Source organism: Hevea brasiliensis, chromosome 3 (genome assembly GCF_030052815.1).
Source record: "Hevea brasiliensis isolate MT/VB/25A 57/8 chromosome 3, ASM3005281v1, whole genome shotgun sequence".
NCBI lineage: Eukaryota > Viridiplantae > Streptophyta > Magnoliopsida > Malpighiales > Euphorbiaceae > Hevea > Hevea brasiliensis.
Genome location: NC_079495.1, coordinates 234918 through 355249, shown reverse-complemented (window position 1 = coordinate 355249; position 120332 = coordinate 234918). Strand labels below are relative to the sequence as shown.

The 120332-nt window shown below is 33.9% G+C and overlaps 8 protein-coding genes and 2 long non-coding RNA genes across 33 annotated transcripts; 8 read left to right on the top strand and 2 right to left on the bottom strand.

Moving 5' to 3' along the window:
• The first annotated feature begins 9416 nt into the window (after window positions 1-9416).
• On the top strand, window positions 9417-12818 carry LOC110654969 (subtilisin-like protease SBT5.4). The gene is made up of 10 exons (XM_021811112.2): window positions 9417-9556; window positions 9643-9752; window positions 9832-10094; window positions 10197-10302; window positions 10404-10935; window positions 11026-11120; window positions 11216-11461; window positions 11637-11751; window positions 11875-12088; window positions 12180-12818. Exons 1-10 carry the CDS (start codon window positions 9473-9475, stop codon window positions 12713-12715), a joined length of 2301 nt encoding a protein of 766 aa, XP_021666804.2. The 5' UTR covers window positions 9417-9472; the 3' UTR covers window positions 12716-12818.
• Window positions 12819-13338: 520 nt separating this feature from the next.
• Window positions 13339-17898, top strand: LOC110654991 (probable galactinol--sucrose galactosyltransferase 2). The gene is made up of 14 exons (XM_021811143.2): window positions 13339-13791; window positions 13885-14117; window positions 14445-14535; window positions 14733-14781; window positions 15036-15127; window positions 15258-15365; window positions 15438-15563; window positions 15675-16085; window positions 16176-16317; window positions 16394-16461; window positions 16723-16857; window positions 16947-17167; window positions 17269-17357; window positions 17443-17898. The coding sequence occupies exons 1-14, from the start codon at window positions 13418-13420 to the stop codon at window positions 17710-17712; spliced, it is 2409 nt and encodes an 802-aa protein (XP_021666835.2). The 5' UTR covers window positions 13339-13417; the 3' UTR covers window positions 17713-17898.
• A 1290-nt stretch (window positions 17899-19188) lies between these two features.
• LOC110654990 (ras-related protein RABB1c) lies at window positions 19189-21680 on the top strand. 2 transcript variants are annotated; one of them, XM_021811141.2, is made up of 6 exons: window positions 19189-19453; window positions 19531-19670; window positions 19751-19833; window positions 20217-20421; window positions 20526-20594; window positions 21318-21680. In XM_021811141.2, exons 1-6 carry the CDS (start codon window positions 19408-19410, stop codon window positions 21408-21410), a joined length of 636 nt encoding a protein of 211 aa, XP_021666833.1. In that variant the 5' UTR covers window positions 19189-19407; the 3' UTR covers window positions 21411-21680. The 2 variants fall into 2 exon arrangements, with proteins under 2 accessions (XP_021666833.1, XP_021666834.1); XM_021811142.2 differs by having other exon boundaries at window positions 19206-19453; window positions 21211-21318.
• Window positions 21681-22328: 648 nt separating this feature from the next.
• Window positions 22329-33345, top strand: LOC110654987 (enhancer of mRNA-decapping protein 4). Its single transcript, XM_021811140.2, has 12 exons — window positions 22329-23639; window positions 24891-24940; window positions 25011-25167; window positions 25313-25531; window positions 26704-26832; window positions 27065-28702; window positions 29413-29772; window positions 30155-30274; window positions 30639-30809; window positions 31732-31887; window positions 32023-32148; window positions 32832-33345. Exons 1-12 carry the CDS (start codon window positions 22656-22658, stop codon window positions 33138-33140), a joined length of 4419 nt encoding a protein of 1472 aa, XP_021666832.2. The 5' UTR covers window positions 22329-22655; the 3' UTR covers window positions 33141-33345.
• Window positions 33346-52523: 19178 nt separating this feature from the next.
• LOC110654968 (uncharacterized) lies at window positions 52524-53546 on the top strand. Its single transcript, XM_021811111.2, has 2 exons — window positions 52524-52655; window positions 52726-53546. Exon 2 carries the CDS (start codon window positions 52752-52754, stop codon window positions 53214-53216), a length of 465 nt encoding a protein of 154 aa, XP_021666803.1. The 5' UTR covers window positions 52524-52655; window positions 52726-52751; the 3' UTR covers window positions 53217-53546.
• An 8397-nt stretch (window positions 53547-61943) lies between these two features.
• LOC131178479 (uncharacterized) lies at window positions 61944-64018 on the bottom strand. Its single transcript, XR_009147418.1, has 3 exons — window positions 63449-64018; window positions 62648-62704; window positions 61944-62073 (listed from the first exon to the last, which is right to left on the bottom strand). It is a non-coding gene; the product is annotated as an uncharacterized LOC131178479 (long non-coding RNA).
• Window positions 64019-66180: 2162 nt separating this feature from the next.
• On the top strand, window positions 66181-70578 carry LOC110654986 (probable galacturonosyltransferase 4). Of its 2 annotated transcripts, none has more exons than XM_021811138.2 (9): window positions 66181-66562; window positions 66660-66694; window positions 66782-66832; window positions 66926-67037; window positions 67138-67334; window positions 68026-68288; window positions 68492-68849; window positions 68966-69541; window positions 69804-70578. In XM_021811138.2, the coding sequence occupies exons 1-9, from the start codon at window positions 66463-66465 to the stop codon at window positions 70077-70079; spliced, it is 1968 nt and encodes a 655-aa protein (XP_021666830.2). In that variant the 5' UTR covers window positions 66181-66462; the 3' UTR covers window positions 70080-70578. The 2 variants fall into 2 exon arrangements, with proteins under 2 accessions (XP_021666830.2, XP_057999519.1); XM_058143536.1 differs by having other exon boundaries at window positions 66206-66562; window positions 67221-67334.
• An 18141-nt stretch (window positions 70579-88719) lies between these two features.
• Window positions 88720-111274, bottom strand: LOC110654984 (uncharacterized). 22 transcript variants are annotated; one of them, XM_058143530.1, is made up of 8 exons: window positions 111028-111274; window positions 110318-110372; window positions 109609-109819; window positions 109029-109117; window positions 108880-108949; window positions 107791-107889; window positions 96834-97297; window positions 92722-92967 (listed from the first exon to the last, which is right to left on the bottom strand). In XM_058143530.1, the coding sequence occupies exons 1-5, from the start codon at window positions 111086-111088 to the stop codon at window positions 108934-108936; spliced, it is 432 nt and encodes a 143-aa protein (XP_057999513.1). In that variant the 5' UTR covers window positions 111089-111274; the 3' UTR covers window positions 92722-92967; window positions 96834-97297; window positions 107791-107889; window positions 108880-108933. The 22 variants fall into 22 exon arrangements, 19 of the variants coding, with proteins under 19 accessions (XP_057999505.1, XP_057999513.1, XP_057999502.1 ...); XM_058143519.1 differs by having other exon boundaries at window positions 96834-97133; window positions 97212-97297; window positions 107791-108933; XM_058143518.1 differs by having other exon boundaries at window positions 96834-97091; window positions 97212-97297; window positions 107791-108933.
• LOC110658985 (uncharacterized) lies at window positions 105843-106918 on the top strand. Its single transcript, XR_009147473.1, has 3 exons — window positions 105843-106042; window positions 106134-106252; window positions 106360-106918. It is a non-coding gene; the product is annotated as an uncharacterized LOC110658985 (long non-coding RNA).
• A 4379-nt stretch (window positions 111275-115653) lies between the features above and the next one.
• LOC110654982 (protein PHR1-LIKE 3) lies at window positions 115654-119077 on the top strand. Its single transcript, XM_021811133.2, has 6 exons — window positions 115654-116109; window positions 117287-117363; window positions 117464-117518; window positions 117886-117964; window positions 118045-118114; window positions 118446-119077. The coding sequence occupies exons 1-6, from the start codon at window positions 115869-115871 to the stop codon at window positions 118908-118910; spliced, it is 987 nt and encodes a 328-aa protein (XP_021666825.1). The 5' UTR covers window positions 115654-115868; the 3' UTR covers window positions 118911-119077.
• The last annotated feature ends 1255 nt before the right edge of the window (window positions 119078-120332 follow it).

Below are 120332 nucleotides of genomic sequence, written 5' to 3'. Positions count from 1 at the left end.
CTAGAATTTCCACATGTGTTAGCAGTAATTATTTGAATTTGGTCTGTAATATTATATTCATGTTGGACCTGTAAACTTAATATTTTAAGTCTGTTTTGATGGATTGGATGAGGGAGCTGAGCTCCCATTTATTATTATGTTGATGAGTATGTGGAGGGTGAGCTGAGCTCCCCAATGGATTGTTTATTGTGTTTACAGGTCGGGTGAGTCGAAAACTCCCCGTTGGAAAGTCCATTTTATGGCCGGACTCTGTCCGTTTGTTTTCTTGATATTGGGCCCAAATGGGCCTTAGAGTTGGGTTAATGAACAGTTAGGCTTACTACGGGCCTCGGGGGCTTTAAGCTGGCCCAGGTCCTAGTGCCGGTCCGGCCCATAGGTTGGGTCGTGACAAATTTAAAGGCTAAATTGGTTTTTATTTGGGATTTTAATGCGTTCTTAGATTCTCAAGATAAGAGTGGAGGTGATAGAAACTTTCAACAGAAAATGCAGTCTTTTCGGGCTTTTGTGGATAGTATGAGGATTCTAGATTTGGGATATTTTAGGCCTCGTTTTACATGGAATGACAGGAGAGGAGGTGCTCACAATATTCAAGAGAGAATTGATAGGCGATTCTCTTCTCCTCTGTGGCGTCATCAGTATTGTAATTCAGTTATCAATCACTTGGATGATGTGGGATTCGATCATAAGCCACTTCTGGTTTCTACGGATTCTACTAGCCCCAAACCAAAGATGAGATTCTGTTTTGATGCTAGATGGGTTGGGCATAGGGAGGTGGAAAACATTATAATTTCTTCTTGGCAGCATCAGTTGGAGGGGTCCTCTATGTTCAAACTCTTTTCCAAATTTAAACATTGTAGAAATAGTTTAGTAGAGTGGCAGAGGAATGCTAATCAAAACCCGAGGGTTCAAATTCAAAATCTTCGAAGTCAACTTGCAAGGGTTAAGAATCGCCTTGAGTGGAATGATGAAGAGATTAGAGGTTGACGATACCATATTTTGGTCATTCACCGAAGTTAATGAAATTTGCAAATCGACCTCCAATTGACATTCTTCGGTTACAAGTAACTTGATTAGGAAATAAATCGATCCCGCATCTAGTCGAATGCTTTCCGATCTCCCAACAAAGGAGATCACACTAATATCAAGTCTCTATGCCGTCCAACCTCATTTCCGATCTCTCGTCAAAGGAGATCAAACTAATGTCAGGTCTCCGTGCCATCCAGTCTTATTTTCGATCTTTCCTTTATAAATATTGTGGTTTCAGTCCGACTTAATGGTGTTTCCGATCTTAAGTGTTCAAATCAAGTTTTCAATTTTAATGATCTAAAGTTCTATCCGGTGTTTGGTCTCGGCTTAGGCCGATCTCATGGTTACAGTGTTTTTTCGACCTCTTATACTTAGATTAATGATTGCTTTTAAGTTTGATGTCTTAATACGTTCAAACAATCAAGCACTCATACAATTTGGATACTTTCCGATCTCATCAAGAAATTAAACAAAAGGGATTTCATTTCATCTCAAAATAAAGGTTACAAGTCATTCGGCTGGAGAGTCACCCCCAGCCTGTTCTACATTGACATTTCGCTTAGTCTCCCTCTCTCTCTCGGTTTCCTCCTCGCTCTCCTCTTCGTCTCTAGGAGCAAGATCCACCATCCAGGAAAAGTCTTCTCCAGGATAACGCCTCTCGAGCTCAGCCAGAAGATCGCTGTGTGCATTCACATAAGCACTAGCTTCCCTCGTCACAGCCTCTTCTTCCTTCGCTTTGAGCTCCTCAGTAAGGCGGGTGATGTCGACAGTTCAGAGCGACCAAGCTTCCCCAAGTTCACGAGCCTGCTCGGCCAGCTTATCCTCGTAGGATTTCATCCGACCTTTGATTTCAGCAATGTAGTCTTAGGCGGATGAAAGTTGGGCTCAGGAGGAAGCCGTTTCTTAGACTGCTTTCAGAATCTCCTGCCTCAGAAGATGAGTCTTTTCCCTGATTATGTGCTGATTCACTAGGCTCTCTACACTCAAACTCATCGTTTGAGCCAGGAGATCATCAATGCTACCCTAGGTCAGCCTGTTCCGGTCCTCCTGGAGGCATATGGTAGCACCCAGAACTTTGGCCAAGCCCAAATTCTCCCGAACGGATCGGTTCTTCTCCAGAGAATGAATGAGGACTTGGGCACCACGAGAAAGGGTCCTCACGGTAGGTTGGGAAGACCCCCCCTTCAGCACTCGAAGGAACAGGTGGAGGTGGTGGCTCTTCTTGTTGAGGGGGAGAAGGAGCTACCTCTACTTCAGGGACCGGTTGTACCGAAGGTCGGGATGAGTCTCCCGGCACTTCTCCCAAATCCTGCCTTGGCGTTTGTGATGCCGCAGTGATCTTCATTTCTTATACCTTCCGGGAGACTTCTCTTTTCTGCTTGCGGCTCTCCTTTGCTCCTTCCCCTCCAGCCATTTCTGCACAGAAAAATAGTTAGTGAGATTACCTAAACTGGGAGACTAAAGATTTAGGTTATACCGGTCCCGGGTCCGAGGTCAGAGAGCTACAGTTCATAGTTTTCATTGGCGATCATCCGCATCAGCCACCATCTCAGTTCGGCCATAACAGCATATAGGCACGAATGCTTTTGAGTGGCCGCCTGATCCTTTAATTCCATTACCATGGCACCCTCGTCCCTGCTCAGGGCGATCCTCTTTGGAATTGATGGGCCCCGATGCTGCCAGCTGCGTGGGAAGCCCTCAAAACTGTTTGGAATCTTGCTCCTCAACATAAAGAAGCGATTCTTCCAATTTTTCAGTGAAGAGGGGAGATCGGTAAAAAGCCCACAGTGCGATTTGGCTTGGAAGAACCAATACTCGTCGTCCTTTCAACGAGTAAGTCTATGCAGCTCGGCAAAAACCTTGGCTGTAGGCTTGAGCTTCTTGGCTCGGCATAAGCCTCTGAAAGCCACCAGAATTCGCCATGAGTTCGGATGTACTTGGGCTATACATACGTGGTGGAACTTCAAAACGTCCTTGTAGAAGTCGTCAAGAGGAAATCGGAGCCCGGCTTTTAATTGCTCTTCATATATCATGATCGCATCATTTTTTTCAAAGAAGTGATCGGCTCGGAGATCTCCATGGCATCTGATAAGCTCGTATGAGTCGGTCCGAAGGTTGTACTCTTGACTGATCAACTGCAGATCGGTTTCTTGGAGGATCGACGGCAACTCATCCACGGGAAGATTTTCTCTCCCAGAGGAATGTGTTCGTCTCGATTATGCCGACCACGAGCTGAAACAGAGGTCGTAGGAGGCTCAGGGCGCCCACTCGACCTAATCACCTCGACTTCATTCGATGACCACGATACATGGATGGAAGGAGGGCTCGCCGCTCTCTGACCCTCGGCGCCGCTCATTTTCAAAGAAATGAAAGAAGTTTAACTAAGAGAAAGATCAAAACTCTTACCGGAATGTGATCGGCGTCGGAAAAACTTGAAGAAACGAGAGAATTTTAAAATCGCTCACAAAGTGCTGAAAATGACATAAGGGAGCAACTGACTGACCCTTCCCCTATTTATACCCGTCTGAGCATTCAATGCTCACAGTGTCCCAAGTGACGCATCGGTTAGCGAAATCCACCCGCTTTCCTGACACGTCGTAGGAAGATTCTAGAAACACCATAAATAAATTAAAAGGAGATCGGCTAGCTAAGATCATCGGATTAAGGCGGATGTTCAGAGTTACAGATCGGCTAAGGGTGATTTAGTTAGGAACCAGATCGGATATGCACATGAGAGATCAGAAATTAATCAAGGCAATAATTAAATGATAACTGTCAAATAAAATTTTATTTCATTTCCAAAAGGTCAGATTACATCATTTGGGCGATCTCAAGAGATCGGATTACATCATTAAGAACTTTTAAAGGTCAGATTACATCATTTGGGCGATCTCTAAAGATCGACACTACATCCTACCTAGTAAGGACCTATGTCAAAGCCTAGTCTTGTGGCTGAATCAAAAGATGTGTTTGATCAGAAAGCCAGCCATAGGCACCGGATAGATGTGCAGCTCAGATGGAGTGACTATGACTCTCATGATGGTAAGCGGAGTCATCGTCGATGTCATCGACCAGAACCGAGTTGCAGTCGGAACGCCCGATCTGGTGAAGAGCCAAATGAACTTCAAGAGGCGGTCACCGATTTTAAAAAGGGAAATTAGCAGTCCTCTCGCCAGAAATCAGTTCACCGATTATATTAGTAGACTGATTCGAGATCGGTACGATCGACATTTTTTATCTTGATCGATAAATTAGTCCAGTTCTCTCACTGTCATCAAATGTGGTTCTCATGATTATCCGATCACCGGGATCATAAATTTTCAGTCGAGGAACAAAGAGGACAATCATAAAAAGATAAAAAGCGGTCACTATGGCCAGAATTGTTACCGGAGAAACTAGGACAGGAGAAGTGGAAAATGGGAAGAGAAGAAATGGAATATGGGAGAAATTCCATGCCGATGCGTATATATAGGGGGTCTGAGCATTTATTACTTGCGGAAACTGAAGCAGATGCATCGGTAACCGAAGAATTAAATGCTTTGACTGAGGCAGATCGGATAGAAGGGAAGGTTCTAGAATGGGAGAGATCGGGAGAGGGGCCCGATATGAGAGATTGGAAAAGGGGTCATAATAGAGAGATCGGAAGGAATAGGAGATCGGAAAGCAAGAAGAGGATGAGACGACTTCCAATAACTCTCTACATAATCAGAGCCGAGGTAGTTAAAGCGTTGCAGGCGTGATCAAATCTTCAATGCACGCCTCATTTGCAGAATCGCCCACATTGCTGATAGACGCCAAAAATAGTTATGACAGTTCTGTACATCACAATCCTCACCGTTGATCATACTTGCAAGGATAAACTCGGAGCCCTTGGATCAAAAACAGATGACAGGTCCGGCGCCTTTTATTCCCAGCCCTCTGATCCATCTTGTAAGGAAGGATCCTGAACCGTTGGATTAGGAAGAAAAAGGACGGACGTTCTGGATGGGATCCTAGCCATCCATTTTAATTCTCTTTAATTCTCAAACATTGGATTATGTCCTTTTAGATCCAAACCTTCCATCTCCCTAAGGGGAGATCCTGACCCTTCATTAGTAGCACCCGTTCCCTATAAATATCTGCATGCAATACTATAGAAGGGACGGATGAAAAGGTGGTGGTGATTATAGTGGAAAGGCTTTGAAATTTAATTCAGTCTTGCTACTTTGCCATTCTAAGCTTGCATGAAAATTGAGAAACTTTAGAAACTAGTTTTCTCGAGTATCTCCGGTGATAGAGAGTTTTCGAACCCTGAAATCCTTCATTTTCAGTTTGTTCATTACTCTACTACACCATTTCCGTTCAGTCTGGTCTTCATCACCCCAACATCAGCACATTATTCTTTCAACCTGATCATTTTGACTCAGTTTTCGTCGCTTCGGTTCAACTACATTTTAACCTGGTTTCGAAAATCTCGGAGTAAGCATTGATCCTCGTATCGCCAGCGTTCAACTCTATAATACTTGTGATCCCCAGAGTCAGTTTGATATCCTTGATCTCACACAGGTAAGTGCCCAGACTGTCATCTTTCCGAATGCTCTCATTTTACGTTCTCTGCTTTTATTTTCGAAATTCTCATTAAGTTCAGTTATATTAAAATCTCCATGCGGATCCTTCAGGCCGATAATTACTCTCTTGAGTTTACTTTTTCTATTTTCCAGTTCACATTATTTATTTGTTCTAAGTTTTTATTTCCTTCGAATATGGGTGTTTCGGTTACAAGTAACTTCTAGGTAATTTAGCAAAGTGTTGGTAGCAATATCCTAACGTGATAGTGTCTTTTGGAAATAAGTAAAATAATCAAAGAATGAATAGGGAATCAGGAGAAAAGTCATGAGGTCGGGTTACTAAGTGAGTCTAGGAAATAACATAATAAAGCTGGGACCGAGATAGGTCCCCAAACTAGCAACCGAAATAAATCAGATGTAGCTAGTCTAAAGGTTTGAACAAGAGAGTCATATACGAGATCGGTGAGAGGCTCGATTTTAAACCGAATGCTTTAAGAGGTCGGGGGAGAGTTCTTACCCGATCCTCATTCAAACAGAAACATGGAGATCGGAGGAGAGTTCTTATCCGAGATCCTTCCTTAAAATCTTAAACCGAATGCTTTAAGAGGTCGGGGGAGAGTTCTTACCCGATCCTCATTCAAACAGAAACACGGAGATCGGAGGAGAGTTCTTATCCGAGGTCCCTCTTTAAAATCTTAAACCGAATACTTTAAGAGGTCGGGGGAGAGTTCTTACCCAATCCTCATTTAAGCAAAAACACGGAGATCGGAGAAGAGTTCTTAACTGAGATACCTCTTTAAAATCTTAAACCGAATACTTTAAGAGGTCGGGAGAGAGTTCTTACCTGATCCTCATTCAAATAAAGACGCGGAGATCGAAAGAGAGTTCTTATCCGATATCCTCCGTTAAAATTTTTGAACCAAAAGAGGTCGGGGAAGAGTTCTTACCTGATCCTCATTCAAATAAAAAGGCGGAGATCGGAGGAGAGTTCTTATCCGAGATCCTTCATCAAACTTTAAGCCAAACACCCTAAGAGATCGGGGGAGAGTTCTTACCTGATTCTCGCCTAAATTAAAACAGGGAGATCGGAGGAGAGTTCTTATCCGAAATTTTCCACTCAAAATTCCTAATAAAATATATTTAGAGATCGGGAGAAGTTCCCTGCCCGAGCTCTCTTAACAAAATTCAAACTAAATGACATAACCCCAATACACAAGACAACCTCCCTCAAACACTTACTCACCAAAGGGCCATCTCACGAACTTGTGTTTTGCACCAAGGATTAATATCATCACTATCCCAATCCCCTAATTACCCTTTTAATTTATGAAAGAACATAAGATTAAATCTGTTTACCCTCATGGAGGGACGAGGCGGGGTGCCTAACACCTTCCCCGCCCGTATATGGACCCTGAACCTGAATCTCTGTTTTCGAAGTGGTTTCTTTTAATTTATTTTCACAAATGGTTTTCTTTAATTCCCCTCAAAATTAAAGTGGCGACTCCTCACTCTTTCTCACTTCGGTGAGTGTTCGTCCAGGTGACCGTAAAATACCATGCGACAGAGGTATTAAGCAAGATTTGAAAATGGAGCTCCAAAGGGAGGAAAGATTATGGGCCCAGAAAGCCAAGTAGGATTGGTTAAAACATGGGGACAAAAATACATCTTACTTCCAAGCGAAGGTTATCCAACGAAGAAGGATAAATTGCATCTTGAAAATAAAGGATGGGCATGGTAATTGGCAAATTGTGGTGCAATTGCTGCTATTGCGAGGGACCACTCCTCAATTCTAACGGGCTGGAGTTTTAAGCGAATAAAAGGTATAGTGGATGCCCTTATTTTGGAATCCTTAGCATGCAGGGAAGCCATTTTGCTGGCCAAAACAAAAGGATTCTCATTCGTTATCATTGAAGGAGATGCACTATCTGTTATTAAAGATGTCCAAGGGAGACTTTCTTTCAGCTCTTCAGCAAGAATCATTCTTGACTCTCAACATTTAGCAAGGGATTTGGATTCAGTGCTTCTTTGTTAATCCTTTGACTTAATTCAACTATGTGACTTCTTCTTGCTCAATTTAAGGGCTACAATGCAATTCTACCTTTGGAAAAGAAAAAAAAAAAAACTCTTATAATATCATTGAAATATATAAAAGTATTAAAAAGAGATAAATACATTAAAAATAATAATACATAAAGGTAAAATTGAAAAAAAATATATTAATTTTTTAATTTTTAAAAATAGTAAATAAAGTAGAATAATTTTTTTTTCTAAATCATTATTATAATGAGACAGAAGGATAAATAATAATAATAAATACCACATTTCATAGTTCTTCAATTCATATAAAAATGGGGTTGGGACAATTTGAGTATCCAAGAACAAGATTACCGACACTTTTTTTGAGTCAAAATCCTCATCAAAATGTAATAAAAACAAATCCCCATTCTCAATGCATCTTTGCATAATACTAATTAATTTAATTTATACAACTGCAGATAATTATGGATTGGATTAGATTCTTCCAAATTGCTTTTTTAGTTTGCACGTCCGTAGACATATACTGACCTGACGGAAGATATATCTCATATACTTGTTTTAGCTTTTGATGCAGAAATGGTAAAGCCATGTCAGGAGGCAGTACGTCCTGGGCCTTCCAGGTTACAATTCTCGCTCCCACACGAGTAGGGCCTGGTCAAAAATCTGTTTCCTTTTCAGTTTCACTTGAATTATTCCTAATTTCATGCGTTGGAGTTGGTGTGAAAGATTTCGATGGATCTGCTTTGTTTGAATCTTAAAAATCAACCTTTGGGGTTGAAATTCCATATTCTGAACTAATTAAGTTAGAATCATCCTCCTTCACGTTGAGCTTCCTAAAACTTGAATTGGAATTAGAATTAGATTTTTTTTTTATTTAACATAACTGACATAATTGAGAAGAAATAGCATAACTAAAATAACCAACATATATAAACCAAAAATAACATAATTAAAAAAACCAAAAATAACATAATTAAAATAAATACTAATTATATTATTAACATAATTAAAATAGAAATTAATGTAATTGACATAAATATAAAATTTAATGTAAGTAAATAAAACATAATTAAATAAAATTAAAATAATTTGAACTTATGATTAACTAAAAAAATAATAATTTTGATAAAATAATTTCAAATTAAATTTAAAGAAAAAGTAATTTTTTGATGCATGCTAAGGGGTGGTCCATTTGGTTTAAATAAATTGGAATTAGGCCCGAACACACATATTGGACATGGACTAACTACAAAACACTGCGTTTAATTTTATTTGAGGCCCAATATATATTTATTTATTTGGATAAATGAAGTTAGAATTTAAAAAAATCCGGACTTACATTCTTGCTTGATATCCATAGATATATGAAATTAATTGGAAAGATAATATATATGAAATACAACGAAATTTCTAAAAAAAAAATAAAAATAAAATTATAGATCTACTAAATATATATATATATAGGGATATATGCAGTTAACTGCAATTAAAACCCAAATAAAATAAAAAATCGCCGAATGGTATTGCTTAATTTATCCTGCAAGAAACTAATTTCCAGTTAATTGGACTTGCAAATATATATGGAAAAACGTTTTATTTATGAATAATTAATTAAATAAATATGTAATGATATATGTAGTTTGGACTTCTTATGGTGGCTAATCATTATCATATCGTATGTGATATAGATAATTACTGCTAAACCTGATAGGGTTCTTGTATAAACAGAATTTCAAATCTTATAGGACACCCTCTCGTATTTTGCTAAAATAGTAATATAACTTCACTCTCCCTTCCCATATAAATATGGGTGTAAATAGTCAATAAATACTGTTAATTCATAATAATTAAGCAGAAACACAATGCAGTTATCAAAGTCTGTGCTTTTGTTTTTGTTTTTCACTCATTTTTGTTTATTTCAAACGCCTGCATTTGCTATTAAAAAGGTATTATTTCTATATATATACATTTTACTGTTTCTTGGTCAGTTAGTGTACTTGTGTTCTATTTTCATTTTTATGTTTTTTTGAAGTCTTATATAGTGTACTTGGGATCCCATTCACATGCTCCTCAAGTTTCTGAGGCTGATCTTCAAGCGGTAACTCGGTCTCATCATGAGTTTTTAGGCTCCTTTATTGGAAGGTATGAGTCAAGATTGTCTTTAGATTGGAAATAGATACACTAATGATAAAATTTAAAATATATATATTTTCATATGCAGTACTGAAAAGGCTAGAGATGCAATTTTCTACTCATACAAATACCATATCAATGGATTTGCCGCTCATCTTGAAGAGGAAGAGGCAGCTCAAATTGCAAAGCATTCAAAGGTTGTATCAGTTATCTTGAACGAGCCAAAACAGCTTCATACAACACATTCATGGGAATTTATGTTGCTGGAAAAGAATGGTACAGTACATCCTAGTTCCTTGTGGACCAAAGCCGGATTCGGTGAAGATATCATCATAGCTAACCTTGATTCTGGTAGTGTTTCATTATTATGTATTGATCATTATTGATTACAAGAAAAAGGCCAAATCATTCAACTGCAAGCATTCGTATGTGCTTTCCTTTTTTTTTTTTTAGGTGTTTGGCCTGAATCAAAGAGTTTCAGCGATGAAGGATATGGTCCCGTACCATCAAGTTGGGTAAAAGGAAAATGTCAGAATGATACATTAGTTCCATGCAACAGGTTTGTACTGCTAGATCATTTGTGTATTTTGCTAAGTGCACCAAATTTATTGTGAATTTTTTTGAGCAATATTCACTGATACAAGTAGTTTACCGTTGCAGGAAGCTTATCGGAGCTCAATTCTTCAAAGAGGGTTATGAAGCAGATGGAAATGAATTGGACCCCTCTTTCTACACTGCTCGGGACTACGAAGGCCATGGAAGTCACACACTGTCAACTGTCGGTGGTAACTTTGTTCCCGGAGCCAGTTTGCACAATGCAGAAGCAATCAGTGGAACTGCTAAAGGTGGTTCTCCAAAAGCTAGAGTGGCTGCTTACAAGGTGTGCTGGCCTGGAGCAGGATGCTACAATGCTGATATATTGGCAGGATTTGAAGCCGCCATCCGTGATGGAGTTGACGTGATTTCACTTTCCATTGGTGGGGAGGTTCAGGATTACAACCATGATGTAATTGCAATTGGTGCATTCCATGCTATTCAGAAGGGAATTGTAGTCGTGTGCTCTGCAGGTAATGATGGACCAACCCCATCCAGTGTCACAAATATTGCTCCTTGGATTATAACTGTTGGAGCAAGCACCATAGACCGACAGTTTCAAACTTGGGTTGAACTCGGCAACGGTCGCCGCCTTAAGGTTCCTCACTTTCTACAAACTCTAATTTCTTGCCATTTGTATATAATAATATACCCATTTATTCTGTTCTGTTTCCGGTTCTGAATTCAGGGAGAAAGTTTTACCAAGGAAATGCCTGAATCTAGATTATATCCCCTTATTAGTGGAGTGCAGGCTAGGGCTTCTAATGCATCTGCTAAAGACGCGTAAGAACAAGCATACATTTTCCAACTTATATTTATGGCTGCAAACTTGAGGTACTTCCATCATTTTATTCATTTATTTTTATCGTGAAATGCAGTGAGCTTTGTAAGCCAGGATCATTGGATCATGAGAAGGTCGGGGGTAAGATCTTGGTTTGCTTGAGGGGGGAAAATGCAAGAGTCGATAAAGGTCTGCAAGCCTTCTTGGCTGGTGCAGCAGGGATGATTCTTTGCAACGATAAGCAAAATGGTAATGGACTCGTTTTGGATTTTCATTTTCTGCCTGCGTCACACATCAACTATACAGACGGCCTCACTGTCTTTTCCTACATTAACAGTACCAAGTATTCCCTCCGTCTCTAACCCTGCTCTTTTTCTTTCTTTAGAAAATTCTTTGCTACACTCGTGAGAAATACACCAAACAACATTTGTTTGGTGCAGTGCTCTAGGTGCAGCCAAGTGCTACCCCTTAATTACAGTGACGTCTGATCAAATAATTTCTTTCATATAATTTAACAGTAATCCTGTGGGATATATCACGCCTACAGAGCAAGTTATTGGCGTAACACCTGCTCCAGTCATGGCTTCATTTTCATCTGTTGGGCCGAATCCTCTTACACCTGAGATCCTGAAGGTTTAAATATTAATTGCTAATCCCATAATCTTTAAATATTAATTGCTAACCCCATAATCTTGTTTATTTTTATAATCAACCAATGTATATATGAATTATTTTTAATGTCCCTCAATGTTGCAGCCTGATATTACTGCCCCTGGAGTGAATATTATAGCAGCCTTCAGTTTAGGAAAAAACCTTACTGGTCTAGACAATGATAACCGTACGACTCCTTACATCACTATGTCTGGTACATCCATGTCTTGTCCCCATGTCTCTGGAGTTGTCGGTCTTCTCAAATCACTCCATCCTGGCTGGAGTCCTGCTGCAATTAGATCAGCAATCTCAACAACTGGTGAGATTGGGAAGCTTAAGCTTAATTTTCCAAAAGTTTACTTGCATAATTAATTTCTGCTTGTAATCCTGTTATTATAATTCTTGTGCAGCAAGAACAAGAGATAACACTGACAATCCAATGCTTGATGGATCTTTTGAAAAAGCAACACCATTCAGTTATGGTTCTGGACATATAAGGCCAAACCGTGCCATGGATCCAGGTTTAGTCTATGACTTAAGCGTCAATGATTACTTGGACTTCCTTTGTGCCAATGGCTACAATGATACCATGGTTGAGCAGATCTCTCAGAGTCCTTATAATTGCCCAAAATCAGCTAGTCTTCTAGATTTCAACTACCCCTCAATTACAGTCCCTGCACTGTCTGGCTCAGTAACGTTGTCCCGAAAATTGAAGAATGTGGGTTCACCGGGAAAATATGTTGTTCACATTCGAGAACCATATGGAATTTCAGTTTCTGTAAAGCCAAGGATCTTGAAATTCGAGAAGATTGGAGAAGAGAAGAGCTTTAAGATCACTTTGAAAGCTAAGTGGAAGGGTGCAGCCAAAAACTATGAATTTGGAAGTCTAACATGGACAGATGGTTTCCACAATGTTAGGAGTCCAATTGTAGTTGCTGCTGCTTAGGCAATAGGTCTATGTAGCTGCTAGGAGTTAGTTTTCAGCTTAATTAATTGTTTGTTAGATTGGGGAAGAGAATTAAATTGTTTGCCTAACATATTTATATCATTTTAAATTGGTTGCCTCATTATACCATTGGAAATTGGTTATCATTTCAGTTAATTAAAGAAAAAAATTGCTGCTTATTTGCCTTTTCCCACTATTGTTTTAACCATTATAATAGCTCTTGTGATGTTTCTGTTTTAAATGGTTTAAAAATAAGCAAAATGAGAAGGGAGACAAAGAAGCAAAACGAGCATTCAGAAGTAAAACGAGCATTCAGATATCAGTTTAAGAAATTTAATTATCTTTCCATGTGATATGCTGGTTTTGAAATTTGATTATGATTGTCAGATTTGGCTGGTTTATTTTTCATTTTTCTTTTTTGAAAGGACATTGAGCTAAAAAGCAACTTTGATAGAATTAGAGAATGGGGATGTGAAGGAAAGTTTGTAGAGACCCGAGTTCAAGGGCAGATATGTCCGGGCAAAAATGAGAGGACGTTTAAAACCCGAAGAAGATTGAAAGTGATGGTGCGCAAGCAGATATGGAAAATAAGCAAAGGCTATTAACCATCTTCATTTTTTTTTTCATTTTTTCTATTCCATCTACTCAACTCTTCATTTTCATTTCCAACGGTCAAATTAACCAACCTCCACCGAACTCACCATGGCGCAAGCCACCACGAACATGAATATCAGCATGTCTATCACCATGTTCTCTAGGCCTAGGCAACCCAATTCCTTCTTCTCATCATCATTTTTAATCCCTTCTAATTCCCGCACTGCTTTGAGCCTTTTCTCACATAGGTCCCTTCGGCGTCTGAATAAAAGTAATGCCAATAAATGGAGGCATTCCATGTGTATCATTACAAAACCTGCCCTGAAAGATGGCACTCTTACTGTTAATGGCAAGCCTGCATTGGCTGGAGTTCCTGACAATGTTTTCCTCGCCCCATTAACTGAATCTCAGTCTTCTGCATTCTTGGGGGCTTCTTCTACAGAGAGCAGTTCTCGACACGTTTTCAAGCTGGGAGTTGTTCGGTATTCCTATTTTTTTCACCTTTTTTCTTTATTTGTGGATTCCACCAGGACTGAGAATTAGTGCATTCATTGTTGTTTGTGCTTATGATGCAGCAATGTTAGGTTATTATCTCTGTTTAGATTCAAACTTTGGTGGATGATACCCCGGGTGGGGGATTCAGGAAGCGACATTCCCATTGAAACTCAGATGTTGCTCATGGAAGTGAGTAAAGGACCAGATAACGGTTCTCCTTCTTATATTGTCTTTTTGCCTGTTCTTGATGGTGAATTTAGGAGCAGCTTGCAGGGGAACTCATCTGATGAACTTGAGTTATGTGTAGAAAGTGGTACGTTCTTATTAATTCAAATTCAATCACTTTGTTTTTGACATTATGGTGTTGATTGACAACCAGTTGAATCCTCGTTGACAAGAAATGATCCATTCTTACTAACCGGATTAACCTGTTGGGTAGTTGCACTTATCATATGAATTCTGAATATGAGGCCTGCATGAGGATGAACATTAATTGGAGAAAAATAAAAGAAGAAGAAGAAGAAGAAGAAGAAGAAGAAGAAGAAGAGAAGTTTCTTGATTCTCAGTGGTCATTGTCTCTTCTCAACTGTTACCTTTGTTTTGTAGACTAATAATATGGGCTTTTTTTGTATTTTGATAGGTGACCCTGCTATAGTTACTTCAGAAAGCCTAAAAGCAGTTTTTGTGAATTATGGAAACCATCCATTTGATCTGATGAAGGAATCCATGAAGTAGGTCAGCTTTCCGAGCAAAATTTCAGTTCAATCTTAGGGAAATAACAGAAATTAATTGGGTCACTAGTAAGCATGTTAGCTAAGTTTTGCTGAGATCATGACTTGTGGCTAGTTGCTAGGGTTATCAATTTAGTTAGCAGCCAGGCTTCTACTTTTTTGGTCCATTTCTCACCTCTGCTTTGCCCCATATACAGGATTTTGGAGGAGCAGACTGGAACCTTTACCGTCCGCGAAGGAAAACAGGCAAGTTGCCTGCATTTTTCTTCTATTTGATTTATTATTTTTATTATGAAAATCCTTGGTGCAGTGAGTGAATACAGAAAGTGAATAAATAAATATAGAAACTGAATGAAACATATGAAATTTCCATTACTCATTTGGAAAACACTAAATAAAGAAATAAAGAAATCACGACACTGTCAATATGCATAGCAATATTGTGGGAATATGAAGAAAGGACAACTATTAATGCACTTCTCTTATGATTTCTGATGCAGATGCCTGGAATTCTAGATTGGTTTGGTTGGTGCACTTGGGATGCCTTTTACACAAAAGTAAATCCCCAAGGAATAAAAGATGGTCTTAGGAGGTTGACATAATTTTTTTTTTTATGAATATTTAATCCAAATATAATACAATGCCGTGAATTTCAAAATGTTTGATTTTCATTTTTAGTCAGTATAACTCTTTTTGTTTTGCTCTAATTTATACTCTCACAGTTTATCCCAAGGAGGCACTCCTGCAAGGTTTTTGATAATAGATGATGGTTGGCAAGATACAAGTAATGAGTTCCAAAAGGAAGGAGAGCCATTTATTGAAGGGTCACAGTGAGTTTATCCAACCTTCTTTTGTTCATCCCAAAATCACATGCACACCTCCTAATTTCCTCCAAATTACAGGTTCGGTGGCAGATTAGAAAGTATTGAAGAAAACAACAAATTTCGGAGAAGCAATGAAGCTCAGAGTGATGCTCCAATTGATCTAAAGCATTTTGTTTCAGAAATAAAGAGCAATTTTGGCCTTAAGTGCGTCCTTTGTTATAGGCTTCAAATGATCTAAAGAACAATGCGTTAAATTGTTAATGTTCTTCTTGGGATTTTCTTTTATACAATTTTTATCCATCTAAAGTTCTTCAGGTACGTCTATGTATGGCATGCTTTATTGGGATACTGGGGAGGCCTTGCTCCAAATGCGGAAGGAACTGAAAAATATAATCCAAAACTGACATATCCAGTCCAGTCACCAGGGAACTTGGCAAATATGAGGGATATCTCAATGGATTGTATGGAGAAGTATGGTGTTGGCGCAATTGATCCTGCAAGAATATCCCAATTTTATAATGATCTACATGGTTATCTTGCTGCACAAAATGTGGATGGGGTTAAGGTTGATGTACAGAACATACTGGAAACTATTGCAACTGGTTTGGGAGGTCGAGTGTTACTCACCAGACATTTTCAACAAGCACTTGAGGAGTCAATAGCCACCAACTTCCATGACAATAGCATTATCTGCTGCATGGGTCAGAGCACAGACTCCATTTACCAGTAAGTATATAACTTGCACAAGCTGTTCAATGCTTAAAGTTTTATCTTTTCCATGCCAATTGATCCAATTTCCCTTTTTTCCCATTTCAGTTCAAAGCAAAGTGCTATAACGCGAGCCTCTGATGATTATTACCCAAAAAATCCAACCACACAGACATTGCACATAGCTGCTGTGGCATTTAACAGCATATTCCTTGGTGAAGTTGTTGTCCCTGACTGGGATATGTTCTATGTACACCTTTGTCAATCTTTTTTGTACTTTATTAAAATAGTTGTGAGAAATATTGAAGGTGCTCAACAACTTGCAGAGCCTCCATGATGCAGCTGAATTTCATGCTGGAGCTAGAGCTGTGGGAGGCTGTGGAGTGTATGTTAGGTTAGAGTTGTTATCCATTTATTTTGTACCAAGTAATATAAAAGCACGAGATAGGGTGTAAAGCTGTGTTTGGGTTAAGTAGGTGTTTAGGCCTCTTTTAGTTTTTCACAAGCTTATAAATTTGGGATAAGAGGTTTTCACTGGCTTTTTGAAATATCTCACAGTTTATAACAGAAGCATAATTTCAATCACATTTCAACAAATTGTGCAGCCTGGCTCCCTTTTTGGAAAGCTAATATAGTAACTTATTGTTTCTAACAGCGACAAACCCGGCCATCATGATTTCAACATTCTCAAAAAGCTTGTGCTTCCTGATGGATCAGTTCTTAGAGCAAAATACCCAGGAAGACCAACAAGAGACTGTTTATTCAGCGATCCAGTTATGGATGGGAAGAGGTATATATTGACCTCCATCTCACGTCACTCGTTTGAAATTTGAATTATTTGTCGCAGTAACATTTCATTTCGTGCGATTTTGGTTCTAGTCTTATGAAGATCTGGAACTTGAACAAATGTAATGGAGTTCTTGGTGTCTTCAATTGCCAAGGAGCAGGCAGCTGGCCTTGTCTGGAACTGGAAAACACAATACAGAAAGATGTGAGTGAAGAGATATCTGGAAAGGTATCTCCTGCTGATGTTGAGTATTTTGAAGAGGTCTCTGGGAAATTGTGGACTGGAGACTCTGCAATTTATTCTTTAAATACAGGTAAATTTTGAGTGCATGTAACAATAAAATCAAGACCAATGTATTTGCTTTGATGTGATACTTTACATTTTTATACTTTTTTTGTTATTAAAACTTTGCAGGATCTATATCTCGATTGCAGAAGGAAGAAGCTTTTGATATTTCGTTAAAAACTCTACAATGTGATGTCTTTACCATAGCACCTATCAAGGTAGGTTGGGAATGGCCAGTGCTTTGGGGTTTAGCTCACATATTAACAAGTATTTGAATTCTTCCCTGTTGTTTGATATGCACAGGTTTACAATCAGAATATTGAGTTCGCAGCTATTGGATTAATAAACATGTACAATTCTGGTGGAGCTGTAGAGTCAATTGAGCAGTCTGGTGGTAGAATAGGCATCAAGGGGAGAGGGGAAGGTACGTTTGGTGCATACTCCAGTGTAAACCCAAAATCTTGCTTGTTAAACTCCAAAGAAGTGGGATTTACATTCAGAGAAGAGGACAATCTTGTGACAATAACAATTCCCTCTGGAAATAGTGATTGGGACATTGAGATTTCTCATTGAAGCATAAAAGTGTGACGAGCAAGTGTTATGATCATGGAACTGAAATACAAGAAGTTACTTTCTTTTTTTAAGGTTATGATTGGGTTTAAACTTGAGACGTCGTGATTTTATTGACGGTTTTAATAGACATAGCGAAGAAATTACTTTGGAATGCAAAATGGCTCGGATCGTGCATTATTGTGCAAATATATATATATTAACATTATATATTCACTTACATATATTGCATTATATTATCCCACTTGTCATTTGTAATTCTTCTGTTATAGAGATTGATACTTAGTTGTGGTGCATCAGAGTTAAAAAAAAAAAAAAAACAAAATAGTGAACTAACATTATTATTGTATTATCAATAAAGATTTATAAAATGAGTAATGCTACTTCACCTGACAATAACATATCTCAACTGTATCCATATATACATAACCTTAAAAATTTAAATTTTAAAATTTTAAATTAAAAATTAAAAATCTAAACTCTAAATCTTAAATTTTAAATTTTAAATCCTAAAAATCGAAATCGAAAACATTAAAGTTCTAGATTTAGGTTTTCAGGGTCTCGATTTTAGGATTTTAGAATTTAATGTTAAAATTTTTTGAATTTAGATTTTTTAAGATTTAAAATTTACATTTTTAAGATCTTTTGGATTTATAATCTTAGAATTTAAATTTTTAGAGTTAATTAAGATAGTTAGGATGTGTTATTATTGAGCCAAGTAACATTACTCACGTAAAATATATAGATATGAATTTTTTTTATTAATCTTAATTTATTTCATAAAAACAATTTTTATTTTAATTTCTCAATTAAACCTTATTTAAGTTTTATATTATTATTGCTCCTTGAATGCTTGGGCTTGGAAATTTTACTGGCAAAAAAATTTGCCTACCCATACGTAAACCAGCAAGCTTTCCAATTTGAAAATATAATTAAATTGAGTTCGGTCTGGATTAATTTGATTAAAATTAATTTTACATCGAATTAAAATTGATTAGTCTGATTTAGAGTTAATTTTGAATTTTTATTAAAAAAAATTTAATAATTTAATGAAATAATAATTACAAGGTTTATTTTTTTGTCATATAAAAGGACTTAAGAGTCTAATACACAAGCACTAATCCTGGATTAAAAACAACCTATCTTTACAAATCCACTCGATCCAGAAAAGAGTGAAACATAACCCAAATCTATAAACTCATAGGCTAGAAACACCCATCACAATCGTCCTCACCCTTTGTAGTCAAACTGCCTTTTGCAACCCTCTAGATGAAGAATAGCCTGCAAAATCAAACCCCAACATACCCAAAAATGTTTACAAGAAGGAGAGACCTAATGTCTAGACGAGAGGAAAGAAAATCATCCCCTACTCGAACGAGGCAGGAGAAGGCCCACGTTTTTGATAGAGGCACTCAATAACAATTCTTAAGTTAAGTTTATATAAAGTCGAGTTTATAGAAAAAAAAAAAAAAAGAAATAATAATAATAAATTGGTGAATGAGGAAATGACAGCGAGGACGGAAGTCGCATTTGCTTCTCTGGATCAAACACCAATAACAAATGATAAACCAGTTTGCAAACTAACAGTTTTCAGTTTTCCATTACATCTTCTGTTACTTTTCCGTTTTCATCATCAATTCTCTATACATCTACTTTCTGCAAAATTTTCCCAATTTCCACTCACAAATCTCATAAAACATGTCATACGCATACCTCTTCAAGTACATCATCATCGGAGATACTGGTAGGTGGTAATCTATCTCCCTCTCCTTCTGCTTTTGAATTATTCTTTGGTGTTGATCGATTTGAATGTAATTTCAGGAGTTGGGAAATCCTGTCTTCTGCTTCAGTTCACGGACAAGAGGTTCCAGCCCGTCCATGACCTCACCATAGGTGTGGAATTTGGGGCTCGAATGATCACTATCGACAACAAACCAATCAAGCTCCAAATTTGGGACACGGTTTCTTTCTATTCTTTTTCTCATCTTCTCTATTTTCATCCAATTTGTCAAATTTCTTTATTTTCTTCTTGATATGATAGGCGGGTCAAGAATCCTTTAGATCTATTACGAGGTCCTATTATAGAGGGGCTGCTGGTGCTTTGCTCGTCTATGACATTACCAGGTAGGAAACGTACTTGGGAGTATTTATTTTCTTGTTTGTAATCATCAGTTGCTCTATCTTTTTATTGGTTCTATGGTATAAACTGTTCTTTTGTATGCAAGTTTCTAGATGGATTAGGGGTTTTCTATTATGTGCAAATTATACCACATGATGCTCGTGGCGCTCTCGTAAACTCATTAAATTCTGGAATTTGCATTGCTTCTTCACATGTTTCCCTTATACTATTGTCGCCTAAGATATCCAATCAGAGTACCTATTTCTAAATTCTAATGTCATGATACAGTGTTGGGCAGTTGCTTAGCATAATTACGGGCAAGCCTACCTTCTGTCCCTGTTGTGGTATGCTTAGTATTGATGTCTACTTTCTTTTCTTTTTTATACAGGAGGGAAACTTTTAATCACTTGGCTAGCTGGCTGGAGGACGCCAGGCAGCATGCAAATGCTAACATGACAATTATGCTTATTGGTAATAAGTGCGATCTTGCCCATAGAAGGGCTGTGAGCACAGAAGAAGGGGAACAATTTGCCAAGGAGCATGGTTTAATCTTTATGGAGGCTTCAGCAAAAACTGCTCAGAATGTTGAGGAGGTGAAGGCACATAGTGCCCATATGGTGGAGAATATTTTGGAACAAATTTTTTTTTTTAATCATCTTTTAAATTAGATTTTCTTATAGGAAGATTCTCCATGCAGGCATTTATTAAAACAGCTGCAACAATATATAAGAAGATTCAGGATGGAGTTTTTGATGTATCAAATGAGGTCAGTTTTCTTTCTTTTACATGGTCACTCGCACAAATGGTCTAAATATTTCCAGCATATTGATGTTTTAGTAATGTATCTATGGTCCATTTGACTGACTTCTCCATGTCAATTGATTATGTGAATTTTGAAAATTGAAGGTAGACTACCCATTAAGGTTGGCTAAATTGTTACAACTTGAATGATCCCAAGTGGGGGTCATGGATTCAAAATATAGATATTTTCGTGAAGAGAGAGGGAGACGATGACGATGATTTTACTGGTTTTGGCTGCTTTGGTTATTACTCTTTGCTATTGTCTTCTTAGGAAAAGATCTGAGTACCTTTGGTTACTGCCATGAAAATTAGGTGTTAGAGGGTGTTTGAATTGATGAGGTTTGCTTATTGATCTTCATGTTGCTGCTATTCAAGTTTTCATGATCTCAGTTGTTTTCAGCTTACAATGTTGCTCATTGTTGATGTTCTTGTGAAAAGATACAAGTGACATTGATTAGTGCTATGAAAATTTTTTATAGAAGGTTTTTCAAATTAACAAGGTTTGCTTATCAATCTTTGTGCAAATTTTCATGGAATTAATCTGTTTGCAATTTATTGTGCTAATTTGCATTATTTTCAAGAATGAAGCATGGCCAGTAGGTATGAGGCCTGCATGCACACCTATTGCAGTATTGCTGGAAGAGAGTTGTAGATGGTGTTGCTGATACGATGTTTTGGTTCTTTGCAGTCATATGGAATAAAAGTTGGATATGGTGGAATCCCAGGGCCCTCTGGAGGCAGAGATGGCTCTTCTTCTCAAGCTGGAGGCTGCTGCAGTTGAATTTCAAACTCATTTGTTACACTGAGTCACAACCAGTTGACTTTTCTTCTGTCATTTGTGTCTGAATATTGTAACTTGTTTTTGATATGTGCGGATTCAGGGGGTGATACATGTACAATCCACCTTGATGTTCCGTGTATTGATTGTAAATTCATCAAATGCTTTAGTTTCCTTTCCCATTATTTTGCCGGATTGTATTAGTTTCTTCCTTTGCAGTGTTGAAGGAAACTCTGAATTGTGAAATACAGAAAGTCTATTTTAATCTTTGTACTTGTTTTGTGTTGATTTTTGATATTTGTAAAGCAGAGTTTTTGAGAAGCTAAATAAGGTAGTTTCATCTGGTGGGGTTTGGATGTGAGAATTTTGGATCAAATTCTAAATCACCCCTTCCTTCACCTTAATTAAATTTTATCATCCATAACACCTTTCAATGTTTAATAATATTTCAATCTTATCTTTACTGTTTCGATTGAGAGGGCAACTTGCATTGACTAAAATATTCATTTAGTGAGTAGTACCTGATGATGTTCCAGGGGGCATGAAGAGCTGTTCCAGTTAAAAGGTTATTTGTCGCTGATAACCTGTAAGCATTCAATTAGGGCTGTCGTCTTATACATTGGATGTGTTACGACCTTAATTACCATTACCAAAGCGAAGGGCATTGGAAAAACTAATGGATCGACATTGAAAAGCTGATGATGCCATAACCCACAAGTCTCAAATACGCAAACTTGGGGTACGTTACGTGAAGCAGCTACCGCTGGAAGTAGCGATGTACGTCTGTCTCTGGAGGTGACGTAAACAGAAGAAGACAACGAGAAAAAGCAATTTAGGATTAGATTATTAGATAATATTAAATAAATAAAAATGGTTAAAGTTTTCTTCTTCCATTTTCTACTCGCCGTTAGCTTCGTCGCCGTCAGTTTGTCCATCTCAGGAACCCCTTTTTTAATTTTTCTACCTACATAAATAATATTTTTTTAAATAAAAAAAGCGTTTTTTTTCCTCTCGGCTTTCTGGTTCAATTCTTTCACTCGTCTTCCACTTGGGGCCGTGACAGATACAGTAGGGATTCCTTTGAAGGAAGAATCCAATAATCAAATCCAATCTCCATTTTTGATCCGAAACAAATCAAAATCAGCGGATCCATGAATTCTTATGTGTAAGCTTCAAAATATTCTCTCTCTCATAGTCAATCTAATTAATCTGAATTGATAGATCACTTGTGGTTGCTGTTATTAATTAATGGCTTCACCTAGTAATTCTCCAAATCAAGGAGGTGGTGCCTTTGATGTGAATAAGCTGTTCAAGCCATCTTCAAGCCCTATGAATATGAATATGATGCAACCATCAAACCCAGCACAACAGCAACAGCAGCAGCAGCAGCTGCTGCGGCCTCCTTTGAGTCCCAGCAACTCTAACCCAGTTGTTGGCAATCTAACAGCTTCTAATTCCTTCCCTCCCCCTTCATCTCTTCCTCTTTCTTCTCCTCCTTATTTAACTCCATCTTCCTCTTATCCTCCTCCCACTGGGCCTTATCACCCTTATCAACCTCACTACCTATCTCCTTATCCTCCTCCTACTCCTCCTTCACAACTTCAACAGCATCACAACCAGTTCCTCACTAACATGCAACAGCAGAATAGACCTCAACCCATCTCTTCTTTTCCTCCTGCTGCTGCTACTGCTACTGCTGTTGCTGCACCTTCTACTACTCCTTCTCCTCCTCCATTCTCGTCTAATAACCCTAATCCCAGTGGTGTATTGATGGACATGCTCACCAATCAGAACCACCACCACCACCAGCAGCAACAACCTCCTCCCTCCACCAATCTCACCATGCCCTTCTCTTCCCCATCTTCTTCATCAGCTGTATCCAACTTCAATGCTCCCATCCCTTCTGCCCCGCCTGTCAGTTTGGCATCCCCAACCCATCAGCTGCGGCAACCCAACCCAGCCCCCATGAGGATGCTCAGCAGCAAGCTCCCCAAAGGCCGCCATTTGATTGGCAACCATGTTGTATATGATATTGATGTTAGATTGCAAGGCGAGGTGCAGCCACAACTTGAAGTCACTCCCATCACCAAGTATGTCTCTGATCCTGGTCTTGTACTTGGCCGTCAGATTGCTGTCAATAGAAATTACATCTGCTATGGACTTAAGCCAGGAGCTATTCGCATCCTCAATATCAATACTGCCTTGAGATCCTTGCTTCGTGGCCATAACCAGGTTAGACATTTTTTTCTTGCAATCCTAGTCGTATCTTGTTTTTCTTTATCTAACTTGCTTAACATTTTTCATGCATAAAGTGATTATTAATTTCATTCTCGCGAAAGGGTGTGCCTTTAACTAGTGCCGCACAGAATTTTGAGCAAGCAAGAAAAAGACTTAGAAGGATATTTGTTATCAACTCACCTCATGAAGCTGCAACAATTTGATTGGTTATTTGTAATAAATGCTAAAGTTTTCCTAATCTTAATGAACTTAGTACCGCTGCTGCTTCCATTCACATTTTCCACATGTTATACGGGCGCTGCTAATCTCCTTAATCATATTATTCTTCGTTATCTTTTGCTGCCTTTCTGTTCTCAGATTCATATCTAGTTCCTACCATTGTCAATAACTTGTGATTGCTTAATGAACTTTGGAAAAAGAGTTATTTCCCACCATATATGATAGAAGTCTAGTTTGGCCTCGCTTGTATTTTGACTGCTCCTTCCTTCATTCTATTTATTAGTAGGAGATGAATCCAGGAAAAAAAAAATCTTTTTGTTATTTCTCCTCCATATTCCATGTCATGAGTGGTAATATCATTTGTATGGGTATTCAAATATACTGATTCTGCATTGCAGCATTAATCTATTATTTATATCTATCCGACATTTCTTGATGCAACTCTTTTCATATTGCTTTCTTCAAAGTTCTGGCCTAATATGCTTGGACAAAGTCTACAGAGCTTTACCATTTATATTTTCTTTGCTTTCCTTTGCTGCTTTTGGATTCTCTTTTGACGAAATTGTAGTCAATCAGGCACTTGAACACTAGAGAGATTACGTTCCTACTGCATATATATGTTAGAATTTTAATTTAGTATTATACAGTGCAACACATGGGTAGTATCCAGAGTTGTTAGATAGACTGGTAAGCTGGTAGAGTAAGCCTTGTTGATTTCTCTAGTTGATTGCATTTCTTTTCTTTTAAGTGGTGACCTCAATTGGCTAAACTTTGTTTATTTTTCCTCATCATGGAACATATTCCTTTTTTTTTTTTGGGATAATTGTTGGTTACATATTCAAGTATTGCATTATATTGTTGTAACCATCCTTCCCCTGAAACATGTTTAGGTGTCCTTGTCTTTAGTAATATTATAATTTGCAGATGTAGCATGCAAAATTTAAAATTTCAGGTCTCTCTCTCTCTCTCTCTCTCTCTCTCTCTCTCTCTAAATCATTAACATGCGCTTTTTTCCCATTTGTGTAGAAAGTAACAGATATGGTATTCTTTGCTGAGGATGTTCACCTTCTGGCCAGGTAACTTTTTGCATTGTTAAACACACAAAAACATAAAATAAGTGGAATATGCTAACTTTCATTCCTGCAGCACATGCATTGATGGACGGGTCTTCATACGAAAGATCAATGAGGAGTCAGATGATGAAGAGAAGTCTCAAATTTTTGAAAGGATTGTACTTGCCCTTCAGATAATAACAGAGGGAGAATCAGTCCATCCACGAGTTTGTTGGCATCCTCACAAACAAGTAATAATGGATTGTGTTATTCATGTTATCAATAAGCTATTTTCTCGATACTGTTGTTTATTTTTCTTTTTCTCCACTTCTTGCTTGGTTTGAGATTATGGTTGTTAGTTTTACATAATCTTTATATGGACTAAATACTTTGCAGGAAATTTTGATGGTTGCAATTGGAAATCGTATCCTAAAAATTGATACCATTAAAGTTGGAAAAGGTGAAGGATTTTCAGCAGAGAAACCACTCAATTGTTCCATTGATAAGTTGATTGATGGAGTCCAGCTTGCTGGTAAGCATGAGGGTGAAGTTACTGAGTTGTCAATGTGTCAGTGGATGACCACCCGTTTAGCTTCAGCTTCAGCAGATGGCACGGTTTGTTTTTGCCTTTATCATCTTGTTTGCTTTGCACTATTGTAGTATGTCCTTTTACTATAGCTAGCACTGCTGTTGCGCCGGCCCCCCACTCACCTACCCACCCACAAAAGTCAGTGGCGGGGATAGTGCTATGAGAAATTATGTACATAGTTATTAAAGGTTCAGGGCGCACTAAGGCACCAAGGGATCCTGAAACTTAGGCGTAGGCACATACATGAGCGAGGTGAGGCACAAAAATTAAAAAAAAAAAATCCATAAAGTCAAATAAATGTGAATATTCCATCAAATTTCAAATAATGTAAAACTAAAAATAATAATAACTATAAGCATTCAAGTAATAATAATTTTGCAATCCAAATAAAATAAAATAAACTACTAAAAGTTTTAAGACACTAATATATTGAAACTTGAATAGTTTTTTAATGTCTCAAAGCTAAAGTCAAGTAATCATAAAATAACTAACTACCCTTCAATCTTCATCAAGAGTAGCATCATAGTCTTCTTCATCTTCTTCTACACCTTCATCCTCTTGATACTCATCTTCAAAATCAATATCTTCATCATCTTCCTTATCTCTAAGAACTAAAGGAGTATTAGTTTTCAAGTTAGTGGATGATGTTTTTTCTTTTTCCTTTGGTATAGATCTCGAAATAGGCGTAGATGTAACAATTTTTTTTGAAAAAAAATAATAAGAGAGTGGTAGTGTTGAAAATGAAAATATGAGAGGTTTGCGATCCAGGGTATGCTTGTTTGATGAGATTTCGGCGACTAGTTATCACCAGCGATACTAATTCCGAAAACTTCCTAGCTTGTCAATTTAGGATTTTGGTAAATCGACAAATTTCAAGTTGAGTGGTAGTGCTTTTTGCCAAAAGAAGTGCTCACCGAAAAATAGAGAATGTGTGCCTTTCCAGAGCCTTGCACTCAGAGCAAAGGTGCATGCCTAGGCACATTAAGGCACTAGGGTTGGAGCCTGGTAAGCCTGGAGCCTGAGGCATGCTTTTAATAACTATATGCGTGTATAAGTTTACATAGTTTCTATATGATATAAGTCATTACATGGTTTTTGCCAGCCTTGGTAAAGATCAATATGTGACCAGTTAATTAGTTTATTCCTTTATTCTCTTTTTTGTGCTTGTTACTGGATGAACAGTCAATATCTGCTGCAGGTCAAGATTTGGGAAGATCGTAAAGCAGTGCCACTTGCAATATTGAGACCACATGATGGTAACCCTGTAAATTCTGTGGCATTCTTGGCTGCTCCTCACCGCCCTGATCATATAGTTCTTATCACTGGGGTAGGCCCTATTCTTTCTCTTTCAGTGAAAGATGGTGTACAGTCATGCTTAACTTGTTTGAGGTCCATTGAAGAGTTTGTTATGCAACTCTAAGGGCGTCTTTTTTTTTTTAAACCTTCTAATCATGTTAATGATCTAATAACATGGCCTGATGGCAATATTAGTCACCTTTCATTGTGCAGATTTCTTCATGTGCTTCAGTTTAAACTTTATTTAAATTTCTTACTTACAGGGGCCACTAAATCAGGAAGTGAAGATTTGGGTCTCTGCAAGTGAGGAGGGCTGGCTGTTAACTAGCGATTCTGAATCATGGCAGTGTAGTCAGACTTTGACCTTAAAGTGTTCTACTGAATCTGCTGTTGAGGATGCATTCTTTAACGAAGTTGTAGCGCTGCCCAATGCTGGCTTATTTCTCTTGGCAAATGCCAAGAAGAATGCTATTTATGCAATACACATAGAATATGGGCCTTATCCAGCTGCTACCCGTATGGATTACATAGCTGAGTTTACGGTGACAATGCCTATTTTGAGTCTAACCGGAACTAGTGATAGTTTACCTAATGGAGAACATATTGTTCAGGTTTACTGTGTTCAAACACAGGCTATTCAGCAGTATGCATTGGATTTGTCACAGTGCCTACCACCTCCTCTGGAGAACATGGAATTGGAGAAAACAGAATCCAATGTTTCTTGTGTTTTTGGTGCAGCTACTTCTGATGGTTCCACTATCCTGGAATCATCTCATGGAAGTAAACCAATTGAGGTTCCCCTAGCTAAAGGGACTCCCATACAACCTATGTTTTCTAGCAGTTCTGAGAATGCTTCCACAGCAAGCCATGCTGAAAGCTTGCCTTCTTCTGAGGTTACTAGCTTGCCTGATATTTCTACTTCATGTGTAGAAACCAAGGCTAGTCCTTTGCCATCGCATAATAGTATTGAAAACATCAACACTGTGTCTCCTCCACTTCCACCGAGTCCACAGCTATCTCGAAAATTGTCAGGTTTCCAAAGTCCATCAAATAGCACCGAGTCTAGTATGCAACTCAATAATCATGTTGTTGACCAGTCTGTCCTTGACTATTTGCTTGAGCATAGAATGGATACTGCAAAGGACAACATGGCTGATATCCCTTCTTCAGGTGACAATTTGAGGAAGGGTGAGAAAAACATCTCACAAACTGACATCTCAGTGGTTCTGGAACCTCCTGTAATGTTTAAACACCCTACCCATCTTATAACCCCATCAGAAATACTATCCAGATCTACCTCATCTGCTGAGGATTCTCAAATTGGTCAGGTCATGAATGTGGGAGAGGCAAAGGTCCAGGATGTTGTTGTCAACAATGATATAGAAAGTGTGGAGTTAGAGGTTAAAGTTGTTGGAGAGACAAGAACCAATCAAAGTAATGACTTTGACTTGCCTAGAGAGTCCCATGCCTATGTACCAGAGAAAAAGGAAAAATCATTCCACTCTCAGGCCTCGGATCTTAGTATTCAGATGGCCAGAGATTGTTGTGTGGAAGCTTATAGTAGTGTTGGGGGAATTCAGAAGGCTGTTGAAATTGGTGTATCGGAGATATCAGATAGACCTTCTGAGAATGGTGAAGATGAAAAGCAAGATATAAGAAAAGACACACCTGGAAAGTTTGGTGAATCAGAAACTTCTGTGGTAGTCCCACAGTCCTCAGCCCCATCTACAAAAGGAAAAAGACAGAAGGGGAAAAACTCTCAATTGTCTGGTCCATCTTCTCCTTCCCCGAGTCCTTTCAACTCCACAGATTCATCCATTGAACCAGGTTGCAGTTCTGGTGCCCAATCTAGTGATGCTGCTTTATCTCAATTATCTGCCATGCAGGATATGCTTGATCAGGTGGTTGAAATTTAAAAATTGAATTGTTGTGTTTGTGTTATGCAATTGTGTGGATAAATTTGAAGAGTTCTATGCAAATATTACCCAATGTTAATTTGCTGTCATGTTCTAACTTGTTTGATATGGTATATTACCCAGCATCAGTATGTCCTGCTCTTGAGAAGATCACCATTTATCCATTTATGTTAGAGATTTTGATCTGAAAATTGTCTGTCATTTTCGCTCGCAACCTTTCCCTCTCTTTATTTATGTGGGAGAATTGGTTGTGGAGATGATGACAGTAACTATTAGTAGTATCAAGAGAAGTGAATTGGATTATCGGCGGTGGTAGTGATGGTGAATCATGCTGGTGACAAATGTTGATGGTTGTATTCGTGGGTCATTGTGAAGTGCCATTGTAAATAGCTGTCTATTAGACATCCATAATTGATATTATGCATCTCCAGTTTCTCACCAAGTTAATTCTAGGATTTCAGGTTAAATTCGTAAATCAATGCAGGAATTGAATAATAGACATAAGAATTGGATTTTAGTCTATCAACCCAATTATCACTCCCAAATTTGACGCAATATCTAGGTGGAAAATGTCATAATTAAAGCTTTCTCCTCATATCTTTTGTACATGAAACGTTAAGCTTAAGCTATGCTTCTGTAGTCATGAACATCTTAACCCAAAGATGATGGCTAATGGTTTTGTTTTAATTTCACAGTTACTGAGCATCCAGAAAGAAATGCAGAAGCAGATGACTATGATGATATCTGTCCCAGTTTCCAAAGAAGGTAAAAGACTGGAGACATCCTTGGGCCGGAGTATTGAGAAAGTTGTTAAGCCTAATACTGATGCTCTATGGGCTCGTTTCCAAGAAGAAAACACAAAGCATGAGAAGTTAGAGCGAGATCGTACTCAGCAGTTAACAAATTTGATCACTAATTGTGTAAACAAGGATTTACCAAGCACTTTAGATAAAACTTTAAAGAAGGAGATAGCTGCAGTAGGACCTGCTGTAGCTCGCGCAATTACTCCCATTCTGGAGAAAAGCATATCATCAGCGATTACAGAGTCATTCCAGGTTAATGTTAAAGCTTTTCAGTTATCAAAATTTCTGGTCTTGTCTGGTTATTATATCGAATCAAAAGACTCATTTTTGTTATTTACAACCTTTTGAATCAAAGTGCTCCAACTTTTAGGTGCCTTATTGACTCAGAATATTCTATTGTCTACTATATTCATTTCCCAGAACCAAACTTTGAACCTACCGATTGTTTACTGTGTTAGATTTCCAACCAATTATTGTTTTGCTTTATATGGTGGACTTGGTCCCAATTACTTGTTGAAATGTAACGTAGCCATCCATTTCCAAGACCCATTAGAATGCAACTTAATTTTTTGTAGAATTTATAGTCTTGTTTTTCCCCACAAACAAGGCTTGTTTATGTATTTTTTTTTTCCAGAAAGGGGTGGGGGAGAAGGCTGTGCATCAACTAGAGAAATCAGTTAGTTCAAAACTTGAAGGCACAGTAGCCAGGCAAATTCAATCACAGTTTCAAACTTCTGGCAAGCAAGCTCTTCAGGTTGTTTGAAGTTAACTTTGAAGTTTTAAACATTTTCTTTAATTGTAATGGACTTTCATATTTATTAGTTGAATATTGAGTTAAGCTTTGTTTCAGAGTTCATGCCTTTCCATATTTTATTTTTTCTCCTTAAAAATATTACAGACCCTTTTTGCATCAGTTTTTATTTATTTATTATCATATTTTTATCAAATTCAATATCCTGAGGGATGTTTTGGCTTTTACCTGGCTGGAATGAATGGTGATGTGCTTCTTTATGAGCTTATGTGGAAGTTCTTCCTTTCCTTCTTTCTTAGTCATTTTCAAGAAGCAAAAGGCTAGAATACTTCTTTGATGCTAATGAAAAATGATGTAATACTTGCAGGATGCACTAAGATCTAGTTTGGAAGCTGCAATTATTCCCACATTTGAGATTTCGTGCAAATCTATGTTTGATCAAATTGATTCCACATTTCAGAAAGGGCTCATTAATCATCTAAATGCCACTCAGCAACAATTTGACTCCACACATTCTCACTTGGCCATTGCTCTTAGGGTAAATATAATTATGATACTTGTTGCAAGGATCTGTTTAAATATCCCTATATTTCTTACTTTTTTTTTACAATTATTTTTTTCTTTTTTTGCAATAAGCATACTTTTTTTTTTCATAATGAGCATACTTTTGTGCTGATAATGCCATTTAGTTTTGAACTGTGCATTTTTTGTTCTTTCCTTGTGTTGCTATAATTCTGTGCTTTTTTTTTTCTTTTTTGTGACTAGCATGATTTTGTTACTTTTTTTGTGTGTTGATAAGCATAATTTATACTGATAATGTTACTTAGATTTTAAATATCATGCATTTTTTTTTCTTTCTTGCCTTGTGTGTTTGGGCAGATTTAAACATAAATGTTGCTTTATAATATTCCTGTTTGACCTTGTAAAGTAGACTTCTTTGTATGTACATACTCCACATGAAAGTGGCATAAAGATTTAGAACCAAGTATCTTTCATATTTTTGTAAACCTATATAATGTTAGTAGTTTTTAAATTGTGAAATCCCAGAAAAACTCAACATGATGGGTCCTAAGAATTGATTATACAAGATAATGCTTAGTTTTACAACACGAAGATTATGCGAGATTGATATAGGAATTGAAAGAGCTTTTACTCTGTGCTGCTCTGCCATCATTGATCTGTTTCGCTCAACTTGTGAATTGTCTTGCTGTACCAGTCTGTAAATATAATTTGTTAAAATGGCCAAGTAAATAGACCCCATAATATTATCAATGCAATTATGATATCAAAGAAAACCTTTAACAAAATATTTTTAAAGAAGACTATATCCTGTAGTGTAACCAAGATATTCTATATTTTACCTTTCATGAGCCTGGCAGGTTTGTGGTTATTTTCACATCGTGTTTACAGCCATTTGTTATTGAAATCGAATGTAATTTGGGATGCTTTGAAAACTGCAGGATGCTATCAATTCAGCATCATCAATCACTCAGACCCTGAGTGGAGAATTAGCCGAGGGCCAACACAAGCTCTTAGCTATTGCAGCTGCAGGTGCAAACTCCAAATTGGGAAATCCCTCTTTGAGTAATGGACCACTGGCTGGTTTACATGAGATGGTATGCCTTTTGTATATTATTAAATTTGGAGGAAGTAATGAGTAGGTCTGCTTGCAGAAAGAAGTAATTAACTGCACTCTCAACTTGTAAAGGAATTATTGTTGCCTCTGACTTGTAGACTGGTTATATGAACAGGCTGAGGCTCCTTTGGATCCAACAAAAGAATTAACCAGATTGATAGCTGAGCGCAAATTCGAGGAAGCATTCACAGCAGCCCTGCAGAGAAGTGATGTCTCTATAGTTTCCTGGTTATGTTCTCAGGTATGATCTGTCATAAAGTTTAGTTAGGTGAGGACTTAAATCCCCACATGTCAGGCCTTATGGAAGCACCTCTCTCTAGGGACTGCTAAACATTGTATGTGAATTAAAAACCACATATAGTGAAGTGCTAAGATGCATGCATAATGTCTTTAAATCAGCGACCATTTGAGATGTCCAAAACGAGCCACATCAAACTGGGGACAATTTTTTCATGTTAGATATATCCTTTTGGATATTTCATTACCATATCAACTATGCTGTTCATGACCGTAGCTATCCTTGTGGTCTATCAGTTGAACCAGGTGATCACTAGATAAATAGGTCAATACAACTCGAGAATTGAGATCAACCAAGCAGTGCGATAGCAGAATAACACATAGTTATACGTCTTTAAAATTTACCAACTCTCTCAGATCAACTTGTATGCAGTTACAAGTTTCTGGATGCTTTCTTTGTCCATCAAATTTTCCGACTAGTTCTCATGGAAAATTTGTAAGAAGACCAGGCCAGCTACCAGTAGAGGACTTATTTCGTGGGATTTATTTAATAATTCAAATTTTTTGTGATGGGATGCCAAATTAAATTGTTGCAGCACATTTGTTGGAACTCAAACTGCACAATGACAATGCCGCATCATGCATAGTTGAACAATTCACAGTTCATTTGTCCTCTTCTTTCTCCAGGTTGATCCACAGGTGGTTTTGTCCATGGTCCCATTACCCTTGAGCCAGGGAGTTCTGCTGGCCCTTTTACAGCAACTGGCCTGCGATATCAGTAAGGAAACTTCTAGAAAGCTGGCATGGATGACAGACGTGGCTGTTGCCATAAACCCTGCAGATCCAATGATTGCAGTGCACGTGAGACCAATATTTGATCAAGTCCATCAGATACTGAGCCATCAGAGGAACCTACCCACCACATCTGCTTCAGAATCTGCCAGTATACGCCTTCTTATGCATGTCATAAACTCAGTGAAAATGAGCTGTAAATGATTCTTCCTTTCTCTCTATGTTTGTGCAAATATGTAAGATAGACTTTTGGTTTGTATAGGAGTCTAGAAGGGTTTGAGGGGATTGCGGCTATGATTTGTTTGAATTAGTCAAATACTTCTCTTTTTCTCCATTTCATGTTTGTTAGTCTTAAAACAGTGTATTTCAATTGCACGCCCAGTTAAATTGAGCTTGCAATGATTGTGTATTCTAGTTTTTCCTCAATAATTTTACGTGCAAATTGCAATAACCTGAAAAGAAAAAACCTTGCTATTGATATATACACGAGTGATGAGAAATCATGTTATGAGAAAAGATTAAAGCTTCACCTTGGAAAAATTGAGGTAGATGTGCTAGAAAGAGAATATCCAGTATTGCCACTGGGATGCCCATAAGGGGAACAAAGAGGTGGTCTACCAGCACTGATCAGTTTCCCACCTCCTAGTTGGCCGGAATCCTGGGATGTTGTTGGATGCAGAATATCTGCGGTGATAATGAGCAGATGCGGCATCAATGGACAAATAGTAGTTAGCTCTAGCTACAGGATCAGATAACGTAGCATATGCATTGTGGATTTCTATGAAATGTGCCCCATTAGGAACGGAAGAAGCTGTGTCTGGATGGTAAAGTTTAGCTAAACTTCGTATGCAGCTTTGATCTCAGTTTGGGAGGTAGTATGGTGGATGTGAAGGAGTTGATAGAGCGTAAGTGTTGATTTAGTTATGAATGAATGAATGCAAATGGACGGTGCTGCAGCAGTGACTCTGAAAGTGGGAAGTAAAGGTTGAACTAGTGGAGGGCGATGGGTGGAAGGGAAAGGAAGTAGAGAGGGTTTAGAAAGTAAAAGGGTTCTTCCCAACATTGGTGAGTGGAGACTGAACTGAGCTGGATACTAGAATTTAGATTAAACAAAAAAAAAAAAAAAGAGAGAGAGAGAGGACTGGTGTGGGAAAAAGCAGCTGAGCAATTTATAAAGGAAGTGGGAGGGAATGAAGATTGGAAAGGAGGGGTTAGTTTGGAAATGGTGATTAGGTTACAGTTATAAAGGTAGGCGGTGGGCGCCATCCTTTTTGCCTTGGGCAGGTTGGGTCGTAGCACATGGGTTGGTGGAAAGATTGTGGGTTGCTTTACTCTCCTTTTTTGTGCAAAAGCGTGTGTACTTTTTTAAAATTTATTATACTTTCGTCGCTCATTTTTATTTTATCACTAAACACTATATAAAAATTTCTCATGTCAGAATTTTATTATATTTTTAACTAATTTAATATATGACAATGTCATATTATAAAATGAAAAGGTCAAATCTGTTTAACATTACTATAAGAATTACTATCGAGAAAAATATTTTCTTAAATATATTAGTTATAGAGTATTAAAAATTGGTTTAAAAATAAATTTGACATATTTTTGCATAAAAAACTAAAATAATAAAATAATTTTTTTTAAATTACTTTTTGAAATAGCATATAAAATGCTTTTTTTTAAAGTGCTTTTTGACATCTGAAACTCAATGCCAAACATATTTAAATATTTTTTTGAGTGCAAAAAATACGAGACAAGTATGTTAGATGAGTTTTCTGATTTTGAATCTGAAATTTTTTTAAGTGGAACGATTTGTTATACTAAATATACTCTATTTATGTGTTTAGATACAAAATTACAAATTCCAATTATTATGGGTATTTCAAGTGGTATAATAATCCAATCCCTAATTGACCAAGAAATATAATTTTTGAACTTTTCCATAGAATTAATAAAAATGAGATAAGAGATTGTATGAGAAAAACTAATATATGAATTTCATATATGTACTTTAGTTTCTTTAATGAGGGATTTTTACATAACTTTTTAAAGTTGAGAGACTTTATAATAACAAAATGAAAATGAGAGGCAAAAGTGTAACAAGTTCAAAGTTGAGGGATGGGTAGAAAAAATTAACCATATATATATATATATATATATGTATGATGAAATTTATGTAATCAATTGTTTTTTTTTTTTTTATGAAAGATAGTAAAGTGACACACTTCTTAATTAAATCATGATAATTTTAATCAAAATACGCTAACTTTTAACCAACACACGCACACACGCCCACAGCAACAATCAATGATGTTGATTTTATTTAGGGGAAATTATATAAAAAAAAAATCATGTGTTCCATTCATTTTCATTTTAAAGTTAGTGGTTCATTTTGTTACAAATTGGTACCCTAAGTTTTCACACCGTTAGCAAATGACGACTTTTTATCTTCTCTTTGTTGAAATTTGCTAACATGGAAGAGAAATTTGCAGGTGTGGAAGAGAAATCTGCTGACGTTGAATAAAAAAAAATGCAAATTGCAAAAAGTACCATGTGGTTTTGCTCATTTTCAATTTAGATTTCTGATTTATTTTGTGATAAAGTAGTTGCAAGAGAAATGCACCAATTGCAAGAACAATTTATCAATAGGTGCAAATATTAGCAATTTATATTTTTTTCATAACCTAGGGTTTCATGCATCATGCAACCATATTAAGCTATTGAAAAACACATCATTTAGTCATACTAAATCATGCTTCAATTGCTAATTAAGCCTAATTTCCATTAGGAAGTAATTTCCCCAAATTATAACAAGTTAGGATTTTGGAGAATTTTTACCCTAATAGGCGCAGAATCAGATTCTAAACACCTAATTCGGGAAGCAAGGCTATCAATTGTCAGCCCTCTAGCTTGTCCACACAAGCTTTTTGATCAAAGCTCCTTGATCAACTCAAAACCTCTTCCTTGTGCTTCCTTGTGGTTTGGCCAAGATTAGGAAGGGAGGAAGAGTATTGTTTCAAGGTTTTTCTCTTTTGGAAGTGATGAGAAACACTTTCTTAATTGTGATTTAAGAGGAACAACACTTGATTCTTTTGAATTCTTTGTCTAAATGATAAAGATGAAACTCAAGGAAGGAGGAGAAGTGGCCAGCCAAGAGATGAGAAGAAAAGATGATATTAATTTCTTCTTATCTCATCCTTTAAATATCTTTATCTCATAATTAATATAAGCTAACACGAGTGCACTTTCAATTGGCTAATTAAAAGTGTTGTCTCAATCTCATTGGTTCACTTGTCCAAACTTAATATTAATTAAGAAATTAAGATTTGATTAATTAATATTAATAATGCTAATTAATTAATTAATCAACCATTAATTAATTAATTTTCCTCTCATATTTGACCAAGTCAACATGATCAAACTTTGACAAGTCAAACTAGTCAAAATTCATTTTCTTCCTTGAGCTAATTTTCAAGTTTATATTTAAATACTTTAAATATTAACCAAGGAAGGAGGAGAAGTGGCCAGCCAAGAGATGAGAAGAAAAGATGATATTAATTTCTTCTTATCTCATCCTTTAAATATCTTTATCTCATAATTAATATAAGCTAACACGAGTGCACTTTCAATTGGCTAATTAAAAGTGTTGTCTCAATCTCATTGGTTCACTTGTCCAAACTTAATATTAATTAAGAAATTAAGATTTGATTAATTAATATTAATAATGCTAATTAATTAATTAATCAACCATTAATTAATTAATTTTCCTCTCATATTTGACCAAGTCAACATGATCAAACTTTGACAAGTCAAACTAGTCAAAATTCATTTTCTTCCTTGAGCTAATTTTCAAGTTTATATTTAAATACTTTAAATATTAACTTGAATACTTCCATAGATGAATTTAGTTTCAAGTCATGCTAGGGACTTTGTAATCTAATTGTAAACTAAATTAGTTAATCCAATTAATCAATTAAGCTATTTAATTAATTAATTAAATTAATTTTACGTTTATCAAATTGCTTTTATATGTGTGACTTACTAGGTTCATTACTAATTAACAATAAGAATAATATTAACTCTTTAATATTATTAGAACCATTCCAAACTCAAAATGAAATTTTCTTTTCATTCAAGTTATTATAAGTCATAGTTGACATCTAATATAATATGATATGACTACCCAATTAGTTATGAATTAGTTCTCCAATTCATGAACCTTTGATCATATATACCATGCACTAAAATCTCTTCGTTATAAAATCCTAATTCCAGCTGGAGTCATGGATTATGTCAAACTCCAATTGCATTGAATCATATGTTCTCTTTTAATTCTAATTCTTGATTAGTAAGACTTTTCTGTTAGAAACTCTTTTCTGACTAAATCTATCTGTTTTGTCTAGGAACTTAAATTATCAAGAATAATTAAATGAACATATGATTTTATCCCTATTTACTTATGGTAACGGATCTCATCTTGACTAACACTTATCTTCATATATAAGTAGTCGGAGCCAACACATGCCCATATATTCATACGTAGTACAAGTGTGAAAGCAATATTAAACTCAAAACACCCATATACAAGATAACTATATTATCTCAGGTCAAGGGATTATATGCACTATTATGATCTTTATGACTTTGTATTGACAAGTCATGCCCAATGAAGTATCATAGATTGTGAGCTGAATTTAAATTACTTATACTATAATGTTCTGTCACTCATTGTCTCTCATATTCTTAATAACTTAATAATAGAATATTTAACAAGATATTAAAGGACCTTTTCAATTAAATTCAAACCATTTGAACATAAATGAAAAGAAGAATTACCATTAAATAAGAATAAATATTTATATAATAAAATATAATGATATGCTCTAGGGCATACTACTAATAATCTCTCATTTGTACTAGAACCATTCATTACAAAATTTAAGACCCATCTTCTCAATATATCGATCGAGCTGGTTTTGTCTCATGGCTTTGGTGAAGGGATCGGCTGGATTATCAACTAAAGCTATTTTCTGCATGGCTACATCGCCTCTCCTAACTATTTCTCTGATAATATGGTAGTTCTTTTCTATGTGTTTGAATTTCTCATGAGACCGGGATTCCTTTGCTTGTATAATTGCACCATTATTATCACAATGTAGTGGAATTGTTGATACAATTGATGAAACCACTCCAAGTTCTGTTACAAACTTCTTTATCTAAAAACCTTCCTTTGCAGCATCCGACACAGCAATATACTCAGCCTCTATAGTGGAGTCTGTAGTTGTTGACTGTTTGGAACTCTTCCAACTCACTGCTCCTCCATTACATATGAAAACAAAACTGGAGATAGACTTTCTATCATCCACGTCTAATTAAAATCATCTATTTGGAGATCAACTCCTCCATATATCAAGAATAAATCCTTAATTTTTCTCAAGTACTTAAAGATATTCTTGACAGCTCTCCGGTGTTTTAAACCTGGATTGGATTGAAACCTGCTAGTCAAACTAAAAGTGTAAGCAATATCTGGCCTAGTATACAATATTGCATACATCAGACTTTCAATTGCCAAAGCATATAGAATCCTGACTATTTTATCTCTTTCCTCAAGTGTATTTGGAGACATTTCCTTGGAAAGGTGGATGCCATGCCTTACTGCCACTGGTAATAATCCCCTCTTAGAATCAAGCATGTTAAACTTCTTTAATACCTTTTTCAAATAAAGACTTTAGGATAAACCTATTATTCTTTGGATCTATCTCTACAGATGCGAATTCCAAGAATATAGGTTACTTCCCCTAAGTCTTTTATGGAGAAAATGTTTGATAACTATAGTTTTACAGTAGTAAGCATACTGACATCATTACCTATTAATAAGATATCATCCACATATAAAACTAAGAAAGTGATTGTGCTTTTACTAACCTTTTTGTATACACAGGTCTTATTCTCATTCTTGATAAAACTAAAAGATTTAATAGCTTTATCAAAATGGATGTTCCAACTCCTTGAAGCTTGCTTTAACCCATAAATGGACTGTTTTAACTGGCATACTTTGAAACCATCTTGGGATTCTAAATCCCTAGGTTGTTCCATGAATATGTCTTCTTCAATATATCTATTGAGAAAAGCTCTTTGGACATCCATTTGTCAAATTTCATAGTCATTATATGCAACTATAGCTAATAAAATCCTAATAGATTTAAGCATGGTAACAGGCGAGAAGGTCTCCTCATAGTAGATCCCCCGCTATTAGCAAAACCCTTTTGCAACCAGCCTTACTATAGGTCTCTACCTTTCCATCAGAACCAATTTTCTTCTTGAAAATCCATTTATTCCCTATATGTATAATCCTTTTAGGTGGGTCTACAAGATCTCAAATTTGGTTCTTGTACATCGTATTCATTTCAGATTTCATTGCTTCAATCAATTTTAAAGAGTCTATATCTGATATAGCCTTCTTTATAGGTCACAGGATCATTACCATGATCTATTTCCTCATGAACAAACAATTCTTGTTCATTCTTATGAAGAAATCCATATCTCTCTAGTGGACGAGATATTCTGGTTGACCTTCGAGGTTGTGTTGTAGATATATCATTAATAGTTTGAGGTTGACTAGTTGGATCAATATCCATTTGGTTTATTGGTTAGTTGGATTTTCTAATTCCAGTTCTATCTACCTTCCTTTGCTATCTTCTTGAATAAACTTTTTTTCAAGAAATATGGCATCTCGACTTATCACAACTCTTTGTGATGAAGGAAGATAGAAATAATATCCAAAACTATCTTTTGGATACCCAACAAACCGTCCCTTTTCAGATCTGATTTCCAATTTCTCAATCTTCAGCTTTTTAATGTGAGCTGGATAACCCCAAATCTTAACATACTTAAAACTTAGTTGTCTTCCATGCCATACGGGGTGGAAGAGATTGATTTGGAAGGGACTCTATTAAGAATATATAAAGCTGTCTCAAGTGCATATCCCCAAAAGGAGATTGAAAGATCTGTGTAGCTCATCATACTATGTATCATATCTAATAAGGTACAATTCCTCCTTTCTGAAACACCATTTAATTGTGGCATTCCTGGAGGAGTCAACTGTGAAATAATACCTTGTTCTTTTAAGAACTCATCAAACTTAGTACTTAAGTATTCTCCTAATCTCCTCCTCGATCTGATCTTAGAGTTTTAATACTTTTTGCTGTTTGTTTCTCTACTTCAGATTTAAATTCTTTGAACTTTTCAAAGGATTCATATTTATATTTCATTAAATACAAATACCCATACCTAGATTTATTATCGGTAAAGGTAATGAAGTAGTGATAATCTCCTCTTGCCATTTCTTTAAATGGGCCGCATACATAACTATGTACAGGCTCCAAAATATTTTTAGCTCTTAATCCTTGCCTAACAAAGGGAAATCTAGTCATTTTATCTTGAAGGCAGGATTTATAAATTGGAGTAGGTTCAGAATCCAATGAAGACAAAATGCCTATTTTCTCTAATTTTGTAATTCTATCTTCTGCAACATGACCTAATCTTAAATGCCAAAGACGTTTTAGACTTGATTTGGTTTCTGTAATGGCATTAAATTCAATTTGATTGCTTGCACTGGTTTTGTATTTATTATTACTATCCAAATAATAAAGGCCATAATGTAAATTACCCATGCCAACAATTTTATTTCCAAAATAAATATTGCAAACATCATCTATGAACTGAAATTCATACAGAAATGATGTTTTTAAAAGTATCAGGTATATACAATACATGATTTAAATACAAAATATGTCCTTTTAGATACAAAGATTTAGACCCTATGGCTAAAACTGCAACCGTTGCTCCATTGCCAATGCGGAGTCTAACATCTTATGCCTCTAAGCATTGATTGTTTGCTAGTTCTTGCATATCAAAACATATATAAGAACTTGCACTAGTATCTATGTAACACCCTCACTGTAGTAATTCCGTACATTCTACTGTTCTAATGATCGTTGTCGGTCCAGACAGCTAGAACATATAGAAAAATATTTAAACTAAAGTGAGGAGCCATAATTAACTCAAATATTAATAAGAAAAATTAAGAAAAAATTTTAGAAATAAAATACAATCAAGTTAAATGAGCCGGTGCCCTAGCGATGCATAACTCAGTGGGAATTTGCAGTCCTCGCAACTAGGAGCCCTAAACCCGGGAAAAAATTTATAAAATAATTTTTGAAACTCCAGAGAAGAGTCATTGAGGTTTCTATGGTATTAGAATGCCAAGAAAATGACTAGAAAAATTTTTAGATCGGTACAGATGATTTTGTCTCAATAAGCCAAACGGAGGGCATTTTTTGTCATTTCGTCTTCAGAGATGATTTTTTGCCAACTTGTCCAGTTAAGTAAATAATTATTATGACATAAAATATGAATAAATATTACTAAAAATTGAATTAAAAATGAGTAGAAAAGAAAAGAAATGGAAATAAAATAAAACTCACATTTATGACATTAACATGATGTCATAAATGAAGGAAATTAAACCCTAACCAATGGGAATTAACCAAGCCAATTAAAAGGGATAAGTATCACAAAATTAGACTAAAAAAATGAAAGAACATTCTACTCATCTCCTTCAATTTCCAATAACCTCTCTTTCTCTCACTACCTCCATTAAAGCTTTCTCTTTCTCTTGCTAAAACCTCACCCTTTACACCATAAAACCTCATCCTGACTTCACTAAAATTTATCCTCACACCCTAAATCACCTTTAGGCAGCCATTAGAGGGAGAAATCTTGAAGATTAACAAGCTCAAGTTGGAGCTTTAATAAGGTTAGTGTCCAATATATTTCTCTCTCTTTAAATTTATGACTAGAAAGTTGATTTAATTTGAAATTTATAAGAAATTCAAATGAAAACATTTGTACTCACTTTACAATTTCTGCAGCCATGGACTTATAAGGGTTTTGATGATTTCTTTGGATTAAATGAGTATATAAGCTGCCCTTTGATATGAACTTAACACTAGGCACCTTGAATTGTAAATTAATGGAAGAAAAGAGAAATTGAGAACTTAGGGCTTTGACCAAATTGAGGTTTTGCTCCTATAATGGTGTAGGAACATTTTAATGGTCAATTACCATTTGGTAAGTTTTAAACTTAATATGAAGTGAATTGAGTCATTGAAGGTTGGAAAGGGTAGGCTACCTTGTGTGCAGCAGTCTGGACTCTTGGAGTCTAGTGTGTTTGGAGAGCCTTAACTGAACTTGTGTAGCTCCAATTGGTGCAAGGCTAATTGGAGGTGAAACTAGATACATAATTCCACAATTTTGATGTAGGAACCCTGCCCAGAAAACTAACTTAAGTGGCTTTAAAAATTGACCTAATCTGGGTGACCAATATGCAGTCGCTGGAAAATGATCAAATGAACAGTATTCATTCATTTGGTCATAACTCAGTGTAGAAAGATCCAATTGACCTGAATTTTATACCGATAGAAACCTGAGACATAGTCCTACAACTTTTATGAAGAAAATAAACCCAAATTTTGACCATAACATGTCCAAAAACTTACCTGCAGTTAGTGTACAAAAACTGTAGAATTGATTCTGCCCAGAAATTCTGGAAAAATTGCAATCCAGCCAGTTATGGCATTTAGGCTATAACTTGAGCTACAAAACTCCAAATGGAGTGATTCAAAAAGTGAAATGTAACTAGACACAATAAGGAACAACTTTGATGAAGAACATTTGGCCAAATTCTCACTGTAGAATGGCCTAATGGAACAGTAAACACTAGCAATTAAAAAATTGAAATTTTGATTTATTTTCCATTGGTTAGAAGTATGGATTGACAACTAATGCCAATACTTTTGGAAACCAAAATATGGTAAATTTATGTGATTAGGACTCATGTAACTATTATGCATTGGAAAGTCAATAATTTGACCTAAATAGTAAAATAAATAGTAACTTTACATGTAAAACATGAAAATTCAATCAATAACTTTGTAATGTGCCCTAGTACATCTAGTAAGATTGGTTTGAATAGGTTGGCATACCAATAGGGTTCAGTTAGCAGTACTGTACATGGTATTATGCTATTCTGTGATTTTATGGCTTTTAGTCATTCTGATATCAGTGTGATACTTGGCCTTGTGCCTAATGGTTATTATAGCTCATTAGCTGTTCTGTTGCACACCGGGAGACACATTGTGACCGATGGTGTAACGGCTCGAGGTACTTGGTACCCAGTGCCAGTTTACCCGTATATCCAGTCCAGTAATCCAGTATAGGTTACTGGGGCAACCAAAAATGCAAGTTGATAAATTTAATAAAATAATAGATATAACAAGTACCAAATAAATAATACTACAAATAATTACCAATAATTTGTCTGTATGAGAAATTAACCCATACACTGCATATTTATTTTCTTTTAGTTCTTTTTATTTTATTATTAGCACCACTAAGCATCATTGCTTAGCGCGTTGCTTTTTGCCACGCGTAGATTTTGGAGAGACTGATAGAGAGCCCAGTAGACCATAGACTGGATGAGGCCGTTCACAGTTCTGCATAGTGTCCGTGTCACCTCACAGACTTCAGTGCATTAGTAGGACACTAGGTCTCATTTTGGTATTTTGTAATTAAACTTTTATTTTCTCATGTATAGTGAAACTCATTTAATATATTCTGGTATTAATGCAAATATTTATAATTTGTGTTTATAAATGAAAATTGAGTATTTATTTATAATTTGTATATGATTATTATGTGAAATGAATGAATGATAAATAGAAGAATTTTTGAGAAATGGTTGAGGAATATTGAGATTATGTTAATATATTGGAGTTTGAGAATGATTGAAATGAATTGGAAGTGTTTTTCACAGGTTCCGAAGAACTGTTTTCTCCATTTTTAGTCGGTACTCTGTCGGGTTTTCTATAAAATTTTTGGAACTTCAAATGAATTTATAATTTCAATAAATAACTTAAATAAGTCAAATTTCACAAATTGCACTTCATAACCACAAAGAATTAAATTAAGGAAGGATAAAAATAATTGAGATAAAATATGGTGTTCCGGTACACTGTGTGGCATATCTTACTCAGCTATACTGTAGATGGGTAAGGGGTATCACAATCTAAAACCCAAATTGTAGATTATATATGAGTATTACTAAAATCTAAATAACAAGAAATAGACATACATTTCAAAGGTTTATCCTTCTTGTTCTTCACAGACTCTAAATACGCAGGGCAATTTCTCTTCCAGTGCCCTTCTTTTAACAATGGAAATATTTTTCTTTGTCTTAAACAGCTTCAGATTTCTTCTTCTTTTGTTTGGTTATTTTTCCAGATGGACCTGAAATAGAAGGTATCTTTTTCTTGTTATATTTCTTCTTTTTGGACTTTCTAACAAAAGAAGATGAGGCAAATAAAGCAGCCATCTTTCCTTCATTACCTGACATGTTCTTTGGGGCTATCACTAGTAGGTTCAACAACCCAGCTAAAGTGCACTCCTGTTTAGTCATATGGAAATTAGAAAAAAAAGATCCAAACGATTCAAGCAAAGATTAAAGAATCAAATCTATTTGTAACTGGAAGTCCATGGAAAAATCAAGATCCTCTAGTTGTTCAATAAGTCGGATCATCTTGTGAATATGGTCTCTCACATTCTATCCCTCAGTCATCCTCATTCTAAATAGTTGTTTAGATATCTCATATCTTGCATGTCTGCTGTGCTTACTATACAACTCTTGCAGGTGAGTGAGGATGTCTGATGCACTTTGCATTTTCTCATGCTAGTTCTGCAATTCATTTGTCGTGGAAGCCAGCATATGGCACCTAGCCCTCATATTTTGCTCTTTCCATCTATCTAAAGTTTCTTATTCTTCCTGTGAAGCCCTTGTAGGTAAGGGACCAGGAACTCTTGAATCCAGAATATATTCAATACGTTCTAAATTCAAAACAAGCTTCAGATTTCTTAACCAATCAGAAAATTTTAGACCAGTTAGTCTATTATGGTCAGGTATACCTGCTAATACGTTGGATGGTTTTGGTTGAGTGCTCATTTTATCAGATTTAAACTGCAGAAAATAATGAGATTCAAATTAGTATATTGTATCAAGCATATTAACCAAAATTATTATGGTCTTTTAATCAAATTGGTCCACCCACTAATTTGGTGAATCCTACACTTCTAAAGTAGGAAATGGAAATCCCAGTTGGGATGGATTTCTAATGGGTGATTGAATTTTATAAACTATTATTCATCCTCAAGTACATCTATTCTTGGAATCATAACAATTTACAAGTGAGTAACTCTTTACTCATCACATCTCATGTGAGGTTCAATCAATTATTTGACTCCTAATGCTCAAAACCTCAGGTACATCCATTATTAGTTTATTTTGTATTAGTTAAGTTGAGCCCACTGAGTTAGCAAGTATGCAAATTTGAACATTAATGACCTCAGGTATATTCATTCTTGGCCACTAAAATATTTATATACTCATAACATCTCATGATTAACAATTATTTTAAGAAAATCTCTTAAACCAAATGCATCATTCTTATATAACCATAGCCAACAATGCAAGTTTTTAAAATTTCTCAAAATAATTGCCTTAGTGGAGAGCCATGATGTAATTTTTAAAATTACATTATTACCAACTTAATCATTTTGTTAGAACATTTTCTTGGTTGACCTAATTACTATTCGGTCTCACTTTGCACATTAGCCATTTTCATGTATATCATATACACATCATGAATATATATATCATACATACATATATTCATACAACGGTCATATAAAAGGCATGATCATAGACTATTCTTTGGAAATTCAATCCAACCACAAGGATTGAATTCAGAGCATCCTAGATTACATCCTTCTATTTGTAGCTTATTCACAATTCTTCAACTCTTTAAGTGTTGTGCTCCCACTGATCTTCATTAATGTATTAAGTTTCATTTCTTCTTGTAGATCCACCAAGCCAATTACAACATTTATCCTTGGTATACCATGGTGAAAATACAATGAAATTGAGCATGCAAGCTCAAATAAATAAATTACAACCTAAGAGATCTATCATAACAACTTATGATATAACCTTTATAAGAATTAAAATAATTATTACAAGTCCATAGAAATAAATAGGAACACAATCACATTGATCTCCTAAAGTCCATGATCACCCTTCATGCCAATATCCATACATTCATCACATGAACATATATTTAATTCTAAATATCTCATATTCAAAATTAAATCTAATCACTTATGAATCACATTCACAATTATGTTATATTCAATTTGGGACTTTGATTAAATATTTTAATCATCAAAAAAAGTCATAAAAGTTGATAAAATACCTTGATCACATCATTAGCCTAATGGACATTCCACCTTGGCATAATGGTACTTCACTCAAAATTTATGATTTTTCTTGGTATCTAATAGTTTTAAACATAATCTTATACATGGCCAATACTATTAAACAAGTTAACTCAAAAAAATAAAATTGTTTGCAAAAACTCAATTTTTGGCCGAATTGAAAGTGAGCATGGTCTCACCATGCTTAATTCAATTCTAATAATTTTCTTTTGAGTTTTACTTATTTCCAGTTGCATCCCATGCAATATATAAATGTTCCAAACTGCCTATAACATGAATTAATGTTCCTAATGGCAAATTAGGAGGCTCTAATACCAATTGCAATAGAAATGCACCAATTGCAAGAAAAATTCATTAATAGGTGCAATTATTAGCAATTTATATTTTTTTCATAACCTAAGGTTTCATGCATCATGCAATCATATTAAGTTATTAAAAAACACATCATTTAGTCATACTAAATCATGTTTCAATTACTAATCAAGCATAATTTTCATTAGGAAGTAATTTCCCCAAATTATAACAAGTTAGGATTTTGGACAATTCTTACCCTAATAGGCGCAGAATCAGATTCTAAACACCTAATTCGAGAAGCAAGGCTATCAATTGCTAGCCCTCTAGCTTGTCATACAAGCTCTTTGATCAAAGCTCCTTGATTAACCCAAAACCTTCTCCTTGTGCTTCCTTGTGGTTCGGCCAAGATTAGTAAAAAGAGGAAGAGTATATTGTTTCAAGGTTTTTCTCTTTTGGAAGTGATGAGAAACACTTTCTCAATTGTGATTCAAGAGGAACAATACTTGATTCTCTTGAATTCTTTATCTCAAGGATAAAGATGAAACTCAAGGAAGGGAGGAGAAGTGGCTGGCCAAGAGATGAGAAGAGAAGATGATATTAATTTCTTCTTATCTCATCCTTTAAATATCTTCATCTCATAATTAATATAAGCTAACAGGTGTGTACTTTCAATTGGCTAATTAAAAGTGTTGTCTCAATCTCATTGGTCCACTTGTCCAAGCTTAATATTAATTAAGAAATTAAGATTTGATTAATTAATACAAGCATAAATAACTGCGGCATGCCGCCGGTTAACACACACACACACACACACACACACACACACACACACACACACACATATATATATATATATATATATATTATGCAAAGTTAAATAATTAAAAACAATGTATTAATATGAAAACATTTATAACTATATTATAATCGATGATGATAATAAAAATAAAACAAAAATAAATTCTCTTAAATTAATATATAAAAATTAGAAAAAGGAAAAAAATTAAATGAGAGTGACTAATTTTGTTGAATTTTTAGTTAACTATTTTTTTAGTGTACATTGGCAGAATCTCTGCTTATATTTTTAAGAACATCTTTCTTTCTTTTTTGTCATTAAATATAAAATTAATTAAAAACAACAATATAAACTTTTTCAATGATACAAATATTGTTAGAGTATATAAAAATTTGATTAAATACTTATCTTATTATAATTTTTTTGAAATTTAATTATTATTTTTAAAATGTAAAATCCTTTGAATGTCTTTTAATTTTTTTTATCAACTCATTCATGATTTATTTTGTATTATATTTTTTTTTTGAATCTAAATTATATGCAATCTAAAAGCATTAATGTTTATCCACAATTTAATATTTTTTGTAAATAGTTTTCACACTGCATGTTCTATAATTTTATTATTATTTTATAATATGAGATTTTAATTTCCATTTATCATAACTTATTTATTTATTTAAAATAAAATTACTAACATAATATTATTTTTATATTTTAAAATATATTATTCATATTAAAATATGAGATGAATTTTTGTGTGGGAATGAGAATATCTCTACCCTTAGATTTGCCTGCGTGTTTACATATATATATATATATATATATATATATATTCTCCCGCTGCAGCAAGCTGGATAATAAAAAAAGGGTAAATTTGTAATTTTACTGTTCCTTCGGAACAGTAAAATTCTTGTTTGTTTTAGTAATATATAATACAATTGATTAATTAATCAACCATTAATTAATTAATTTTTCTCTCATATTTGACTAAGTTAACATAGTTAAACTTTGACAAGTCAAACTAGTCAAAATTCATTTTCTTCCTTAAGTTAATTTTCAAGTTTATATTTAAACACTTTAAATATTAACTTGAATACTTTCATAGATAAATTTGGTTTCAAGTCATGCTAGAGATTTTACAATCTAATTGCAAACTAAATTACTTAATTTAATTAATCAATTAAATCATTTAATTAATTAATTAAATTAATTTGCTTTGATTAAATTATATTTATGTGTGTGACTTACTAGGTTCATTACTAATTAGCAATGTGAATAATATTAACTCTTTAATATTATTGGAACCGTTCCAAACTCAAATGAAATTTCGTTTTCATTCAAGTTCTCATAAGTCATAGTTGACATTTAGTACAATGTGCTATGACTACCCAATTAGTTATGAATTAGTTCTCCAATTCATGAACCTTTGATCATACATACTATACACTAAAATCTCTCCGTTACAAAATCCTAATTCTAGCTGGAGTCATAGATTATGTTAAACTCCAATTGCATTAAATCATATGTTCTCTTTAATTCTAATTCTTGATTAATAAGACTTTTCTGTCAGAAAATCTTTTTTGACCAAGTCTATATGTCCTGGCCAGAAACTCAAATTATCAAGAACAATTAAATGAACGTAGGATTTTATCCCTATTTACTTACGGTAACGAATTCTATCTTGACTAACACCTATCTTCATATATAACTAGTTAGAGTCAACGCATGCCCATATACTGATACGTAGTACAAGTATGAAAGCAGTGTTAAACTCAAACCACCTATATACAAGATAATTGTACTATCTCAAGTCAATGAATTATATACACTATTATGATTCAAATGACTTTATATTGACAAGAGTAAACTCCATGTATAAGTCATCTTGTGTCACTGGTTCAGCCTACTTATCTTATAAGTACTCATCATGTTTGTCATATGTTATGAGACTCACCATTCCATCCTATTAGTATCTCATACTAATCCATGAAAACAAATATAAGTAATAATCTTTTTGCGTAAGTCATGTCCAATAAAGTATCTTAGATTGTGAACCGAATTTATAATACTTATACTAAAATGTTCTGTCACTCATATTCTTAACAACTTAAAAATAGAACATCTAACAAGATATTAAAGGACCTTTTTAATTAAATTCAAACCATTTGAACATAAATGAAAAGAAGAATTGCCATTAAATAAGAATAAATATTTACATGATACAATGCAATGATATGCTCTATGGCGTACTACTAATAGTAGTACCATGAGATTTTGCATCGTTAGTAAACCAAGTAAATTATTTAACTTTAGTAAACAATCAAAATCTGAGATCCTTCACTTTCTATATACTATAGAAAAGTTTATGCATATTCTCTTTAAAAAACTCAATTTGTCAGTTCCATTATTTTTTGATGGCCAAGTCTCAAGGTGTAAGAATTTGACACGGCATCCAAAAGTTAGGGAATTTGAGGGCAGCTTCAGCTACCAACTCCTCAAGGCAATACTAAAATAAGCCATGCTCAAAGTGAAGAGGTATCAACCACCTCATAGAAGGGAAGAATAGGTAGCTAGTTAGCTAAGAGCATCGATTCAATGTAGCCGCACTAACACAAAACTGTTACTTCTGCTCGAATTTTCAGTAATACTAATCTAGTAATTCACTTGGTAATTTATACCACATTAGCAATTCTTGATAATGATTTCGAGAGTGAAGGTACAAACTCTAGGTTCAGAAATCTGTTTATAGTGATTCCCAAAATCAGGGTGTTCATGCAAAACTCCATATCAATATACCTTAATCTTTAGAATCATCATGCCTAAAATGAATAAAGGCTCTTTCTTGTATGAAATATCTTGAAGGTGTGTAAATTATTTTTCTTTTTTATTTTTTATTATTAAAAATATTATTTTAATACCACTTAATAAATACTGATAGTGTCAGACAAAACACTATGATTTACTAACAGAATATTACCATAGGATCCACTTTATTACATTGTAAACTTCAGATCTTAAAGTGAAAATGAGTGAAATCATGTGATACTTTTTTTATAATTTTTTTATTATTTTACATTCCACGTCATTAGTTTTCTCTTTCATGTCATTACCTTTTGACGTAGAAAAGAAGAAAAGTCATTATTCGCTAATGATGTATCTCAAGTATCATTTCGTCACAAAAAAAAATGAAGTAAAAATTGAGTGAACCACATAATACTTTTTAATAATTTTTCCTTTTATTTATCTCTGGCTCTTTGTACATTTACCTTTTCCTTGATTGCCATTGGAGTACATAAGCCCGCTTGGCTGCTCATAGATTGGTTAACCATGGTTTATCATCATCAGCCCTTAAAAGAGATACAAATGATTTTCAACTTCTCCCCAAAAGCAAGCATACTACTATTGCTTTTTTTTTTTTTAAATGTGAATATGCTCTATCTTTAATAAATTTTGCTTGTTTTTGGAAACAAACATTATTTCTGAGTTGACTATAAAATAAATGAATGATCACAGTTAAAGAAGGGTAAATGATAATCTAAGAAAATCAACCGAATTATGCAGATAAACAAAAATCAACTGAATTATAATTACAATCATAACTATGCAATATTAATAAATCAATCCTTATATTTTGAAATTCAAAAAAAAATTAAGTCCTATAAATTGAATTTAGTAATGAGTTAAGGTAATGTAAAATTTTTCAAAATTTAAAAATTTTAAATTTATTTTTGAAATGACTCATGATTTTATAAAATAAGAATTTTAAATATTTTTAAAAATTTTCGAAAACCTTCATTTTTCAATCATCATATCAGTGGATTAAGTAATTTTTCTTTTTTTTTTTATAACCTCTAAATACCTTAAAGAATTTTTCATTTCTCTTAAATGGTAAAAAAATTATAAAATTTAAAAGTTATGAAAAATCTTTCATTTCTCTTAAATGGTAAAAAAAAAGCCTACTTTACTTGTTCTCAAACGAACAAAGTCTAAACAGCCCAAATGAACAGAACAAAGGCCTTGCGCAATGGGCTAATGAAGCTACTTCTAAACTCTTACGGTCGGCTGCCATCCATTTTTCCCATCAATTCGCATTCTGTGTTCTCGTAAGTTTTCTTTGGAGAGGAATCATCTACTTAGCAACCCCAGACCAACGTTCGCTGCCTTTGGCCAAGCCAACCCTCCACACTGATACCAGCTGCTGACCCCCACAAAAGTTTCTTGTTTTGCAGAAGGTTGAATACCATTATCCTTATTAAAAACACTTGTACATTCTCTTAAAACTCATTAAGGCTTTTGTGAAGAACAGGCTTCTGTGAACAAGAGTAGCAAACTGTAAGCCACTTTCTGATTCTGTCGACATGCCATACAAATAGTTCATCTCCTTTTAGAATCTGCTTTCCCAACACGTAAATCACCCACTACCCAATCGAACTGACTGAGAATCTGAGGACAAAAAATAGAGAAAAAAAAAATGCACGTTGATGTAATGACTGCAAACAGACTAGCTAGCACTATAAGATTCTCATCTCACTGATGAGGAGCTCGTTTTGTGCTTCCTTTTGAGCTGTGGTCTGTGAATGCCGATGGCTCCCTTCTACAATTGCATCCACTATTATTGTTTTCTGTTTTCTAATTTTCTTACAAACTTTCTATCATACATACTAGTAGTATTGGTTTGATTCATTCAATTGATTAAATATGGTAGTAATTTGCCAATCAAGATAGCCTGGTTGGTCTTATGCCAACTTCAAAGTAACCAAACCAGGAGGGGGATCATTGAAAGAAGAAAAACCCAGAAATCTCCTCATTTTACCAACCTGATCAGAAACTATAAGATGATATTTATAGTTAGTGGCTATCTTTAATTAATCTTTAGCTCTGCTTCGTAACGCGGAAAAAGGCAGATAGAAGAGAAAATGCAAGTGATGGAGAAATAAGAACGTGAAAACTGCAAGATGCCTGGTAGCAACTTATTAGCACTAAAAATAGGGTATTAAAAGAGAGGCAAGAAAGGATCAAGGGAACGGAAAATGAGGAACCAACACCCATTTCGTTTCATTCTTGCCGTTACTGGAAGAGAGAGAAACAAAGCAAAAGCAAAAACATGGTAAATGGCGTGATACAGAGAATTTGTGTGTGTGGTTGAGACGGTTTAGCTTAAAATTGCCTAGCGTGTGAGCAAAGCTTAATCATCATTTTTCAACTCCCATTTACCGAAGGAAGAAACTTCTCCTTAAAAGGTAATCATTTTCTTGCATCCACATTCTGATTTTCTTACACTTATATCTGATCTGGGTTTGTTTTTCTAAGCTCTCTATCACAAGAAATAAGCAGAAATGGAGCCGGAGAGCAACAAGAGAGGAAGAGAGAGGCAAGAGGCCATGGACTCGTCACAGAAGACAGCAAAAAAGCAACATCTTAACATTGACATTGGTAATATCAACAAAGAACTGAGCAGCTATGACCACGAGGACAACAGCGAAATCTGTGAATCCTCTGACAACCATTTGGCTCTCGGAGTATTCGATTTCCCCTGGCTTAAAGAAGGTACCATCTCCAAATCAGAAGAGTGGTGTTTCGAAGACTCTTTTGAGTTTTCTCTCCACGACACTTGCACAACAGCTTCACTGGCTCATGAGTTTTCTGGCCAATATTTGTGTGAAACTCCAGAGACATTTGTGGAATCCATAGATATTCCATTGTACAAGTTTGAGGAGATTGTGTGGTCATTGGAAATGGAGAATGCGGATTGCGCCTGGGGCTCCATGCTTAACCAGCCACTTACACAAGATGGTGCCTAATGTCACAAGCAAATTTGCCCGTTACATGTACACTAGGTCTCGTGGGGATTTTATCCATCTCTTTAACATTCGTTTGCCCTTTTCTCTTGCTGATTGTCTACCTATATCTAGCTGCGTCACTGGCCTTTGCTTGTTGAAGACAAAATTAGGAATAAAGGAACAAGTTAGGATCCTGTTCCATTTTGGAATTCTCACCTAATTAAATTCGGTTCCATTTTAGTATTTTTCCTTATATTCTGTTCATTTTGTATTTAATATATAAAATATATGGTGTAATTCATTTATTTTATATGTAAGTTCTCTTCTAGAGAGGGCAGAACCAATGTTTCATGATGCTGCTCTGTATTCTGCATTCATCAATGTCTAAATATCATGGGAAGGTTTGTTTATGGGCTCAATTTAATCGATAATTTGAGTACACAACTCAGTATTTTTTTTTTCTTTTTTATCCGCTTTCCCTCTTGATATTGAGGTCAGATCCCATTCCTTGCAATAGAATAGACAATGACAATCCATATTAATTGGTTCTGATCCCTTGCTTAATTATTTATAGCACTCACTGTAGTGGACTTAAAAAGGAATATTAATTATTTGAGTTTTATAAATAAACTATATCATTGAGTTTACGAGTTTTAATGTATCAAACATCGATGAGTTTAAATTAAGTCTAAAAAAAGGCCAAACAAATTCATATTTTTCTACTCATTTATACCCTTAAATATATCATTAGAAACTATATTTAAATAGCCAGATATAGATCAGAAATGAGTTTCCATATATCCCTGAATTTGGACTCTCTGTTTAGTTTAATAACCAAAAAAATATATGTTGCTTAATCTTATTGCAGTCGGCACTTGACCAGCAGGAGGCGACCTCCTCCTTTTATATATGTAATTGAGAATGAAGATCAGTAGTACTTGCTTAATAATTTTCGAAATATAAAATGAAAATAAACGAGAAATGAAAGAGGACTAGACTTGGCAATGGCCGTTGAGCCGACAATTTGGCTTTGGCTTCCCTAAGTCTTATGAGCATAAATAGGGTACCCACCAAAAGATTTTATATCTGAATACAGGGGGTGACGGTTCCAAACAAATAATTCACAAACTTTACTTGTGCATATACTAGAACCCCATTTTTTTTTTTTTTGAATTACCTAATTTATTGTTCATATACATATATTGTAAGCTAAATATTAAATTATTATAAGAAAATATATTAATTATATAATTTCTAATGAATTAATCATTAATTAATTATAAAATAATCTTAAATTATAGAAATAATTTTTTTCTTATAAATATATGTCACGACCCAACCTATGGGCCGGACCAGCACTAGGACCTGGGCCAGCTTAAAGCCCCCGAGTCCCGTAGTAAGCCTAACTATTCCTCAAATCCATAACCAGGCCCACAATTTAGGCCCAATATGCATATAAAATAATTTAAATCAAACTGTTATTTTTTCATTTCGGGCCAACTTAGTCCAGAAATTTTCAGAAACTAAAATTAGGGGAGCCCAGCTCAACCCTGTTACCTCATTTACAAACTGTTTAAATACCATACAAATCTTCATTTATTAATCTCAAAAATTTAAATTAACACAATTTCTAACAAGGTCCACACTATTACTAATACATACAAAGTTCTAGATTTTAAATTTAGAAAAGATAGTAAAATAATTAAATAATCGACGTTAAACCTGCGAGGAAGAAAACAGGTTACTCTGTAAAATAACTCCCCTTGTGACCTGGAAAAATATTGAACATGAGTGAGCGTTCGACTCAGAGAGTAAAATATCAATTTTAACCATAATCTCTATAACTATCTAAAGCTAATGCACCCTATAGAGTGAAATGCAACATCGGCAACATTTTCACATCATAACAGCAAAAAGGTAATTTGGAGCACTCACACACCCAGTAATATCAATCATAATAGATGGGAGCTGATCCACTATACAACTCTCTTAAATCCAACCTGGTGCTAGCGAAGAACTCAAGCCGGACTTTCGCTTAATAAACCAAATCGGGGTCCCAGCGAAGAACTCAAGCCGTGACTACCCTGAAGGACTGGGTCCCAGCGAAGATCTCAAGCCGTGTCTACCCGTCCCATCCATAGTCCACACCACATCACTTGCACGCCAACGCACGCACACTGCTCCAAATTACCACAACAACATCCATGGCACTTTAACAGTTATGAATGCAATATAAATCGTGCCTAGAGTTTAACTACATAAATATATGCATATAAGTGATGCATGGGCATGCTTGAATATATAATAATAGTGAAATTACAATTAAAATTAATATTTTACTCACTGTACATCGATGACTATTGTGGCTGCTGGATGCAGAAAAATAGCTGACCTTGATCACCTAATAATTAAATTATAAATTATTAGTACTAAGTTAGAATAAAACTCTAAAGAGGTAATAGACAGCCTAATTTATGCCGGAAATCCGGCAGAGTTTTCCCTATACTTGGGACCTACCCAACCTGCAAAAAAGCTCAAATAACACTTCTAAATTCTCAATTTCCACAATCACATCTCATCAATATCACATGGCCCCTCCTGGGCCCTCCAATTAAGACAATACTCAAAATCTTAGAAATTACGTTTTAGTCCCTACAATTGACATTTTTTTTAAAAATTCACTCAAACAAGCTCTAAAAATTCTAAAATTTTGTCTCGCAGTCCTTAATAATATTATAAGGCTATTGCAAAATGAATTGTAATTTTCTAATCACCCACGAATATTTTATTCAATAATTTTACTCGATTCCATAAGTTTCCAACATCTAATATATTCTTAATTCAACCCAATTCAATATTCACATATTTAAACCTCCATCCTCAAGCTTCAACCAATTATATAAAATTTAATTATCTTGATTTCAAATAATCTTATATGCCCATATGCTAAAAATCTAACTAAACTCCATCTATATTTTTCAAAAATATTCTACAATCACTCAAAAATTCAACAAACACCATAGATTATCTCCAAATAATTTTACTTTCATCATATATTTTTCTTAGAATTTTTCTCCAATTTTTCCTGTTTAAGAAACACTGTATTTATGCTCCACAGTCAGGGAAATAATAGAAACTGTCTTACTCGAAGTTTATCTGTGTCTCAAAAATTCCAAAAATTTACGAGGAAGCTTCTGGAAGTTGAATCATCTCCATAGCCCACCGGAGCCACCGCCGGAACCACCGCGCACGGTTGCCGACCGTCGGTCGCCTGTCGCCGGCGACATTTGCCGGATCTGATCATACAACCATGTTCCTCTCCTCTTCCTCAGTCCATAGGTGGTCTCCGATCGTCGATCCAATGGTCGGATCGTCGTAGATCTGATGAAAAAGTTTGAAAAATCCGAAACTTCTCTCCTCCATATCTCACTCATCCGACCTCCATTTGTTGTAAAATTGGGATCAAAAGAAAGCTCTCGGAACAAGCTTTCCAACGCCACCTGAATCGCCTCGATCGGACGTCGGATGAAGCCGAAATCGCGCCGGAAAGCCGCTGCCCAATGTACGCGCGTTTTCTCTCTCTTCTCCCTCTCTTGCCGCCGTTTCTGGTGGTCTGGCCGTCGCCGGAGGGTCACCGGCTAGGTGGGGGCTACTCGGGAGGTCGCTGGCCGGTCACCGGAGAAGGAAGAAAAAGAAGAGAGGGAGGGGAGGTGAGGAGAGAAGAGAGAATGGGGGGGGGGGGTTTCCTCCTCCCGTTTTTGAAATTAATTTTTTTTTTTAATTAAAAAGCTGGCTGTGACAGTGGGAAACCCACTGTCACACGCCCAAAATCCCATCATCATCATTTTTTTATTTTTTATTTTTTGTGGTTGTTACATTCTTCCCCCCTTAAGAAAAATTCATCCTCGAATTTTCGAATAAACAAAGAAATGAGGAAAAGAAGGTTATTAGGACAAGCACAATCATTACTCCTCCAACTATGCAGAGATTGGTAAAACATTTATTCTTCAAACTCTTCGTATATTATATATGACATTCTACCGCTCTCTGATTCTACTATAGTGTTCTATTTGTCATCATCTCTTTCTAGAGGGCTTTTATCTTGTAACTATTCATTGACCATTTTTCTGACATTTCAAGTATTCGCCATACCTCACTGTTCTTGACTTGATGTCTCATAACTTCAATCAACTTTGGTGCTTACCTCACTTTTATTGCACCCTAACATGTCTCTTAGTGACTTCAGTCCTCAACCCTTTGTTTCAATAATCTCTGTTTCCCCAAAACATGACTTATGTTCCTTATCCTAAGGCATCCTATGAGTAGCTTTCCTGTAGCACCTAATCTAGGCATCTTGTTCGAGATCTTCACTCTTCTTATGACCTCAGTGGTCAATACCTATAAATCTTCTCACTCCCATGATACTTCAAATTTTTAATCTCTTTTGTGTCATTACTAAGGTACTTAGACCAACCTCTATCCATCTTATGTAACTAGTCAGGTAGAGTCTCCTCCAAGGGCCAAGTGTATCATTTATCAATATTAGAAAGTGAACTGGGTCTCTCCTTCTAGGTAACAAAAGTGTTTATATTCCCTGACAACTCAATCCATGCGACTTTATCGATTCTCACTCCTTCTCTAGAATGGAAATATCTAGACTTCTTCCTTTAGCTTCTTAGTATGTGGCCTACTTCTGACACATTGGCACTCAGATCGAGGCTCCACTACTCCTTTAATCTATCATCTCATAATAACTTATTTTAAACATCCCTTAGTGTGTTCCTAGCATACCTATTCCTCCTTATCCTCATCATTATAACTGGCTCTATCGAGCTTTCTTCCTGTCCTTTGCATCTTATCCACTTCCCTTTCCTATTTTTGGTATTCTTGATATCTTTTCAACCTGCTGTACTTATTCTTTAATTTCAGTCCTATCTCATCCTTACACCTTTTCCTTCAAGAATGTCCATCCCATCATCAACTTTAACTTTCATTTTATTTCCTAGTCTTATCTTGATTATTAGTTCTATTACTTCAGGAATTCTAACCTTACGATTTTCTCCTACCAGCACATTCTTCACCTTTTGTAACACTTATAATTAACCATAGAAAATTTTTCTTGTATCCCCTTTTCCAACTTAACTATCAGAACATTATCATTCCCCACCAGCCTCAGTAGGAAATTGCTCATCCTGGATGGATAGGAGCCCTTGAAACTATGAGTTCCATCCGAACTAACACTGCTGTGGGAAATGTGTGCCATGCCTTAATTCTAAACAAAATACTTTATGTGTTCATTCTCCTTAATATAATCACATATACTGCCTATAGCTTTCCAAATTTCAGCCTCAACTTTTTCCATTAGAAACAATTTCATCTATTGAATCTCATCCATAAATAGTACTTCCTCTAGCTCATAGTTTAAAACAGTTGCAAGCCTTGGTAGCTAACTCCATTTGACTCCTGTCACTATTATGATCGTCCTTTCATACTTAACACTAGGTACGTACTTACTGTCATTCTCATATCAGGAAATTATGTATGAATTGGTGTCTACCAAACTCTCAATTAACTAGGTCTCCTTGACTCAGTCTCCATTCCTTATATAACCTTCTAGAACCAAAAGCACAAGCTAAACTTGAAAAGAAAGAAAAATACTCTTATATTCAACTACGCTCGATTGTCCATATAATAATGTTTAACCTATGTTTCTTGGTCTTTCTCTCCAAATTTCATCATCTCCTAGCACAATTGTGCTCTACCTATAAGGTATCATCTGCATGAACCCTTTACCGTACCATTGTCCTTCCTGACATAATATTTTATAATTTATTAACTTTACTTATACTCGACCTATGATTCATATCTATTATCATTTATATTGTGCCCTTAACTTTTGTTGATTCCTGAAAGATTTCTCTTACTAATAGATTCTTCCAACACTAATTCCACCCTTAGCTATGGTCATTAATTTGGTGCTTGAACTTTCTATTGATTTATAACCACCCAGACTTGTCACTTTTCATTCTACCCCTACTGTTGTTCTGTCGTTACTGCTTCACTACAAAGTGATTCTGTTAATCACACTAAAGATGTTTGCCTGACATTCATAACTAACCTCTAACTACCTTTTCACTATCTCAAAAGTCTAACCTAAAGCCTATGTGTCATTGCCTATCATTCTTTTCCTCTCATAATACCTATTTGATCCCTTATATTGACTTTTATTCAGCTTACTACTTACTAACTCTTTTGTCCCTGCCTAATTAGATAATCCGCAATACCACTGCACACCTTCTAGCTTTTGCTCATTATTATTGTATTCCTCGCCTAATCTTCTTGATACTGTTAACAAGTTAAAAGAATCTTGCCCCATTACTATCCACTTCATTTTAGAAATAGAGAATAAATAAAGTATGATCCAATCATGTAACTCCAAGCTCTATATTTTAGCCCCTGTCACAATCTCAACTTCATCATGCTATGAGTATCACATTCCTAGATTCCATACCTCCATCACTATTCTCACTAATATGGTCCCATTTCGGGTTCTCCATCCTTGTCATTTACCTTGCCAAGAATAACATTTAGCCTACCCTATATCTTAACTTTGTTCCTTTTATTATGCGCCCTTCAGGTTGTCCTTTCATTTATTTCCTTTGTCTTACCCAAAATAGAACTTGATTATTCTATCCCTGGTTCCATTTTTCTTCCTAACATGACAGCTGTACTTGCTAACTATATCTTTTAGAGTCTCTATCGCGTTATCATATGTCTGTGCTACTCAGATTTGGTCCTTTGACCACTGTAGCTAGTACTTCCATTGGCATTTAGATTATATTACTTCTGCAATCAATTGTCCAAACCTTCATTCTGCACTTCCTTTATCCATTGGCCTTCTATGATTTATCTTCGCTAATTTATTACTCTTAACACTATTATAATTAGATTATACTATTGTTTTGAACAATATGAAGTTAGAAAGTAACTCAGGAAATTGCAGTCATACCTTTATCGTATGATTTCTATTCTTATCCTTTAGCTTACATAATACCCTTACTACCTCGAAAACTGATTCTGCTGTAATTTTATTTATTTGTTATTATTATTATTTTCCATGTTTACTCAATTAGTCAAAACTTAAGATTCCGGGCACCTAAACCCATCATCCAATTCAAAGGATTTACATCCATCGTGATCTGATTATATATGATTCCTATAATAGAACTTGCATCCTCCGCAGGATACCTGAGCCAACTTCTCTCTACCACACTCTACAGTCCCATCTGGGGCACTATTTTGTTGGTCACCATTATTAGTAATAACTTTCGATCCCTTCTGAAAAGATAGGACTATACCCTAACTTGCTGTAACAAAGATACTACATTTACCACCTTGCCCAAAACCATGTCAAATTAATGTCTCTTTTATCATATCATAGCTCTGTAAATCATCAATTCATAGTTCCGACCTTCTCTAGGTAGTAGGGTTATACTTTACAGCTTATTGATACACACAAGGTATACTATTCTCACTAAACTCTAAGCAAAACGTCAGTCGTATTACAAAAATGATCCAAAATTCCATACTGAAGACTAGATGTTCTCACTCTATAGGTGTCACCTTTACTTTACAACTAATCCAAAACCTCTGGTCTGATGGCAACTCTTGATGTAACTCTAGCTCATGTTAGGGTAACTGAGTCACTGACTCTAGTTATCACCCCACTGTGACCTTTTAATATTCTAACTCTAGATCCCTAACTAGGAGTTCCCAACTCCTCTGCAGATATAGAACTCTGTTCTGGCATAACTGTACCAAAACAGAAGCCATCCATAAACACCCTCATTATGGAGCACCACGGGGATGCACGTAGCTCTACACAATAATCTCATGTCAGTACTGTAATCTGCAGCTTACAGAGCAGACATCGAGAACATTGTATAGTTACTACGATACGTCCTGACAGACTAGGTCTCCCAATTTCTTATCTCTCTTGAATCTTATATTATCAAAAACTTATTCTGACTGGGTCATCTACTGATGATTGCCAGCAGTGGTATCCTCATCCTTATCTAGGCCAACTGTACTTTCAAGACTCACTTTTATGTACTCATGCCTTGCACGAAATGGCACACCATTTAAACCCATACTGACAAAAATATAGTATTTATTGGAGTACATATCCTCAAGATAGACCTCAACATGTCTGCTAACTCTATTTCACCTTTCTATGTACTCCACAAAAATCAAGACACTAACTGAGGCACTTTTATAGTTCCCGAGGTATAACGCAGAATCTAGAAACAAGGAATTACAGAAAAAGACGAAACAGAATCCTATACTGCGCATGTAACATCCTAACAAGACTCCTTTTACACTCCCAATTATATTATTTCACATGAATCTAGAGCCTAAGCTCTGATACCAACTTTGTCACGACCCAACCTATGGGCCGGACCGGCACTAGGACCTGGGCCAGCTTAAAGCCCCCGAAGCCCATAGTAAGCCTAACTATTCCTCAAATCCATAACCAGGCCGATAATTTAGGCCCAATATGCATATAAAATAATTTAAATCAAACTGTTATTTTTTCATTTCAAACCAACTTAGCCCAGAAATTTTCAGAAATTAAAATTAGGGGAGCCCAGCTCAACCCTGTTACCTCATTTACAAACTGTTTAAATACCATACAAATCTTCATTTATTAATCTCAAAAATTTAAATTAACAGAATTTCTAACAAGGTCCACACTATTACTAATACATACGGAGTTCTAGACTTTAAATTTAGAAAAGATAGTAAAATAATTAAATAATCGACGTTAAACCTGCGAGGAAGAAAACAGGTTGCTCTGTAAAATAACTCCCCTTGTGGCCTGAAAAAATATTGAACAGGAGTGAGCGTTCAACTCAGAGAGTAAAATATCAATTTTAACCATAATCTCTATAACTATCTAAAGCTAATGCACCCTGTAGAGTGAAATGCAACATCGGCAACATTTTCACATCATAACAGCAAAAAGGTAATTTGGAGCACTCACACACCCAGTAATATCAATCATAATATATGGGAGCTGATCCCCTATACAGCTCTCTTAAATCCAACCTGGTGCCAGCGAAGAACTCAAGCCGGACTTTCGCTTAATAAACCAAATCGGGGTCCCAGCGAAGAACTCAAGCTGTGACTACCCCGAAGGACCGGGTCCCAGCGAAGATCTCAAGCCGTGTCTACTCGTCCCATCCATAGTCCACACCACATCACACGCACGCCAACGCACGCACACTGCTCCAAATTACCACAACAACATTCATGGCACTTTAACAGTTATGAATGCAACATAAATCGTGCCTAGAGTTTAACTACATAAATATATGCATATAAGTGATGCATGGGCATGCTTGAACATATAATAATAGTGAAATTACAATTAAAATTAATATTTTACTCACTGTACACCGATGACTATTGTGGCTGCTGGATGCAGAAAAATAGCTGACCTCGATCACCTAATAATTAAATTATAAATTATTAGTACTAAGTTAGAATAAAACTCTAAAGAGGCAATAGACAGCCTAATTTATGCCGAAAATTTGTCAGAATTTCTCCTATACCTAGGACCTACCCAACCTGCAAAAAAGCTCAAATAACACTTCTAAATTCTCAATTTCCACAATCACATCTCATCAGTATCACATGGCCCCTCCTGGGCCCTCCAATTAAGACAATACTCAAAATCTTAGAAATTACGTTTTAGTCCCTATAATTGACATTTTTTTAAAAAATTCACTCAAACAAGCTCTAAAAATTCTAAAATTTTGTCCCGCAGTCCTTAATAATATTATAAGGCTATTGAAAAATGAATTGTAATTTTCTAATCACCCACGAATATTTTATTCAATAATTTTACTCGATTCCATAAGTTTCCAACATCTAATATATTCTTAATTCAACCCAATTCAATATTCACATATTTAAACCTCCATCCTCAAGCTTCAACTAATTATATAAAATTTAATTATCTTAATTTCAAATAATCTTATATGCCCATATGCTAAAAATCTAACTAAACTCCATCTATATTTTTCAAAAATATTCTACAATCACTAAAAAATTCAACAAACACCATAGATTATCTCCAAATAATTTTACTTTCATCATATATTTTTCTTAGAATTTTTCTTCAATTTTTCCTGTTTAAGAAACACTGTATTTATGCTCCACAGACAGAGAAATAATAGAAACTGTTTTACTCGAAGTTTATCTGTGTCTCAAAAATTTCAAAAATTTACGAGGAAGCCTCTGGAAGTTGAATCATCTCCATAGCCCACCGAAGCCACCGCCGGAGCCACCGCGCACGGTTGCCGGCCGCCGGTCGCCGATCGCCGGCGACATTTGCCGGATTTGATCATACCACCATGTTCCTCTCCTCTTCCTCAGTCCATAGGTGGTCTAGGATCGTCGATCCAACGGTCGGATCGTCGTAGATCTGACGAAAAAGCTTGAAAAACCTGAAACTTCTCTTCAGTATATCTCACTCATTCGACCTCAATTTGTTGCAAAATTGGTATCAAAAGAAAGCTCTCGGAACAAGCTTTCCAACGCCACCTGAATCGCCTCGATCGGACGTCGGATGAAGCCGGAATCGCGCCGGAAAGCCGCTGCCCACTGTGTGCGCGTTTTCTCTCTCTTCTCCCTCTCTTGTCGCCGTTTTTGGGGCTCTGGCCGTCGCCGGCCAGGTGGGGGCTGCTCGGGAGGTCGCCGGCCGGTCACCGGAGAAGGAAGAAGAAGAAGAGAGGGAGGGGAGGTGAGGAGAGAAGAGAGAATGGGGAGTGGGGGTTTTCCTCCTCCCGTTTTTTAAATTAAATTTTTTTTTAATTAAAAACCCACTGTCACACGGCCCAAAATCCCATCATCATCATTTTTTTTTTTTGTTGTTACAATATAACTCATTGAATATTTTAATTATTTTATTGATAAAATTTATAAAATCAATTAAGTTTGTTGAAAAAGAATAATTACATAATTAATATAAGCTAAAACTGAAAAGATATTATAATAATACAAAAGTTATAATAAATTATAATTAACAACATATAAATTATACAGGAAATGAGCGGGAGAATTGACATATTTTATTATGTGATTAAAGATAAGTAATCAGTAAAGATGATAAGTAGCAGTTTTTTGAGTTATTTTATAGTTTGTATTAAGTTTTTCTGATAATGTCTTTATTGTGTGGAAAATTTTTATCTATTTATTTATATTTAAAAATTAATTTATATTATCAACTATATAATTAGAATTCAGAAAATTATATTTTGTAATAAAATTTATTATGTTTTATGATAAAATTCATTATTATTTTAATAATGTATCCCTTGGCATATTGGCTATGTATAGGAGAAGCCGCTAATCACGCCTCTTGTTTTCTTTTTATTCTTAAATTCAAGAGTTGTAATGTAATAAACTCTATCCTTATCACTCAAATTATTTTTTATTGAAAAAAAACGAGCTAGTATTCTAACTACTCTTGGGGTGGCTATGGGCTCGAAATGATCTGATTTCAATTTTTTATAATTAACTATTTGAGATTAAATCATGATTTAATTCAATTTAAATTAATTTAACAATTGACATTTTTTTAATTTTTTTAAAATGTTGATTTAAATCAACTTAATTCTGATTCAATGAAAAAAAAAAAAAAACAATTTACTTTTGATTTGCACCTATAAAACATTGATCCGATTCTAATTCTAATTCAGACTATAGCGATAAAATTCTAAATCCAAAGTGAACCATGGCTGGTTTACCAAAAACTTGTAATAGAGATCTATCAGCAACAATTAAGTTTAAATTAGTTATGGTCCTTTTTCATTCATTATTTAATTCTAATTGAAATTAGTTCTCTCTTCAATAATTTATCATTAGTTTATTTCATTTTATATGCGAGCAATTAATTCTCTACATAAAATATAATAAAATTATTCTAATCAATACTTCCAATTTTATTCACAATATATTATATGTATTTTTTAAAAAATATAATTATTTTTAATTTTGTCTATTATTCTAATTTTTTAGGTTATGTTTAGTAGAGTATAATGTAATACAATATAATTAATTATATAATGTAATCAAAATTATAATATAATGTGATGTAATTATCATTATATTCATTTATTTTATTACAGAATAAAAATATAAATAGTATAATGTGATGATAATTTTTATTTTAATATTTAAATTATTTATAATATTAATAATTAGCTGTTACTATAATTGAAAGTCAAATGATAATAGTAGCTAAGTTGCGATGACAACGGTGTTAGATAATAGTAGTTGTGGTAAAATAAAATAGTAGCAGTGGTAAGATAAAGTGGTAATGGTAGTAGTCATGTGGTAACATATTACATTATTCAAAATTGTAATGTAATGTGATGTAATTATTATTATATTTATTTATTTTATTACAGAATAAAAATATAAATAATATAATATGATGATAATTTTTATTTTAATATTTAATTTATTTATAAGATTAATAATAAGTAATAATAATTGTTATAATTGGTAGTTAAGTGATAGTAACGGCGACAACAATGTTAGATAATAGGAGTAATAGTAAGATAAAGTAATAATAATGATAAGATAAAGTGGTAACGGTGGTGGCCAGATAGTGACAGAGGTGATGATAAATAAGTAGTGATAATGATAGTAAAATGATAGAGAATGATGATAGTAATTATAGTGATTATAATAATAATGATAACAGTGTTAATAGAATAAAAATAGTAATGATAGTAATAATAATAATAATTAATATTAATAATAAATTAAAAAATTCAAATAAAAATAATAATTATATTCTTTTAAATATAATTAATTACTGTCACATAATTATTATTTTATTATCTTAAATTTTTTTTACTAAATAATATAATTTAATAAACAATATAATAGCAACGACATTACAATTTTAATTATGTACAGGTACTTGGGGTTTCCATCTCCATCGTAGTCACTGTTGGGAAAAAGGAGCGATTGAAAAGAGCCGAGTACTGGTTAAATTTTGGGAAAAAAACAAGACTTCTGTGCTCATTCATCGCTGAACACCTCACACTCTCTCTTTCCTTTCTTTTCTGCTACTCTGCTTCTGCTTCTTCTTCTTCTTTACATTCGCTGCCCAATCAAAGTGTTTTTCTTGGATTTGGATGGAAATAGTCGCTGTGTTCTGCGTTTGAATTCCATATCGTACGAAAAAATCATGTTGCTCAGAAATTTGGTGGTGGCAATGCTATTTGTCACCGTAATTGCTCCGATTCTTCTCTACACTGATAGATTCGCTGCCTTCAGGGCTTCCTCTTGTAACTTCTCTATTCCTTCACTTTTTCGTTTTTTAAATTTCTATCTGCTTTTCTCTTTCTTAACCTTTTCTTCTTACGTTACCTTCTATCCCTGCAGCTAAAGCTAAATTTCTCGAAGATGTTGGGTCTTTTGTAAGTGCTTTTCTCTTTTGCATTTCCCCTTTTTTGTATTTAATCCTCTAATCTCTCACTTTTATGACTTTTTTCCTTTCTTCTCAGACTCAAACTCTTCCTGGTGATACCAGGCATCATCTCCATGTCTTACCCCATGTAATCTTCTTCCTCCCTCTTCTTTTGCTCTTCGCTGCTGCTAAATTGCAGATCTCAGCCACATTTTGTTTTGTTTTGTCTTTTTCGCTTTAGGAATCGTCTGCCGTGCTTAAAGAACCCATTGGAATTGTTTTTACGGATAACTCTACCAATTCACCTGCAGAAACCTTCTCCAGCGCTACAATTCCAGATTCATCAGCTCAAGGTACGAATTTCACAACTTTTTTTTTGGGGTGGAGGGCTTTTTTCTAGAAGAAATTTGGCCAATTTTTGGTGATTTATAAAATAAGATTTGCGTTTATTAGATACAAGAGAGCATAAATCTGCTAGAGTATTATCTGCCACCAACGAAGGACATCAATCTCGAACTGATAATGCCATCAGACAGGTTACTGACACTACTAATCAAAAGGAAATCGGGAAAGATGCCGGGTTTGCTAAGGAAAAGGATCCCAAACAAAGGGCATCCGATGGAGTATCTGACACTGCCTCTCAAAATGTGGTACATTGTCAATCTATCTGTAATTTTGATACATTATCAATCTATCTGTAATTTTCTTCTCATTTCGTTTGCTTTCAATATCGGATCAAGAATGTGCCGTGTTTGCACAAAAGTCGTTGACAGCTCCTTTTTTGTTTGAAATGTTTATGTTACTGCTTGCAGACTAATGGGTTTTGTGACGTCTAATCGATGTTGATATCTGTTTGGGGTAGTCGTTATTTTATTTTCTATTGTAGTCTGCTCTACCAACCAATTACATCCGCTGTTGGAAATAGTCATAGTCATCTAAAAAGAGTTCCTGTCAATTATCAGATGTAACTCTCTAACTTGAACAGATACTTTTAGAATATTCCTCAATTGGGTCACAGTTCATTGTAATAGAAGCTGCTGGAATATTACCATTAGAAAGAACAAATTCTTTAACTTCCTTGGCTTAAATTGTCATGTTGAAATTTGAAGTAAATACTGAATGCCGACTTGCTCAATCCATATTGATTATCAAGTGAAGTGTTGGCTGATTCGGATTATATGAAGAATTTTACTTTTTAATAATATTATACATTTCCAATAATATCTTGTTAAATTTTCTCAAGGTCAGAATGACAAGCATGTAAATCGTTGTTCAGATGAAAAAAGTTTTATATCTAATAGTGGTCTTACTATTATTATTATTATTATTATTTTTGGTTAGCTTGAGCAGCAATCTGCTCTAACTTCTGGAAAGATCAATGAGAAGGAGCTTGTCAAGTCTAAAACTGATAAACAGACAACTCAAACACCTATTCCAGATGCTCTAGTGCGGCAACTAAGAGATCAACTTATCAGGGCAAGGGTTTACCTATCTCTTCCAGTCACCAAGAACAACCCCCATTTAACAAGGGAACTTCGGTTACGGATAAAGGAAGTTCAACGTGTACTTGGGGATGCAACTAAAGATTCTGATCTTCCAAAGAAGTAAGTTTCTATTTAAACATGTCAACCTTGCTAACTGAGAAAACTTATGTTTGTTTTTCTCCCCTTTTTCTCTGAATTCTATATATATATATATTGTATTTTCTGTTTGATTAGCGATGGTGCAATTTCATAAATTTCAACTTGTAGTTTAACTTTCAATTTTGCATTGCTTTGAAGTGTGAATGTTTTATTCATTAATGCAGTGTCAATGAGAAGTTGAAGGCAATGGACCAAACATTGGCAAAAGGCAAGCAGATGCGGGATGACTGTGCTACTGTTGTTAAGAAGCTTCGGGCTATGCTTCACTCAACTGAAGAGCAGCTTCGAGTGCATAAGAAGCAGACCATGTTCTTGACACAGTTAACAGCAAAAACGCTTCCTAAAGGTCTACATTGTCTTCCATTACGCTTGACTACAGAGTACTATAGCTTGAATTCTTCTGGGCAACAATTTCCTAATCGAGAGAAATTAGAAGACCCTCAGTTGTATCATTATGCATTATTCTCAGATAATGTTCTGGCTGCAGCAGTTGTTGTGAACTCCACTGTTACCCATGCTAAGGTAGACAAATTTCCTTTTTGAAGGCTTATTTCTGTTCCTTTTTGTTGCCAAAGTCCTTGCTTTTAGTTGGCAGTTTACATCCTCAAATTTATTTCATTTGCTTTAATTATTTGCAGGACCCTTCGAAACATGTTTTTCATATCGTTACTGATAGACTCAACTATGCAGCAATGAGAATGTGGTTTCTAGTGAATCAGCCAGGCAAAGCTACTATTCAGGTTCAGAATATTGAAGAATTTACGTGGTTAAATTTGAGTTATAGTCCTGTTCTCAAGCAGCTGGGTTCTCCTTCAATGATAGATTATTACTTTAGGGCACATCGTTCTAACTCTGATAACAATTTAAAGTACCGAAACCCAAAGTACTTATCTATCCTGAACCATCTACGCTTTTACCTGCCTGAGGTCTTCCCAAAGCTCAACAAAGTGCTGTTCTTAGATGATGATATAGTGGTACAGAAGGACCTTACTGGCCTTTGGTCCCTTGATTTGAAGGGTAATGTTAATGGTGCTGTAGAGACTTGTGGAGAAAGCTTTCATCGTTTTGATCGATATCTAAACTTCTCAAATCCTCTTATCTCAAAGAATTTTGATCCTCATGCTTGTGGATGGGCATATGGAATGAATATCTTTGATTTGGAGGAATGGAAGAGGCAAAATATCACTGCGGTGTATCATAGATGGCAGAAGCTGGTAAGTGACATACTTGAAGATGTCCTTTTGAGTAGAGAGTGATCCAAATACTAGTGAAGTCCTGAATTGATGGTCATTTACAAGTACAACTAGATGAGAGTTTAGTTCAGATTGGGATTCATAGCATGGACTCATTTGCACTATTCACCTTTATATTTGTTCATGTAAACTTGTAACTACACCATCAATGTTGTGTTAGTGAATTTTTCTCTAATTGCTTTATCTTATTTTCAGTTCTGAAGCAAAATTTGTTTGTGCACAGAATCATGACAGGTCGTTGTGGAAGTTGGGGACTCTACCACCTGGCCTTATTACTTTCTGGAAAAGGACTTATTCTCTTGACCAATCATGGCATGTACTGGGCCTTGGCTATAACCCCAATGTCAACCAAAGAGAGATTGAACGAGCAGCTGTTATACACTACAATGGTAATATGAAACCATGGCTTGAGATAGGCATATCCAAGTACCGCAACTACTGGGTGAAGTATGTGGATTATGATCATGTGTACTTGCGAGAATGCAACATTAATCCCTAGAAGAGTCCTCTTGGTATCAATTCACTAGAGTTCTGCTGCACATCATGTGGCCAAACATTTTTACAGGTCTGCATCATTCTGTGTAGGTTCTTTTGCTATCTACATAGAAGCTTCTGAGCTCAATCCTTTTTGAATACAAATTTTTTTCCCTATCCTTATGGTAGTTAATTTTGGAACTCTTGGTTACATATCTGCAATTTGGCAGTTGTTTTTGTAAATGATTGTGAGTGTTTTTCTTTTTTGGATGTAATATTAGTTGATCAACATCTTTTCTATTCATATCTTCTTATCCTAGCTTCAGTTTGCAGACTTCATCATTCGGCATCCCCTTGCTCAAGTAGTGGTGAATCCTTTATAATTTGGTGGCTTCCTTTATATGTTCTTGAATAAAAATTCTGAATACAGTGAATTGCTAGACTAGCATATTTGTATTATATTTGGATTCCATTTTTATATCTTATACATTAGAAGCTACTAGATAATCTAATAATATTTGATATGCTGTGTTATTAAGTATAATCTAATAATATTTGATATGCTGTGTTATTAAGTAGTGTGCATTTTGTTTTGTTTTGTTTTGTTTTATCTCACCTTATTAAGTTAGGTGGTGTAGTTCTGGGACTTGCTTTCAGTTATTATTTATGAAATGAAAGAATCCATATCTTTTTAATGTTATGGTGCAAAGTTGCATTATGTGATTTGTCATCAGAAAGAAGGCATAGGAACAATGCGTAAACATATAGAGGCCCTTCTGATATTCAGAAATACTACTAGAGGAGCATCTTTGTTCTTTCCCTACCGACAGTTTTTGGTTTTCTATGGGCCACCAGATCTACCCCCATCAGAAATCAGAATTGCTTTATGCACACTTGACATTCACGAGGACAGGCATTAGAAAGACTTAAGAAGTTGGTTGTAGTGGACAGATGGACTTGCATACTGTGTGTGTATAAATGTGGTTATGGAGAAAAGGATTAGTCCCTCAATGATTACAGTTGGCCAGGGGGACAAAGCAGCTGCTGTTAGGTTAGGTTAGGTTAACGTTAATGTTGTCTCTCTTACGTCGATATTATTATTATTTTTTGGTCCCATCCAAATATTCACGGTTCGACTGGGGTTGGATTTGGATTTGTAAGTACCCCATCTTTGACTGCCGCTTTGTTGGTTCTTGTGGGTTGCTTCTTCTTAAAGTGAAAGGTTGCTTAATTTCTTGCCCACCAGTCGAATGAAGAAATTAACTAATTGTGGCTTTATTGCTGCGAACAGCGTATGTATTTGAAAGGCTTTACGGGCAATGATTTTCCCCCCTTCACAAGTGGATTTTTCGCGTTGTTTGATGATTTTCAGTTGGCCGTATAAGTTTTAAGATGTGTAGAAGCAGAGTGATATTAGGATGGAGCTCTCAAAAGGTCGGAAAGCTTCTCCATGCGACCGAAAAGATGGAGCTTGTAAATGTTGAGCTAATCCAATCAAATCGTCTGAACTGCAAAATCACTACACTGCTCAATTTGACTAGAGAGCTGGACAATGCTTTATCTTGTGGAACAAAGTATACCTCGATGCCCAATTTCCTAAGATTAGTCGATTTGCCAAGAAAATTAAGAACCCAATTATTACCATAAATTGATGCAGTTGATAATGTTATAAGATTTGTTGCAGAAACATTAGCTTGAGGACGCCCTTTTATTGCAGTCTTGCGCAAATGGAGGTTCAATAAACTTTGCATCTTCCATCTCATCTGGAATTCTGCTAATCTTTGATAGGCATTATGTGTAGAGTATGTAGGTTAATCAAGTTGTTCATGGATAATAAGAACCTGCAGTACAATATGTTAGAGAATAAAGTTATTTATACTACACCATTTTAGTGTTTTGTATTCTTCAGTATTAATTAATGAGAAGATTCTGTTTTTCTCTCAAATCAGTTTGAACATGGTATGAGAGTTAGGATAGACGGTTATTTGTTTTTCTCTCTTCTTCCTGTTCTTCTTTTGGATCTAGGATTTCTTCTCTAGATCTGTGATTACACTGAAGTTTTTCCGAAGATTTGCTGAGATTGAACTTGTTTCTTCTTCATTTTTGGTTTGCTTTGTTGTTGTTGATTGGGTTTTTCAAAGATTAGCTTCTTCTTTGCTAAGATACGATGGTGAATACCTCAATTATTGAGGATTCTACATCTACTACGTAGAATCGAGAGAATCGGGGAGCTAATGATTCAATTACTGTGCATTTTAATAATCCTTTGCATGGTCTTCCTTTTGAACACCTGGTTTTAAGCTTTTTTCGCATGTATTAGAAGGACCTGAGAATTTTAGTTCTTGGAAACAATTTATGATTGTTGCTTTGGAGGCTAAGAACAACATAGGAATTTTAGATGGTTCTGTTAAACCTGTTGATGCATCTGATCCATTATGTTCTCTGTGGAGGAGATGCAATTGTCAAGTCATGGTTGATTAGTGCAGTGTCCAAAGAAATAGCAGATACAATCATCCATTTGCCATATGCTTCTGATATTTGGAAAGAGCTTTCTCAAAGGTATTTTTTGGTAATAATGCTACAAAAATTTTTCAGCTGAAGTAAGAAATTCATATGCTTATTCAGGGCAATGATTCTATTGCAGTATATTACTCTAAACTTCAGAAGATTTGGAATGAATTACATGAGTTGACTTTAGTTTCTACTGAATTTGATTAATGGATGGAATTTCTTATGGGACTCAATGAAACTTATAGTCAAGTGAGGAGTCAAATTCTTTTGATGGATCCTTTACCTACAGTAAATCAGCTGTACGGTAAATTGGTTCAAGAAGAATCACAGAGAAAAGTGTATTCTAGTACACAATCTGTCAATTCAGCACCTGCAACCTTTGCGGTCAGTCCATAGGTCACAAGAAGGATACATGTTTTAAATTGGTGGGATATACAGTTCGTTTCAAGTTTAATAATGCTAAAAGAGGTACTGCTCCAGTCAAAGCAAAAGCAACATAGATTACTGCCTCCGATACTTCTAGTGTTGATGCTGACAGTGCAAGTATTGGAACCACCCATGCACCATAGTTTACCCAAGCACAAATCCAACGACTGATGTCCTATTTGCAGTCTCTCAATGGTGGAGAGTCTTCAGGGTATTCTCAGGAGGTTCACATGGCAGGTATAGTTCACACCTTAACATTTTCCAATATCATCCATATTTGGATTATAGATAGTGGAGAGTCCAACCACATAACACATAATTTTGATACCCTCAAAGCACCCTATTTCCATACCTCAATCCACTGTTAAACTTCCTGATGGTACTCTTGCCCCCATTACGTATAAAGGAACTACTCAATTGACTTCGACTCTTACCCTTTATGATGATTTGTATAGTCCCAAATTTCAATTCAATTTGATTTCTGTTAGTCAACTAACTAAAAATCTTCATTATTTTGTTCAATTTTTTCCTGATTACTGTATGATACAGGACCTGAACAAGGAGAGAATTCTGGGGATTGGTAATCAGGAACATGGCATGTATAGTCTATGCACATCATTTTCTACCGTTCCTTTTGCTATTATCTCTGCTATCTCTTTGTTTTCCAATGTAAATAGCTCAAATAAATCCGTTGCTAAGCCTTGTGTAGACCATTTTCTCTTGTGGCGTGCTAGGCTAGGCCATCTTTCAAATCAAAAAACTCAAATTTTTGTTTCCCAATTTCATTGATAATTAAAGTGTGCGTGACATTTGTGCTTATGCCAGGCAAGCTTGAATTCCTTTTCTTAATAGTTCTACTTTTAGTTCTTATAAATTTGATTTGATTCATCTAGATATTTGGGGTCCATACAAAGCCTCTTGTAGGATTGGTGTCAAATTTTTCCTAACTATTGTAGATGATTTTTCAAGAGGAACATGGACTATTTTGATGAAATGCAAGTTTGAAGTCTTAATTCATGTAAAAAATTTCCTTGCCATGGTCCAAAATCAACATCAAACTACTGTTTAAAGAATGGACCCGAGTTTCTATGTAAAGACTTAGTTACTCATTTTCAAGCCTTAGATATTATTCGTGAAACTTCTTGTACTTACACACCACAACAAAATGGTGTGGTTGAAAGGAAACAGTCATATTCTTGAGATTGTTAGAGCCCTTAAATTTCAAGCTTCCTTACCCTTTTTTTTTTTAGGGGTGGGGTTTGCATCCTTGCAACCACATACATATTAAATAGATTGCCCACTCCTATTTTGCATAACAAAACTTCTTTTGAACAACTTTATGGTCATCCACGTAATTTGTCCCATATGAAGGTCATAGGTTACTTGTGCTATGCTACTGCTACACATTGTCATAAAGATTAGTTTGCTCCTAGAGCTAGCAAGTGTGTTTTCATGGGATATCCTCTTACATAAAAAGGGTATTTGTTATACGATTTAGCTAATCATCATACATTTGTTTCTAGAAAAGTGAAATTTCATGAAACCATTTTTCCATTTCAATCTGTTTCTGCATCATTTGAACCTATTCTTTCTTTTCCTGTCGTTGATTTTCTTGTTCTTTATGATCCTTTGTCTCATGTAAATTCCATTTGATTTTGTTATGCCTGCCAATAATTCTGCTGAATATTCTGTTTCTTCTGATTCTTTAGTTCATTCTTAGTCCAATGTATTAGAAAATAATTCCAGCATTCCAGAGCCATCTTTGCCTTTAAAAAGGTTAATGAGACTCTAAACCTCCAATTTGGCTCAATGACTATACTTGTAATGTGGTTGCTTCTCAATCTGCACCTAAGTTCAGGTTCCAATTCTCTTCTCAATTCTCATTCTCATATTCTCTTTCTTCATTTTATACTTCAACCAATGTTAAACCCTCATATCAAGTTTTTCTTAGTCATATTGATTATGAAACCATGTACTTATGCTGAAGCTATTTCTATTCCAAAATGGATTGAGGCAATGCAAGATGAACTTGCTTCCTTGGAAAGGAAAGGGACTCGGACCTTGATTACTCTTTCCCCTGGGAAGACAACTATAGGGTGTAGATGGGTCTACAAAATTAAGCATAGAAGTGATGGGACTGTTGAGAGGTATAAGGCTTGTTTAGTCGCCAAGGGTTAAACATAAAAAGAAGGAATAGATTTTCATGAGACATTTTCTCTAGTTGCTAAAATGTCCACCAGTCAGAACTTTGTTAGCTATTGCAGTTGTTAAGGGTTGGTCTTTAGTTCAAATGGATGTGAATAATGCTTTCTTGAATGGAGATTTATGTAAAAAAAATGCGTATGTCTTTACCTCCAGGCTCTTATTCGGAGAAGGGAGGGTGGAATTAGTGTGCCAGTTGCAAAAATGTTTATATGGTTTGAAACAAGCTAGTAGGCAATGGTTTCAGAAGCTATCCACAGCTATTTTAGCTAATGGTGTTGTGTAGTCCAAATGTAATTACTCTTTGTTCACAAAAAACACAAAATCAGGTCTTTTGTTATCTTGGTGTGTATGGATGACATCATTTTGGAATTGAAGCAATAATTTGTTGAAAGATCTAGGAGATTTGAAATATCTTTTACGCTTACAGATAGCCAGGTCCTTTGCTGGAATATGTATATCTCATAGGAAGTACACATTGGAGTTACTAGCAGACACAGGTTTAACAGCAGCTGGGCCAGCTCATACGCCTATGGAGCAAAATTTAAAACTTGATAATGAGCATGGTGTTACTTGAAGATATTGTAAAATTTCAGAGACTTGTGGGAAGGCTCATTTATCTCACAGTAACCAAGCTAGACATATCATTTGCAGTGCAAACCTTGAGCCAGTTCATGCATGCTCCTAGAAAACCTCATCTTGAACCCCATTCAAAGTACTAAAATATTTGAAAGGGACACCAAGACAAGGGGTATTCATGTCTGCAACAAGTGAGCTAAAGTCAGAAGCTTATTATGATTCAGATTGGGCTAGCTGTCTAATGACTTGAAGGTCCACAACTGGTTATTGTGTTTTCATTAGGAAATCTATGATTTCTTGGAAAACAAAGAGACAAGACACTATATCCAGATCTTCAGCAGAAGTAGAATATAGGTCTCTGGCAGATTCAACTTGTGAAATAATATGGCTGCAGAGATTAATTCAGGAACTTGGAGTTGAAGTTGTAGCACCAGCAAGCATTCATTGTGATAACAAGGCTGCAATACATATAGCTCATAATCCCCTTTTTCATGAGCATACAAAGCACATAGAACTTGATTACCACATTATGAGAGACAAAATTCAAGAAGGTATTATCAGAACAAAATTTATTCCTTTAAAAGAGCAAGTAGCAGATTTATTGACTAAGGCTCTCAGCAGGCAACAACACCAGCATTTAGTTAGCAAGATGGGGTTTTTGAATTTATTTAAACCCCATCTTGAGGGGGTGTGTTTATAAGGTTATTTATACTACACCATTTTATTGTAGTTAGTTTAGTGGCTTTGCATATAAAGACATTCTTTTCTGTTTTCTTCAGTATTAATCAATGAGAAGATTCTTTTAATGAGAATATTCTGTTAGACCTAGGGTTCTTAATCCATATTTTTGATGATAATAAATAATTAGTATGCTACTGATTTATCTTAAAAGTGTTTGTGTTAAGATTGTAGGTCCCAAGTTCAAAATTGAAAAATTGCTTCAAATTAAGATTGAAAGAAAGCAAGAAATTAAAGCACAGATCAAGCAGATACTACAATGTAAATTATTTTCATCTTGTGAATCTTAAATAGTTAGTTTTATTAGCTCAAGTATAGATTTCTCTAAATTTTCTTAGTGTCTCTATTTTTTACTCTTCTTAACCAGGAGGGGTAAAATGAAATTTTCAGTTTTTGTGAAATTTACATTTGTTTTTTAAAGTGTTTTCATTGAAAAGTTTATCAAATTAGCTTTCTAATTGTTTAAACGGATTGAAAATCTAAGTTTGAGTCAAAAAGTTATGAGTTTTTAAAATTTAAGTGCCTTTTGTCCAGAGCACTTCGGCAGCCGAAGCTGGGAACTTCAGCAGCCGAAGTTCAATTTTTAAATGTTGATTTTTGGCCCCCCAACCTTCGGCAGTTGAAGTAAAAGACTTTAATAGCCAAACCTGGATTTCTGCAACTCGATAAAATGGGGTTTTGGGTAATTGAACGGCTATATTTGCATTTAATGCAAATCCAACGGTCATTTTCTTGTGAAAACTATAAATAGAGACTGTTTATGATCGGAGGGAAGTTACAACAATCATTTCTTTGAGAATTTGTTGAGTTTTAAAAATTTAATCATTTTCTATATATAGAAATTGAGCTACCATAATTAATTCTTGAGAGCTTTGTGTTAAGCTGTAATTCTTTGGTTCAGAGAGTTTATTCAAAGTTGTTACGAGCATTTATTGTTACTTGAGTATGATAGAGTATTAAATTGCTTTTGAGTGTAAAGGATTGTAAAAGAGCAAGGGTTTGCCTTTATAGTATTTGTAAGGGGTCTATTCTCCACTCAAAGAAGAATTATAGTTGAGTTAACTCTCAAGGAGGGCCTTGAGGAGAGTACGTAAGCTTGGGATAACTGAACCTCTATAAAATTCCTTATGTTCTTTCAGTTCTTCCTTTTCTTGTGCATTTTCCTCAAAAATTTCCTCCTAGCCTTTAAATTTTCAATTAAAACCCAATTACACCTCCCCTTAGGTTGCCACAAGGGACAACAAATTCTTTTTTTTTTTTTTTTTTTTTCTCTCAAATCAGTTTGAACACAATATTCCTCAATCCCAAGTGTCGCAAAGTCCCTAGTTTCTTTTGGTAATACAGTTAGAATAGCGCCCTCATGATCAAACAGCCAAAGCAATTTGTTATAGTCACCAAATTGTTATTGTAGTCTTTCCCAAGCCCCAATCTCAACAATAGAAATTACACTCTTCCTAAGTCCTCTTACTCATCGAGTTATGAACCAGAGTTATGCACCTCCTATAGTTAACCCTCTTAAACAGGTAACATGTCTTGTATTCCTAACTTAGTTCCTTACCTTCTCGCCACCCTCTGCTTTACATCTGCTGTTAGTATATCAAGAATCTAGGCCTCTCAAAAGAGAATTCGAAATCTACATGGCTGTAAAATCACAAAAGCGAGATTGAAAAACAATAGCTTTATTTATTTATTTTGGTTGATAACAATAACTTTACTTTAAATGTGAAATCTGATGTATGCAGTATTGAAATTGATAAGATAGTTGATTGGGAAAGTTTAAAATGACAAAAAAAAAAAAAAAAAAAAAAATCCGATGCATAAAAGATCTAGATTCCATAAGTGTTAAGGGTAAAAAAAGCAATGCAATGTAGTTGTTTGTGGTCCTATTTCCGATGTTAAAAGTTCAAATTGGATATTTGCTATAATAGACCAGAAAATCAAGACGTATAAACTAGCCCTAAATTTTTCAAATGTCAAGGCTACAAAATATAGTTAATGCCTCAACAGCAAATAAGATCATTTGGTTCAAAAGTTTTTAGCTAAGCAAGCTGAAGTCATTATCAAGGATGAGAGAGTCGAGTAAATTGATGTAAAGTTCCATCCAATTAAAGAAGCTAAGAAAAATTATCTTGTGAAGTTGGTTCATTATAAAATAGATAATCAAAATCTAAGTTTGAAGATTTGAGATAAAGGTTTAAGAGTCTTCAATGAAAAATATCAATAAGTGCTACAGTATTGAGATTTTTCTAAAAACTTCAATATCATATTGTGTTTCTTATAATTCTGACTTTGATTAGGTAAATTATATCTCCCATCTTAATTTAAGGAGATTTGTTTAGAAAAAATAAATTACACTCCTAGTATTTATTGACTGCCCTTCGTAACATATTTAATCTAATTATTTGAGTGTGAGATTTGTATCTCTATATGAGAAGAAAAATCTTTCTTTTATGTTTAAAGAAAACTAAATTCAACCCCTTTATTACCCTCTAAGGCTCTAATCAAGGCTTGAGTTAGACAATTCTCTTGCTTTGTTTTTGGAGGATAGGTTTAATTTTCATTCATCATCCTTAAGTTTGAGGTTTGTATCAGCACCATTTTTGAACTTCAATTTGTATTACAAAAGTACTCAAACTACAATTGAACACAACCCAAAGTGAGGGATCGTTATCGGCACTAGGGATTGAGTCAACTTAAGACTTTTGAAACTCATAGCAAGCCTAAAACCTATGAACATATCTTTATCATCTGTACTATCAATACTCAAACACATAACAAACCATTACATCTTAGTCTTTTCATTCAAACATAAACATCCTTAACATAAAAGTAATTCATAAATTGAACCTTAACATAAATAAGCATTAAAGCGTAATGGTTTAATATATACACTTCCAAAAGAGTTAACATAAACATAAACATCGTCATTCATACTTAAAACATAAACATAAACATCATCATTCATACTTAAAATATTACATGTTCTAATTTTCTATTATTACCAGCACAGTACTGTCCATTCACATATTACATGTCCATCTATCCATACATCATACATGAAGTAAAGCTCTAAAGTTACCGTAATGCTCTCTCTCCATCAAACTCTTCTAATCCTACAAACCTACATTTGGGGGTTAGGGGAAAGGGATAAGCTTACGTAAACTCAGTGAGTAAACTAACCAATATTACTTATATCATTCATTTTATACATATGCAATGCATCATTCGAATGAGTTTTTCACATCATAAACATTCACATAGGATGGACTTGTCACTAATAACTCCCCGAATCCAAAGTGTCCGGCTCATATAGAGGCTCATCAGGTTTTTTACTTAAAACATGACGTGTATCATGCACCCAGGGTAACTCAGAGATCTCCCCTGACAGGGCATCGTAAAGATCTCCCCTTGGGATTTACTTATGGATCCATAACATACAAAGCATAGTCATAAACATGGGAAGAGTTAGTGTAACACCCCTATTGGTATAGCCTGGTATATTTCACTGTTCCGGTGACCGGTGTCAGTCCGGACAATTAATGGGATTAGGGTCACACTTAAGACAACTTGAGAAGCCATAAACACAAATAATTAGTAATGTTTAATTAGTTAACTATAATAAGAAAAACAGAACATAAGAGGTTAAACGAGCCGAGAGTCACAGCGATGAGTGACCTCCTCAGAACGCATCGCGAAGTCATTTTAAACTCAAATTTGAACCGTAAAAAGTGACGCCATGTCCTTAGGACCCTTATGAAAACAGTGGAAAAAGAAAATCACGAAAAGAAGCTAAGTCGGTCAAATAATTAGGTCGTGAGCCTAAGAAATATGAAATTATTTGCAAACCGGGATGAACCGGCGAGGGGCAATTTAGTCAATTGACCCCGAGAGCTGACTCCTGACCTAACTGTCAAATAAAATCAGAGAAAAGAAAATTTCGAAATCGGGAATTAAATTAAAGAACTAATAGAAAAAAATAAATAGAAAAAAAAAAGAAAAGAAGAAGATGAAAAAGTCAAAGGTGATGACATTATGAATGATGTCATAAAGAAATTAATTAAGTTACTTATTAATTTGGAATTTTTGGTCTTCTTTAAGCCAACATTAGATAAAAGAAAATAAAGAAAAAAAAAATTCATTTTAGTCTTCTCCCTTCCCAACTTGCCGCCCCACTTCCTTCCCTCAATCCCCCATGGAAGCTCTTTCTTTAAGCTTACACTAAGCTTAATTTCTCCTTACTCAACCTTAATAACCCTCATAAAAACTTCACTAGAGCTTGTTATTGCAACTTAGGAAGAAGAATTACAAGAAGAAATAAGAGTTAAAGTTAGGGTTTGGAGGATTTAAGAAAGGTTAGTATGTTAACTTTCAATTTTACTTCTTTAAGTGCATAATTAGTTGTGAAAGTGAGCTTAGAACTTGATTAAATGAAACAAATATGGGGGAAGGACAAACTGAATTTTCGGCCAGCTTGAAGGGAGTATGAATTGCATGAATTTAATGGGTTTGAATGAGTTTAGAAACCTTCCTTAGTTGAATGATTAGCATTAAAACCATTAAGTGTGATTAATTGCAACAAAGTAGTGAAATTAGGGTTTGGAGGCCTAGGGTTAGAGGCAAATTTTGGAGAAATGCATAAATGATATCTTTGACCAATTGTGGACTGAAAAATGGCCAATAATAACCAAAGGAAATGTGTGGGAATTTTTAGAATGGGAGTCAAATTCGTAGGTCAAATGGTCATGCTGCTGGCAGCATGACCAAACCTACTTTGAAGGACCAAAACGGGAATTTTACAAGCCCAATTGATATGCCACCAATTAGGGATGAAAATAGACATAAAAGGGCACAATTTTCATTAGGGAACCATGCCCAAAAACTGACCAAAACTTGGTGAACCAATTGACCAAAGTGAAATGAGAGCAGGCTGCCATTGTACCAAACTGACCAAATGAACAGTAACTGTTCATTTGGTCATAATTCGAGCTAGACAGGTTAAATTGACCTGAAATTTTACCAGCAATTAGATAAGATATAGATCTAAAACTTTCATAAAGAACACCAACCTAAATTACGCCATTAACCCATTCAAATTATTGAGCAAAGTTGAGTTACTGTACCTGCAAAACTGCAGGATTGCCATTTGAGCAGTAATGTTTGAATGGCTATAACTCTCTCTAGAAAACTCTGATTTAGGTGATTCTTAAACCGATGGAAACCTAAGACATAGTAGAACATTTCATATGAATAAAGTTAGACCAAATTATGAACTTAACTTGATCAAATTACTGAACAAAGTTGGATCAAAAACCTGCCAGAACCATAGTTGCAGTATGAGCGATTGCGTGAGCAAGAATCAGATTTTTGGCTATAACTTGAGCTTAAAAACTTCGATTGGGGTGATCCAAAAATGAGAATACACTTAAGACAATAAGGAACATTTTCTATGAAGTAAGTTTTGCCAAATTCCAACATTAGATTGACTAATGGAACAGTGCAACTTCGGAGCACCAAAACCGAAAATTGACAATTTTGCCAAAATGACCTAAGCTTTGAGAAAATGGCCAAAACCAACAAGTTTAGTGACCAAAATGTGGTATGTGGGTGAAGTTGGAATTCCCATACCTATTAAGCCTTAGAAAGTCAACTATTTGACTTGAATAGTGCAGTAAATAGTAACCCGAAACACAAAATTTAAAGAAAGTTGAATTTAGCACGTTAGAGCTAGGTAATTGTGAAGCTAAATTTATTTTGGATTTATGTTAAGTTATAGTACTGAAACATTGTAAAATTGTGTGTTTTAGTTGAAAAGAATATCGGGAAGGAACCCGAGGAACCGAGTCGAGGCTAAGGGACGACTCGTTTGAGGTTTGTGCACAATAAACCCTATTTAAGCATTTTACCCTTGAAAAATTAATTTAGCACGCATTATGAATTTATGAACTTTTGTGTTGCCACCTTGTGATCAAATTGTAACTTTGGAAATTGATTTGATTTTTGTATGCAATATTTGAATGAAATGTTTGAAATGGATTTTTGATTCACACTTAGCATGACAGTTACTTATTATTCCTCCTCCATTTATGGGGTTGAGATCGTTTATTTTCCTCCCTCTCTGGCTTGCCAGTTGAGGTTGTAGATCGAATGAGTACTTATTAGCTAGCTAGCCACCTCCCTCATTGATTTTTATTAATGGGGTTGAGATTGCTTTGTCGTGGTGTACAACGCGGTATTGATCGGAAATTTTGTGTCATGGCTTAAGTTGTGTATGACTTGGCAACACTGTGTTTATGAAATTGTTTGACTAAACTGTGTTTAATAGATTATTTGACAAAATGGTGTTATTATGAACTTAGCTATTTGTGAAATGTGATTGAGAAATATTTAAAGTATGTTTGGCAATGAATGATTTATTTATGGCATTTTAAATTTTTATTGTGCACCATTGAGTATTTTTATACTCAGCGATGGCTTATTTTGCTGTCGCAGATAAGAGCAAAAAGCAAGCAGAGTGAGTCACATCTTGAGTTGAAGATCACATCAAGCTTTTGTACGGGTATTATTTTATACCCTTGTAGATAATTTTGATGTAAATATAAAAATGTTGTATGTATCAATGTAGTTGAGCAGTTGTAAATAAATTGTAATAATATTTTTTGGATTTTTTTCTGTAAATTTAATATTTGTATTTATGAATTTCTCATTTTATGCTTGTGAATGGAGATATTAAATAATTTGAGATGAGAAATCTTGTTTTGTATTGTGAAATTATTTTGAAGTGTGTTGAACTGAGTTGATTGAGTTATTGAAGGTTGGGAGTTGTGAAATATTTTTGGAAGTGTTTTTTTTAGGTAATTGAAGAACTGTTTACTCCAGTTTTCAAACAGAACTCTGTCAAAATTTTTATAAAAATTGCGGCAAAATTTAAAATGGACAAAATTTTTACTAGTATTTAAGCTTGAATAAATGATTTTTAATTCTCACTAAAATGCTCACCACTTCCAAAATATAAGAAAATCGTTTTAAAATCCCTTGTAGGGTACTTAATGAGTTATCGGCAGGTGAATTTCGGTAGTTCATTAAGTATTCTACGGGATCATGTTATGTCTTACGGAGGGGTAAGGTGTGACAGTTAGTGGGCCATCCATCATCCGTTAATGCACTAACAACAATTATGCAATTATACAATATCTTCATATTCTAGATACATACATCCTAAATATATATGACATGATGCATGTGGATGATTACAAATTAAATTTAAATAGTTAAATTTTATTAAGGTTAGAGTTACTAGAGTTACTCACCTCTTGAAGCCCATCAACCACCTAACTCGAATGGTAGCTATACTCAGATTCTTAACCTTTCAAGTCCCTCAAGCCCAATCTTATGAAATCAGACCCTGGAAAGTAATACAAGGTTCTAAAACTCTATACACATCATAAACATTTTATTCTAAGCTCTTAGGATTGAAACCTTAGAAAAGAAGAGAGAAAAAGTCAGGTAGAACCCACTTTGGCTACCGAAGTCCTGAACTTTGGCTACTGAAGTCTTAGGCTTTGGATAGCCCTTTTGTCTAGTGCTGACTGCGACTACCGAAGTCTTGGACTTCGGCTGCTGAACCTAGAAATTTTCTAGATATTTCGAGAAACTGCATGCTTTGACCGCTAAACCTATGGTTTTTGGCAGCCAAACCTGGGAATTTCCAGAATTTCCAAGTTGAAATCAAAGCCCCAAAGTTTGAATTTACTCTTTTAAACTTCTAAATGAAAAAATCCACCTCCAGATCTTGAAAAACCCAAGGCAATCTCTTCAAAGAGCTCCTTGTATGCTTCAACAGTTGAGAAAGAGAGAAGAAGAGAAAACCTAAGTGTTTTTACAGAAAAACGAGCTTTGATCCCTTTTATACCCTTGATAGCCAAGGGACATTCGGCTGTTGGAAGCCTTAGTTCTGACTGCCAGAGTCCATTCTATCCAAATGGCCATTTGAACTATAAAAGGACTTTGGCTGTCGAAAGTCCATCATTCGGTTACCAAAATTTCTTCTGCCTAAAATAAACACTTAAAAACTTTTAGGGGATAAAATCTTTAAAATATTTTTCATTTTTAAATAGATTTTAAACATCTTAAACACACATAGATAAACATATTATCACATTTTACCACCACTCCCTTGTTAGTGAAGTTTTGATTGTCATCAGAATATTCCGTCAAGGATAGATATCCTAACATCAGAAAATGGTGAGTATTGCACAAAGTCTCTCTGGCTACTTTTCGATATGTACTCCGGCCAGTTGTTAACGTAGATATGCCTATGTGAAATAAAAACTATATATATAAAAAAAAGTTTCTCACTGTCATGTGACATTTTAACAATAAAAAAATATCTACCTCTACCCCCTTTCTTCTCTCCTTTCAGTTAAAAAGCTGGTGCCTTTCTCGCTCTCTCCCATGCCTCAATCCTCGATGGCCAGATAGATGGGTTCTTTTAACATAAGACGTAAGTTCATAGAACTGCACAGTTCCAGCGAGTGGGCTCTACTTGAACTCAAGCCTAGAGAAACTGAACTCGGCATCACTATATTGGCACTTTCATTAAGAAAACCAATGTCGTTTTGGAAGCTATTATAGGTGCTGTTGAGGTTGTGTAACACCCCTAATTTTTAAATTTATTATTTTGTGAGTAATATTAATATTTTATTTTATTTAAATTCTAGAAAATTATTTGAAATTTTTTAGATTTTATAAATCGAGTTCGATTTTTCGAAAATATAAAACTTTGATAATTTTTAAAAATTAATTTAAATACCACGTGACAAAACTAAAAATATATTTGGACTCTACGAATTTTTCTGAGTTTTCTAGAATTTTTTTCAAAATTTTTAGGCCTCGTTTTTTATCCTAAGGCAGAGTAAAAATACAAAAATTTTATTTCTTGAATCAAACCGGTCGAATCAAACCAGACCGGATCGGACTGATTGAATCGGACCGATCTTCTTCTCCTTTTTCTTCTCCCCCGCGTGTTCCCGTCGCCCTTTCTCTCTCTCTCATTCTCTCTCCTCCCTCCTCCCCACGCTGCGCCGCCGCCACCCAGCCCTCCCCATCTCGCTGGCGCGCTGCCCCAGTGCCTCCCCACGGTCGGCCGACATCCCAGGCAGCCAAAAAACGCGTACGAAAACCCACCTGCCCATGCGCACCGTTTCGGCTTTCCGACCAAAATTCGGCCGATCCGGCCACCTTTTGGGCCGGGTCTTGTGTCTAAACTCATCTACACCTCGAGAGCTTTCCATAGACACCAAGAACACCAAAATCCATCAAACGGTTTGCCCAATTTTTGTCTGGAAAGTTTTAGCCAATTTCAATTTTTGGGCTAGATTTCTCGCAAACCGTGAACCCTACGAGAAAACCGAGAGTACCAGAGCACTCCACTCGTCGAGAGCTTCGCGGAAATATAAATTTCAAAATTTTTCAATACCGTTTTTTTGTGGGTCCCACGAAACTTCGTAGTATTTTTTCGAGCACTAAATGAGCTTAGAAAATTTCCTAAAAATTTTGGACTAACTCCCGTGTTGTGGGCTTCGTGTAGGTACCTTCAATTCGCAGAAATTCGACGGTTGCCCAGGTTTGCAAATTTTCGGCCAGATAGACAGGCTACTGAAAAAGTCTTAGAATTGGATCGAGATTTTGGCTACCCCACCATTGTCAGACGTCCCGAAGGCATCCCAGGAGTCAAAATCGGCATAGGTAAACCTGAACCTTACTTTTTCATAATTTTCTAGTGCTTGAATTGGATTAAAAATTCATAAAATATTCGTGGTAACTCAGAAAATTATAATTCCTTTTGCATTAGCTTAGTAATGATGCTAAGGACCGCAGGGCAAAGTTTTAGAATTTTTAGAACTCATTTGGGTAGTTTTTGCAAAAGGGTTAAATTATGAGGACTAAACTGTAATTTTACATATTATGATTGATGACTGTTTGGATGGGTCCAGGAGGGGCTGTGTGATGTGATTGAGTTGTGAGTGTATGATTTGTGGATATAGAAGTGCGTTTGAGCCCTTTTGCAGGTTGGGTAAGTCCTAGGAATAGGAGAGACTCTGCAGGATTTTCGGCACGACTTATGACATCTTTGGTCTTTTTCTTAGCTTGTATTTAGTCAAATGTACTAAATAATTGTACTAAAAATTTTCAGGTGAGCCGGGACAGCCTTCCTTCTCCGCCCAGCCGCCACAGTGGCTTCGATTGAGTCTGTGAGTAAAATATTAATTTTAATTGTAATTTCGATATTATTATATGTTCAAATATGTCCATGCATCACTTATATGTATGTATCTATATAGTTAAACAATAGGCACGTTTTATATTGCATTCACAACTGTTAAAGTGCCATGGATGTTGTTTGTGGTAATTTGAAGCAGTGTGCGTGCGTTGGCTTGCGTGCGATATAGTGTTGGATATGGATAGGACGGGTAGACACAGCTTGAGATCTTCGCTGAGACCCGATCCTTCGGGGTAGACAAGGCTTGAGTTCTTTGCTGGGACCCCGTATTTGGTTTATTAAGTGAAAGTCCGGCTTGAGATCTTCGCTGGCAGAGGTTGGATTAAGAGAGCTGTATAAGGGATCAGCTCCCATATATGTATTGTTTGACAGTGTTGGGTGTGTGAGTGCTCCAAATTGCCTTTTTGATGTGATTTGTATGAAATTTATTACGATGTTGCATTTCACTCCACATGGTGTATTAACTTTAGATAGCTATAGAGATTATGGTTAAAATTAATATTTTACTCTCTAAGTCGAACGCTCACTCCTGTTCATTATTTTTTCAGGCTACAAAAAGATTATTGTTGTGGTTAACCTGATTTTTTTCTTCGCAGGTCGTCTATTAGTCTATTAATGTCTGTAATATTTGTATAATTCTATTAACTCCTAGAGTTTCCACATATGTTAGAAATATTTATTTAATTTGCCATGTTGGACCTGTAAACTTATTATGTGCATGTATGTTGGACGAGATGAGAGAACTGAGCTCCCATTTGACGTTATGTTATTATGAGTATGTGGAGGGTGAGCTGAGCTCCCCAATTGATTATATATTGTGTTTACAGGTCGGGTGAGTCAAAAACTCCCCGTTAAAAGGTCCATTTTATGGTCGGATTCTGTCCGGTTGAATTCTTGAAATTAGGCCCAAATAGAGTTGGGTTAAGAAATAGCTAGGCTTACTACGGGCCTCAGGGGCTTTAGGCTAGCCTAAGTCATAGTGCCAGTCCGGCCCATAGGTTGAGTCGTGACAGGTGGGAACTAAATGGGCCTGTTGTGAGGAAGGTAGTATCAGAAACTTTGATTGGAGAGGAAGAGCACGATGGAATATTGGGTTATGAATGTGGATTTTCTCTATTGCTTACCATTTCAAAAAAAAAAAAAAAAAAGAGCTTTTAGAGAGGGATTGGTACAAAGTAGTTTGGGGATGGAGTGACTAATGAATCCGCCAACAGTCTGCCTTTGATTGGAATTATTTGAGATTTCCTAGTTTCTGCCTTATGTGGGTGTTGTGTGGCAAAGATGGATAAGAGCAGATGTAGGGTAGATGAGTCTGTTGTAGAGAAGGAGGCTGGCAAAGGAGGAGAACAATGTTAAAGGGAAAAGAAAATATAGAATTAAGATAGAGAGAATAAAGAAAGATCAATTATAGAGAGAGGAAGAAATATTCTTTTATTATTAAAATGCCACATGACAAGGAGAGAAATTTTTTTATATAGTTTTTATTTCACATAAGTACTCCCACGTTAGCTACTGGCCAGAGTACATATCGAAAAACTGATTGAGAGACTATGGATTGAGTTAAATTGAAATTCGAGTATTTTTTTATACAAATTAGGGTTCAAGGACAGTACTAATACGATTTCCAAAGTTTAGAGACCATGGGTGAAAAATCAGCCGAAAGATAGCATAACAATGTGAGTGAGGAGAGGACACCATGAAACTTTGCATTTCCTTTCTTTTCATGAACATTGAAAACTCTCCCACTTTCACTTGTCAGTCACTAAAAGGAGAGATTCTCATATATTATCCTTTTGCAACTTGTGGGAAATGGTTCCTTAAACAAAATACTACTCTCATCAAAACATTAATTTGTTCAATTATAAAAACATAAAAACATTAATTTATTCAATTATAACAACATAATTAGCATTTGAGTTGACCCATGTGATTAAGACTAAATAAAGAATATAAATAAGAATATGAATGATAATAGATAGAGTATCACTTTATTGAATAACATTCAGTTTATATTTCCCACCAACTTCGGAACTTGGAAGACTAATGCAATATATACACCAAGTAGCCAGCACAACACCCTTTAATAACTTCATAGCACTCCAGCAAACACATCCTGTAATATACAAGGAGTCCGAAACTTTACTAGTAAGTAATCTTTAGTATTATAAACTCATGGCATTTATTGATACAACTAAAACAAAGATTGCCGAGAAAGGTACTATTTAACGCAAGTTAAAATACAAGTTATTAAAGCATTTAGTCATGTAGATGGTCATAAGTTGAGAAGTCATTGTACAACAATGTTATCAAGGCGAAAGATAACATTAAGACGACAGGATACCTTATAGCCTTAGGCAAGAGGTGAGAAGAGAAATGAGGGCTTTTTTAAAGTGAGACGCCATAACCTAAATTGCTATATACACACGCGCACACACACACTCTTTTAACATAAAAATTCAGACTTCGAACAACAAAATAATACCCATCTAACAAAAAAAGCGGCATATAGAATCCATATAGAAGAATAGCAATCACTAAAAGCATCTAAATAAATTAAAAACCATTTAACAAAACAATACCCATCACTAAAGTTTCAATGGTAGAATTATGAATGATAGATTAATGGTTTTGGCATACACAATTAGGCAAAATATAGAAGAATTCATGTCATGGTTGAGTTCTATGAGACATATAAGCAACTATCACGACTATCTTAATTCAAGACATATAGAAGAATTTATGTAATAGCAATAACAACCATCAATGTTGTCTCAATTCAAGCAAATAAGAAATTAAATTATTAAACAATTAATTTTTTTCAATAATTTGCACAATTACACTACATCACAGTAAGAGCATCAATACCAATTTAATAAAAAAAATAAGAATTCACAATACCCATTTAATAATAAAAAAAATGTCACTATGATACCCATTTAATAAAAAAGTATATCACACTACCCATCTAACAAATTCAAGGGAAAAAAAAAATGAAGAAAGAACTGCTGAAGTGAAGATGGATCGATATAAGAAGAGAAGAAAAGAATACGGAGGAGAGAAAAGAAGAAAAGAATAAGGAGGAGAGAAAAAAAGAAAAAATAAAAAGAAAAAATCTAGATCACAAGTGTCTGGTAGGTTGTGCAGGTGTGAGAAGAAGAAATATAGAAGAAGAGTAGAAAAGAGAGAGGAAAGAAGGTGAAGAGTAGAGAGAGGAAGGAAGAACATACCTGGTCTGCTCTATTTCTCTGCTCTTCTCTGGTGGTGGAAGTTTGTTTTACTTTTATGTGATGTAGAACAAAGAAAAAGAACCAACAAGAAGGAGGAGAAATCAAGGACTAATCCTTGCAAAGAGAAATAATTCTCTAAAATATTATTGAGCTTATAAAATTGTAATAACAAAATTTGTCTAATAATGATAGAAATCTTAGATCTTATTATAGAATTAGGAATCTCAATCATATTAGGATTTTAGAACTCTAATTTAACCTTAATTAGGAATACTAAATAAAATAAACTAGAAAATAGTAGACCTAATAATGATTAAATTTCTAAATAATAAACTCTTTAAATTTTCTAATTCTATAATAATTAAAATTCCTACATAAAATTCTAAACTTTTGTTAGAGTAAGGACCTGTTCTTCACCAATTAGAATTTCCACAAAAGGAAAAAAAGAAATAGAATGGAGAAGAAGAGAAGGAATTTTGATTAATCAGGAAACAATCTCAATATAAGAATATGTTTTCCTCCAGCAGAGTCTCTCAGCCCACCAAGCTTACAAAAGCTGGTAATTCAGTATTACAATTCCACACCTCTTTATTCTACTATTAACCTATATATAGAGTTCCCTCCCTTTACAAATTTGTTAACCACTCCAGCTGTATTTCCTAAATATTCGCCCAATTCTGTTGAGCACCCACTGTCCACCTATTTTCTTGATCCTTGAGTCTTCTAGAATACACCTTCCATTCCCTTTTTGCTCTACCTCTTCCTTCAGCCAGCATTCGGTGCGTATCAACTTCCTATTCTGTATTATTCTCCCCTAGTTGAAAAAAACTTATCCTCTAGTCTTGAAGTGCTGAATGATCACAAACTAGATACGGAGAACACATAGTACAATCTTCTTAGACGGTAGCAACAAAATTGACTTGAAAAAGTTTACGCTTTCTTTTGTATGCCTGTAGACATTTGAACAGATAAAATCAATAAAAACAATAGTTGAAAAATCCTCACGAGCAAGATTCCAAATTTCTTTCCATAAGTTGATTTTATTCAATTTCACTAGGAGTTTCCAAGGCTTGATCAAATCCATGCTCTGGAATAAGCTCTTCAATAGGTGAAGGTTCAACAATCAAAACTTTGGATTTTTCAAATTTTAGACTCTTCAAACTTAGGTTCTTCAAGTTGCTCGTTTTGTTCCTTATTTTAATCTTCAAGTTGCTCGATGAATTCTTCTTGTCATTCTTCTGCAACGTCAAGCTTCTTTTCTTGCTTTACAATTTTAATTTTTTCTTTAAATTCTCGCATAACTACTGATAACTTATTAAGCTCTATTTTTGATAACTCATCAGCCTGTATTTCTACTTTTGATAACTTATCAAGCTGTGCTTTCAATTTTTTCACACCTGAAATCACAAATTCTTCTCTGCATTCTTCAAGCTCTCTTTCCTTAATTTGTAAGAACTTTTGTAAATCTTAGTATTCCCTTTCTTTATCTAGTAAATTTGTTTCACCTTTAGATATTCACCACGAAAAAAAGAACATCTTTCACGATCACTGCTATTACTATAATTATCTATCCAATGACATAAAGATAGTAATTGATCCTTATGAAATCCAATGTCATAATTAATTTCTTCGAGAATATTTTTGTAGTAATTGATTTCCTCTGCTAGTCTCTCAATATAAGTTTTTATGGCATTTGGAGTAAGAAAAGATACCTTGAAGGGAAAACTCAATTTCTTTTCAAAATTCAGCTTTTAAGAGTTGTTTATGTAGAAAATCGACTACAAAATTAGATGCAAGACGTTGCACTCAGCAAGGAAAGAAACTCTTAAAATTTTGATGATGTGACAATATGGCAAGTGATGTGGCAAGCTGATGTGGGTTGTTGCTAGGCTAGATCTATTGCTTGTAAGCTCATAATAAATCAGGTGAGCTTGTAAAGTGTGGAAGTGAATCCAAATACTCAATCCGTCTGGTTAAAGCTCCAAGGGCATCGGACTGAAGTTCCAACGACGAGAGGAGTAGATCGATTGACAGCAAGTCGCTACATTCTTCTAGTTTTCGACCTTTTATTTATTTATTTTTTAACTATAAGCAGCAAGGATTTTCGAAAGGATAAGAGTATTGGTTTTAAAGGCTTGAAAGTTTACAAAAGCTAAAGAAATTTGGATTAATTTTGGCTTTGATACCAAAATTGATGTAGAACAAAGAGAAAGAATCAACAACAAAAAGGAGAAATCAATGACAAATCCTTAAAAAAAGAACTAATCCTCCAAAATAGTATTGATCATATAAAATTGTCATAATAAAACTTGAAAAATAATGAGAGCAACTATGTCTATATATAATGCTTGTATAATCCTATCACGAATTAAGGATCCAACTCTATATAGGAATTTAAGAATCTCAATTTAGTTAAGAATCCTAATATAGCACCCCTCACCCGTCTACAGTGTAACCGAGCAAGTTGTGCTACATTCGGTGCCGGAGCACCCTATCTTATCCTGTTTTGTACTAAATTCATTTATTTATATTTTCTTACATGTAGTAAATTTTTTTTTTATCACATCTTTTTTTTTTTAGACCCAGACAGAATCTCCTCTTTTTTTATTAATGCATGGTGGGTGTCACTGTTTACCTTGTAAAAACAAATTATATCCATTTCATTTTTCTTAAACCATGTCATATTATCACAATACTTATAATCATTTCAAGTAAATTAAATACTGTATTGCATTCATATAAACTCAAGTACAATATTTACAATTTTATTTACAATTACAAAATGACTTACACTGTTTACTTACATACAATAACCAAAATGCAAAATTTAACTATATATTAGCCCTATCAAAATAACAGTCTAAGGTAACAACCACTCTGTAGCAGACCTGATCAGAATCCTATCTAGCACTACTACTACTGATACTGCTGCTGCTGCTGCTCTCTTGTACCTACGCGATGGAAAAACCAACCGCTAAGCATAACGCTTAGTAGTGCATAAAATAAAGGAAAAATAACTAAACAATTTAAAATAATTATTCTATGTGTAATTTCATAAATTTCTAAGTTATTTACATATTTTATGAAATTTTGGGAGCAAGTAAATTATTATGATCTTTTTTGGTCATTTATGTCATTTTCAATCTCATTGCTCATCTCTGTGATGTCTTCATGTAATTATTTAAATTTAAGACTTATTATTCATATCTGTGCCCAAGCAACCTATAACAAACTATAAATACTAGATACACGAAAGTATACTAGTTAAACATCCGTATGTTTGATATGTATATATCTGTCATGTTAGGCACAAGGCCAACGGGCAGACACAAAGACAGTAGAATAACCATCTTAGACATATATTGTCTATCAATGATTATTCCTGTAGGCAATACTGCAATCTGTAGTCCCTAATTGGTATACTAATCGATCCATGCCATATAAATAAGTCTAGGTGTACTTTGGGTAAAATAAAATTATTAAGGATTTATAATTTTATAATATGCACTAATTGTGTTTCCATAGCATTTTCATGCCACTATATGTCTATTTATGTTATTCTTATGTTTAAAAAATTATTTTAGTTCATTCCATGTCATATGCGAAGTCATTTTATGAACCTTTCTCAAGGTCCAGATTTTGTGTCCTAAATTCATCTAGCAAATTGGTTAAGATGGAGCCACTGTTTGACCACACTTCTTTCATAGAAGTTGTTCTGATATGTCTTGTCTCTGTTTTTCTTTTTGAATCATGTCATTTGAAGTTTTAGAACTCAAGTTATGGTCAAATAACCAAAACTGGTTCCTTAACTCACTCAAGTTCCAGAACCAGACAGATTTTGGAATCAATCTTTTCCTAATTATTTGGACATGTTACAGCCACTTTTAGGCCTAATGTTTTTCATGGAAGTTGTTACCCTATGTTTTAGGATCACTCAGATTTTTGAATTACAATTTTGCAAGTTTAGTAGAATTAGTTATAACCAATTAACTAGTTTGGACTTAGATACCCTGTGCCAACAGGATTCCAGTTCAGGTCAACGACTTTGACTCCAATTTCAGGGTCCTTACACTCATAATTTGAGGAAGGTTCCTAAATCAAAGTTAGAGCCCTGTCTCTTAGATTTCCAGAACAGTTTGGCTCATCCCATTTGGGATTTCCTAGTGGGAGATATGGTTTAAAGACTGTTCTGAGGTCAAGTGATCACTTAGAAAATTTTCAGAATTTGTATTTTAACTTTACCTAACCAATTGACCTAGTTCCCTTGATTTTTGGGTTTTGGTCAAAATATCAATATTGTAGATCTATGTCTTGTGGAAATTTTGCCACTGGTTTCACTGCATTTGGGTTTTTATAGACTAAGTTATGACCTTTTTGCCAAAACTGGTCAGATATGCCTAAGTCCAAAATTTCTAGACAATTTGGTTCTGGACAGTTTTGTTAATCTAACTTGTGCTAGCAATTTGGTTTGGTTAGAGGCATTTCTGGGTTCTATGTTCTTCATGAAAGTTATAGTCCTATATCTAAACTTTTCAATAGTATAAAATTCAAGTCATTTGAACCTGCCTAGAGGGAGTGATGGCCAAATGAACATGGTTATTTTTCTGGGTCTAGGGTATGGTCAACCGGATTCAAGCAGGATTTAGGTCAATTTGTGGACAGAATTTGGGCATTATTTCTTCATGAAAAATGGAGTATTTTAGCCCTAGTTGCATCTCTAATTGGCTTTATACCAATTGGAGCAACACAATTCAAGTTATGGTTTAGTAAGCATGCTGGACTCATTAGTCCAGAAATCCTGCATGAAAACACACTCTCAATTTTTAATTTTCTCCAACTCCCATACTTTAATTGGCATACATGACACTTCTAATAGGCAACAAATAGTCTCAACAACACCAATTTCATGTAATAACACCAAAGTCCCAAAGTTAGGTCAAAACCCTAGCTCAAAGTTTCAATCTCAAGCATTCTTAAGGCAATTCAACTTCTAATGCATATAAGTTCATCAATCAACATCACTAACTAATTCAAAACCATCAATTCCTCACACTTTCCATGGCTGCCAAAATTAGGGTTTTCCCCTACTCATGGTATTCATTTTAATTTCATGGAAATTTACTTCAATTTACTATACTAATCATACTTGAGAAGGAAATAAATTTGTTTAGTGCACTAACCTTTTGTGAACACTTCTTGGACTTGTGAACTCAAATTTTTCTTCACTTCTTGGCAGCCACAATCTTCCTTATGGTGTAAGGACAATTTTTAATGAAGGGAGCTTAGGGTTTTATAGTAAGAAATGATGGAAAATTGAGCTAGGAAAGATGGAAATAGAGGAGAGAAAGCTCTCCATATGGTTCGGCCATGGGAGAAGGGTGAAGAAGAAGATAGGCTTTTATTAATTTTTGTCTCATTTAACATTAATTTTTGTCTCATTTAACACTCTTTCTTATCCCTTAATAGTTATTTGTTGAGCTCGCATTTGTTACCACTTTTTATGATGTCATTATGACATTATACTCATGCAATATATTTTTTTTTCTTTTCCCATTTCTATACATAATCTCACAATTTAATTTATTTTATGCATTTTAATCTCTCTCATTTTAATTAATATTTCAGTTAAAATTCAACTATATGGTTAAAATGACCAAAATGCCCTTCACTAGGCTCATCAGGTTATTTTTTGTCAGTACCGATTAACTAATTTTCCTGAATTTGTTTAACATTTTTAATGTTATTTAATTTTCATAAATTCTCTAATTTAATCCCGAAAATTATTTTCTAAAGTTCCTCGCGGGACTAGGGTCAGCAACTGTCTTCACAGTCGCTTCCCAGTATGGTCACCCATCGCCGTGACCCCGGCTCGTTTAACCGAGTTGTACTTCGCTTCTTTTACTTTTCTTTAATTTCACTTAGTCTATATTCAGTCAATTTATGTTTCGTTACTTTAGTTTAGATGTAGTTCTAGACATCTTGGCTGTCCGAACAGACGTTAGTCATCGGAACAGTAGAATATACGGACTACCTAAAGTGAGGGTGTTATGTCTAATCCAATGTGGGATACACAAAAATCTCTAAAAATTCTTATTTTTTATATTTTTTCCTAAAGTGGGTACTCCTAAAATCTTTAGGAATATAATCTGCATCATTATGCTATTTGAAAAAAAATGAAATGTATGTTATTTGCCCCATGCATCGCCCATCGCCCCTGGCCTAACCAATATCAGGATCGCCTATTTGTAATGGACTCGCCTCAGCTAGGCGAGGCGTTGGGGGCTCACCTTGCCTAGCCCGGCCCAATGCCTTTTCTTGCCTTTAACAACATTGTTTTACATTAAAGATCCATTCTCAGTGTAGTGAAGAAGGTAATAGCAGTCATTACAGAAATAGCAAGGGTTTTCTGGGGTCCATTCGTCATCCACAGTCACTTTGTGGTCCTGAAAATGTTGCAAACGTTGCATTTCTGGAACCCCTTTTTTTTTTTTTGGAAAATTACTATTGGATAAGCTGCCTAGTTCTGGACATCCTCAGGAGAATCAATCTCATGTCTCTTGATAACCATGGTATACTTGCAGTCTTCCTATATCCAGTAGTTAACCAAACAAAAAACTGAATAAAAACATGCTATAAGGATGCCCATAAGAAGATGCACCAACATGAAAGTACAATAACCACCAGCTCATGCCAAACTCAAACAAGTTTGAGATCACGAAACTTAAAAACTTGAGTCATATAAAGGTCAAATATAAGAGAGCAGCAAAAAATAGAAGTCAAAATTTCCAGAAAACTAAATGTAAATGTAAAATTATACCTGATGTTAGAGGTATCCAGTACCGAGACGAAATCGAAAGTCACAAAACTATGTTTTCTTTATGTCAACACATCTGAATTGGGCCATCTGTGAAGTTGTTACCTCACCTATGACTGCTTTCTGCTTCTGTTGCAACTCACCACTTATTATAGGCTCCCATTTTCTAAGAGCATCATCCTTTGAGTTTGTAAGCCAATAAAAAATATGTCAAGTATAATCCATCACAGATAGATCCCTTGTATCATTGCAAAACACATCCTACATAATTGTGTATTCCGTTACACAAAAGTGACAATATCTCTGTGATAAAACCAAACTAGAGTAAATAGAACTTCTTACTTCTATGAGAAAACATCCATATGGATCATACTGCCCTACCTTTTGCATCACTTGGTCTGTCATGCAATAAATCTTGTCCCTCATTTCAATTAACATTTGTCCACCTAGGACCAAAAATTTTCTATCTATAAAACAATTCAAAATGATGTCAATAAAGCTGTTGGAAAGGGTAAAGTTAAGCCCAGAAAAAGATAATGCATATCAAGAAATTACAGGAAAATGGCAGTAAAACCAAATCAGAACTTAGAAAACTCACTCATCCCCGAGAAAAAAGAGAGAGAAAGTTTGGGAGGAGGGGGGGGGGGGGGGGGTGGTGTTGTTCACCAACATTTCTAGATAGGTTAATTTAGTTTCAAAAAATAAACGCCTGTGTATCACGAGCAAAACCATTAAATATATAAATAAAGATTAAGGAAAAGACAATTTCTACATGACCAATAGATGAAAACCCTTCTTAAAAGCATAAGATCGTCATCTATAAAATAGAACGCATTCAGAAATTGAAGGGTTGTATTTAGAGAGCAGATTTCAAATAGAAAACTGTAATGCTTCTTAATACGTTTCTATCCAGTTAGCAAACTTCATGCAGAAAACTATATTGCTTCTTAATAAATTAAAGCAGGTTTTATTCTTGGTCATAATGTTCAAAGAATAGTCATCATAAGCATGCTATGTTGCTTATAGAACATCTATTCCATAAAAATACTCATGCTAAGGTAGCATATCCATTCCCAACAAGGCAACAATCCAAAGAAAGTTCAAATATTTAGTTAACTGGGTTGTAGAGTAGTGAAATGCAAGTTTATTTCATGTTTTGAAATATGCAAAACAAGCAAATTTTTCTCTCTAGAAGCCAGATTCTTCATCTTGCATTCAAGAGACTAAATGGGTAGGAGAGAAAAGCAAGAAAGTGGGTAATTCAGGGTACAAACTGTGGTTTACAGGAAAGGAGAGAAACAAGAACGGAGTGGGCATAATCATAGACAATACATTGAAAGACGCTGTAGTAGTTGTGAAAAGAGTAGGAGATAGAATTATACTAGTAAATCTAATACTAGAAGGAGAAACAATAAATATAGTTAGTGCTTATGCCCCACAAATAGGACTAGATAGTGAGAGTAAACAAAGGTTTTGAGAAGATATGGATGATTTAATACAAAGCATACCTTATAAAGAGAATATTTTCATTGGTAGAGATTTGAATGGACATGTAGGAAGTGATAGACAAGGTTATGAGAATGTTCATGGAGGCTTTGGTTTTGACAGTCAAAACAAGGAGGGAAAAAGCATCATGGATTTTGCTATGGCATACGACCTAATACTAGCAAATGCCTACTTTATAAAAAGAGTCACATTTAGTGACTTTCAAAAATGGACAACATAGAAGCCAAATCGACTTCCTCTAAACCAGGAAGACAAATAGAGCTCTATGCAAGGATTGCAAGGTCATTCCAGGAGAGGCTTTAACAAGTCAACATCGGTTAGTGGCTTTGGATGTCAAGTTTAGGAACAATTCAAGTAAGGTCAAAAGAAATAGTATAGCTCGAACAAAGTGGTGGGAATTCAAAGGAGTAAAGCAAGTGAAGTTCAAAAATGATCTTCTCGAGTCCGAAGCATGGAAGCTGGATATGGAGACCAATGATATGTGGATACATATGGCATCAAAGATTAAAGAAGTAGCTAGAAAAGTACTTGGACCACCCTCAAAAGAGAGATGGTGGTGAAATGAGAAAGTACAAAAGGCAGTGAAGAGAAAGAAAATGGTATAAGAAATTACCTAAATGTGATAATAATGAGGCATATGAACAGTACAAGATAGCAAAGAAAAAGGCAATAAAGGCCGTTAGTCAAGCAAGAGCACAGGCCTTTGAAAAGTTATATGAGAAACTTGGAACTAAAGAAGGGGAGAAAGATATTTATAGATTAGCAAAGAGGAGAGAAATGAAATGTCAAGATCTCAATCAAGTTAGGTGCATTAAAGATAAAGAAGGAAAAGTGTTGGTGAAAGATGAGAACATTAAAGAAAGATGGAGAAATTATTTTAATGATCTTTTTAATAATAGTCAAAATAGTAATAGCATGAATATAAACTATAGAACAATAGAAAAGAATGTGAATTATACTAGAATGATTAGATCTTTAGAAGTAAAGGAAGCACTTAACCCATTTCTGAGGATTTAACCCAAAATCGTGTAGAGTGGAGAAAGCGAATCCATATAGCCGATCCAAAATTTTTGAGATAAAGGCTTAGTTGAGTTGAGTTGAGTTGAAAAGCCGGATTCTTCATCAATCCATCCTCAATTCCCATACATCTAGGAGAGAATAAAATCATATGTTTTAGCTCTAAGGGCCATATTTATTTCTACAAGTGTAAGTATCTCGAGGAAGGCTTGCATGCATATGCAAAAGCCTTTATTATATTCCTGATATTTCAAACCATGGTTGTCAAATTAATATTCGAATTGAGAATCAAAATCTTTATTCTGTGAATCGAGAATCGAATCAAATCGTAAGATTCAATAAAAATTCTCAAAATTAATTAAAAATGATATATGTTCTAAAAAATAAATAAAAAAGTCACAATAACATATTTTAATAAATATAGAATTATCTTTTAGCTAATTAGAAATATGCTTTATAATAGAATAATAAATTCTTATTATGTTGTATAGTTTTATATTATAAATTATGAACTTGTCGACAATGATTATCATTGAGCATGTGTTAAAAACCTTCATTTAAATTTGATTAAAAAATTAAATAATAAAAAAAGAATAGTGGATTAAATTAAAAAGTCAGGATATATTAATATAAAATATCATAATTTGACATTTATAATTAGAGGAGTAAATTACCAACTCAACTCAACTCAACTCAACTCAACTAAGCCTTTATCCCAAAAATTTGGGGTCGGCTACATGGATTCGCTTTTTCCACTCTGAACGATTTTGGGTTAAATCCTCAGAAATGTGTAATGCTTCTAAGTCATGTTGTACTACTCTCCTCCAAGTCAATTTAGGTCTACCCCTTTTTTTCTTTCTATCCTCTAACCTAATGTGCTCTACTTGTCTAACTGAATCAGAGGAGTAAATTACCAAAAAAAAAAAAAAGAAAGAAAAGGCAAAGGAAAAAGAATGGCCAGTGGAAGAAAAATAGCTAGGAGAAGGTTTTATGTGCACTTTTCATTGTAAAAGTAAAATGAAATCTTAAATTTTGAAGCTATAGGGCCTAACAACCCTTTAGGAAAAAAAAATCAACCGAATTGGTTGATTCATCAAGATTCACTATCGAATCGTAAGATTTGGTCATGATTTAGGTACATAGTGATTCACCCCAGAGATTTGAATTGTTGGGATGGGGAATCAAATAGAATCGTACAAATTGAATCGAGAATTGTACTATTCTAACAACAGTGTTTCAAACTACCTGACATAACAATACTCAACTCAACTAAACTAAACCTTTATCTCAAAAATTTGGAGTCAGTTATATGGATTCGCTTTCTCTACTCTAAATGATTTTGGGTTAAATCCTCATAAATGTGTAATGCTTCTAGGTCATGTTGTACTACTCTCCTCCAAGTCAATTTAGGTCTACCCCTTTTTTTCTTTCTATCCTCTAACTTAATGTGCTCTACTTGTCTAACTTGAGCCTCCGTATGTCTACGCTTCACATGACCAAACCACCTCAATCTCCCTTCTCTCAACTTATCTTCAATTGGCACCACTCCTACCTTTTCTCTAATACTCTCATTACGAACTTTATCTAGTCTAGTATGGCCACTCATCCACCTTAAAATTCTCATCTCTGCAACTCTTATCTTAGACGCATACAACTCTTTCAGTGCCCAACACTCACTACCATATAACATAGCCGGTCGTATGGCTGTACGGTAAAATTTTCCTTTCAACTTATTGAGAATCTTATAATCACATAAAACTCCCGTGGCACGTCTCCACTTCGACCATCCGGCTTTAATCCTATGACTAACATCCTCCTCACATCCCCCATCTACTTGAAGGACTGAGCCTAGATATTTAAAGTGATTACTTTAGGACAGTACCACTCCATTCAAACTAACTCCTTCCTTATCACCAGTTTAGCCTTCACTGAACTTATAATGCATGTTTTCTGTTTTCGTTCTACTTAACTTAAAACCCTTTGACTCTAGAGTACTTCTCCAAAGTTCTAGCTTTCTATTGACTCCTTCTCGTGTCTCATCTATCAGAACAATATCATCCGCAAACATCATGCACCAAGGAATACTCTCTTGTATATGTTTCGTCAATTCATCTAAAACTAATGTAAAAAGGTAAGGGCTTATGGCTGATCCTTGATGTAATCCAATTGAGATCGGAAAATCTCTTGTGTCCCCTCCCACTGTGCGCACAATAGTAGTTGCTCCTTCATACATATCTTTCAACACTTATATGTACCTAATAGATACCCTCTTTTGTTCTAACACATTCCATAAGACATCTCTTGGAACACTATCATAAGCCTTCTCCAAGTCAATAAAAACCATGTGTAGATCTTTCTTCACATCTCTATATTTCTTCATCAAGCTTCTAATGAGAAAGATCGCTTCCATAGTTGAACAACCGGACATGAAACCAAATTGATTAAGAGAGATAGAAGTATCATGACGTAGTCGATGCTCCACAACTCTCTCCCACAACTTCATAGTATGGCTTATGAGTTTAATTCCCCTATAGTTTAAGCAACTCTGTATGTCTCCCTTATTTTTAAAAATAGGTACTAAAATACTCTTCCTCCATTCATCAGGCATTTTCTTTGAGTTTAGAATCTTATTAAATAATTTAGTTAACCATGCCACTCCCATATCTCTCAAACACTTCCACACTTCAATTGGTATTTCATCGGGTCCACAGGCTTTACCCACTTTCATTCTCTTAAGTGCTTCTTTTACTTCTAAAGATCTAATCCTTCTAGTATAATTCACATTCTTTTCTATTTTTCTATAATCTATATTCACGCTATTACCATTTTGACTATGATTAAAGAGATCATTAAAATAATTTCTCCATCTTTCTTTAATGTCCTCATCTTTCACCAACATTTTTCCTTCTTTATCCTTAATGCACCTAACTTGATTGGGATCTTGACATTTCCTTTCTCTCCTCCTTGCTAATATATAAGTAGTTTGCGCTTAGCCGGTCCCAATCCTGGATAAAGGAGGAGGGTTGCAGTAGGTGACAACCAGTGTAAAAATTTTGTCACACCTTTATGATATGGATTAAAATGATATAAACTACCTGACATAACAATATAGTAAACAAATTAACATATTGAAAACTAGTTTGGCCAAAAATCTTTGAAATCAAAACTTGGGCTTGCAACTCGCCTCACCTGTTTTATTTTTTTTTAGACCCTGCGAACAGTGTTATCAAAGGCGAGCGAGGCACCCAGGCGAGGCGCCAGGCGAGGCGAGGCGCCCCTCTGTCGCCTCGACTGGAACGCCTGGCTCGGCATGGAGGAGGCGACGCCTCCGACCAGAGAGGCAAGAGGCGAGAGGCGACGCAGGCGAGAGGCGACGCCTCTTCACAGCAACGGTAAAGTGTTTTTTTTTTTTTTAAATTAAAAAATCAATAAATTTATCTGCGTACCGTCAGCCATTCCACCAGCAGAGACCCTTTTCTTCTCAACCTCACGAAGACGCTTTTCTCCTCAACGGCTCAACCTCGACTTCACGACGACAACAGGTACGCTCTCTCTCTCTCTCTCTTCTTCTTCTTCTTCTTCTTCTTCCTCTTCGATCTCTCTCTCTGTTACGTCCCTTTCTTTTTTTTTTTTCTCCCTCTCCAGTCTCCACCTCTGTTCGATCTCTCTCTCAGATCCTTTTTTTTTTTCTTTCCTGCTGCGCTGCTTCGATCTCTCTCACGTCCCTTTTTTCTTTTTTTCTTTTTTTTTTTTCTCTCCCTCTCCTCTGTTGATCTCACGCTACTCTCCTCTGTTGATCTCACGCTGCTCTCCTCTGTTGATCTCACATCCCTTCTGCTCTGTTTTTTATTTTATTTTTTTTTTTTTTTTCTCTCCTCTCCTTCTTCTTTCAGCAGTCCCTTTTTTTTTCCTTCTCCTCCTTTTAATTAATTAGTTATTAATTATTTATTTATTTGTTAATTTAATTATTTTATTTTTATTAATTAATTATTTAAATTTTATGGGTATTGGTAAATTGATTATTTTAATTTGTATTCTTGTTTAATTAGTTGATTAATTAATATGGGTATTGTTGATTTGTTGGTATTTAGTTTAATTTTTATTTGTTATTCTTGTTAATTTGATTAGTTTTACTTTTTACCTTGTTAATTAGACATTATTTATTAATTAATTATTTATTTTATATAGGTATTATTAATTTATTGTTAATTTAATTTTTTATGTTCTTATTATTGTTAATTAATTGTTTAATTTATATGGGTATTGTTAATTTATTATTAATTAGTTTACCTTTTACTTGTTATTATTGTTAATTAGTTTTAATTTGATTAATTTTACTTTTTACTTTTTAATTAGATATTAGATGTTTATTTTATATGGGTATTATTAATTTATTGTTAATTTGATTATTTTTCTTTTTGTTCTTAGTAAGTAATTGTGTAATTTATATGAACATTATTACTTTGTTGTTAATTAGTTTACTTTTTACTTCTTATTATTGTTAATTAGTTGTTAGATTAATTAGTTTTACTTTTGTTTTGTTAATTAGACATTAGTTGTTTATTTTATATAGTATTATTAATTTATTATTAATTTGATGATTTTACTTTTTGTTCTTATTAATTAATTGTTTAATTTATATGGGCATTGTTAATTTGTTGTTAATTAGTTTACTGTTTTACTTTTTACTTATTATTCTTGTTAATTACTTATTTAATTTATATTGGATATTGTTAATTTGTTGTTAATTAATTTATTTTTTATTCTTGTTAATTTTTTTGTTAGATTATAAATGGGTGATAAGAATAATACATCTGGATCTTCTGCTAGTAGTAGAAGAACGGACCCAGGATGGGCACATATAATTCAATTCAAGTTAGTGAAAACAATACCAATGATCTTCAATGCATGTACTGTATGAAAGTTTACAAAGGAGGAATTAATAGAATCAAGCAACATCTTGCTGAGGGTTACAAAAATGTAATTCGGTGTCCAAAATGTCTAGAAGATGTAAGGAATCAAATGCAGGAATTCATTGCTAAAAAAAGAGAGCAAAAATCAATTATGAATATGGAAAGACCACCTGAATTTGATGATGTTGAAGCACTGGGATTCGATGAAAATGAGGAAGAGGAAGAGTTGATGCAAGAAATTGGCAGTGAAAGAAGAAGGCAAGTACTGGAAGTTACAAGTACTAGTGCTTTTAAAAAACCAAAAGTTTTACCACCACAAAGTAGTAGAGGGCCTATTGACTGTTATTTTTCCCCTAGACCTGCTGTTTTGGGAAAAAATATGAGGCAAACTACCATTGATGAAAATAGTCCAGCTAAAAAGGAGTTAAGGGAGCGTGCTTGTGTTGCCATAGCACGATGGATGTATGATGTGGGAATAGCTTTTAATGCTGTGAATTATGATAGCTTTGGGGAAATGATTCGAGCAATTGGAAATTATGGGAAAGAAATGAAACCTCCAAGTTTTCATGAGGTTAGAGTTCGGTTACTTAACAAAGAAGTGCAAATCATAAATGATCTTCTCGAGTCTCATAAAAAAGAATGGGAAAATTATGGATGTACATTGATGTGTGATGGATGGACGGATAGAAAAGGGAGAACCTTGATTAATTTCTTGGCTAATAGTCCAAAGGGAAGTGTATTTATTAAATCAGTTGATGCAAGTGATGAATCAAAGACAATAGCGTTGTTGGCTAGGTTGATTGAGAAAGAATTTATGAAAATTGGTCCTGAAAAAGTAGTTCAAGTTGTTACAGATAATGCATCAAATAATGTTGATGCAGGTAAAATTTTTATTTAATTTTTTATATTACTAAAAAAAATATCATTTTATTTTTATTATTAATGGAATGAATTTTTCTACTTGTTTATGACAAGGAGAATATTGGAAGCAAATTTTTCTCATCTATACTGGACTCCATGTGCAGCTCATTGTATAGATTTGATGTTGGAGGATATCTTTAAGATCCGTGTTTTCAAAGAAACATTCCGCAAAGTCATGAGCTTCTTGGTTTCACATATGGCTCTTCAGAGTTCTAAATATATTGCGGAAGTTTACTAATGGAGTAGAATTGCTAAGGCAGGGCAAACTAGATTTGCTCGCTTTTATTACACTGGAAGGATTCATCTTCGTAAAGCCAACATTAGAAAAATGTTTACTTGGAAAGTTGGACAACTAGTAAATGGGCAAAAGAGGTGAAAGTCAAAAAGTGTGAAAGGACGGTTTTGAGTCCCGCTCCGAATCATGTTGTTTATGCTCTTAAGGTTTCCGGTCCTCTTGTTCGTGTGCTTCGACTTGTTGATAATGAAAAAAAACCAGCTATGGGATATATTTATGAAGCCATGGATAGGGCTAAAGAAGCCATTGCCAACTCACTCAATGGCAATGAAGAGAAATACAAGAGCATTTTTGAGATTATTGATGCGAGATGGTCACTTCAATTGCATCGCCCTTTGCATCTTCTTTGGATACTTTTGAATCCTGAATTTTTTTATCCAAATAAGATGAGAATTGAATCTGATGAAGAGGTCAATACAGGATTGCTTTCATGCATTCATAAAATGGAAAAAAATTCAGCAAAAGTTGATAAGATTCTTGATGAAATTGAGAAATACAAGGCAGCTGCAGGGACCTTTGGTTTCCTTCAGCTATTAGAGGAAGAACAACCAAATCTCCAGGTTATTAATTTAATTCTTATTAATTTTTCATTTTGCTCATTTATTAATTTATATCATGAATTTAACAATCATTGGTTCTATATTTTAATAGCTGCTTGGTGGAAAACATATGGTTCTTCAACTCCAAACCTACAAAAGTTTGCTGTAAAGGTTCTGAGTCTCACATGTAGTGCAAGTGGTTGCGAAAGAAATTGGAGTGTATTTGAGCATGTAAGTAATATATATATATAGATTTCTTAATTTGTTATTTTATCTTGAGCCTTTTGAGTTTGAAGTTTAACTTACTTGTTACTGTAAAATAAATGACAGCTTCATAGTAAGAAAAGAAATCGGCTATTTCAAGAACGCTTGGACAATTTGGTATATGTGAAGTACAATAGAGCGTTGCTACGCCGACACACTTTTGGGGATATCACAACACCTATTGATTTGACAAATATTGATGAGAGTAATGAATGGTTGCTTGGTGAATTAGAAAAAGGTGATGGGGATGATGATGATGATGATTCTCTTGTTTTCATGAATGACGTATTGACCTGGGGTGATGTTGGTAGAGCAGCTGGAGTTTCTGAATCTCGTTATGAATCGAGAACGGCTGCAAGATCAACACCACCAGTTGAAACTCCATCATTTCGAAGGCCTCGTGCAATGACAGGTGCATCCTCTTCGCAAGTTGATGATGATGAAGAGGAGGAAGAATTTGTGATGGCCGTTGTTGAAAATGAAGATGATTTTGGAAATCTTGATGATGAGTAGTTTTAGTTATAAATTTTTTATGTACTTATTGCATTCTGTTTATTATGACTTACAACTTATTTTTATGTATTAATGTCTGAACTTCTATAATTTATATTTTCTATTATGTGACTTATGACTTATTTCTAATTTTTTATTTATTATGTATAATTTTATAGCGTCACTTTTATCATATACATCTGCTGAAAATTCAGGTATGAACTATTTCTTTTTTTAACATCTCTTATTATTATGTGTGTTTTTACTTATGCTATATATTTTAATTTTACAGTCTCATACTTTCACTTGTATCTTATACTTAAGCTGGAAATACAGATATGCACTATTTTCAATTTCTCTTATTTTAGATATAAACATAGTGTAAATCATATTTTTTTTCTTTTTAATATGTTTTTTTACTTATCAACTATTTAAAAGTATATATATATATATATATATATATATAATTTAAACAATTAAGGTTATGGCGCCTCGCTTCAAAAAGGCCCTCGCCTCGCCTCTCGCCTCTGGCCTAAGGCAATAGAATGCTCTATCGCCTTAGTGTTGCCTTTCGCCTTGATAACACTGCCTGCGAACTTCTAAAATAAGTCTAGCCATACAAAGAAAACAAAATGATTTCCAAATTACAAACCCATAAGGCCCTAGATAAGTAACATATATTCTTTCTCCTTTGCTTATAAACTCCTTGTAAGCATCAATAATTCCTGCACACTATTGTATTTGTATCCTTATAAGTCCAATTCATTGAATGACCCAGAAGGGACCAGCATCCTAATATCCTATTATAACGAAAAAAAATTAATCAAGATTTCAAAGCTTTAAAGCTTTAAAAAATAAAATAAATAAAATCCCATTCTTTTATCCTACATCTCTGGCAATTACTGATAGAACACAATAAAATTAACGAAGCATCATAATCTTAATTGTAGTTGCTAAAAATTATAGAAAGCCAAGATTATTTACTTACAAGACAACATATTAGAAAGGTATACCTTTAACTAGTGTCGTATGTTGTGATACACCCCGAAGTAAAGAACAACCTCTGGATGATGTACAGGTATGTGTTCTTGAACATTTGTGGGCTTCAACTACTGTAATTTGAATAAAGGCTTGGCCAAAGAATAAATGAGAAGTTTTTCAATGGTAAGAATGAACAAATAAACATATTATACTATTAGCCTATTTGGTGCATCTGGAATTGGTTTTTGGAATTGGACAATGGGCTTCCAATTCCAATTCTTTTGTTTGGAGCATTATCCAAAACTGACCTAAAACTGATGTTACAGAACCCATTCCATTTCTATAGAATAGAAAAATAACTAGAAAAGCATCTTTATGATTGTCAAGCAGGCACTTTAAAATTAGAATTCCGAGTATCAGTTTCCTTTCTTTTTCAATTACATCTTCTTAATCTGCCCCAACACATCTTATAGATCAAATCCTAAACACCAACCAACCACACCTTAAACTTAAGTTCAACATGAGGCATAGTCCCCAGCACTATCAATGACCAATAAAAAAATGAACAATTGGCTACCAACTTTGCAAACAAGGCATCAATCTTGATTATCTCATTCTCAAGACCACCTATATCTTTCTACTTATCAACAATCTTCAATCCTCTTTGTCACCACCAATGACTATTCCCAATAGGGCAATATTTCTATCAATCACTGGATGAAGCTAGGTTTTCTTTTTATTTCACCTTTTAATCTTCTTCTCTGCTCACAAAATATTTAAAATTTTCATCTTTTGTTCTTTTATTATTATTATTATTATTATTATTATTATTATTATTATTATTATTATTATTATTATTATTATTATTATTATTTTCATTTTCATTTGTTTCCACTACTAGTTAGAGTTAAGTGACATCATCAGCCATTGGCTCTAGCAATGATAGTAAGCTTATAAATTTTCTTCTCTGAGTTATGGTCTAAAATTGGGGTAGAGGTTATTTGTGCTTGCAAGGTATTATATGTGTGTACAGAAAGTAGCAAATAAAAGAAGAAAAATCCAAATAGACAACTAATTAGCCAAACTGTTTCCCTGAATTTGTAGCTCTGAGACATTCCAACCTTTTAGCTCCCTTTGACTTCGAGGATGAAATAGCTCCCTTGTTGACATTGTAACTAGCATGGGACCAAACTAATAGGCAATAATAAGCATTAAATTCAGAGGAAGATGCATCAATTAAACAGAGTTGAAATTATATCCTAAAACATACTTAAGTGAATGCAGTCTGACAGCTGCTTTATCTTGATCCTGCTTTTGTTTGATTTTCAACAGTTCATCCACCTTCACAAGGCAACTCTCCTGGACAAAAAAGAATAACAAATTCATCAAATAGAAAAAGCATCTATGGTGCATTCACCATAAATGAGGGACAATTTAGAAAATGTCGCACCTACAATATTCAGGATTGCATTGTATTATTGTGTACACATTTGCTACCATTGTTTATTAATTTAATCAACTGCAGCTAAGCTAATTTCAAGCATGCGCATTTGCAAAGATTATTAGTTATATCAAGTTTCTTCTCATATTGGAAGCAAATTACTAAGGTAGGAGTACCAAGAAAAAAAAAAAAAGAAAAAAAGATAATATATTTCAGTAACATGAATCGAAACATCATTGATTGAAACCAAAAGAAAGGAAAAAACAATTTATATAGTATATCTTATTAGGTATTGTTCCCATATGATATATAATATTAGCAGCATCCACAAATAGCAGAAGCTGAACATAGTAGGACAAGTAACAAACATCAACATCACATTTATTTGCCTTCTTTCCTTTTCCCTTACTTGGATTGCATTTATTTGTTGTTCCATTACAGCTGGTTCCAGTATGAGATCCATCTGAAGATTTCCAAGGTCTTCTTTTCCTTGACTTGTTAACAATAGTTTCATTGCAACAGGTTTCTCCATTAATGATTCCAAAGCAGCTGAAGGATCCCTTCCTCTAGAGCTTTCCAAATGTGTATCATTGCTCAAAACCCTAATACCATTTTCTCTCCTAAAGGAAAAAAGTAAAACATTTAGGAAGGAACAAAATCTATGCTACAAAACAATATTTTTACAGATACAGGATCCTTGGTATTCATTTTTGGAGAAGACGTGATGAAATAGAAGGTAAACCACAAATTAATATAGCTAATCAATACAATCAGATACAATTCAAAAGTAGTGAAACAAAAAGGACCTAGTTTAGGGCTTTCATTTTATTTAAAATTGACAACCTAGATCTTCATTGGCACATTATAAACCATGAGAACCCAAAGCTTTCAATCTTTTAGTATTATCTCTCTCAGAGGAATGGGACTCGATGATGAAGGGGCAAATAAATACATGCAAGAGAAATCAAGAAGTATTTGATCTTGAATACACCATAACAAACCAGCACATGAAATGAGTATCGATAACAGGGAGCCTAAGGGAGGGAGTGGAATTTTGATATATTAATGACTGTACACACAAAAAATGCTAGCAAAGCACATTCACCTCCACGACACACCTTGCATTCAAGCCCCCTCGGGATGCTACATGGAACTTTTGTTCTTCTTCACATCCTGCAATTACTACCCATGAAAACATCAATCTTGCGACCAGTTAAATTTTTGCAATCAATAATTTCTAAATAGAAACCAAGCCATACACTGAGAGAGAGAGAGAGAGAGAGATGAAAGCATTTAATTAAGCATACGAAATATCTTTGTAGTTTGGAAAGTGAAGAAGCATGCAAGCACAATTCATCCTTCAAATCCTACTTAGAAGAGACAGGATTCCAAATTAATCAGGCAAGTAATTGATTAAGAGTAGCATGACCCAACTATACATGTATATCATCATCGTTAGAGAGTGAAGAAGAATGCAAGCACAATTCATCCTTCAGATCCTACTTAGAAGAGACAGGATTCCAAATTAATCAGGTAAATAATTGATTCAGGGTAACATGACTCAAACTCTAAATTTTAAACCCTAAATTTTAAATTTTAATCTTAAAATCCTAAATCTAAACAACTAAATTTTAATTCAAATCTTAAAAAAAAAAAAAAAAGGTGAAACAAAATTGGTACATGCATAGTTGGGCGATTCATTTTTCATTGATTAAATAATTTTAAGCCTACGAAGATACAAATATCACTAAATCAAAGAGTGTATAGTGTGTATAGTGAAAAAGAAACCTGGAGTTTATGGAGAACAGCAGAAAGTGAGAGGCCCAACCAAATTGGGAACGTAAATAGGCCCCCACGAGCAATTGATGCATTCGTCTCACCATCCCCATCTCCAGCTCTTGAATTTATCGTCTCTATCCCTTGATTTCATCTTCCTCTTTCAGTTGAACAGAGAAAAGGGCAAAGGAGCTGACAGCAAGGACACTGAGCAATTGACAACGGAGAGAATGTCTCTGCGTATATCTATTCACTGCATATAACTGTAAAATTTCCCCAATATTTCCCAATATAATTTCCCCAGTATATATATATATATATATATATATATATATATATATATATATATATATATATATAACAGATAGATTTTACTGTAATATGGTCATCTATAATTTTAATGCTATCATACTAATATCATGTGATAATATTTAAAATAATTAAATTTATTTTATATTATCACGTAAAATTATAAAATTATTATATTTATTTTAAGTAATAATATTAAATTAAATTTATTATTAATAATTTATTTCCTTGTCAAATATGCTAATTTATTAATAGAAGTATTTTAAAAAAAAGTTAATTAAATTAAATTTATTGATATTTATTAAATTTTATATGGTATTTATAAAATATTAATTTATATTTATATATAAAGTAGAAATATTTTTTTCTTATTACTTTTACATAATATTTTAAATTTTAGTACTGTCATGTGATATTATAAAGCAATAAAATTTTACTTTATTATTGTCACATGACATTCTAAAATTAGTATTACCATATGCCATTTACTATATAGATATTATTATATTTTTATATTTAATAATTATAATAATTAATATAAATAATTATTATCATTACTATTGTCATTAAATATCTTTATTATTATTATTATTATAATTTTTATAGTTAACTAATTAAAAATATTATATATATTTAAGTAATTTTATAAATTTTTAATTTAATAATTTATAATTATAAAAATTTAATAATTATATATCTTAAAATTAATAAAATAATTTTAAATTATATTATAAAAATAGTCACATAGAATTAAATATTTTACTCTTTTTCTATTTTTTATACATTTAATAAATTTTAATTTACTATAATATTATTTTATTTTTATTTATTTTATTTTAATATGCATTAAATAAAGACATATTTTTAATTATATATTAAATGTTATATATATAATGAGTTGCGAAAAAATAAAATAAAATTTTATTTTCATAGTTATGGTAAATAAAAATTTTATATTAATATTTAATTTTTATTATTTTTTAATATTTTTTATAATATAATTAATAAATAATTAATATTATTATTTTAATTAATATTAATCATGTTATATTATTTTATTATTATTTAGAAACAAATTTTAAATATATATATATAAGACACTTGACATTTTATTTAAAAAACTTACTATGTGTCACCATTAATAAATACTCTCTTTTATACTAATTATTATTTAATTTTTTAAAATTTTTTTAATTATCATTATTATTTATAATACTACCTTAATATTTATAATTAAAATTATTATTTTTTTAAAAAAAATTAATATTAAATATAATATTTAAAAAATATTTATATTATTTTATAAATACTAATTATTGTTTAATTTTTTATTTGTCTTTTAATTATTATTATTTACAATATTATCTTAATATTTATAATTTAAATTATTATTATTATTATTAAATATAATATTTAAAAATTTTTATAATATTTTTTTATAAATTTATTTATATAAAAATATTATTTACCACACGTTATTCTCTATAATAATAATAATAATAATAATAATAATAATAATAATAATAAAAATCATTGATGACTATTAATTTAAAAAAAATTAATCATTAATTCGCGATCTTATAATCAGCTATCATATAATTTGATTAACCTTAAATTATTTCATATATTTAATAAATATTTTTATTACATTGTTATATTTTATATTATTTTTATTATGAAATTTTTGTTAACAAAATTTAAGAAATAAAAAGTGTAATTTATATAAAAAGTTATAAAAATAAAATATAGAGACTTGATTTATTTATAATTTGTATGTATAATTTTTTATATTATTAATTTAATACTCTTTTTATTTATATTTTAATATTAATTAATATTTATTATTATTACCATTATTGTTAACTTACTGTCACTTAATTGAAACAGTTAAATAAATAAGAAATATTTTACTATTATAAAGTTAAATGTTGTTATTGCTGTTATTTAATTAAATAATATTTAATTATAAATTAATTTTTATTTAAATAATTTTTATTTATTTGTTTATTTATAATATGTCATATAAGATATTTAATACACATTAAACACTATATTTAAAAATTATTTATATTATTTTTTTATAAATTCATTTATACAAAAATATTATTTACCACATGTTACTTTTTATAATAATAATAATAATAATAATAATAATAATAATAATAATAAAATATTATTGATAGACATTATTTTAAAAAAAATTGATCATTAATTTGTGATCTCATAATTAGTTATCATATAATTTGATGAACTTTAAATTATTTCATATTTTTAATAAATATTTTTATTAAATTATTATATTTTCTATTATTTTTATTATAAAATTTTTGTTAAAATTTTTGAGAAACCAAAAATGTGGTTTATATAAAAAGTTATAAAAATAAATATAGATATTTGACTTATTTATAATTACTATGTATTATTTTTTATATTAATAATTTAATATTTATTTTATTTCATTTTTCTAATATTAATTAATGTTTATTATTTTTATCATTATGGTCATTTAATTTAAATGGCCTAATAAATAGAAAATATTTTATTATAATAAAAATTAAATTTAAATACTTTTATTACTATTATTTAATTAAATAATATTTAATTATAAATATTTTTTATTTAAATAATTTTTATTTATTTTTCTATATATAATATGTCATATGAGATATTTAATACATATCAAGCACTCTTCTCTTACCAAGTATTTTTATTTTAACTAAATGTTTTCAAATCTTTTTTTATTTATTCTATTTCTTTTAAAAGTTAATCATTATCAATTTTTAAAATTTATTTATTTAAATATATTTAATTAATATTTATTTAATTGTTAATTTTTTTATAAATTTTTTATTTAATATGTCTTAAACTTTTAAATATTTTATTTTGTTACAATTATATGTTGAATACAATTATAACTAATATTTTAATTATTCATATTTTATTATTATTAATTCATAGTAAGATTATTTTAAATTTTAATTAAATATCTATATTTTTATGCATAAATTATCTTTCAACGTAAAAGTAAAATTTTAAAGATAAATTATAAATATGATTGTATCCAAAATTTAATTACAAATAAAAATAATTAAAAATAATTAAAGTTACAATATTAAAATTATAGAATTTATCAGTTAAAAAATTATATGTATTTTTAATATTTATTATATTAATAAAAAATATAAAATTTTAATTTTTATAAATATTTTTATTTTATATTATAAATTTATATAAAGTGATAACTTTTTTTCAAAAATTATCTTATAAAAATAAATTAGATTAATATAAAAAAGTTGCATAATATTTTTAAAAAATAATATAATATAGTGTTATTTTTAATTAATAATAATATTATATATTTTTATTATTATTAAAATTAAATAATTTAATTTATTATTAATAATTTAATATTTTTTTATTATATTAATAATAAAAACCGTTATATTTATATATTTTAAAAATAATATTATTTTTTTATTATTTTAATATATTTTCTATAATTTATAAAAATAAATGTCAATTTAAATAAATTATAAGATAAAATATAAAAATTTCATGAATTTTAAATTATTTTTTAAATAAAGTACTTTTATTATATTTTTAATAAAATAATTATAAAAATTACTATTAATATATATATATAAATTAAATAGGTATTTTAATTAATTATACCATAAATTAATTAAAAATTTATTATTATAATAAATAAAAATTCATTCAAATAAAATTAAATAAGAAAAAAAATTTAATTTAAAATTAATTCAATAATAATAATTTATTTTATTTAAAATATAATTAAAATTTAAATAAAAAAATAAAAATTATAGATCACCCATACGTAATAGAGATATTATGCTATAATATATGATATACAAGGAAAGGATACGAAGAACAAAAACGCTGTTTCTGCCCATTTGGCCTTGCCATGCAATGTTGCAATTAAAATTAAAAATAAACAAAACGAAGGAAAGGAGACGGAAGAGATAAACGTTGTTGTTTGAAAATCGAAACAAACAACGTCAGACTTCCCATCGATTTGTTTATTTATTATTATCTTTCTTTCATTTTCTTTTAAAATCTTTTAAATTTTAAATTATTTTTAATAATTATATAAATTTTTAAAGTATATCAAATTTAATTAAACATAATAACTTTTTAAAAAAATTAAATAAATTTTTAAAATTGTTAAAATAAATTAAATAAACATTTAAAATAAATAAATTTTTAATTTAAAAAAAATTACAATTTATTTTTAATATAAATCAACCTAAAAATAGTATGAATCAGTAATCTTACATTGACTTTTTGAAAAGTTTATATTTATATGATTTTTATCCGGATAATTAAGAAAAATAATGAGAAAAAAAAAAATCAATGTACCCTATTTAGATTGATGCATTTCCCATGGTAGAGAAAAATAACTATTATATCATCATTTTCTCTGACGAGAACGGCCGTGGAAAGGCTGGATTATACAAGACCCTTCCCGGCACTCCAATTGTTGGCTGGTTGGAGGTGGCGGTGGAAGTGGTGGTTGGGGTTTACTTTCTTTTCACTTCCCTTGTATAAGACAAAAAGCCCTCCATGTTCCAGAGGCCTATTCAACCCCACCACGGCGGTGCTGGACCTGCAGGTGGGAGAGTGGGCCATCAGGAAGATATGCAAGTCCAAATGCAAAATCAGAATCACACTACAACTACTCAAAGAATTGGAGCAGCTGAGCCATGCCTTGTCTTGACTTCCGATCCTAAACCTCGCCTCCGCTGGACTGCCGATCTTCACGAACGCTTCGTTGACGCCGTCACTCAGCTTGGTGGTGCCAATAGTCTGTGCTTCTCTTCCTTCCTTTACCCTTTTTTCTTTTCTCTTTGCTTCATGCTTTCTCATGTAAAAGTTTCTAACTTTATTGTTTTCTCGGCATTTTACTTGTTGGTCCTCTGATTCTCTTTTATTCTTGTTCATATATGTGCCTTGCGTAGTTTCACTACTCGGTCCAAATATGAAATTTGCTCTCGAAAAAATTCTCTTCTATTCTTGTTCATATATTTGCCTTATATTTTCCCATGTGGTGTAAGTATTATCAACATATATACATGTCCACTGATACATCTTTTGTCGACTATACCTGTGTGTTGCTATAAAGTTGTTTAAGCATATCGAAGTCTTCAAATTTTTGCGTCTGGAAGTAAAATTTATGTCTTTAAGCGTTATGAACCCATGTTATTTAGGTATTCAGTAGCTCAAAACCCTGTTTTATTGCATCTGTTATCCCTTGTTTCAAACGCTATAGGCTGTTTGGTGTTTTGTGCTATTTTGGGAACTCAAAATTGGGCCTTTCCTTTTCTTCTTATCAGGTTTAATGTGAATTCTGGCTTTTGCTTGTGTATTTGCTATAGCTGTTATCTGTTCAACTTGCAATAAAAAATTCAGGATGTCATGAGCTACAAATCTCAGTCATACGTCGGTGTTGTCCTTAACTAGCAACTTAGTTCTTGACTAACCTTAGTCCCAAACTAGCTGGGATTCATTATATAGATATTTGTTCCTGAAAAAAATATACAATAATAATAATAATAATAATAATAATAATAATAATAATTATTATTATTATTATTATTATTATTATGTAAAATCTATCAACTTACCACTTTTCCTCCATTTGGGCTTGGGGCACATATGCTGAACGTTGTACAAAGTCAAATCTGAAATAGGTAGGACTTTCGATCTTAACTAAATAAACAGCCGAAGGATCAAGCTTGGATTCTATTGAGTTCCATCCCTGTTTCTTTTCTGGTAAATACGAGGTCATACTTGTTCACTTGGCAGATGGAAATGGTGCAAGCCTAAACTGCTATTATGTAATTTGTTTGTTACTTTGTTACTAGTTCACTTTGAAAATAACTACATATCTATACCTAGTTTAGTAACTGTTGGGAATCTCTTAACTGTTTGGATACTCATGCTGTTACTGTTCTCAATGAGGACGTGAATGATCATTGCAGAAGCTACACCAAAGGCCATCATGCGGACAATGAATGTAAAGGGACTTACACTCTTCCATTTAAAAAGTCACCTTCAGGTTTTGTTTCATCTTTCAATAATATTGCTGATGTATTGCTAATGGAAATGAAACTCTTATGCCTTGAGTGTCAACACATACATATCTTGTGGTATTGCAGAAATATAGACTGGGTAAGCAATCAGGGAAGGATATTGATGAAGCATCCAAAGATGGTTCGTCCTGTTAATTTCTCTCTGACCTTCATGGTGAATGATATCAGTAGCACAATTTTGCTGTCAGTAACCAGTTTGGCTAAATTCCTGACATTATCTCTTAAAAATTATATAGTTGCCATGCCCCTAAAAATAAAAAATAAAAACCGCAAAGAAATAATTAATAAAAGGAGATAAAGGCAAAGTGGCCCATTAATGTTTTCATTCAGAAGAAAAGAAAACCAGATATTGGCATTTGATTATATTTTGATGCCTTTCTTCTTAGAAAAGCCTATTTATGTTAACTCTATGTAATTAGAAACCTAAATCTAAACTGAATGTTTATATTGTCCCTGTTTGTGCGAACTATCTTCCCCACTTCCTGAAGGGTTGTCTGGAGCATACCTTTTCAAAAGCCCTGGTGGCAGTAATTCTTCACCAATTATTACTTCTTCCTATATGAATGAGTAAGATGATTTTTCTTCTTCACTCAAAAAGTCACCCGTGTGTAGTTGAATTACTGAATTATGTAAATATTATTTTTTAGGGGTTATGAAGTGAAGGAGGCATTAAGAGTGCAAATGGAAGTTCATAGTAAATTATATCTGCAAGTTGAGGTAAAATTTTCCTCATATGTAGTAATCATCACTCGTCTGCCCCAATTTTGGACTGTTTCCATGAATGACATGCTTGCTGACGGTTACTTGGCTGTGGGTTTGTTTAGGCTAAAGAAATTGATTTGATAATTCTGGGCCTCTTGATAACTGCTTTTGATGGCAGTGCAAACTTGCACAAGATAGCAATTACCTGATAATTATCAAAACTTCACTCGCTTGTTTAACTAGGAACTATCAAGACTTTGGATCTGGCCTTGCAATGTGCAGTACTTTTCTTTTGGTAAGGTTCCCTGTGCCCCAACTAGCTCATCTTCATACTTTTTTTGTGTAGGTGGAGAAGCATTTGCAAATTCGCCAGGATGCAGAAGGAAGATATTTAGCCCTGCTTGAGAGGGCTTGTAAGATGCTTGCTGATCAATTTCTTGGAGGTACAATTATTGACATGGACAGGCAGAAGGGTTCAGGGAATATGACACCAAGAATTACCTCCCTTGATCCACTTGGCTTTTACTCTTTGCAAAGTGAAGCAGCAGCTGAAGTGCATGGCCCAGAAGAAGTAACAACTAGTTTGCATCACCAGGGGGCTGATTGTTCCACTGAGAGCTGCCTAACTTCAAATGAGAGTCCTCGAGGACTTGCTCTGGAAGGATATCCAGTTGGAAGTAAGAAACAGATTCTGAGTTTGGATTCAACAACAGCATCTCTGATTTGGAATGAAGCGAAGATAAGAACCTCGGAGGTTAACATGAGCACAGTTATTCCGCTTGGACTTGCTGGGCATGGCATATGGAGCTGAGAAGTTCTTGTCCAGTCTGCAGCTCATTCATTGAGTTAAAATTTCAAGTGGAATATTAATATGTTTTTGTCGAAAGTGTTGACAGTAGTAGCGGAAATGACGTGTCTTGAAATTGTAAATTTTGAATTTCAATATATTGACGTGTTGGACACTCTTGCTGATGATTATTCTGCATCTTTTAGTGGTTCTATTTGGAGTTGTTTCCATTTTGCTCAATGTTACTGGTTTTTGTGGTTCACATAATCCAAGTAGCAGTTGTTTGTTACAAGGATTGGCATGGATAGCATCTGTATCTATGTCTGCTGGGAAAGTAGTCAAATCAGCTGGATGGACATCATGTGTAAGCCATAATTTGGATTGAGAAACTGCCGGCCCTTGGAATGGGCGGCTTGAGATTATGAATTTGGTTGTAAAGATGCGATTAATACTTATTACGATTGAAGGTGAAAGCTTCAAGAAGGCCATTTTGGTCTAATTACGCGTTAGCAAGCTGTTTGAGCAGCAGCCGGCCTTGCCTGCAACATTTTAATAATGTTCTATTTTCGGCATGACACGAGAAACAAGAAAAGGGTTAATCTTATTTCTGTGTTCATATATGACATTCACAAACCATAGTTACACTGAACATTTAATCAAATTAATGGGTGACTTAAGTTTTTTTGTACTTGATCAATGAAGAGTACCATATGTCACGAGTATTTTATACTTGGCCATATTTGATATTCACCCATTAATTTGTAGTAATGTAAGCGAGAATTTTACTAAAACTAAATCTAGAACTCTCAAGTCTGAGAGACTCATTTCATTGTGTAGAAAAGGATAACCAATGGGCCTCTTTCATTTGGAGTCTTAAAGAAAATTTAGTGGAATGCGGGTAGAATGGCAAAATGGCATCATCCTTGTTTAAAAAATAAAATATGGGAAAATGTGTTAGCGGTGCAAGGTTTTTATGTACTTATTTGCGGAAGATGTTACCAATCAATTGTTTAATTTTTATATTATAGTGTAATTAATAATTTATATTTTATATTTAAAAAAATATATTAATGAGTCTCTAATATTTGATGTCGTTCATTACTTAATCTCTACATCCAATTTAAATTAGTTTTTCTATTAACTAATGACATTTTCGTGTGTTTAAAGGAGGGAGACAAGTTACTTTTATCAATATTTAATTTTTTTATTATAGTGTTTATTATTATTTAATTATTGTATTATACTCCATCCATTTTATTTCAAATACATTTAAGTTAATACTTTCTTAATTAATATATTTCAACAATAAACAAAGGTAAAATTGAAAAAAAAAATAATACTTTTTTAATTTTTTAAAATGGCAAATAAAATGGAATTTTTTTTTAAATTATCACTTGAAGTGTGATGATGGGAGCAGTAAAATTAATTACTTGGTTCTCATATTTT

Excerpts from the sequence above, each read along its gene's own strand:
- LOC110654986 (XM_021811138.2), top strand. The coding sequence starts at position 66,463 with ATGTTGCTCAGAAATTTGGTGGTGGCAATGCTATTTGTCACCGTAATT. Across the intron at positions 66,695-66,781 it reads TCGAAGATGTTGGGTCTTTT|ACTCAAACTCTTCCTGGTGA; the intron begins GTAAGTGCTTTT and ends CTTTCTTCTCAG. Across the intron at positions 67,335-68,025 it reads ACACTGCCTCTCAAAATGTG|CTTGAGCAGCAATCTGCTCT; the intron begins GTACATTGTCAA and ends ATTTTTGGTTAG.
- LOC110654969 (XM_021811112.2), top strand. The coding sequence starts at position 9,473 with ATGCAGTTATCAAAGTCTGTGCTTTTGTTTTTGTTTTTCACTCATTTT. Across the intron at positions 9,557-9,642 it reads CTGCATTTGCTATTAAAAAG|TCTTATATAGTGTACTTGGG; the intron begins GTATTATTTCTA and ends GTTTTTTTGAAG. Across the intron at positions 9,753-9,831 it reads TTAGGCTCCTTTATTGGAAG|TACTGAAAAGGCTAGAGATG; the intron begins GTATGAGTCAAG and ends TTTCATATGCAG.
- LOC110654968 (XM_021811111.2), top strand. The coding sequence starts at position 52,752 with ATGGAGCCGGAGAGCAACAAGAGAGGAAGAGAGAGGCAAGAGGCCATG.
- LOC110654991 (XM_021811143.2), top strand. The coding sequence starts at position 13,418 with ATGGCGCAAGCCACCACGAACATGAATATCAGCATGTCTATCACCATG. Across the intron at positions 13,792-13,884 it reads TTCAAGCTGGGAGTTGTTCG|CAATGTTAGGTTATTATCTC; the intron begins GTATTCCTATTT and ends CTTATGATGCAG. Across the intron at positions 15,128-15,257 it reads ATAAAAGATGGTCTTAGGAG|TTTATCCCAAGGAGGCACTC; the intron begins GTTGACATAATT and ends ATACTCTCACAG.
- LOC110654990 (XM_021811141.2), top strand. The coding sequence starts at position 19,408 with ATGTCATACGCATACCTCTTCAAGTACATCATCATCGGAGATACTG. Across the intron at positions 19,671-19,750 it reads AGCTCCAAATTTGGGACACG|GCGGGTCAAGAATCCTTTAG; the intron begins GTTTCTTTCTAT and ends TTGATATGATAG. Across the intron at positions 20,422-20,525 it reads CTGCTCAGAATGTTGAGGAG|GCATTTATTAAAACAGCTGC; the intron begins GTGAAGGCACAT and ends TTCTCCATGCAG.
- LOC110654982 (XM_021811133.2), top strand. The coding sequence starts at position 115,869 with ATGTTCCAGAGGCCTATTCAACCCCACCACGGCGGTGCTGGACCTGCA. Across the intron at positions 117,519-117,885 it reads TGATGAAGCATCCAAAGATG|GGTTGTCTGGAGCATACCTT; the intron begins GTTCGTCCTGTT and ends CACTTCCTGAAG. Across the intron at positions 118,115-118,445 it reads AATTATATCTGCAAGTTGAG|GTGGAGAAGCATTTGCAAAT; the intron begins GTAAAATTTTCC and ends TTTTTTGTGTAG.
- LOC110654987 (XM_021811140.2), top strand. The coding sequence starts at position 22,656 with ATGGCTTCACCTAGTAATTCTCCAAATCAAGGAGGTGGTGCCTTTGAT. Across the intron at positions 25,532-26,703 it reads CAGCTTCAGCAGATGGCACG|GTCAAGATTTGGGAAGATCG; the intron begins GTTTGTTTTTGC and ends TATCTGCTGCAG. Across the intron at positions 30,810-31,731 it reads ACTTGGCCATTGCTCTTAGG|GATGCTATCAATTCAGCATC; the intron begins GTAAATATAATT and ends TGAAAACTGCAG.
- LOC110654984 (XM_058143522.1), bottom strand. The coding sequence starts at position 111,088 with ATGGGGATGGTGAGACGAATGCATCAATTGCTCGTGGGGGCCTATTTA. Across the intron at positions 109,118-109,608 it reads AACAAATAAATGCAATCCAA|GAGAGTTGCCTTGTGAAGGT; the intron begins GTAAGGGAAAAG and ends TTTTTTGTCCAG. Across the intron at positions 108,934-109,028 it reads GTCAGACTGCATTCACTTAA|TTACAATGTCAACAAGGGAG; the intron begins GTATGTTTTAGG and ends GTCCCATGCTAG.